We start from the raw sequence: 144,179 nt of genomic DNA, 5'->3' as shown, positions 1-144,179 counted from the left end.
TTAAAGCATGAATTTTCTGACCTTATTTTCATGTTATATAAGAGTAGAAACCTGGTGCCTAAGAAGTAGGGGAGGAATGAGAAATGATTTCGAAATTGTAGGGGAAAAAAATCAGTTATGGATGAAAAAAGATCATTTTGTTAAAATATTACCTTTGCTGACCTCAATTAAAAGTACCTTCCATTACTTTCCTCCATTATCCAATACTTAATAGTTACAGTGAATATCAGAACCAAACTCCCTTCTCTCTATGACAGAAAAACAGGAACAAAAAAAGTTTTCAAATTAATACAGCTTTTTTTATACAACACAATACAGCTAACTAGAATGTTCAATTTTACTCAGTCATTATGATTTTTTGAGGAAATAAAGAATATCCATTGATATCATGGAGTATTATGTTTTTACTATTATAAAGTCTAGTCTGAATTGCAACCAATTAAATGCTCTTTTTCAAAGTATTCTTTCTCCATAAATTCACCCACAGTTCCTTTTCTTATTGCTTCAATTTCCTAATCCTTATAACATCTTTAGCTGAAAAAATGTCACCTGAAAGGAAGATGAAGAATTAAAATTTCAGACAGCCATGCATATATATGACTGATGTATGAAACTTGGTCAACCCTTATCTGGATGACATAGATAAATTTTGGCTTTAGCGTGCTCCTGCTTTTTTCCCCCTTTTTTAGGGTCCTCTAATTTTATCTCCTTCATTTATGAGCAAATAGCTTCATGCCGTTTCCTATCATTAACTCCATGAAGGCTGGCTTTTTTAGTATAAATGTCCCATGCTTTAAGATTGCCACTTCCTCTCCCCATTTCTCGAGCTTTGTTCTATATTTTCAGTGGTCTGATCATCAATTATGTAAGAAACAGCAGAAAATGAAATCACTTTAGCTATACAAGTGAATGATAACTTCTAATATTGGCATTAGCGTATTAAAAGGAATATGGGAGAAGACAGAATGTTAAGTTAAATACATTTGTAACAGTCAATTCTCAGTGATTTTTGATCAAATACTTTCTTAGTCTGTCTCATAAAATAGATAATATTTGTCGAAAACATTTGCCATTTTAAAATTATGGACATTAGGCCTCTCGCAAGTTGGTCTTACCAGTTGATCTTCCAGAAAAGAGTCCCATCCATGCCCAGTTTCCTAAATCTCTACATATGCCTGAGAAGAATCTCTACATATTGGTACTTGGGTATAGTCCCAAGTACCAATAAAACTTCTCAACATGAAGTACCCTTTTACTACATCCTCTCCACAAATCTGCTCTAATATTAACATAAAACCAGGAAAAAGCCATGAGGAACCACTCATCAAGAAAAAGGTAGAAAAACTGACACATAGACAAAATTAAGAGAATATTGACAGGATTTTTGACTATGTTGAGGTCACACAGACATGATCACTACTTGTAGTTCTCTGATATTCAGATATCTTTGTTAACATAATTTATCAAGTTTTGCTATTCCATAATCTTATAGAAATAGCATCTAGTTTCCACTGTTCTGTGGACCAACAGTCCAAAATACTTAATCTACTATTGCAAGGAAGAAAATACCCAGTACTTAGTACTTGGGTTCCTTTTCCATTTGCAGCATTCAGTGCCACAATCTATTATTCTGCCCTACTGAATTTACTCTACATTAAAACACTGTCTAACAACAGTTTCCTCTCCTACTGACTGGAAACTATAATTAAACCATCTTCTCCCTTACCTATACATTGGGAAAAGAGAAGTAGTAAATTCAGGATAATTTGGAGGTGTGCACATACTAACCTTGCAGCCCTTGTCTCACCTGAATTTGTCTGTTTATCATCTTTAATAACACTCCAATCAAGCTTAAACTTTGCTGACCTCCCTTATTATGGTTCACAACAGTCTTATCTAGGACTGATGCGAGTTCCACAGACTACAGATGTGTTTCTTTCATGATGGTGAAAAAATAACTCAGATACTTACCTTTGTACAGTTGTGCTGTCAGTGCAAATGGCATTTTCACCCAGAGAAATGACTCATGGTGGAAGAGTTGGCTGAGGTAGACACTGATAGCATCCATCATAGTGTGTGAAAACAGAAAGCTTCAGGACTTGGGTGGGTGATATCTCAAAGATGAGATTGACATTCGTAAAGAATGTTAATTTTTCTCCTTTGAGGTATTGTTATTTTCTCTTAATTTAGTTTTCCTGGCTTTTCATATAAGGAGTCCAATTATTTAAACAGTTTTTCCAGAATGTACAACCCTGAAATTTACTTTTAGTGGCATATTTTATCATTATTTCCAAATGTAAAACTCACCTTCTTTATATTCTTCTGCCCTCAGTTTGGCAAGTCTCCACAATGCAAATCCTACAGTTCATTCTAGAGCAAACAAAACTGGATTGAGAGTCAGAAGACCTCAATTTTAGTCCCAGTTACTCTCTGAGTGCTGTAAGACTTTGAACAAAAAATTTAAGCCTCTTATATTTCAATTTATCTATTATTGAAAGGAAGAACTTTTCTTGTATACCAGACTCTTAATGAAATAATTGAGATAAGAGACTTTAAAGCAACGACAATGTATACTTTCTGGAAATGTAATATATAAAACTTTCATCAACTGCTAATCAATATCAATACCTAACTAAAGATTTTGTACTTCAGGGCTTCTACCCTAAGTGTCTTCCCATAAATTCATCCCCCAGCATCTTCATTTTGCAACAAAAGATATAGTCTCTTCTCTCTCTTCTCTCTCCCTCCTTTTCTCTCTCTGACTTTCTCTCTCTCAGTTCACACCTTGGAATTGTGAAATCAATTAAATGAAATTGTACCCGAGGCACAAATTCTGCAAAGTAACACTATTTATAAACCCAGTTGCTATAATTCTTAGGGATGAGAAAATTTTCCAGTCATATTTCATATCTCTGACCCAAAGTACATAACAAGTATGATTACTTGTATTTCTGCCTCTCTAAATCACCAAACCCACCCTCTGTTGGTGTTTCTCAAACATTAATCAAGGGCTGACAAGATGGGCATGTCCACTTCAATCTTGGTTTAAGTTGATTCCTAAAAACACTCCCTCCCACAAAGAGGTAGACCATAGAGATTAAGTACTGCAGATTTCTTGAGCCCAGAACTCATTTGGGACTAATTCAGACTGTGAGGAGCACTGCTGGGAGGAAGTTTGCAGGATCCCTGAGAACGGCTGAAATACAGAGCTAATCAAATGTAGAAGCAGTTGCATTGGCAATGTAAGGCTGACAGATTCTCATTAGGAGTGAGAGTCTTAATTGCTGTCACCACCCCCAACTCTCAAGGGCAGGACCTTGGATGCTACCCTTTTCCCTGAGTGAGGATGTATTTCAGCCCCACCCTTCTCCAACAATGCCACTGCAGGCTTAGGTCATTCTATAAAAAGTCAGAGAAGCCCGGCTCTGTGAGGTTTTAGCATATTGTCCCAAATTGCAAACCCAACTTTTAGTCCCCATGGCCCTAATCTAATGAGGAGTGAATGAACCTGATGTAAAATCTGGTGTAAAAACCTATGCTCCTCTCTTGATTCCAAGATGCCCTTGCTTCTCCTGGAGACAACAAAGATGTGCTCCATTTCCCCAGAGATATGTGCAAATAAACTAATGAGCTGCTATGAACATTGTAGCTATTGATGAATACCCTAGTACATTTCTCATGGTACTATCTAATCTCCAAAAATAATAACATCATTCTGATAGGTTTAAAAACCCAAAAATATTGTTAAAGGGAGTCTTACCAGCTATTGAATATAAGGAAAAGTAAAAGGAATAATGTTATCCAAAATCCTTAACACAATAGGGTGAAATTTCTACATCTTTTCAAGTCTTTCTTTCATTCAGCTTTCAACTTTGAGGTAATTGTAAGTTCATATGCAGTTGTAAGAAATAATATAAAGAGACCCTTCCTGCCCTTTACCCATTTCCTCCAGTAGTAACATTTTGCAAGACCATGTTGCAAGACTAACTAAGAAGTGGACATTGATACAGACAAGATATAGATTATCTCCATCAGCACAAGAATCCTCACATTGCCTTTTATAACCACACCCACTTCCTTCCTGATTCCATCTCCTTCTTAGCCCTTCGTTACTACTAACTGTTTCCCATTTCTATAATTTTGCCATTTCAAGATTGATATAAAAATGAAGTCATAAAACATGTAAGCTTTGGGGTTTGCTCTTTTTTTGCTTAGCATAATTCTCTTGTGATTCAGCTAGGTTGTCACATGTATGAATAGTTCATTCATTTTATTGCTGAAGAGTATTCCATGGTATGGATGTATTACTGTTTGTTTAAGCATTCACATATTGAAGGATATCTGAGTAGTTTTGATTTTGTCTATTGCTAATTAAGCTGCTATTAACATGTGTGTTCAAGAATTTGTGTGAACATAAATCTTAGGATAAAGGCTCAAGAGTACAACTACTGGACCATTATTATAGTTGCATAATTGGTATTTTAAAGAAAACTTCAAACTCTTTATCAAAGTGGCTGAAACCACCATCCCACCAGCAATGTAAAGATGATCCAGTTTCTCCACATCCTTAACAATATTTGACATTGCCTTTATTGAGTTTGGAAGTTCTTTACACATTATGGAAGCTAGTCTTTTATGGGATATGTGGTTTGCAAATATTTTCTCCCCACATATTGCTTTTATTTTCATCCTGCTAATAGTTTTTCACAGAACACACTATATTTTTAATCTTAGATTGATTCTAATTTATCTTTTTTGTTTGTTTGTCCGTTTCATGGGTCATGCTTTTCGGGTCATGTCTAAGAATTCTTTACCTAGTCTTGGATTTCAAAGATGATCTCCAGTGTTTTTCTTTTTAAAAATCATAGCTTTACATTTTATATTTAATTGCATGATTCATTATGAGTTCATTTTTATAAAAGGTGTGAGACATAAGTGGAGTCACATTTTTTTTGCCTGTGTATGTCCAGTTACCCTAATACCATTTGTTGAAAAGGCTATCTTTCCTCCACTGAACTGCTTTTTGCAAGTTTGTCAAAAAATCACTTAGGACATATTTATGTGGGTTTATTTCTGAGTTTTCTGTTATGTTCCTTTGATCTATGGGCCTACACTTTCCCCAATATGACATAGTCTTGATTATTATAGATTAAATGTATTAATGTTGGATAAACTGATTCTTCCCATTTTATTCCTTTCAAAATTGTTTTAGCTACTCTACTTTCTTTATATTTCATATAAATTTTAAAATAAGCTTGCTATATCTTCAAAAAATACCTTGCCAAGATTTTGACAGAATTGTATTAAACCTGTATGAATTTAGATAGCTATGCTGATATCTTTACTGTGTTGAGTCTTCCAATCCATGAACACAACATCTCTCCCATTTCTTTATATTTTACTTGGCTTCTTTTATCAGTATTGTGCAGTTTTCAGTATAAAAGTCCTTTACATACTTTGTTAGATTTATACCTGATTATTTCATTTTTGTACAACTGTAGATGGTATTGTATTTTTAATTTTGCTGTTTATATATTCATTGCTGGATTATAGAAATGAAATGGACATTTGTATATTTAACTTATTTCCAGTGAACTTGCTGAAATCTCTTTTTAGTTCAGCATGCACTGATATTTGAGGCAATGGAAAAAGAGATAGAGATTCTTTTCATTCCTTACCCCAAATTCTAAATCCCACTAGAACTGACAGATAGTTGTTCTCTAAAGTAGGTTAGAAACATTCCATGAGTGTCAGACCTTTGATAACAGAATCCTGCATGTCATATCAATACTTTTTCTCCCCAACCCACTGCATACAGCAAAAATAAAAGCCTAAATTCCAAACCTTTGACAAGTCTTCCATGGCACTATTAGTCACTCTCATGTAAAATGCTATAAAATCTTTAAATTTTCAATTTCATTCAAACTTTATCATACAGCAGGCTACCTGAGATTTCCTTGAGAAATCTATTACACAGATATTTCCTTTCCATTTTTCTTTTGTAAGTACTCAAATTTTAATTTATTTTGCCCCTGTTTAAAAAAAAAAAAAGCAACACAGGATGCAAATAGTGTCACCACACAAGCTAACAAGAAGATTTCTACCAACACCTGATGTAATCAGCACAAATAGAAAACCCCATCTAATAATAGCAGAATACATTCTTTTCCAGTGCACACAGATCACTCACCCAGATAAGCCATATTCTGAATTCTAAAACAAGCATCAACAAATTTAAAAAATGCAAACTATGATCACTGACAACCATTTAAATCAAAGTAGAGATCAATAACCAAAAAGTTATATTGGAACAAAACTGCAAAACTCTCAATAAGATATTGATAATTTTATTTAAAGAGTATATAAAAAAAGGATAATGAATCATGACTAAGTGATGTTTATCCTGAGTGCAAGGCTAGATCACTATTTGAAAAAAAAAATCAGTGCAATTCAACATATCAAGAGATAAAGAAAAAAAACCTATTATTGTTTCAATAGATGCCGAAAAAGCATTTTACAATATTTAACAAGTATTCATGATAAAAGTCCTCATCCAAACTGTATAGAGAGGAATTTCCTCAATTTGATAAATATCATCTACAAAAAAATGTAGAACTAACATCATGCTTCACAGTGAAAGATTGAATGCTTTTTCTGTAAAATCTGTAATAAGGCAAATATGCTCATTCTCACTACTCCAATTCAATATTGTACTGATGGCTCTAGCTAGTTTTATAAAGCTAGAAGAATGAAAGTCATACTGATTGGAAAGAAGAAATGAGGCTATCTCTATTAATTAGCAATGTGATTGTTTACATTAAAAAAATAATAATCTACAAGAAAACTACTACAACTAATAAGTGAGTGCAACATGGTTACAGGACATGAGATCCATATACCAAAAAATCACTTGTATTTTTAAATACCTGCAATAAACAAATAGAAACAAATTGAAAATGCAGTACCTTTTACAATGCCACCAAAACATGAAAAAAAGTTAGGTAAAAATCTAATAAAATATATGCTGAAAACTAGAAAACATTGATGAAAGAAATTAAAGAAGATCTCAGTAAGTGGAAGGAAATTCACCAAGTTTGTGAATTGGGAGACTCAATATTTTTAAGATGTCAATTCTCCCCAAAAATGATCTATAGATACCACACAACTGTAATGAAAATCCTAGTAAAATTTTTTGTAGGAAATTCTATGGAAAATTCAAGCTGATTCTTGAATTTGTATGGGAAGGCAAAAAGATCCAAATGAGCTGAAGCAATGTTGTTAAAAAATAGCAAAGTTGGACAATCGATGTCATGATTTACTGTAAAGCTCCAGTGATTAATGCAGTGTGGTACTAGTGAAAGTTTTGACACATAGACCACTGGAACAGAATATGAGTCCAGAAAAAGATGCAAGCAGAAATGGTCAATTGATTTTTTTTTTTTTTTTTTATTAATTAAAAAAAGAATTAACAAAACAATTAGAAATCATTCCAATCTACATGTACAATCAGTAATTCTTAATAACATCACATAGTTGCATATTCATCATTTCTTAGTACATTTGCATCGATTTAGAAAAAGAAATAAAAAGACAACAGAATAAGAATTAAAACAATAGAAAGAAAAAAAAAACAAAAAAAACAAAAACAAAAAACCTATACCTCACATGCAGCTTCATTCAGTGTTTTAACATAATTGCATTACAATTGGGTAGTATTGTGCTGTCCATTTCTGAGTTTTTATATCCAGTCCCGTTGTACAGTCTGTATCCCTTCATCTCCAATTATCCCTTCTCTTTTTTTTTTTTTTTTAATTAACGGAAAAAAAGAAATTAACCCAACATTTAGAGATCATACCATTCTACACATGCAATCATTAATTCTTAACATCATCACATAGATGCATGATCATCATTTCTTAGTACATTTGCATTGGTTTAGAAGAACTAGCAACATAACCGAAAAAGATATAGAATGTTAATATAGAGAAAAAAATAAAAGTAATAATAGTAAAATCAAAACAAAACAAAACAAAACAAAACAAAAACCTATAGCTCAGATGCAGCTTCATTCAGTGTTTTAACATGATTACTTTACAATTAGGTATTATTGTGCTGTCCATTTTTGAGTTTTTGTATCTAGTCCTGTTGCACAGTCTGTATCCCTTCAGCTTCAATTACCCATTGTCTTACCCTGTTTCTAACTCCTGCTGAACTCTGTTACCAATGACATATTTCAAGTTTATTCTCGAATGTCCGTTCACATCAGTGGGACCATACAGTATTTGTCCTTTAGTTTTTGGCTGGATTCACTCAGCATAATATTCTCTAGGTCCATCCATGTTATTACATGGTTCATAAGTTTATCTTGTCTTAAAGCTGCATAATATTCCATCGTATGTATATACCACAGTTTGTTTAGCCACTCTTCTGTTGATGGAGATTTTGGCTGTTTCCATCTCTTTGCAATTGTAAATAATGCTGCTATAAACATTGGTGTGCAAATGTCCGTTTGTGTCTTTGCCCTTAAGTCCTTTGAGTAGATACCCAGCAATGGTATTGCTGGGTCGTATGGCAATTCTATATTCAGCTTTTTGAGGAACCGCCAAACTGCCTTCCACAGTGGTTGCACCCTTTGACATTCCCACCAACAGTGGATAAGTGTGCCTCTTTCTCCGCATCCTCTCCAGCACTTGTCATTTTCTGTTTTGTTGATAATGGCCATTCTGGTGGGTGTGAGATGATATCTCATTGTGGTTTTGATTTGCATTTCTCTAATGGCCAGGGACATTGAGCATCTCTTCATGTGCCTCTTGGCCATCCGTATTTCCTCTTCTGAGAGGTGTCTGTTCAAGTCTTTTTCCCATTTTGTAATTGGGTTGGCTGTCTTTTTGTTGTTGAGATGAACAATCTCTTTATAAATTCTGGATACTAGACCTTTATCTGATATATCATTTCCAAATATTGTCTCCCATTGTGAAGGCTGTCTTTCTACTTTCTTGATGAAGTTCTTTGATGCACAAAAGTGTTTAATTTTGAGGAGTTCCCATTTATTTATTTCCTTCTTCAGTGCTCTTGCTTTAGGTTTAAGGTCCATAAAACCACCTCCAGTTGTAAGATCCATAAGATATCTCCCAACATTTTCCTCTAACTGTTTTATGGTCTTAGACCTAATGTTTAGATCTTTGATCCATTTTGAGTTAACTTTTGTATAGGGTGTGAGAGATGGGTCTTCTTTCATTCTTTTGCATATGGATATCCAGTTCTCTAGGCACCATTTATTGAAGAGACTGCTCTGTCCCAGGTGAGTTGGCTTGACTGCCTTATCAAAGATCAAATGTCCATAGATGAGAGGGTCTATATCTGAGCACTCTATTCGATTCCATTGGTCGATATATCTATCTTTATGCCAATACCATGCTGTTTTGACCACTGTGGCTTCATAATATGCCTTAAAGTCAGGCAGCGCGAGACCTCCAGCTTCGTTTTTTTTCCTCAAGATGTTTTTAGCAATTCGGGGCACCCTGCCCTTCCAGATAAATTTGCTTATTGGTTTTTCTATTTCTGAAAAATAAGTTGTTGGGATTTTGATTGGTATTGCATTGAATCTGTAAATCAATTTAGGTAGGATTGACATCTTAACTATATTTAGTCTTCCAATCCAGGAACACGGTATGCCCTTCCATCTATTTAGGTCTTCTGTGATTTCTTTTAGCAGTTTTTTGTAGTTTTCTTTATATAGGTTTTTTGTCTCTTTAGTTAAATTTATTCCTAGGTATTTTATTCTTTTAGTTGCAATTGTAAATGGGATTCGTTTCTTGATTTCCCCCTCAGCTTGTTCATTACTAGTGTATAGAAATGCTACAGATTTTTGAATGTTGATCTTGTAACCTGCTACTTTGCTGTACTCATTTATTAGCTCTAGTAGTTTTGTTGTGGATTTTTCTGGGTTTTCGACGTATAGTATCATATCGTCTGCAAACAGTGATAGTTTTACTTCTTCCTTTCCAATTTTGATGCCTTGTATTTCTTTTTCTTGTCTAATTGCTCTGGATAGAACCTCCAACACAATGTTGAATAATAGTGGTGATAGTGGACATCCTTGTCTTGTTCCTGATCTTAGGGGGAAAGTTTTCAATTTTTCCCCATTGAGGATGATATTAGCTGTGGGTTTTTCATATATTCCCTCTATCATTTTAAGGAAGTTCCCTTGTATTCCTATCTTTTGAAGTGTTTTCAACAGGAAAGGATGTTGAATCTTGTCGAATGCCTTCTCTGCATCAATTGAGATGATCATGTGATTTTTCTGCTTTGATTTGTTGATATGGTGTATTACATTAATTGATTTTCTTATGTTGAACCATCCTTGCATACCTGGGATGAATCCTACTTGGTCATGATGTATAATTCTTTTAATGTGTTGTTGGATACGATTTGCTAGAATTTTATTGAGGATTTTTGCATCTGTATTCATTAGAGAGATTGGTCTGTAGTTTTCTTTTTTTGTAATATCTTTGCCTGGTTTTGGTATGAGGGTGATGTTGGCTTCATAGAATGAATTAGGTAGTTTTCCCTCCACTTCGATTTTTTTGAAGAGTTTGAAGAGAATTGGTACTAATTCTTTCTGGAACGTTTGGTAGAATTCACATGTGAAGCCATCTGGTCCTGGACTTTTCTTTTTAGGAAGCTTTTGAATGACTAATTCAATTTCTTTACTTGTGATTGGTTTGTTGAGGTCATCTATGTCTTCTTGAGTCAAAGTTGGTTGTTCATGTCTTTCCAGGAACCCGTCCATTTCCTCTAAATTGTTGTATTTATTAGCGTAAAGTTGTTCATAGTATCCTGTTATTACCTCCTTTATTTCTGTGAGGTCAGTAGTTATGTCTCCTCTTCCATTTCTGATCTTATTTATTTGCATCCTCTCTCTTCTTCTTTTTGTCAATCTTGCTAAGGGCCCATCAATCTTATTGATTTTCTCATAGAACCAACTTCTGGCCTTATTGATTTTCTCTATTGTTTTCATGTTTTCAATTTCATTTATTTGTGCTCTAATCTTTGTTATTTCTTTCCTTTTGCTTGCTTTGGGGTTAGCTTGCTGTTCTTTCTCCAGTTCTTCCAAATGGATAGTTAATTCCTGAATTTTTGCCTTTTCTTCTTTTCTGATATAGGCATTTAGAGCAATAAATTTCCCTCTTAGCACTGCCTTTGCTGCGTCCCATAAGTTTTGATATGTTGTGTTTTCATTTTCATTCGCCTCGAGGTATTTGCTAATTTCTCTTGCAATTTCTTCTTTGACCCAGTCGTTGTTTAGGAGTGTGTTGTTGAGCCTCCACGTATTTGTGAATTTTCTGGCACTCTGCCTATTATTGATTTCCAACATCATTCCTTTATGGTCCGAGAAAGTGTTGTGTAAGATTTCACTCTTTTTAAATTTGTTGAGACTTGCTTTGTGACCCAGCATATGGTCTATCTTTGAGAATGATCCATGAGCACTTGAGAAAAAGGTGTATCCTGCTGTTGTGGGATGTAATGTCCTATAAATGTCTATTAAGTCTAGTTCATTTATAGTAATATTCAGATTCTCTATTTCTTTGTTGATCCTCTGTCTAGATGTTCTGTCCCTTGATGAGAGTGGTGAGTTGAAGTCTCCAACTATTATGGTATATGAGTCTATTTCCCTTTTCAGTGTTTGCAGTATATTCCTCACGTATTTTGGGGCATTCTGATTCGGTGCGTAAATATTTATGATTGTTATGTCTTCTTGTTTAATTGTTCCTTTTATTAGTATATAGTGTCCTTCTTTGTCTCTTTTAACTGTTTTACATTTGAAGTCTAATTTGTTGGATATTAGTATAGCCACTCCTGCTCTTTTCTGGTTGTTATTTGCATGAAATATCTTTTCCCAACCTTTCACTTTCAACCTATATTTATCTTTGGGTCTAAGATGTGTTTCCTGTAGACAGCATATCGAAGGATCCTGTTTTTTAATCCATTCTGCCAATCTATGTCTTTTGATTGGGGAATTCAGTCCATTGACATTTAGTGTTATTACTGTTTGGATAATATTTTCCTCTAACATTTTGCCTTTTGTATTATATATATCATATCTGATTTTCCTTCTTTCTACACTCTTTTCCATATCTCTCTCTTCTGTCTTTTTGTATCTGACTCTAGTGCTCCCTTTAGTATTTCTTGCAGAGCTGGTCTCTTGGTCACAAATTCTTTCAGTGACTTTTTGTCTGAGAATGTTTTAATTTCTCCCTCATTTTTGAAGGATAATTTTGCTGGATATAGGAGTCTTGGTTGGCAGTTTTTCTCTTTTAGTATTTTAAATATATCATCCCACTGTCTTCTAGCTTCCATGGTTTCTGCTGAGAAATCTACACAAAGTCTTATTGGGTTTCCCTTGTATGTAATGGATTGTTTTTCTCTTGCTGCTTTCAAGATCTTCTCTTTCTCTTTGACCTCTGACATTCTAACTAGTAAGTGTCTTGGAGAACGCCTATTTGGGTCTAATCTCTTTGGGGTGCGCTGCACTTCTTGGATCTGTAATTTTAGGTCTTTCATAAGAGTTGGGAAATTTTCAGTGAAAATTTCTTCCATTAGTTTTTCTCCTCCTTTTCCCTTCTCTTCTCCTTCTGGGACACCCACAACACGTATATTTGTGCGGTTCATATTGTCCTTGAGTTCCCTGATACCCTGTTCAAATTTCTCCATTCTTTTCCCTATAGTTTCTGTTTCTTTTTGGAATTCAGATGTTCCATCCTCCAAATCACTAATTCTATCTTCTGTCTCTTTAAATCTATCATTGTAACTATCCATTATTTTTTCTATGTTTGCTACTTTATCCTTCACTTCCATAAGTTCTGCGATTTGTTTTTTCAGTTTTTCTATTTCTTCTTTATGTTCAGCCCATGTCCTCTTCATGTCCTCCCTCAATTTATCGATTTCATTTTTGAAGAGGTTTTCCATTTCTGTTCGTATATTCAGGATTAGTTGTCTCAGCTCTTGTGTCTCATTTGAGCTATTGGTTTGTTCCTTTGACTGAGCCATATTCTCAATCTTTTGAGCGTGGACAGTTATCTTCTGCTGCTGGCGTCTGGGCATTTATTCAGATTTTTCTTGGTGTTGGACCCAGCAAGGTTGTAATATTTTTCTATGAAATCTCTGGGTTCTGTTTTTCTTATCCTGCCCAGTAGGTGGCGCTCGTGGCACACGTTTGTCTGCGGGTCCCACCAGTAAAAGGTGCTGTGGGACCTTAAACTTTGGAAAACTCTCGCTGTCCTGGGGGTTCGCTAGCCGAAGCGGCTTGAGCCGGCCCTCGGTCCGAACGCAGGGAGGGTTGCTGGTCGCCGCAGCCTGGGAAAGAGCCCGTCCGAATTTCCTAGTCGGCCCTGGGCAACAAGCGTGGCGGGAGGGCGCCAGCGGCAGCGGCCCGCCCGGGAGAGTGCACACTCCCCGGGAGTCACGGGCTTGGAAGGGGCCTCCCCCACCCGTCACCGCTCTCCGCGGCCTGGGGGTTTCCGATCCAATTCTCCCAGTCGGTCCGGGGGCTGCGCGCGGCGTGGGCGCCAGCCGTCTTTGTTTCAGGGGACCGCCTCTCCAATTCTCCCAGCCGGCCCGGGAAGGGGGAAGGGAGTAACTACGGCCGCTTGCCACCCCGCCCGGCAAGGCCCGCGCGCCTCGGCGATCTCACCCGAGCTGCCTCTCTCAGCCAGCCAGCCGTTCCAGGATGGGGTACGCTGTCTTTTTTATCTCTGTTGTGGCTTTGGGCGCTTTCTGTATCATTTCTACTCCCCTAGTAGGTGTCCTGGAGAAGAAACTAAGATCCGCGCGTCTTACTAAGCCGCCATCTTCCAGGAAGTCGGTCAATTGATTTTTGACAAAGGTACATGGAAATTTAATGGAGAAAGGTTGACTTTTAAACATTTGGAATCCATGTGTGTATGGTGAGGAATTTGGCCTCCAGAAGGAGGTCTGGATTTTGTCCTGACTCACAGGGGTAACCTCCAATTTCTTAGAATATGCTGTGATCATAGCATCTTTTGTTATTCATGGACAGCCCTAGACCATACTTGATAGTTAGAGCCAATGAATGACTCAGGGTGAGGAGACCACAGTACTGTTCTTAGCATGTGTTTAAATAGCCAAGCTGGAAAGACCAATGTGATTATAACATTGAGACTTTTAGCCACATAAGCCCCACTGCTGGGGAGGGAGGGAAACTGGAGATTGAGTTCAGAATGGGGGCACTGATTAAATCAATCCTGCCTACATAATGAAATCCTATAAAAACTCTGAACACTAAAGCTCAAGTGAACTTCCCTGATTGGTAATAAATATTGATGTGCTGAAAGCATGATGCAGCCTGACTTCACAGAAAGAAGATACAGGAGTTTTGCATTTTTGCAAAGGTCTTCCCAGACCTTGCCCTATGTAGCTGTTCTTTTGGATCCCTCTCATTCATAACCTTTTTTGCTATTGTCATCATAAGTACACTGCTATTCTGAGTTCTGTGAGTCATTCTAGTATTACCAAACCTAAGGGAGTGGTGGGGACCCCAAAATTTTTGAAACAATTGGTCAGAAATGCAGTTGCCCTGTAAGTCCCTGAACTTGCACTGGTATCTAAAGTAAAAGCAGTCTTGTGGAGGACTTTCCTTTAACCTGTGGAGCCTGATCTAATTCTGGGTAGTTCGGGTCAAAACTGCATTGCAGTTGCTGTCAGAAGTTATTGTAGTGTGCAAAAAAGTAACCTAAATCCAGACTCCATGCCACATGAGAATATAAAATCAAAATGGATCATAGACTCAAATATAAATAACAATAAGGAGACTTTAATGTTGAAGAAAGTTTGTGGCTTTGATATGAAAATTTCTTAGAAAGGACACTGAAAGCAAGATTAATATATTTTAATTTTTTTTAATTTCACTTCTTCAAAATTAAAATTCTGCCCTTTGAAACACACTATTAATGAAAAGCCATGCAATAGACAGGGAGAAAATATTTACCAAGTACATATCTGGTAAAAGACCTGTGAATAGGATAAATAATAAACTCTTAAATTTCAGTAATAAGAAAATAAACAACGCAATTAAAATGGAACAAAAGAGCTGAACAGAAACCCTCTCTCCCCAAAGAAAGTATGGGGATAGCTAATAAGCACAGGAAAAGATGATCACTATTATTAGTTCTTAAAAATGCAAATTAAAACCATATTGATGCCACTACCCACCTATTAAATTGACTAATATAAAGATAATAATAACTGGCAACAGCACAAGTTGGCAATGATGTGGGGTATTTGGGGGTCTCATACATCACTATGGTAGAGTGAATCATGTACCCTAACAAACGACATGTTCTTAATCTGCATTCTCGTGGGTGGGAATCCATTTGAAAACAGTGTCTTTGAATATGTTAAGGTGAGTCATGGTGTGGACTCATTTGTGAAAAGGATTTTAAATCATATTTAAATATGGCCAACTGAATCAGGGTGTGTCTTAATCCATATTACCAGAGGCCTTATAAATAGAAGCCAGAAGTTAGAGAAGAACATAGGAGACCAAAGATCTCACCACGTGAAGAAAGCAGACATTCAAATCAAGGAACATCAAGGATTACAGCAAGCCATCGCCAGAAAATGATGCCGCTGTCTCCCTGATTTAGAGGACTTCTGGCTATAAAACCATAATCCAATACGTTCTAGAGGTTTAAGCCAACACATTGTGAAAACTGTCATAGCTTCTCTGGCAAACTAAAACAGTTTACCTGCCTATTAAATCGGCTAACAAAAAGAATAATAATAATAATAACTGGCAATAGCAAGTGTTTGCTGATGCAAACACAAAAGGTACAGCCACTTTTAAAAACAGTTTGGCAGTTTCTTATCAACTTAAACATATTCTTATGAACCAGCAATCCCACTCCCAGGAATTTACCAAGTGCAATGAAAACGTATTTACACCCGAACACCTGTACGTGAATGTGTACAGCACCTTCGTTTATAATCACCAAGTCTATAAACTCAAATGTAATTCACAATGGTGAAAGGACAAATTGTGGTGCATCTACAGATCAAACACTACTCAGCAACAGCATGGGTGAATCATAAATGCATAAAGTGAAAAAAAAATTCAGACTCAACTATCTACTTATTATACCACTTCATTTATGACCTTCAGAAATAGCCAAATCTGTAGGGGCAGAAGTCAGACCATAGTTGCCAGTGGCTAGAGTTCAGGGGAGTGACTGACTACAAAGAGACACAAGAGCGCTTTCATGGGTGATAAAAATTTCTATGTTTTGAATATGGCAGGACTTACATGATTGTACGCATTTTTCAAAATGCATCTGTGTATACTACATAGGGTGAATTTTACCATAGTAAATTATATTTCAACTAAAAAATAAATGCAATTGATCTTTATTCTTTAAAAAGCCACAGCTATGTTCGATATATTTTGATATTATGAAATCCAAGTTACCAGAAATGATTAGACTAATGAGCTGCTTGAAGAGAGGTGTTATTGGTTATTAATATGTAGCACATGCAAGTTAGAGATGCAATAGATATCTTTTAAATGGTTTCATTAAAAAGAATAAATCATTGTGTTAGTCAGAGGAGACAAATGCTGAAATAATCCCAAAATATTAGTGACAGGTAATAAAGTTTTATTGTTTACCAAAAATTCCCAAGTAAGTCACAGGTATGGGGTGGCTTCTGGAGAGTACCCATCCAATATCTTCTACCAGTGATGCCTCCATTCCCTGGAGCCCCAGTGTCCTGCAATGGATTGGCTGCATCATGATGAAAAAGCAAAAGAGCAATGGACTGGTGCTTGGCAGATTTCAATAAGCCAAACCCAGAAGTGACATATGTTATTTGCATCCATGCTTCGGTAGTAGACCCATGTCCACATGTAATTGCAGGGAAGGCTTAATTGTGTTCCAGGAAGAAAAGGAAATGAGTTTGATGGTCCAGTCCCTACCAACTCATTTTACTCTTGACCTGACCAGGGCCCCTCTGAGGCAATGTGTTTAGTTCATACCTCTGTGTTTTAACAGCTGTATTAAAAATATTCAGAACCCTTAGAAGAGAACCCTGGATAATAAGAATGTGGAATCATGCTAATAAGTAAGAGCTGAAGAAGAATTTAGTCTGATCACTTGCTCCTTTGCATAGCCTTGGCTTTGGTAAATTAGCAGCCTTACATACACTCAGGGTATTTTACTATTAAGCTGTGGCTGATGCTGATTCTACCACTTACAACACCCTTTCCTCCTAAATCTACTCACGTAAAATAATCCAGATAGTCCTTCAAAACACTACTGTGTATCCTTGATCTATAGAGTTAGAGGGAAGACTCCCTCCTCTAATTACTACACTTTTTCTTTACTCAGATCATGATTCAGGAGGCAAGGGCCCAGAAGCAGAGACTATCTATCCCATCTCCCTACAGCCCCAGATCTGCATGGCTCGGCCCAGTGCATTACTCAAGAACGTCTGAGATGCTCAGACACTCAGGGATAACACCTAGGGTCTGGAAATGCCTACTCCACCCCCTAAACCCTACCACTAACTTCATTCCTCCAAACCTCCTGTCAGATCATTCACAGGAGGCCAGCCAGTGGCATCTGAGGAGAAAGACCCAGCAGCAGCCTGAGCTGACCAGACTGCAGAGTGTGAGCCAGAGTGGAGATCAAGTTTGATTTTAATTTGGTTTGCTCCTGATCCAGCAAATTGGTTGTACAAAGGAATACTTTTAAAATAAGTATGGGTCAACATGATGATGTAAACAGCTACTGAAAACCTCTCCCCTGAAATTAAGCAAAAAGAAGAGGACATTTCTCACTTGTTCAGAACTCTGGAGAAAGGTAGAAACTGGAGAAAGATCCAACAAATGTTGAATTCATGGAGGAGAAAATATCAGGTAGAACATTTCCGTCCTGGACCAGCCAATCCTCTCCCCTCCCTGTCACTACAGCTCAGTACCAGAGGCAGCAACCAAAATCAATCGTACCTCCCAGCAGGGATTTGGCCTATAAATTCTCTCACAGCAGTAGACAGATCCCCACCTCTATCCAGACACACAGACCGAAACCCACAGAGAGCTCTGGCAGGACCCAGCCACTGGGATGGGCAGAATACAAAAGGGCAGTAAGGAGGATATTTCAAAAAGGAGGACTAAGGAGGGGACCACAAAATGTTCCCTAAAAGCAGTGAACAGTTAGGCAAAGGCTACTTAAATTAGATGTTTGGGGACCTCAGGGTCAGGGGAGGACATTTCAAGGCCCAGGTCAGTGAGGGACCACCTGCTTGCTTGAGGGATGACTACAGACTGGGGCAGCTGGAGGAGTCCTCTGCCCCAAGTACAGTGGGGAACACAGCCCCACATTGAGCCAGATTTTGGCCAGCAAAGTAAAGATTCAGAAATCCTGCTGTTTCAGCCCTTCCCGGTCAGACACAGCCTGGGCTCCAGGAAACAGGCAGCTTCTGAGGATGATTAAGTCAGTGAACAGTGCCACCTTCTCAGCAGGCAGGAAAGTGCAGGGGAATTGCAGAGCTTTTCAGAGCCTCTCCAGACTCTATCCCAGACCCATTGGAATGGGTCTACACACCCAGCAAGAGAACCTGACCCTGTTTAAGTTGAAAAATACAAGTGAACCAACTGTCAAAGCAGTATCCTAAATCAAACACAGGTCTTGCTAGCCAGCACAAAGCAGAGCACTCCTGGGCCAGCTGCATGCTGAGAAACTTGAACCTCTCAATCTTGCAGCCCAGGGCCTTTCCACATAGGAACATAGGAATCACCAGACCCACCGTGCCCACAGATGGGGTATAAGCCAATTGCACAGTGGCCACCGCCTATCCCCAGAGTTGGTGGCTTCTAGTGCACATGGAGAACTGTGGCCTTGAATGGATTCTTGTCAGACCAGAGTGCTGCCACAGTTGGGGAGAGGCAGGGCTTGTGGGGAAGAATTGAATCAAGAGATCATCTGCTGGGAAGACTGGCAAAGTGCAGTCTGGAAAACTGCTTTTCTACCCAGCCCCTCATGGACTTCCAAGGAGGGTTGCGCCTCTTGTATGAGGCACTGGCCCTGGTTTGGCTGGGAATTAATGACAAGCCAAGTGCCAAAGGAGACCTTCAGTGCAAATTCAAGAACCAAAAAAATCATAGATAAGTGAGAGAAATCAATTTTCAAATAACCTTATCAAGATAAAAATGCTGAGATGCCAACAAGAATTCAACAAGTACATGAAGATGCAAGTATATACTGCCACACCAATGACCGAATTAAGAAGCCAGAGGAAACACAGAATTTGGAGCAACTAATCAAAGATGTTCACACAAATTCAATGGGTTGGCTAAAGACATAAAGGATATCAAGAATACACTAGAAAAGCATAAAGAAGAATTTGGAAGAATAACTCCAAAATTAGCAGATCTTACGGAAGTGAAAGATACTATAAATCAAATTAAAAATATATTAGAGGATGCACTGTGGTTCGGTGGTAAAATGCTCACCTTCCATGTGGGAGACCTGGTTCAATTCCCAGATCATGTACCCAAAATGTATATATATTAGAGGCACAAAACAACAAGCTTGAACAGACAGAAGAAAGAATAAGCAAACTAGAGAACAGGAACAACTGAATTTGAATGCATGAAAGAAAAAATGGTGAAAAAGATGGAAATATTTCAACTGGATTTCCGGAAACTGACTGGCAACATGAAGCACACAAACAATAAGAAGCATTTGTGTCCCAGAAAGAGAAGAGTAAATGGCTAGGAAGAGTATTTGAAGAAATAATTGAGGAAAATTATCCAACCCTAATAAAAGATAGAAATATGCAAATCAGAGAAGCCCAACAAACTCCAAATACAATAAATCCAAATAGACCTACTCCACGACACATACTAATTTGACTGTCAAATACAGACGAGAGGGAGAGAGCCCTGAAAGTAGCAAGAGAAAAGTGAATTGCTACATTCAAGGGAAGCCACATAACACTAAGAGCTGACTACTCATCAGGTACCATGGAGGCAAGAAGGCAATCATATAATATATTTAAGATTATGAAAGAGAAAAATTTCCAGCCAAGAATTCTTTATCAAGCAAAGAAGTTATTTCAAAAGTGAGGGATAGTTTAAAATTTCCACAGATAAACAAATGCTGAGAGAATTTTTTAACAAGAAACTTGCCCTGCAAGAAATACTAAAGGAAGCTCTTCTGGCTGGAAAAAAAAAGACAGGAGAGAGCAGTCCAGAGGAAGGTACAGAATTGAAGAATATTAGTGAGGGTAACTTTAATGACAAAAAGAGAGAAACAAAAGAATAGATCTGACAAATAAAAACCAAAGGATAAGATTGTTGAATCAAGAACTGCCCTTATAGTAATAACTTTGAATATTAATAGATTAAACTCTCCAATGAAAGATATGGTTTGGCAGAATGAATTTAATAATATGATCTAACCATATGCTGTGTGATTTATCCTAGATCCAAGGATACCAAAAGGTCAAAAGTGAAAGGACAGAAAAAGATATTCCATACAAGTTGCAACTAAAAGAAAACAGAAATAGCTATACTATATCAGACAAAATTGACTTTAAACACAAAGATGTCATAAGAGGCAAGGAAGGACACTACATATTAATAAAAGGGACAATTCACCAAGAAGAAATAACAATTATAAAGTTTATGCTCCCAGTCACAGAGCTCCAAAGTATATGAAGCAAACACGGGCAAAACTGAAGGAAGCAATAGATGTTCCTACATTAATAGTGGGAGACTTCAATACTCCACTTTCTTCTCTAGATGGACCAACCAAAGAGAGGATCAATAAGGAAACAGAGAAGCAAAAGAATATGTAAAATGAATTAGACCTATATGTCATATATAGATCACTGCACCACAAAACACCATGATATATATTCTTCTCAAGTGCTCATGGGATATTCTCCAGGATAGATCATATGTTGAGGCACAAAACAAGTCAATAATTTTTAAAAGATTGAAATTATTCAAAGCAATTTTTCTGACCACAATGAAATGAAACTGGAAATCAACAACCACCACAGAACTGGAACTTTTGCAAGAATATGGAGGTTAAACAACACTTTTAAACAATGTTTTAAAAAAGAAATTACAAGAGAACTAAGTAACTATCTGGAGAGGAATGGAAATGAGAATACAACATGTTAAAACCTATGGGATGCAGAGAAGGCAGGGCTGAGAGGAAAATTTACAGGACTGGATACCTACATTGAAAAGGAAGAAATTTAGATCAACAGCATTAAAAAGATCTAACTGAGCAAGTGAATAAATGAGAGAAAGAGGAGAAAACTAACCCTAAAAGAAGTAGAAATAAAGGCTATTAAACAGAAATAAATGAATTGGAAGAAAAAAAAAACAATAGACTCAGTAAAACCAAAAGTTGATTCTTTGACAAGATAACAAGATTGACAAGTCATTAACTAGACTGACAAAGTCAAAGAGAGAGAAGATTCAAATAAACAAGACCAGAAAAAAGAATAAGCATAACATGGATACCAAAGAAATTTTTTTAAAAATCGTAAAAGCATACTATGAACCACCATATGCCAACAAACTAGAAAACTAAATAATGAAATAGACAATTTCCTAGATATACAGTACCTAGGCATTTGTTGAGGTCTTCTATTTCTTCTAGAGTCAGTTGACTGTAGAAGAAATAGAAGACCTCAACAATTCAATCACAAGTAAAGAGATTCAATCAGTTATCAAAAATCTGCCTGCAAAGAAAAGCCCAAGACAAGATGTCTTCACAGGGGAAATTTACCAGACATTCAAACAAAGAACTAACACCATTCCTGCTCAAATTCTCTCAAAAACTTGAAGAGAAAGGAACACTACCTAACTCATTCTATGAAGTAAACATTACTATAATACCAAAACCTAGTAATGACATTACAAGAAAGGAAAACTATAGGTCAATCTCCCTAATGAATGTAGCTCAAAAATTCTCAACAAGGTACTTGCAAATTGAACCCAAGGGCAATTACAAGAATTATAAACCACAATCAGGTGGGGCTTATTCCAGTCATGCAAGTGTAATTCAACACAAGAAAATCAGTCAACGTAATGCAACACATTAACAAATCCAAAGGGAAAAAGCATATGATAATCTTGATTGATGCTGAAAATGCATTTGACAAAATTCAACATCCTTTTCTGCTAAAAATCTTCAAAAAGTAGGAATCGAAGGAAACATCCCCAATATGATAAAGGGTATATATGAAAAACTCACAGCCAGAATTGTACTCAATGGTGAGAGACTAAAAGTCTTCCCCCTAAGATTGGGAATTAAAGATGCCCACTGTTACAACTGTCATTCAACATTGTGCTAGAAGTTTTAGCAAGAGCAATCAGGCAAGAAAAAGAAATAAAAGGCATCCAAATAGGAAAGGAAGAAGTAAAACTCTCATTATTTGCAGATGACATGATCCTGCATTTGAAAAATCTCAAGAAATCTATGACAAAACTACTTGAGTTAATAAGCAAATTGAGCAAAGTGGCAGGAGGAAAGATTAATGTGCAAAGATCAGTGGTGTTTCTGTACACTAGTAATGACCTAACTGATGAGGCAATGAAGAAGAAAAATTCCATTCACAAAAGCAACTAGAAGAATAAAACATGTAGGGAAAAACTTAACCAAGGGTGTAAAGAATTTGTACACAGAAAACTGCAAAACATTGCTAAAAGAAATCAAAGATCTAAATAGGTTCTGTGTTCATGGATAGGGAGGCTGCATGTCACTAAGATGTCAATTCTACCCGAATTGATCTACAGATTCAACAGAATACTAATCAATTCCAAAAACTTATTTTGCAGACTTGGAAAAACTAGTCATAGAAGGAAAAGGGGCCTCAAATAGAAAAAAAAATCTTTGAAAAGAAAAATAAAGTGGAGGCTTACACTTATAAAGCTTACTATAAGGCCAAACTGTAGTCAAAAGAGCATGGTATATTCCAGGCCCATCCTCTACCCCCTCCGAAAAAAGAGCATGGTATTGGCTCAAAGATAGACATATTGATGGAATTAAACTGAGAGTTCAGAGATAGACCCTCAAATCTATGTCCAATTGATTTTTCTTCTTTCTTTCTTTTTAAAAAATATGGAACACTTCATGAATTTGCATGTCATCTTTGTGCAGGGGCCACGCTAATCTTCTCTCTATTGTTCCAATTTTAGTGTATGTGCTACCAAAGCCAGCACCCAATTGATTTTTGACAATTCCCACAAATCCATTGAACTGGGACAGAATAGGCTCTTTAATAAATGGCTGGGAGAACTGACTATCCATATCCAAAGGAAAGTAAGAGGACCTCTACCTCACACTGTATACAAAAAATAGCCCAAATTGATGAAAGACCTAAAGATAAAAGCCAGTACCATAAAACTAGAAGAAAATATAAGGCTATATCTTCCATACCTCGAGATAGGCCATAACTTTTTAGGCTTTACACCCAAAGCACAATCAACAAAAGAAAAAAGATGGATAAAAGGGATCTCCTTGAGATTGAATACTTCTGTGCTTCCAAGGACTTCATCAAAAAGATTAAGACACAGCCAGTTCAATGGGAGAGAATTTTTGAAAACCATATATCTGACAACTGTCTGATATCCAATATATATAAAAAAATTCTACAACTTAACAACAGAAGAACAAACAACCCAATTATAAAATGGGCAAAAGATATGAATAGGCATTTTTCTGAAGAGGAAATACAAATGGCTAAATAGGACATGAAAAGATGTCCATCTTCATTGACTAATAGGGAAATGCAAATCAAAACCACAATGAGTATCTCACCCCTATAAGAATGCCACTATTAAACAAATGGCAATTACAAATGCTTGAGAGAGCGTGGATAAATAAGAACACTTATTCACTGCTGGTGAGAATGTAAAATGGTACACCCACTGTGGAAGGCAGTTTGGTGATTCCTCAGAAAATTAAATATTGAGATATGCGAAGATCCGGCAATATTAATTCTCAGTATATACCCAGAAGAGCTGAAAGAAGTGACACGAACAGATATTTGCACACCAATATTCATAACAGCCTTATTCACAATTGCCAAAAGATGGAAACAATCCAAGTACCATCAACAAATGAGTGGAAAAACAAAATGTGGTTTACAGATATGATGGAATACTATGCTGCAGTAAGAAGAAATAAGGTTGTGAAGTGTGTGAAACATGGATGAACCTTAAGGACATAATGTTGAGTGAAATAAGCCAGACACAAAAGAACATATGTATAATTTCACTAATGTGAACTACTTAGAAAATGTAAACTCAGAGCCTTAAAATGTAAAATATAAGGGACCTAAAGATAGACAGAAGCTAGAGAAGGGGAAGTATTTATCTAATACATACAGAATTGTTAAAGAGGTTGAACTTAATTGAACTTAAACTTTGGGAATAGATTAAGGTGCTGGTAATTCATTATTGGGACTATAAGTAATAGTGCCATATTGTAGGTGAATTTGATTGAATGGGGTTGTTTAAAGTCATGTTTATCACTGATTAACATTACAAATATAAGTAAGTTTTGGCATGAAGTACTACAAATTTATGAATGACACTCTCACAAAATATTAACAACAGAGTGATATATGGGGAAAAATCACCTATTGCATCCTATAGACTATATTTAACAGTAATACCTTAATATTCTCTCATCAGCAGTAATATGTGTACCACACCAATACTAGGGTAAATAACTGGGTGGATAAGGAATATGTGTGTTTTGGGTTTTCTTGTGTGTGTGTCTATCTGTTATTTTTCTCTTTGGAGCAATGAAAACTGTCTAAAATTTAGTGTGATGATTGCACAACTAAGTGAGGATATTGTGAGACATTGTATTCTTTGGATTGACTATTATGGTATGTGAATATATCTCAATAAAAGCTTCAGATTTAAATAAAATGAAATATTTAAAAATAATAATAATAATTAGAAAGATTCACGTGCTGGAGAAGATGTGGAGAGCAATATACCTATTTACTGTTGGTGGGGACATAGAATGGTATGGGCTCCCTGCACCATTCCATAGAAGGTTAAGTGTAGGTAGCTATATGATTCTGCAATCCCAGTTCCTAGGTATCCACTGGGAAGACTGAAAGCAGGGACATGAATGGACATTTTCATGCTGGTGTTTATAGTTGTATTATTCATAATTGCCAATGGAAGGAGGTGACTCATCTACTGATGAGTGAAAACGCAAATTGGTGTATACATAAAGGAATATTGCGTGGCTACAAAAAAGAAATGAATTCATGAGGCATGCAATGAGGTGAATGAACCTTGATGACAATATGTTCAGCAAATTAAGACAGAAATGAAAGGAAAAATAGTGTATAGGCTTACTAATATAAACTAAAATGAGCAAACTCTGAGAATTAAATTTGAGAAAATAGGTTATCAAGGGATGGTCAGTGGGCAGAGCTTGAACAATCTGTCCGTAAATCTCATTGTAAAGGTTCCTAGATTGTAGGCAGTTTATTTAAACAACTTAATTACATGGAATCTCTAGAATAGGAAATGAGATCTTGTTATTGTGTACATGTCGCTGTAATACCCGTTACATTCCAGAGTATCTTGGGCAGAAGATAAAAAAGCATTTGAAAAGTCCCTTGAGGGACTAGAGAAAAAAGAGGTGAGCCATTAAACTATTAAACTTTCCCACCTGGAGAATTTCTGATATCCTCTCAAGCATTAGGGACTCCCAGTTTAGTAAATCAAGTCCTCAGTCTTGCCCTTCTGAAACTTATTTTTGTAATGACAAAACTATGTCTATTTATAATTATGCCTAAGAATCAATCCTAGAAATTTGTTGCTCAGATATGCCCCCTCTCTCTAAACCAAACTCTGCAAATAAACTCACTACCCTCCCCCCTACATGAGACATGACCCCCAGGAGTGTAAATCTCCTTGGCAATGTGGAACATGACTCTCAGGGTTGAGGCTGGCTGTGACATAGGGGGATTAAGAATACCTTCTTGATCAAAAAGGGGAAAAAGAAATGAAACAAAATAAAGTTTCAATGGCTAAGAGATTTCAAATAGAGTTGAGAGGTCATTCTGGAGGTTACTTTTATGCAAGTTTCAGCCAGAAATTGCAAACTGCCAAAGTAAGCCAAGCCCTGACTGTTCCTGAAAATCCTAAATAATACCCTGGGCTCTGTTTAAGACTCTAAAAACTGTACTTAGTAAGTTTATTTCTTCAGAAATTTAAGGTTTCCAGGTTGTACCTATGCACGATAAGCCCTGAACCCAGAGATACCAGTCTCTCCAGGAATATCAACCAGACCCATTCCTCAACCCATAAGGTTAACACCCCTTTCCAGCATGAAGAAGTTAAAATGGTCATTGTCCAGATATTCCTTAAGATGGAGATTCCTAATCTTAAAACAAAGAGTTTGAGTGTTTTTTAAATATGACAAATGTAGTAGGGGAAGGAATTACTCTCAAATGTACCCTTTGGAGCCTGGATCTGACTATTCTGGCTCTGGAGAAAATGGAATTATATACTGGTCACAGATTAGGGCAGAGTTAATCTGCACTATTGATGTTTTGGGCCTGACAATTATTTGTTTTGAGGGGGCTGTCCTGTACATTGTAGAATATTTAGTAGCATGCCTGACTAATGCCCACTAAACCACCAAAAATGTCTCTGGACATTAACAATGTCCTCTGGATGCAAAATTACTCCCAGTTGTGAACTGCTAGATTACAGATATAAGACAAAGCATTCTCATAAAACAGTCTTTCCAATTTAGAGACATACTACTTCTTCAATAAACTATTCTGCCTTGGTAATGAGTTCCATGGTGAAATGTATGAATCCTTTAGGTATTATACTATTTCCTTATTTCTTGCCCTGAACAATACAAGTAAAATTATGAGTTTTCAGTTCTTAACAGTGGTGGTTGGAGGCACTTCTCATGTTAACTCATTTAATAATCAATGTTACCCTTTGGGGAAGGCAATTTTATTAGCCCTATTTTGTAGAAGTACCTGAGGTACAGATAGGTTATGAACCCTTCTACTGCCATCCTGTTAGAAGGGGCTGGGGCCAAGATTTTGAAGATTGATTTTTTTTAAATGTATTAATTTCTTTTGCAAAGAGAGCATGAGTGCCTTACAAAACTTTCCAACAATACAAAAGATTATATTGTAAATACATCTGCTTCATATACCTATTCTGTTCTTCCATTTTTAGTCCCTTAAGGCAAACACAGTATGTATGTATGTATGTATGTATGTATGCATGCATGCATGTATGTATGTATAGCCCCTTAAATGCAACTGGTAGCATACAATACAATCTAATTTATAGCTTGCTTTTTAATATTCTGCAGTATAAGAGACCATTTAGTGTCATTACATAGAGAGTTGCCTCATTTGTTTTACAATATAACAACCAGCTATTGATAGAATTTTATAAAATACATAAATGTAAAATCTCAAAAATCTACAGAGTAGAGAGAATGGTAGTGAATTCTCATGTTTACATCCATAAAACACCCAGCTTCAACAACAGTAAAATCATAGCTAATTTTGTCTTATATATGTAACTGCACCCTTTTCCCTTCCTTAAAATATTCTGCCAATTCCTTAAAATATTTCATCATATACCTCTAAAAGATAGGGACTAAATTTATAAACACAATACTATTATCACACCTAATTAAATTTAATATTGTTCCCTGAATATCATCAATTATCCATTGAATAATTGCATGAGCATTATTTCTCCACCTGCATACTTATTATTATTTAAATTTAGGAGTTTATTTAAGGAATAAACACCACATCCAGGTATGGCTTGTTTTAGGAATGCTGATATAGTTCAATATAGAGAATGTATATTTTTATTCATTTCAACACATCAACAGGTCAAAAACAACAAAAGTGATGATTTTAGAATTCGAGTATAATCTAGTCATGCCCATGCTTAAAACACAACCATTACCTTTCTACTGCTTTTAACTTAAAGATAGAACTCTGCCTATGTTGGGACTTTCCTCTATCTACATCTTCACCTGCATACTTATTTTTTTCCATGCATATCTTCATGTTATTACTTTATTATTGTGATAGTTAGGTTCTGATGTCAACTAGTCCAGATGACGGTACCCAGTTGTCTGGTCAGACAAGCACTGGTCTAACCTTTACTGCAAGAATATTTCATGGGTGGTTGGTAAACCAGAAAGCTGGTTTATTAAATCATCAGTATGCATATATGTATGTATGTATGTGTTAGGTGTTCATAGCAGCATTATTCACAATTACCAAAAGGTTGGAAGCAACCCAAGTGTCCATCAACCAATGAATGGATAAGTAAAATGTGGTATATACATACAAGGGGATATCATTCAGCCATAAAAGTGAATGAAATTCTGATACATGCAACGACACGGATAAACCTTGAAGACATCATGTTGACTGAAATACAGCAGGCACTAAAGGACAAATATTGATGATTTCACTGATAAAATAATTAGAATAAGTGAATTCATACAGTCAAAATATAGAAGATAGCTTACCAGAGGGTGGGGTAAGACTAGGGAATGGGTAGTTAAGGCTTTAAATGTACAGAGTTCCTATTTGGAATAATGGAAATGTTTAGTAACAGATGGTAGTAATGATAGCACAGCATTGTGAATGAAATTAATAGTACTGAAATATATAAGTATGATTAAAAAGGGAAATGTTTGATTGCATATATATGGTAACAGAATAAAAATTTTTTAAAAGATACATGCAACTACACTACACCAACAGGGAACCCTAAATTAAACCATGGATTTTTTAACTAATAGTACAATTAGAATAATGTGCTACTATCAGTTGTAACAAATGCTACACACCAATGCAAGGTGTTGGCAGTAGGGTGGTATATGGGAATCCTGTGCTTTATGCGTGGTTCAGTAAACCCACAACATCATTAATGAAAAAAAAGTAAAGAAAAAAATTAAGAATATACTATATTCCTTTATTTACCTTTACATACCTACAGAAAATAGATAAGTCAAGACATTTCTGATTAACAAAAAAAGCATATTTATAGATGTCCTAAAATTACAAACATTAAGTATTTTTTACCTATGGTGATTAATTTTCATAAAGATCTCAAGAGATTACATATTACTTCCACAGGAGAAACAAGTCAACTTTGAAAGTCAAAAGTTCCCAAAGGCCTTGCTTTACAGATAACCTACAAGAATGTTCTCATGGCTATGAACACTGAACCAGAATTTATTCTCAAATATTCTTCACTGTTCAATTTAAAAACAAAAACAAAAACAAGTTTCTTCGTAGTGGTTTTACTGTTTAGAATTTCATCTTATTTTGTCCCTGCACGACAGCTCTTTCCTCTCTCATATTGGTCCAGAAAGTCTTTCAAAATATGTTATTAGAATGAAAATTAAATAAAACAAAACCATAGGACTGTACAATAGAAACATGGAACCCTAATGTAAACCATGCACTACAGCTAATAATACAAGTATAATAATATTCTTTCATTAATTGTAGCAAATGTACCACACCAGTGCACGGTGCTAATGATAGGGAGAGGGGTTAAATGGAAACTCTGAATGACTTTTCTGTAAATCTACAACTTCTCTAATTAGAGCTAAAACAAACTCTGGGATCTACCCTATAAGTACTTGCTGAAAAGTGCTTTGAAAATTTTTTGAAAAAACAAGTGCTTTTTCCTTTCTTTGCTTTGCATATATGTTGTATATAACACAATTAAAAAGTTTTTTTTTTTTAAAAAGTCAGCTAATGATTAGGAATAATCTCAAAATGGTCCATAGTAATTTAATTTATTGACCTGGCTGAGGAAATGCAGACATGGAAAAAAAAAACAAATAAAGCTTATAAAATGAAAAAGAGAAACACAGCTACTTGACGGATGGAATATGAGGCACAAAATATTCAGTTTCTAATACTTAATGCTCACTCTCCACAATTCTGCTTCCTGAGGAATAAAGTCTTGGATTATCCTTTGGAAAAAGAATTCAAAGAAACTAAAGTGCTGGTAGAGGACAAAGGAATCATGGGACGGATAGTAGAGTCACAAACACCATGGCCCCCTGACCAGTCACAATAATGATGATATGTACGCATATGCCCATATTTTCTTCCTTGATGACCATGTGTATACATATAACATTTGTATTAGAGTGGTTGCAAGTTCACAGGAAAATTTCACAGAAAGTACAGAGTTCCCACATTACTGCCCGCCCATGCACATAGTTTTCCCTATCATTAATTAACATTTGGCATTAGTGTGGTGTCTTCGTTACAACTGATGAACCAGGATCATTATATCATTAACTATAGAGCATCCTTTACATTAAGGTTCGCTCTCTATTTGTTGTAGAGTTCTGTGTTCTGTTTAATTTGTGTTCTGGTAATATATACACAACACAAAACTTTTCATTTTAACTATATATTTATATTTTTAATTAGATTTCTCCCTCTTTCATCTTCTTTCACTTACCAGTTTATATAGGGTATGTTCATGGTGGTGCATTTCTCGAGATTACTCCACAGTTACTATATATCCAGTCGGGATGATGTTCTATAAGAGGAATGGGCTCCATCTGGGAATTCTGATCTTGGAGTTGGATGCAGTAACTGAAGAGATTTTGTCACGTTAAGAGACGACAGTGTATTCATTCATGTTGTACATTGTGTTAAATGAATGTTTTTTTTTTTGAGGGGTTGATTGTTAAAATGCAAAGAAGGAAACACATGGATTTGCTCAGCCAGAGGCATAAATTGTAAATGACGTCTGTCATTTTTTTCCACCCCAGTATGTGGATATTCTTTTTTGTTAAAGGTATTCTCCTTTAGAATCAAGGTTAGTGATGCAAAGAGAGAGGAACTACCAAGGGTTCATTGTAGTAGGTTGGCCCTAGAAGCATTGGCCAGTCGGTGTCCAGATTCAGTATTCACGATTGTTCTAGCCATGTCCTGTGCACGAAGAGGATCAGCAGGAAAGGGTACACTGTCTGGGCTCAGGAAAGATTGCTGTAGTGACTTCATGGAACCAGCTCTGCAGAATGATTTTGAATGTTTTTCTTGGCTCTGTGAAATCTAAGCCTGGTTCTCAGAGACGATGTGAGCTATTCAGCACCTTTAATAAATGTCTTTTCTGCTTAAATTAGTCAATGTGTGCATCTTTTCCTTGGAGCATGAACACTGGATGATGATATTTAGAAACTTGACAAAAATAGGAAGGTATCATGAGTGATTTGTATTTCTTTCCACTTTTCAATTTAGCTGTCTTAATAGAAGGAGCAAAAATCATATTTCATTTTATTTTGTTCATCTGATTTTTTTTTTAAAGCTTGATCCAGGCTCTAACCACAGGGAGAAGACCCTCAAATAATGATTACAATGAGTAATCCCTGAAACTTTAAGACGTCAACCTCAGCAGTCTCTCCCTCCGTGTCCTGACACCAGGATGACAGCTTTGTACTGTGAACAAGATTCACTGCTGATAATCAGGACAAGGGCTTCACCCCTGTCTGCCTGCCAGCAATTACTTCTGGACAGTTTTCAAAGATTCCTGCTTGCTAGCCTTCTGTCCCTGGTAGTCTATTTTTCTAGCTCCAGCATGTAGAGCTAATTGAAAGGTCACATCTTGTTGTCTTCTAGCTACTTTTACTCAGTGGGAAAATTCTTGCTGTTTCCCTGTCTCTTAATGTCCTCAGTCTCTACTACAATGATCTGAAATCACAGAAACACTCATGAAAAATTCTCTCCAATCATAAAGGCCTTTGGGTTTTTTTCTATTTCTTTTTTACAGATTTGAGGTATGAGTTTTTCTAACTATCCCTGGCTAATAATTCCTTGGCATTTAAGGACGATATACCTCAAAAATCTTTAGAATTAGTAATCAATGGCTTGCAAATTCTTTATAATAACTCTTCTATACCGATCTATCTCAACATTTGTATTCTTACAATAGCAAAATATTTTAACATAATATTTCAACACTACTTTACAAGTTTCAGATTCCATTTTATGTCCCCAATTTATCTAAGAACAGAAACTCATGACAGTGTATCTGTATATCTTGAATTAATGCTCCATCACAACCGTAGGTAGAAAGACAAAGAGCCATCAACATTCCAACTATACATCCATGTGATTGTGGTGGGAGTCAGAAGACTTTCCTGCAGAACAGACCTGTGAGATGACATTTAAAATATACACAGGAGTTAATTTGATGTTTGAGGGTAGTACTTTATGTTTACTGATCTATCCACACTTTCTGATGTTTTTCATTCCTTCCTGCAGAAACAAGAATGTATCTGGGATGATTTCACCATATTGTGGAGAACTTCTTTTAGAATTTCTTCTAGTGCAGGTTTTTGGCACAGAATTCTTTCTGAAGAAGTTGGGTCTACCTGAAAATATCATTACCTCATCTTTGTTTTTGACAAATACTTTCACTGGAAATAAAATTTTGGGTTAACAATTTATTTTCCCTTTGGCACTTTTCCTTCATTGTTTTCTAATCAAATGTTAGGCATTATCCTTACTGATATTCTTGTATATATAAGTGTCTTATTCTGTGCCTAAAAGAGCTTTCTTTGCATTTATCTTTCTTGGAATTCTCTGAGCTTTTATGGACCTGAGGGTGCATAATTTTCATTAGTATTGAAAAATTATTGACAATTGTCTCTGCAGAGATTTCTTTTCCCCATTCTCTCATTTTTTTCTCTCTGGAATTCTAGTTACACATATGTCAGTGCTCTCATATGGCCCACCTTTTCCAATTAGATATTTTAACATATTTATTATAGTTATTTTAGAGTCCATTTCTTGAAACAAAATTAAGTTTCGGTAGCTAAGAGATTTCAAATAGAGTCCAGAGGTCATTCTGGAAGTTATTCTTATACAAGTTTCAGCCTGATATTACAAATTGCCACAGTATGCCAAACCCTAACCAATAATATTCCTGAATACCCTAAATAATACCCTGGACTCTATCTAAGACTCAACAAAAATTTTACGTGGTAAGTTTATTTTTTCAGAAACCTAAGGCTCCAGAGAGTTATGTCAGATAAGGTCTGAAACCCAGAGATACCAGATTTTCCAAGAACATCAACCAGATTCACTCCTTTATCTCATAAAGTGGACACCTCTTTTCAGTGTGAAGAAGTTAAAATGATCATTCCCCAGATATCCCTTAAGACTGAGAAAAAGATCAAAGGAGAGAGAATAGGTGCAATTGAGAAACTAGGATTTAACAAATGATTATGACTACTGACTCATTATATAGCTCTATCTTCTTAGTTTCTAGTGTATTAGAATGGCCAGAAGGAAACATCTGAAATTGCTGAATTGTAATCCAGTATTCTTGATCTTTGATAATGACTGTATAAGTATATAGCTTTTACCATGTGACTGTGTGATTGTAAAAACCATGTGACTGGTTTTTACATGCGATCCTCCCTTTATCCAGTATATGAGTAGGCAAGAATTAAAAGAAAGACGTGCATGAAAAAAAATAGGTCCAGAATATGGGGGAAATACCCTTATATAAACTATGGACAATAATTATAGTACTACTTTAATAATCTTTCATCAATTATAACAAATGTAACTACTATTAAAAAATAATAGAATAACAAAAAAGGGTTATCATCAATTGCAACAAATTTTCCATACCAATGCAAGTGTTGGTGGTGGAATGGTGTATGGGATTCCTATATTTTATGCAAGATTGTTCTGTAAACCCACAACACTTCTAACAAATTTTTTTTTAAAGTCTACTTCGATCATTCAAAAAAAATGTATGAACCGTCTTCTATTTCCTGTTTCCCCTCTTAACCAGCCTTGCATTAATGGGGTAAACCACTTTTTATGGTATTTTATCCTTTTAAACATCTTTTTTATCATTTTATGTTTCATTAATTTCCTTTATATAATTATATCAAATGTTTTTAAGTACTTTTGTATTTGGTTATAAGTCACAATAATCTGGATTTCTTTTCCTTAAAATGTATTTGTCAGGTTTTAGTATCAGGGTTAAGGTGGCATCATAAAATTCGTTTGTGTTTTTTCCTCTTCTATCTTCTGAAAAAATCTAAGATTGGCATTTTTCCTTCTTCGATGATTGATATGTTTCACTGACTAAGTCATCCAAACCTGAAATTATCCTTGCTCGAGATATTGTTTCCATAATTATGATTAAACGCTTTTAATTGGTTATGTTCATTTAGACATTCCACTTCTTGTGTCAGTTTTGGTGAAATAAATCTCAAAGAAATCGTCCATTCATTAAGTTGTGAAATTTATTGGTATAAAATTGTTTATTATATCTACTCATCAAGCTTTAATGTGTGCAGTATCTGTATTAATGTTTCTTCTATCTTTCCTGATATTAGTAACTTCCATTTCTTCCAATCATTCATTAGTCTTCCTTTGTTTAATTAGTTTTACTATTTTTAATAAATTTAAAATATTTTCAATGAATCACATTTACCATTGTTGACTTTTTCTATCATTATTCTGTTTTCTATTTTATTGATTTCTTGTCTCATTTTTATTATTTTCTTTTTCTAATTATTTTGAGTTTAATTTACTCTTTTTTTCATTTCTCTTAAGATTGGAATGTAGATCACTGATTTCACATCTTTTAAAATTTTTAATATAAATGTATAAAGCTATATTTCTACTAACAATAGTCCATGAATGTTGACGTGTTCTATTTTCTATTTCATTATGTTTAAGTTAGTTTCTAGCTTGAAATTGAGGGGTTTTGGAAGTATGTTGTTCAATTTACAAATTATTGACAATTTTACATTCATCTTGTTATTGATGCTAATTTTATACTTTTGTCTTCAGAGAATATACTCCCAATGATTTTATCCTTTGAAAATTATTTTGATACATTTGATGGCCCAAAATGTGGCCTATCTTTGTTAATTTTTAGTGTGCCATTAAAAAGAATGTATAATCCTGAAGTTGATTTTCTATATCTTTATTGATGTTTTGTCCAGTTTTCCAAACTTACTGAGAGAGAAAGATATTAAATTCCTAACGATGATTGCTTTATATCTTTAAATTTTGGTATTTCTCTATATAAAATCAATTCTATTCTTAAATTTTGCTCAGCATATGATTAAATAAATTATTAAACATTTTTCTAAGCTGGAACCTGGAAATATGTTTGTTTAAAAGAATTTAGAAAGGAGTAGACTATGGGTTTGCTACAATTCAGTTCACCATATTTCCAGAGTAGGGACATGATGAAAAACAGCTGCCAAATTTTCCTGTATTGTGCAACTTTACCAATTTGCTACCATTCAGGTCAAACCTTCTTTTCCCTGCTTTATAATGCAGTTGCTGAGCTCTGCAAATATTTCTCCTTTGACAGCTGGTATGATGATGTTAGGATTTGCTAATACAGGATGTTGGTAAGGACACTACAAGGCCACAGCTGAGGTAATAAACTTTCTTCTCATCCAGGGTTGTGTTTTTCATGCAGCAGTCAGCATATTCACACGGAGGGACCCAGTAGCCTCCACTCTGTTTAGTTGTAACGTATATCCTCCAACAAGCTTGCTCACTATCTTAGTGTCATAGTTGAGCCGTAGCCCTTCATTTTCTTCAAGTATAAAACTGCACATGGAATGTGTCTATATCTTCTCTATATTCTGTTCCCTTTACAATTTCTAAAATTGTTTTTATACCTTTTCTCTTCTTGTTCTCAATCATAGTTACCAGTGATTACCTATTTCTTTGGTCTTTTCTAAGCGTCAACTTCCTATAATATTGATCTATTCTAAATGGGCTTTTTTTGAAGAATGTTTTGCTTTCAGGGTTATTGATTTTTGTCTATTCTTATGGAGTCATTCTGCATTTTAATTAAGATTTTTGTATTGAAACTTTTTTCTGTTGTTTTCAATAGATTTTGTTATATAATAAGGGTTTAAGGTTTTACCCTTTCACCAGGGTACTGAATTGGCTACAGCCTACAGGTTTTGTTTTTTTTTTTTTTTTTGCAAAGTCCTTCTTTTTAAAAAAAATTATGGGAGAACCTGTAGGTTTACAGAAAAATCATTCATAAAATACTGAGTTCCAATATACACCCCCTCACACATGCAGTTTGCCCTACTATTGACCATTTGTTTTAGTGTGTTAACTTTGTTGCAATTAATGAAATAATATTGTTATAATTATATAATTAGCTATAGTCCATAGTTTATATTAGGGTTTACTGTATTATCCCAGTAACACATACAGAACATATGTGGAAACTAAAGTTTTACCTTTTAACCACATTCAAATATATAATTCAGTGGTGTTAATTATATTCATAGTGTTATGGTACCTTCACTACCATCCATTACCAAAACTTTTCCATCACCCCAAACAGAAACTCTGTGTCAATTAAGCTTTAACTCCCCATTTCCAATTCTACTCTGCCCCGTGGTAACCTGTATTCTAGTTTCAGACTCTGCGAATTTGCATATTCTAATTATTTCATATTTGTGAGCTAAAACAGTATTTGTCCTTTTGTATCTGGCTTATTGTAGTAGTTCCTCTAGGTTGTAGCATGTATCAGAACTTCATTCCTTCTGAGCTGAATACTATTCCATTCTTTGAACATACCGTATTTTGTTGACACATTCATCTGCTAATGGACACTTAGTTAATTTCTAAATTTTGGGAACGTGAATAAGGCCACTATGAACATTAATGTGCAAATATCTGCTTCATTCCCTGCTTTCAATTATTTTGGGTGTATATGTAAAAGTGGGATTGCCAGGTCATATGGTAATGCTTACTTAACTTTCTGAGAAACCACGAAACTGTTTTACATAGTGGCTGCACCATTTTGCATCCCATCAACAATTAATGAATATTACTGTTTCTCCACATCCTCTCCAACACTTTTTATTTTCACTTTTTTAATAGTAGCCATTTTAGCGGGCATGAAATGGTATCTCACAGCGGTTTTGGTTTGCATTTTTCTGATGGTGTGCTGGTTTGGAGCTGTTATGTATTCCAGAAAAGACCGTGTTCTTTTAATCCATTCTTGTGGGTACAGACCTGTTGTGGGTGGAACCTTTTGGTTAGGTTGTTTAAATTGAGATGTGACCCTCCCAATTCAAGGTGGGTCTTAATCCTTTTCACTGGAGACCTTTATGAGCAGATAAAGGACAGAAAGAATCAAGAGAACTTCAAGAGAGAAACACTCAGAGGAGGTGAGAAAGAAAGCTACTGAAATCAAAAGCTGAAGACAATGGAACCCAGGAAAGAAGGATCAACAGACGCTAGTCATGTGCTTTCCCACATGATAGAGGAACCCCAGTTGCCATCAGCCTTTCTTCAGAGAAAGTATTGTCCTGTGGATGCCTTAAGTGGGACATTTTCATGCTTTAGAATTGTAAATTTGCAAACTAATAAATCCTCATTGTAAAAGTCAACCCATTTCTGGTATATTTCATTCCAGCAGCTTTAGCAAACCAAAACAGATGGTTAACGGTGTTGAACATCTTTTCATATAGCCATTTGTATATCTTTGGAAAACTGTCTATTCAGGTCTTTTGCCATTTTTTTTTTTTTTTTTTTTTTTTACATGGTCAGGCACCAGGAATCGAACCCAGGTCTCCAGTAATGGCAGGCGAGAACTCTGCCTGCTGAGCCACCATGGCCCATCCTGCCCATTTTTAATTGGGTTTTCTGTCTCTTTGTTTCTGAGTTGTAGGATTTCTTTATTTTAAAATGCCTAAAAAAAAAAGAACTTGATCCTTTAAAAAATTAAACAAGACTAAAAGATTTTTAAACTTTCGTGTAATTTCTTTTATCACAACACTATGAACTTCCTAAGCCTGGAAGCTCCACAAACTGAATTTATAAATCTCATTGAATCAGGAGAGCCTCCACAGCAAAGCTCCTGCTCTTCTGGAGTCCAGTTAAAAATAAAGAAGGCAGGGCGGTGCAATGGTGGCTCCGTGGCAGAATTCTCGCCTGTCACACCAGACACCTTGGTTTGATTCCTGGAGCCTGCCCATGCCAAAAAAAAAGCAATTTCCAGGGGTAATAATTCTCTTTTTCACTCTCCTTTTCTACGTTTTAAACCTCCAGGCCATTTGTTTGTCTCCTCATCACTTCTCTAAAGATCAATCTCCCTCCAAGCACACACAGAACTGAAACAATACCACAAGTGGAGGAGTTTTTACTCTAGCAGTTTCTGGAACGCTTAATAAGCGTCAAGGATTTAAGGAGGCAGATGGACAGTCCCTTAGGTGGGAAAGTTGAGAGGAAAGCAAGCAAAGAGGGTGTAAGTAGTTGGAATGGTGGATCATTGTGAACGTATAAAGTGTTGGAAAGGCATGTGTCTTGGTTGGAGACTTTTAGTGATCTCAGAGGGGACAAAGTTTTTTTTGATGCTTTTCCATTTCATTCCACTTGTTACTCTTGTTCCTTATTTCTCACCTTAGAATTCCACAGTCTTGACATACTCCTTTTTATCTTTTGCTGAGTATAAAGGGAATCCTCACTTCATTTCTATGACATGGAAACTGAGGTCCAGAGAAGTAAAAGGACTTATTCACCATTGCACAAAGAATTAATGACAGAGCAAAGGATAAATTCCCCAAATCCTCTAACTTCCATTCCGTTCTTTTGACTGTACAACCCCTGACTGTACTAGCCATCTGCCTACATGTACTGAGAGATGGATGACATGGGGACCCTTATCAGACTTCTGAACCACCACCCTGCCCTCACATACATGACACATGCACCTGCATGCAGGCATGACTCACAACGACAAATGGGGCACAGGTCTTCCTCCCCAGTTTACTTTTCCTATCCTTCCTACACTATACCCTTCCTTCTCCTCCTTTTGAAAACTGAAATTGCACTATTTAATTTCCCATAAACCTAATTTTTAGGCAAATTATTCTAGGATATATCTTTATGTCTGATTTTATTTTTATACAAAACAAAAGAATTTCTCTAATTAGCCTTCTATATAAAGGATCATACAAGCCTGAAAGAATATACCTTCTGCATATTGTTATGTATATTACAAGTTGAGATACTGGAAACCAAAGTACAATTTCTTATGTGCAGGTTAGGGACAAGTGATGCTGCATAACCAAAAAAGAGAAATATTCTAAAAAAGCAAGTAAAGAGGGCTAAAGGAACACAAAAACTGTAAATACAAATAACATAAAATCAGTGGCTTAAGTTACATCATTGACAGTTAAATTTGAAGAAATAAAAAAAGTTTGTGGAGTTATAAGCTAAGATGTACTAAATTAAAATATCAATGTAGGTCTATATTACATATGAGCTAAATGAGAAATTTTTAATAAAGAAACTGACCTTCTATTCAATTGACTGACAGAGACCAACTTAATTAAGTTGGACATCATTAATAGTGCAATAAATTGAAACCATGTCTGATAGAATGAGAGGAATTTAGCACCACTTCCATGATATTCCTGCCAAACTGTATTCTGTGAAACTAATGATGAGGAAAAATTAGACAGACACAAGTTGAGGGATATTTTACAAAATAACTGGCCTGTACTCATCAAAAGCTTCCAGGTGATGAAACAAGGAAAGACTGAGGAACTTATTTCAGACTGAAGAATACTAAAGAGACATGACAACCAAATGCAATATGTGATTCTGGATTAGAACCTATTGCAATAAATGCTGTTACTGGGATAATTGTCAAAATTCAAATGGGGTCTGAAGATTAGATTGTGGTGATATATAAGTGCTAATTTTTCTGATTGTGAGTATGCAGGAGAATTTCCTTAATACTTCGGAGCTTGGGGGCCATTATATCAATGACTTGCTTTCAAATGGTTCAGGGAAAAAACATTCTGTTTCCTTTAACCTTCTCTAGAGTTTCTCACAGTTTGGATTTTGTTGATTGCACACCTGTGGTACAATGTTCCTTTGTCCTTCATATTTACTGTAAGTTAATAGTTGTTTTTCTTCATGCTTTAAAATCTGGCAGTATTTCCATAATTTAAGATTTTTTAAGTTCAAAAATATTTTTTGATAAAGCAAAGAAAACTGAAACAAAAATATATCTGTAGTTTTGAACTGCTGTAGAACCTGGTAATTTTGATTAGAAAATCTTCCTTTATGTTTTAAGATTAGTTTACCCACTCAGTCTGACTTTTCCCTAACTGGTTCAACAAAACAACTGCTCTCAAACCAAATCCATACCAATAATATTAACCAATCTCCTAAAGTTTTTATTACTTTATACTTTATTCTGAGGATAAATGAAAATGGCTCAAAGCATTTCATAGCAAAAAAAGTTAATTAAATATCTGCGAAGTAGGAGTCCCCAGAGAGATTGATTCTCTTTTAAATGAAAAGAAAATCATTTTAAGAATAATCCATTAAAGGGGGAAAATATGCATTGTTAAGAAACACCAACCTATTATATCTAAATGTAAATTATACACAAGTAGGGTATACATATAATGATATAGAAGAGAAAACACACCAGTTTTCAATTTGAAAAATTATGAATTCAACTGAGCAGTTTTTTGAAGGATAAAATTTACTCATATATTCCTAACGCAGAAAGAATAACTGATATTTCAATTGTGTCCACTTTTTTCTATGACCATATATTTATATACACTGCAACCAAACTGTATTGTATTTTGCATTTTTTCCACATGACATTTCCTGAACATTTTCTTGTGTCTCTATACATTCTTTGAAAACATTTATGTATTATTCTTTTCTGAGGATGAACCAATTTATCTAGCATTGTCCTATATTATTGGCATTTAGGTTCTATTTAATTTTTGCCTCCATGAATATCCATTTATGTAAAACTTTTTATAGCCCTTGTAGATTTTGTGTGTGGGGTAGAACATTGGGCTCTTAAAAATGGATCAAAGGGTGTTTACTATACATTTTTCAATCATTTTCAGAAGCATTTAAAATAATTTAAACTCTCATCAAGACTCAGTGAGTGTACCCATAATAATAACAATAAACACTTATTGAGAGCTTAAGGTGTTAGTTCCTCCTCAAAGCACTTTCCATTTGGTTTCCATACACTGGATGAGACAGAGACAATTATTCACTTTATTTTACAGATGGGATATTTAGGTTGGAGCTGTTGGGTAACCGCCTGAGATCACACAATGAGTTAGTGGTAGAACTTAGATTTTCCACGGCATAATACTAAAGTAGCGAAATAATCTTAATGGACCTTGACTATATTTAAAAAATGAAAGGGCACAGATTAGAAATGAATAGAACTTGTTAGAGTACCTCAAACACAATAAATATGGTTTTGTTACATTTTTCTTTGAGATGTGTTGTGTGTGTATGTGCATTTTTGTATACGTTCTGGGTCATCAGGTAAAATGTAGATCACAGCCAAAAAAGTTTGAAAGCCTCTGTGTTAAATCATAATAACTCTATGTCACCACACTCTTACCAGCATTGAAATTATTGGATAAACCAGCTTTTAAAATGAATTGCATGTACTTCATCATAGGAAATGATCTGTAAAAACTCCTGAAATGATTAGAAAGCTTTTTCTAAACTACGAAGTCCTGTCTTTAATTTCCTAGAGTGAAGTTGTCTTGGTGTCTCCATTACCCCTTTAGATTCACTGTCCATTCTTTTTAACCTTGTTGTGTGTTCCATGGGGGCTGATCTTCATAGATTGCAGAAGGGACTTCTTTGCCCAATTAAGCAATTTTAAATTTAAATTTTCTTCAAAAAATACTATGCTTTCTTAAACACAAGTGGTCTCCACTCCTCCCCATTTTCTGTTAGTTTTCTGGTGATATCACAGTAAATATTTTAAAACAATTCTTTAAGATCATTAAATATCTAATCAGTGTTTCAATTTCTGTTTGTCTTATAAATATGATAATTCTCTAATTGGTTCATTTGAAACAGAATCCAAGTAAGATCCACACATTGTGATGGGTTGATGGCTTTTAAGTCTCTTCCAATACATAGTTTCTCTCTCTCTCGTTACCATTGATTTAATAAAGAAATTGAATAATTCGTCCTCTAGAGTGTCCTTCTCACAATTTGTATTTTGCTGATTGCAGCCATGTAAGGTCATCTACTGTTTCTTCATTTTCTATTTCTCCTTTAAATTAGTAGTATCTGAGTTGATTTTAAAGTATCCAAAGTCAAGATGTTTAATATAATCAATAATCAATGCTGTCTTCTATGCAGAGGAGTAAACTGTGATAAAATCATTGTGGAAAGTATGAATTTAACCATGCAAAAAGGTGGAGATTAGTCATTTTGTTACTTTGGTTGAGTTTTTCACATAAACAGCAACATGAATTTTAAATTAAATTTGGAAGTCTACTTGTAGCTAAAATGTCTTCAAAGATATTGCTCTGGAATTCAATTTTCAATTAAAAATTTTAATTGAAATGAAAAGTTTTATGAATACATAACAACACTTAAGTAGAGCTGGGGAATATAAATGTATTATAATAAAGTAAAAGTTCATAAAAAGAAAAATGCACAAACTTTTATATTTTCTTGTAAAGCAAAGAAAAGTGCTTTCTAAGACCTACTAGAGATAGATTTATACAAATAGGTAAGAAATTTATTTGGTTTTGTTCAGAGGCATGCAAAAGCATTAACAGTCATATTCCAGGTAATTCCATTTAAATGAGCAAGCTTTGCCAAATCCTTCGGAGGAGACTGAAGTCTCCAAAGGTCAGCATGGCTAGTGCCATGAATAATGAGTTGTGTAGGATTCTCATTAAAATGTCCAACATCTATCAAAATATCCAACCAACTCTCAAGAAATTTTAACTTATAGCAGTTTATAATTCAGTTAAGGAAAAAATAAAGTTAAAAACTACAGCATTCCTTGAAAAGCCTCACAATATTCTACTTCCAAAGGAGTCACAAAATTCAAAATTCAAAACGCAGTTCTGGAAAAGTTATACATTACCATTATTCTATATAACAATAACAACAAAATGTCAATAGGGATCCCCAGACATTGATATTTAACCAGTTATTTTTCCAAAAATACCAAAGTGCCTCAGGGAAAATCTTCTCCCTCGAAACGTAAAATTTCTACCTAAAAGGGGAAAAAAACATTACAATAAATTCCAAAAATAAAGGTTACTATTTCCCCCAGCATTTTGAGACATTATATTTCATATTTCTTTTTGACGGCCCTTTTGTGAAAGTATGACTTAGCACATACTACGGTGTGCTGAGAGAGAAAGGAAAGGGCACAGTTAGGGATTCCCAGACTTCCTAACTTCCCTATTCTCCCAGGATATCCAAAAAGCCTGAAGTAAAATCAGAACCAAACAGGCCCAGAGAAGCAGGCTTCTCCCTGCCACTCCTGGCTATCCTCCAATTCTTGCAAAGTCCTTTTATGCCCCTTTATTTTCTTCAATCTGTTGCTGCATAGAACAAGGAGCAGAGCAGAAGACAACCCATTGCCTATGTAATCTGAAGCTTGCTTTTCTTCTAAGTAGCAGTTTACCATTGCAGTGTGCTCCCCACTCCTCACCCCTCCAAGGGAATAGAACACTGTCACAAGGAATTATGGAAGAAGGCAGATAAATTTCATCGCTTTTGAAAGCCACCAGAATATGGCTTTCTTTCTCAAATAAAAGGCTGCCTTCTGCTGATGTCACCAAATTATCTTATCATATTCTGTTGGGTTCATATGCTCTGCCTGGCTTTGAAATGCATTTCCTGTGTGACTCCAGGAAAATGAGTTCACCTCTTTGTTCAGTTTCCTCAGCTGTGAAACAGGGACAAGATAATACTTATCTTAAAGAATTGTTAAAAGGATTGAAAGAGATATTGCATACTTATATATAAACTTTGTATATAAAAAATTTTTCAATAAATAGTAGCTATTCTTGATTTTGCTGCTGTTGTTTTGCCTCTGTTACAGTTCTTTTTGATCAAGGCTTCCACAATTCTCGAGGGTCTGGGTGCCATTTAGTACTATTTTTCCTCTTTCTTCCAATTTATACCACTTCTTTCTCTCTTTTAGATTGAAAGTAAAGTAACAATCCCAACAAAAGGGCAGTACTACCTTTACCTTCACAATAAGAATACCGTGCATAACGAGCCAAATTTAAATCCTGGATGCAGCTGGGGTTTTTTTTCTTGTTTTTGCTGCATCCTACCTTTGGAATACAGCCCAGAAAGAACACAGTGCCTGAGCGTCCTCATGATGTGTTAGTATCGAGATCTATAAACCTAAACTTACAGCTTCCAACATATTTTTTTGTTTGGGTCAGTGTTATAGTTTCCATAGAAAATTATGTCAGACACTCAAAATATTCCCTAACTAGTTATTCATCAATTATTCCACAAATGTAAAATAGTTACTTCTCCAAAGGCTGCCAAGCAAAAAATGTTGGAGGAGTCTTCGGTCTCTATTTCTGGCAACAGCAGAGGTCTAAGATTAACTGCTGTCATGGCAAAATAGAAACTGGCATCACAAGTGGTCACGGGAGGAAAGGGAGTGAAGATTAAAGTACCTTAGAAAAAATAGAAGTGTTTAAGATTTTTACAAATTCATATTTTCATTTTTTTCTGGATGTCCTTCTAATATTGCTCTAAGGTAAGAGCAGGACCATTATCCTGGTCAGAAGACTACTTACCAGAGAGAAAGGCAGGATAGCCACATAACCTTAGAGGTTTAAACAGCCAAAGTTCAAGTCTGTGAGGGGCATGTGCATATAAATGTATGCATATGTCTACTAAATATTATAAATAAGCTTTATGGACTATTGCAGGGGGCTGACACAAAGCCAACTCACCATATCCTAATAGGTGGCATGAGTCAAATATGCTCCCAGAGCTTCTGAAAAATGATGGCAACCTCAGACCCAGCACCCAGCGCTTCTCGGCATGGATCTTGATATCTTTGACTGTCTCTCTGTGTACCCTGCTCCTCAATCGCAACAAGGAGCCGGAAATTTCTAAATGGGCCTGGGTAGAGAGCCCAGGGCAACCAGATCAATCAGTCCTAATAATGAATGGTCAAACTGGATCTGACTTTGAGCTCCAAGTTCTTTTTCCAATCAACTTCCTAATCTTTTTCAACAGTAAAATGAAATCCCTGCAGAAGAGTAAAGTTTATGATCTCATGTCCGTCTTGTTTTCATTAACAGCAAAAGTTGAAATATCCTTTTCACCTGCATCCTCTCTCTGTCCCAGGTGGGGTTTCATGGCTCTTAGTCCTCTCTACCTTTAGAAGAGCCATCATCATTCAACAAATTGGCTTGTATATCATACTCGGAGCTTGAACTTGGGCCCAAGATGCTGTTTCAGGGTTCCTATCCTGAGTCTTATAACTCCTCCTGGCTTAGGCTTTTCCTCTTCCACTTTAATTATACTTCCGCAAAAAAATTCCAGACAGCTCTCAGGTTGGTTACGCAAGCAGAAGTCAATCAGCCTCCTACCTGTACCTGGTTGAACTGGGCCATATTTCAGGACCTATACTATCGCCTTGGAAAAAAGTTTTTACAATCTTATTACGTAACTAGAAATTGTTTGTCCATTCATTAATAGGGAATCATATCAGAAACATGGCATGCATTTTCTCATCACTCTCTACCCTTCCAAAGATTCTCTTTAAGAACAGTACCCAATAATGCACTTAGCTGTCACCTTCACAGCTTTCCACTTAAGCATATCCTTAGGTTCTATTAACCACCCACAATATTCTGCTGTTTCTCAGACTTCAAGGCACCATTACCATTTAATGTGTTCAATCCCCAGTTTAAATTCCTCCCTTCTTCCTCAGTGCCTTGTCTAATGCTCTTTAAATACACTTAGCTTTGCATTTTATAGTTTCCCATATGGATGCCACTACTTGCCCTGTAGCCCATTATAACCCAAGAGTCCAGGATCCTAAAACTGCAAAGAACAAATCTCGTTCTGTTTGAGTTTGTCTACCAGCACAATTATATTACCTATCATTCTAACTTCTTTCTTCTGAAAGAATCTCATTTGTTTCTTCCAAAATATGGCAACTGACACAGACTTACAATCACCAGCACCTCCCCTTCCTACTAGTCTCTGGCATCTTTCACAGCACAGGATAAGCCTGTCTCTCTCACTGGACTCACCCAATCTCTGGAACTGAGCCCACAGTGGCTTCTTTTCTCCCAAGAGAACTTCTCAGTACTATTAAGACTTTCTCAGGGTCAGCTTTGGCTCCTCAGGACTATTTCTCTAAGTTTATCTGCTTTGGCTCAGTTTTATGACCAGATGATATACAGGAACGTAGGGCACTGCCAGCAGTAGCAGCAACAAAGACAACAGAAAAAGCCTTCATTTTAGCCAGTTGAGCATGCACAATAAGCCAAGAGAATAATTAATCATTTCTCGTTGAAGGTTTATGTGATCAAAATCTAATTCATACAAAAATTTTGCAGCGAATTCTTTTTTCTATCCAATCTATTACCAAACTTCATCTATGAGCACAGGACCTTAATTCTATATTCTCAAAGTTTGACTAAAGCATACTTTTGAAGTTAGTAGAAAGCATCCCTCCCAGATTACCCCCTCTTGTTTTCCCCAGGCCCTTTTTCTTATATCACCCTTTGCCCCCACAAGGTTCTCTTGTGCCCAGCCTTCAATCTAAGTATCCAGGCATTTGTTTCCTACTTCATTCAGTTCTGTTCTAAATAGAAGGTTGAGGACAGGGAAGAAGAGTCCCTTGGATAATGAGATAGAGAAGGTGGACAAGCAGGGCCCTGAGAGTAACTTCGGAGAATGAGATGGAGAAGGGGAATGAGCAAGGTATTATCAAGGTTTGGGCTCAGGAGGGATTATCTAAAAGATATACAGAATTTTGAATAGCAAATATTCATTTCAAACTAGTAAATCTCTCTTAACCTTCCTTTACCTGACATATGTCAAAAGATACCTTTCTCTCATGTTAGGCTCTAAGTATGTTGGGCTTAGGGAAGGACAAAGAGAGGGGGGAAAACACTCTGCCACACGTTTCAATATGTACCAAAAAAAATTTCAGCCAAGATGCAGAGAGCCTGATATTTGGAAAAGAAGGAGATATTCAACTCATCAGCAGTTCAGGTGGATACGCTTATATTAGGCTGTTGGGAGTATAAATTTATAAAACATTTTTGGAGAATATTTGGCACTCTGTATGAGCAGCCCTTTGCATGTTAAATCATATGACTCATTAATTCCACTTCTAGGAATCTATCTAATATTGCAAGTGAAGATCAAAATGTAAATAAACAGATGAAGATACAATATTAGTATAACAAGCAAGCATTCTAAAATAATCTAATTTTCAAAAATGAGATATATTTTCAGTAAATGAGTTGAACTCATATAGTCATTAAAAGCAATGTTTAAAGGAGTTTTCATAACATGGTTGTTCTAGTTTGCTAGCTGCTGGAATGCAATATACCAAAAATGGAATGGCATTTAAAAAGGGGGAATTTAATAAGTTGCTAGTTTACGGTTCTAAGGCTGAGAAAATATTCCAATTAAAACAAGTCTGTAGAAATGTCCAATCAAAGGCATCCAGGGAAAGATACCTTGATTCAAGAAGGCCAATGAAGTTCAGGGTTTCTCTCTCATCTGGAAAGGCACATGGCAAACACAGTCAGAGTTCCTCTCTCATCTGGAAAGGCATATGGTGAACACGGTCAGGGTGCCTCTCTCATCTAGAAGAGATGACAAACATGGCATCATCTGCTAGCTTCTTTTCCTGGATTCCTGTTTCATGAAGCTCCCTAGGAGCTTTTCCTTCTCCTTTTCCAGGAGGTATTTTCCTTCTTCATCTCCAAAGGTTGCTAGCTGGTGGACTCTGCTTCTTATGGCTATGTCATTCTCTGCTCTCTCTGAATCTTCTTCATTCTCCAAAATGTTTCCTCTTTTATAGGACTCCAGAAACTTATCAAGACCCACCCAAATGGGTGGAGACAATGTCATCACCTAATCCAGCTTAACAACCACTCTTGATTAAATCACATCTCCAGGAAGGTGATCTGGTTACAGTTTCAAACATACAGTATTGAATAGGGACTATTCTGTCTTATGAAATGGGATTTTGATTAAAACATGGCTTTTCTAAGGGACATACATCCTTTCAAACCAGCACAATGGTAAAATGTGGAAGATATAAATCACAGTGAAAAGAATAGAATACAACATGGAACTGTATACATCATACAAAACAATCTCGATTTTATAAATATATAAGCATATATACAGGTGTAAGTATTGATGTATTCAAATAAGAAATGGACCAGAATGTTATCTACGTTATGTCTACACATTAGAGTTTTATAAGGTGATTTCAATACTTTTACTCTGTGCTTTTTGGAGCTTCCAAATTTTCTATAATGGACATATGGTAGTTTTATAATCAGAAAAAATGTATTAAAGTAATCTCGATATTCCAAATGATTGAGATTGGATTATAAAGCTAACATAGCTGTGGTACTAAAACCTAATCAAATTAGTGCAAGAAGAGAAATCCAGACACCATTGTGCCCCTATTTCATATTCGATAGAATTCTGTTCCACAAATTTTAATAGGTACCCCTGAAAAAAAAGTTTTCTTTTTAAATAAATATGAACTATTTTGAATTTTAAAAAGTTAGGAATATTGTTTATTAAAGGCCAACTCAGAGCTTCAATATGCTGATATGGCCGTAAATCTGCAATAATGGATATAGCATATTCCCAAAGAAATTTGACCATGGCTCATGTATACATATGTTCCTGATCATTGTTCCACAGAACAACAATCTGGAGGATGCCGTACAGAGCAAGCCTATTTAAGAAATAAATCAAAACTCCTAAATAAAGGATTAGTAATTTTATCATGTAGTGAAAACAAAACTTACTGTAAACGAATGCACACATTCCACAAAAGTAATAAGTCAAAATCAGGAAACCTACCGGCTCAATAAGATTTAAAAAAAAATAGAGTAAATTCAATAAATGTCTTATCATTCCAAATTTTAAATATTTTGGTACCCTAGAAATAAAACATTTCCTTAACATGATAAATATCATTTCCTATGTGAACCAACAACTAACATCACACTTAATAGCCTTTCTTAAAGAAATCATTAGCATTTCTTTATATCAGCAATAAACGGTTGGAAAATATAATGGAAAAAAACCATATCTTAGATCTAGAAAAGCAGGGTATTAATAGTATCTATACCATGAAGTGTCTAATTAAAACTTCACATAATCGCAGTGCATATAAACATGGGTCTAGGCTTGACCTTTTCATGTCTGTGTGAGTCACATTGACAGCACATTTCTTAAAGGTGCTTTTCAGTGAATCAGTATGGGCATCTAACTTAGGGAGGCTGAAGCTGTTTATTTTTCTATCCATGAGCAAATAAAAACAGAGAGCAATTATCTTTATGGGCCTCATTTTTGTTTTTGTTTGGTTACAAGAGAGGTTGAAGGCAGGTCCCCCTATCTTCTACTTAGAAGGGGTTATCCCAAGAGACTACTGGCATAGCTGGATGTACCCAGGGTCTCCAGGCCTGACATGCAGGCACTGGAATGTAATGTTTGGGGCAGATATGGAAGCTTGCTTCTCAGGAGTTCCTAAAATGTAAACAAGCTTGTTACCCAGTTACAAAGGAGAAGAGAGTTTAGACAACGAAGTCCTTTAGAATGAAAGGGAAAACTCATGTCTGGGTGCAGATTAATGGGGTGTAAGGGGAGGAGGTGGATGAGGGCTTTGGAATTGTAGACTTCATATTCCTAAAAGACCTTGTTTCTTGAAGTTGAGCTCTCTCTCTCTCTCTCAGTTATTCTCTCTGCCAAGACAGCTGCATTTTTCTTTCGTCATACTCCTCCTCCCCTCAGAAGCCTATAGTCCCAATCTGACACATGCCTGCTGGCCGCCCTCACCCTTACCCAGGCACAAACACAAAGCCCACCACTTTTAGTTGGCTGTTGTTTTTGCTGTGCAGTTGGTGACATAATTTCAGAGCTGAAGCACATTCAATCTCCTCCTATAAAAATCCTGAAAGGAAGATGGGAGAAACAGTAAGCACAGGTAGAGATGGAACATGACTTTGAAATCTGGATACCTACTGTGCTCTTTCAGTACAGAATCCCTGAGGCTGAAAATCACTGGTCCAGTCCTCTAGGCCACGAATTTGTGCCCGTGCAGGTGCGTTTCGGGGGCTGGGAAGATCAGGGCCAGTGCAGCTGGTGAGCCTCCTCTGTCTAGTATGGCCATCCAGATTACACAGAACTTGGCCAGCTGGCCTGGAGAATTCCCCTCCTATAGGGGCTGAGGTATTCAGTTTTGTTCCCTTCCTCCTTCTTCTGCTTGGCCCTACGGCATCCCCTACCCCCTTCCCAACTCCTCTCCTGACGTCACAGATATGCTTTCTGTGCAGCTGGCTCTGGGCCTGCAGAAGCAAGTTTGGCCTGGGTGAGGGCCTGGAGAGGAAAGGAGGTAATTTATCCCAGAATTCTGACATTAACACTGACAGATCCTCAGAGCTGAGAACATCCGTTCACAGACACTATCATATTTGTTTACTACAACTCTGAAAAACAGCAGACTTTTAAGTGTCTATAAATTACAGCAAAAAGATTCTGTTGATAAGATATTCTACCCACTACATATATCACCTGTGAGGAACTAAATTATCTGGGGAGAAAATGGAAGAATAGAGGTGAGAAGATGAACAGAAAGACTTAAGGGAAATGAGTGTTAGAAGAGAAGCAGGAATTAGAAGTGAGGGAAGCAGATGGGACCCATAACAGAAAAGGAACAAACAGGTCAAACTAGCTCAGAAGGATACAGCAAAGGATTTGTTTTTGAGAAAAATACCAGCAGGAAAGAGAAAAGCAGTAGTGGAGGTGAAGGCATCCATAACACAGGAAGAAAGTCTTGTTTGTAGTATAGGGAGGTGACTTGCAATTGTGTGACTTAAAAAAATTCATGCAGAAGTGGAAGGTACTGTTTATCTCTGTATGGTTAATAGCTAACACTTAAGTGCCAAGTATTGCTGTAACTGCTTAATCTATCCCAACTCATTTAATTCTCATAACAATTTCTGTGAGGTACAGATTACTATTATAATAAAATTATATTAGTAAAAAATATAATAAAATTGGAGAATTTTACAGATAAAGACACTGCAATAGAAAAAAAAATGAATCCCCTTGTAAGCAGAAAAATGGCCCCACAAAGATGCCCAAGTCCAGAACCTGTGAATGTGTGATGCTATGTGGTGATGGCGCTGTGTGTGTGTGTGTGTGTGTGGAGGGGGGGCGGCTGTGTGTTAAAGCCGCAGATGGAATTAAGATAAAAAATCAACTGACTTTGAGATGGGGAAACCATCTTGGATTATCCAATATGTGCATCACAAGAGTCCTTATAAGCGAAAGAGGGAGGCCGGAGAGACAAGGAGATGTGACCACAGAAGCAAAAGTCAGAGTTTTGCAATTGCTGACTCTGAAGATGGAAGGGGCCACAGACTGTGGAATACAGATGGCCCCTGAAACAGAGTAACGGTAAGGAAACAGATTCTCCCTAGAGCCTCCAGAAAGGAGAACAGTCCAGCCTGCACTTTGATTTCAGCCCAGTGAAATCTCTTTTGGGTTTCTGACCTCCAGAACTATAAGTTAATAGATATGTGTTGCTTTAAGCCACCAAATTTGTGGTTATTTGTTACAGCAACAGTAGGAAACTAATACACTCCCCCAAGGCCTGCCTCTAGCTGGCAAAGTAGAGGATGTGGCAGAGGCTTCAGAGACCAGGCTTTTAATAAATACACCTTTCTCTCTCTCACTCATGCCCAACACCTGTCACCACTTTATTTAGTAGCAAAAATTTTACCATATTTAAGTTATAAAATCGTAAGAGTCACCCCAGAGAACCACTTTTGCTGCTCAGATGTGGGCTTTCTCTCAGCCAACACAACAAGCAAACTCACTGCCCTCCCCTCTCTATGTGGGACATGACCCCCAGGGGTGCGGACCCTCCTGGGAACGTGGGACAGAAATCCTAGAATGAGCTGGAACTGAGCACCAAGGGATTGAGAAAATCTTCTCAACCAAAAGGGGGAAGAGCGAAATGAGGCAAAATAAAGTCTCAATGGCTGAGAGATTCCAGAATGGAGAGGTTACCCTGCAGATTATTCTTACACATTAAGTAGATATCACCTTTTTAGTTAAGAAGTAATGGAGAGGCTTGAGGGAACTGCCTGAAAATGTAGAGCTGTGTTCCAGTAGCCATGTTTCTTGAAGATGATTGTATAATGATATAGGTTCCGCAATGTGAGTGTATGATTGTGAAAACCGTGTCTGATGCTCCTTTTATCTACTTTATCGACAGACGAGTAAAACATATGGATTAATAATGAATAAATAATAGGGGGAACGAATGTTAAAATAAATTTAGTAGATTGAAATGCTAGTGATCAAGGAAAGGGAGGTAAGGGGTATGGAATATATGATTTTTTTTCTGTTTTCTTTTTATTTCTTTTTCTGAATTGATGCAAATGTTCTAAGAAATTATCATGATGATGAATATACAACTATGTGATAAAAATAAAAAATAAAATAAAATCATGCATGCATATTTTTAAAGAATTCAATGGTTATGAAGATAAGCATCAGTAGTTACCTTTTTCACTCTTCCTTAGGTGAACTAGGTTTCGTCTGACAGCCCCACTCTTCTTATAAAAATGTACTTATTCTCACCATTTTAATGCAATCTTATGTTTTGTTTTGTTTTTTATTATTTGAAAGACATATCTACGATCCGTAGATCTAACTCGTCCTTGGAAATCTTTATGTTATGCTATTAATTATACAACTGGAAAAAAAATTGCCACTGTTTATCAACCGCTCCCTCACGGATTTATTTTACCAAACTGGAATGCCGCACTCCCGGGGGCGGGCGCCGGGGTCTCCACCCGGGATTCAGTGCAGCCTCTGACAGAAACTGACACAGAGCAGGGCTGCCAATCAGGTCGCGGCAACATCCTCCCCCTCGCCCCCTTGCCTGCTTCCTAGTTTCCACGTCCAGAGGCCTGGCGTTCAGCTACCCAGTCCCTTCTCCGCGCAGAGCTCCTTGCCTTTGGGAACAGCCACTCCCCTTCCAGCCGGGTGTTTACTGCCCACGAAGCAGCGCTGCAGAAAATAGAGGGACAAACGGTGAGTGAGGCTCAGGGAAGGATTCTGGAGCGAGAAAGGCCTGCTGGTCACACAGGCCAGGAGCAGGGGTGCAGGGTGGGGAGGCGGGGGAGAGATCGTGAGTGCCCGCGGAGGCTGTGCCTTCGGGTAGGTGTCAACGAGGGGATGGGAACTGGTCTGGGGCCTGTGCGTCCCAAGGTAGCGAAAGTGTGCCAGAGAGGATTCCTTGCGGTTTGCCTCGCTGTTCCTTTTCGCATTATTTTCTGCAGCTGGGTCTCTATTTTCATTCTCGCCGCATTGTTATTCCTTCCTGCTTGTTTGCAGGAGACTGCGAATTCCCTATTTTCTTGTGATTTGTTTTGTGCGGAGCAGGGAGCCGTTAAGGTGTGAACTAAACGGAACCCCGGAGGAGACCTCACCTCCCAGGGCTTGATCGTGAATTCTTCAGGTTAAATTGCTTCTGCATAGCCCTCTTTAAAGCCCGAGGGTTCTGAGAGTGTGTGTAGTACTGGTGGGAGGTCCAGGGGAGCCGGGGCACAGGAAGGGTCCTGGAGAGTGTGGGTGCGGGGATTCAGAGCAGGACGTTAAAATGGAATGAAGAGAATGCAATTGGCTTGAAGCAGCAAGTGCTGGAGTTTACAGTTCCCTGTTAAACAGCACAGAGCTGGTCTCTGAGTTGGCTTAACCTAGAAGGGAGAGAAAATGACTTAAATTTTCTCTTAAAGGAGAAAAAGATATTTGACAATTGCATAATTGTGGACATATCTTGGAAGGAGTGCAGATCTAATCAGACATAAAGGGTAGAATGTCTCTCTAGCTGACAGCCAACCAGGCATTCTCTCATCCTCGTGTTAGTTGGTTGCATTTTAATGTATTTCTTTTATTTTTTTATATTATGAACCATATGTAGAAAGTAGTATATAAAATACCGAGAATGGCTTGAAAAATAGTGAAATGAATGTCTCCTAGGTCAGGAAATAGGACATTACAGTGCCTTGGCCCAACTCATTCTCTTCCCTCTCCCTTCCCTGACAAATGACAACTATGGGGATTTTTTTAATTAATCATTTCCTTGTTTTTTATTTTAATTTCACCATTTATGTGTGTATTCAAAAGACGTGTTGGTTTACCCTACTTATTACTTTCATATTAATGGTATCTTACTGTACATATTCTTTAGTTTTTGAGATTCACTGTTGCTGAGGCATCTTTGATTGTCACTGTTTATGGTATGAATAATTATAATTTACTTATTCTGCTACTTATGGACATTTGGTTATTTCCAGTTTGGGAGATGTGTTAGTAACCTATTGCTGTATAACAAATTGCCCCAACACTTAATGACTTAAAACAAAACAATATCATTTATTATCTCACAGTTTGTGTGGGTTAGGAATACAGGAGTGAATTTGCTGGGTATCTGACTCATTGTCTCTCACAGGTTAAAGTCAAGTATTTGCTAGCGGTACAGTCATCTCAAGACTGAGAGTGGGAATATAAGACCTTTTCCAAGCCACGTAACTGTTGGCAGCCTCTTGGTCTCAACAATTTTGGCTGGACCCATCAGTTCTTTGCCACATGGGCCTCTCTACAGAGGCTAATTGCAACATGGAATTCAGAGCAGAGCTCTCAGAGAGAAAGCCAGAGAAAGACAGAAGCCATATTCTTTTTATAACCTAATCTTGGATGTGACATCCCGTCATTTTTGCCATCTTCTATTCATTAAAAGCTAGTCACTAAATACAGTCTAACTCAAGGGGAGGAGATTATATAAGGGCATGCATCTATAAGGGATTACTGGGGACCGTTTTACAGACTACAGGAGAGATGTATAAATAATGCTTTCCTTGAACATTTTTATTCTTTCTTGTACATGACTTCTAGGACACATGTGCAAGAGTTTCTCTATGGTAAATACCCAGGAGTAGAAATGCTGGGTTATAATATTTGTGCATATTCAACTTCATTAAGCAATGCCAAGCTGTTTTCATAAGTGTTGAACCAATTTGCACTCCCTCCAGCAATGGATGAGAGTTTCTGTTGCTACTCATCTTTGCCATAGCTTCCTGTTGTCAAACTTCATTTCTGCTCAGTTCCCTCAGGTATGAAATAGCATTCCCCTGTGATTTTAATTAGTATTTCCCTGATATCTAATAAAGTTGACCATTTTTTTCAGATGTTGATGAGCTATTGAGCTTTCTGTCTTTGAAATTCTGGTTCCTGTCTTTTTTTCATTTTCATATTGGATTGTTTGTCTTTTTCTTATGACTCATTGAAGTGCTTTCTTTTTATAATCTAGACTCAAGTCAATTTTTTTTTAGCTATATATGCCACCAATATCTGCTTCCATTTGAGCACTTAGCTCTTCTTTTTATGTCTGTCTCTCTCAATGAATATAGGTTTTGAATTTTATCTTAAGTTATAAGCATTTTCTTCTATAGTCATCTTTGCTTTTAAAAATGGTCTCTTCAAGATCAAAAATAATTTTATTATATTGGTTTCTAAAAGTTTTATAATTTTGCCATTGGCAATTAGTCTTAATCCACCAGGAAACTGATTTTTATATTGTTGTTTATTCCATATAGATAATCAATTATGCCAGCACCAGTGATCTAAATGAATTGCTTTCCATTTATGCATGAATTTGTTTTAAGCTCTCTACTCTCTTTTCATTGCCTGTTTATCTAACCCTAAATCAACTCTGAACTGTTTCACCATTACAGTTTTATAATAAATCTTAAAATCTGGTAAGAAAAGTCTTCCCACTTCTTTTTTCTTCTTCTAGAGTGATTTGGCTATTCTTGGACCTTTGCTTTTCCACATAAGTTCTCCAAAGCAAGAAATAAACATGCAAACAAAAATGGTTGGGATTTTGATTAATAATACATTAAATCTATATCAATTTTTGCAAAAAATGACCTTTAAAATATTGAATCTTTCTGTGAATTTGGAATATGGTGCTATTTATTGAGAGCATCTTTAGTGTTCTTTTCATATTTTGTAATATGTTTCACTGTTTTCCTCTGGCTCATTTAAAAAATGTTTCTAAATATTTTATAACTTTACTACTATGGTAAGTGTTTTATAAAAGTTATATTTTGTAGCTAAATGCTACTGGTGTATAGAAGTTCAATTGCCTTTTGTTTATTGATTGTACATGTGTCAAACTTGATAAACTCCATTAATTCTGAATTTATCAATAATCCATTCAGATTTGCAATTTAGAAAATCATGTCATCTTAAAATAATAAAATTTTATTTCTTCCTGTCCAATCCTTATACCATTTATTTCTTTTCCTGTCTTAATACACTGGCTAGGTTCTCCAGGACAATGTTGAATAAAAGTAGTGAACAGCATCTTATTTTTTCCTGATAATACAGGGAAAGATTTTACTATATCAGTCTGAACTGTGCCATTTGTCATAATATTTTGGAAAAGCCTTCTAATATGATAAGGACGTTCCCTTCTTTTAGTAAGAGGTTTTATCATAAATGGATTTATATCAAATGATTCTTCTGTAGCTGTTAAGATAAACATATTGTTTTTCTCTTTACAGATGTTAATGTGATTAAGTATAATATTTAGTTTTTATTATTAAACCAACTTTACATTCCTGGAATAAACCCTTCTTGGTAAGCATATAACAATCTTTACAATAAACATATAAAGATAAGTATTAGATATCTGCATCTGTATTTGTTGAGTAGTATTGACTTGTAATTATCCTTTTCTGGATCATATCACATATCGGAATCATCTCATAAAATAAAATGGCTAGTGTTCTGTCTTCTGCTATTTTGGTAAACTGTATTATATAGGAAATTTAACCATTTTATGTCTATTTTCAAATTAATAGAATTGTTCAAATATCTTTTCATTATCTGTTTAAATCTTTTCCAATAATATAATTATGCTTCCCTTTTCATCACTAATATGTGTACATGTTCTTTGTCATTTTGCTTTGCTTAATTTTGCCAGAATTTGGTTACTTTATTATTACTTTCCCAAAAACTGTCCTCTCACTAACTTTATCCTTATTTTATTACTTCTTTCTGCTTTCTTTGAATTATTCTATTATTTCCTTCCTACACTTTTAATCTATATGCTGAGCTCATCAATTTTAAGCTTTTCTTATGTAAGCTTTTAGGTGCTATAAATATATGTCACTGCTTTCTAGCCACATTTCACAAGTCTTGACATGAATATTTCTATCTCAAATTCAGTATTTTAAATTTCCAATATGGTCTCTTGTTTGAGCCATGAAATTTTAGAGGTGTTTGAGTTTCCTGTTGGTCCTAAAAAGTTTTAAAAAATTATCATCTTGTTAAATGTTTCTCAACATTTATATTGCCATCAGAGAATGTATAATACCAATTCCTTTAAATGTGTTGAAGCTAGTTTTATAACTTAGCACATGGTCAGTTTTCTTTATGTGCTTGAAAAAAATATGTAGTTTTTAATTATATAAGGCTCTGTGTATGTTTTCAAAACAAGGGTGTTAATTATGCAGTCCAAATCTTCCTTCACAAATTTTTTTATCTGCTTGGATTAGCAATTGAAGAAATAGGTATGTTAAAATATCTCACTATGATGGTAGATTCAGCAATTCTCATTGTAAAGCTATATATTTTTGCTTTCTGTATCTCAAAGCTTTGTTATTAGTGAATTGGGGTGAATTGAACATTTTATCATAATGTAAGAATTCTACATTATGGATACTTATTAATGTTTTTGTTTTAAAGTCTAATATATTCAGCTAGCGAACCAAGGTTATTTTAATTGGCGATTGCTTGATTTATCTTTCTTTTATGCTTGCACTTTTAATATTTCTGAATCTATGTTTTACATATATATTGTATAAACATATCTAGCTAGATTTTAAAAAATATTGTTTGAAAGTGTTAACTTGTCATTGAATAATCCTGACCTTTACTATGACTATTTATTTTCACCATCTTGTTATTTACTCTTTATTATTCTTGCTTTATTCTGTCTCTTTCATTCCTCCCCTATAATTTTCTTTTTTATTTGTGTCTCCATTTTTTTCCCTCCACTTGTTTGGAAGTTACATGTTTTAGGATTATTCCAGTTTTAACTTATAACATTTTAACTTATATTTAATGAGTTTCATAACTGACTCCATTTAGCATACTTAAATGGCATTGGTTCTCAATACTTTAATTCTCATTCCCATCCCCAAAATTCAAATGTTTGGGTGGGCCACAGGGGCTCAGCAGGCAGAGTTCTCACCTGCCATGCCAAAAACCTGGGTTCGATTTCCGGTGCCTGCTCATGCAAAAAAAAAAAAGATAATAATAAATAAATAAAATTCAAAAAAATTCAAATGTTTATTATTTAATAAAGACAATGTTTTGTTTAGATGTGCCAACACATTCACCGACATATTTGCTTACATTTCTTTCCTATCATAAAAAGTAAGGTATAATTTACATAAAGTAAAGTCCACAAATCTTAAGTGTACAACTTGATAAATTTTGTGTCTGGAAACAGTAAGATCAAGATATGGAATTTTTCTAGCACCTCAGAAGACTACCTCTTCCCCACCCCAAGCAATACCCACTTCCACAGGGAACCACTAGTCAAACCTCTATCTACATAGACTGATCCAATTTTGGTGTTCATATAAATTGAGTCATCTAGTAGGTATTCTTTTGTGTTTGGTTTATTTTATTCAATATTTTGTCTGTTCCACAGCTCCATTTGATGTTGTCACATGTTTAATTTTAGCCCATCAGAATGGGCACAGTTATCTTATTGATTTAATTTGCATTTTCCTGATACCGAATTATTTTGAACAGCATTCTATATGCTTATTACTTGTTTGAATATCATCTTTTGTGAAGTGTCTACTCATGCCTTTTGTCCATTTTGGCTGGAGACGAGTTGTATTTTTCTTATTCATTTGATTGGAGTTTTTAATTGTATTCTGTACATGCATTCTTTGTTGTATCAATGAATTGCAAATATCCTCTCTCAATCTGTGGCTTGCCTTTACACTTTGGTGATGATATCTTTTAAGGAAAAGAACTTCTTAATATTAATAAAATTATTATTTTTTTTAACATGGGCAGACACCGGGAATCGAACCCTCGTCTCCAGCATGGCAGGCAAGAACTCTGCCACTCCACCACCATTGCCCGCCCATAAAATTAATTTTTTATTGTTAATAAATCAAAATGTTTACGGTTAGTATCTTTTTGAGTCCTGCTTAAGAAATGTTTACCTGTCCCTTGATCACAAAGAAATTATCCTATGTTTCCTTCTAGACTAGAAGTTTGTTTTTTCTTTCACATTTTTATCTAAAATTCATCTCAAAATATTATTTGTTTATGGCATGAGGTAGGGTCAAGACTCATTTTTCTATACAGATATCTAATTGAGCTAGAACTCTATTGAAAAGACCATTTTTCTACCAATGACTTGCATTAGTTACTTTATTTGTAAGTCATGTAATTGTACATATGTGAGTCTGACTTTGGACTATTCTTTTTAAAAAATCATTGGGTTTGATTTGCTGATTTTTTGTTTAGAATTTATGAATTTATGTTCATTGAAAGATATTAGTCTGTAGTTTTATATTCCTGTATGGGTTTGTCAGATTTTGATATCAGTGTAATGCTAGATATAATTAAATGAGTTGGGAAGAGTCTTTCTTTTACTTTCCCCTGGATGAATTTTTGTAGTAATAGTATTTTTTTCTCAAATGTTCAAAAAAATTCACTGTAAAAATTTTTCTGAATTCTTTTTTGGAAATATTTAAAATTTTGAATTAATTTCCTTATTGGATATGATTATTTATATTTTCTATTTCTTCTTGTGCCATTTTGGATAGACAGTTGTTTATAAGGAATTTGCAAATTCAGCTGACTCTTTTAGATCCTTTTATCTCTTTATGCATAATTCTTTCTTCCTCCTGTGTGTTACTTTTTAATGCTTTCTATTAACCTTTCTTCCAGTTCAACAGTTCTCTGGTCTGTTGAATCTAATCTGCTATTAAAGCCATCTACCAAATTCCCAATTTCAATTACTATTTATTTTATTTCTAGAGTTTTCATTTTACTCTTTTATGAGTGTCAGTTATATACTGATATTGTCTAGCCTTGTTTCTATTTTTCTGAACTTATTAATCACAATGATTTTAAAGTATGTCTAAGAGCTCAAAAAATAGAACCACCTGTTCTATTATTTTTGGTTTCTCTTGGTACTTTGGCCATTTATTCTGTTTTTTTTTTTTTTTAGCCCCTTCCCTATTTTTGATTGGTTGCAGGATATCAAGTATGAAATATCATAGTGATGCTGGTTGATGTTATTGTCTTTCAAAGTGGTTTGTGGAGAGTGAGGCAGGGGAAGGAGTTAAATAAGGTATCAGCAGATTATTTTCATACAATTAAGGTTAGTTTTAAGCTTTGTAATGATGTGTCCATTTCAATTTTGCCACTTCTCCAGAAGTGTAGTTCTTACTCCTAAGGAATGTCTCTTAATGGTAGGCCATTTTTGAAATATCTCAGTCCTTAAATGCAGGGTGTTTACAAGCCCTTCTATTTTGATGGGGCTTCAACTCTACTGCTTTGTTCCCAGAATAGTGCACTCCTGAAATGACTACTCAGTTCCTTGGCCTTCCAGCCACTGTTTACTGTAAGCTTTCTTGGAGTCTCTCCCTTCCATACTTAGTCTAGGAGTAAGCCAAGGATTTAAGGGGAAGTTTTACATAGATATTTACATTCATTTCTCTAAAGCTTCCTCTTTGAGATTTTTTCTCCTTTGAGTTGTTCCAGTTGTTTTGGTGGCCTTGAACTTGTAAAACTGATACTTTCTACTTGGACTCAGTTACCCTGAACTATAAACTAGAAAATGCCCCAAGGCAAAGAGCCATTGTGAATGTGGAGTTTAAGTCCTGTTTTCCTTCTCTCAAGGGTATAACTCCTCAATTCCTGCTTGTGTTGTTTTCTCTTCAGTCTTCAGTTGTTTCCTGTATTTTTTGTTCAGCTTTTATTATTTCATTATTTTTTTATTTTCATTAGGAGGGTTTTCCAAACAATATATTCTCTCAATGCTAGAATAAGAAGTCTCTCACCATTTTTTGTCTTACATCTCATACCATTGATCGTACCTCATTTTCCCTCTAAAAGTAAGGTCTTTAGAATTTCCTTTAATGGAAGTCTTTGTTGATAAACCCTCACTTTTTGTTGGTCTGAAAATGACTTCTTAAAATCTCTGTACTGGAAACAGAATTTTGATAGATATCTAATTTTAGATGGACTATTTTCTCATTGGAAGGGTTATTCTACTGTTTTCTTTTTTTGTTTTGTTTTGTTTTCTGCTAGAAGGCTGTGAGGAGTCTCAGTTTTGTATTGTGTGCTCTTTTTTTCCTCCTTGGGCTACTTCTAATTTATGCTGTTTCCTTTAGTGTCTCATGTTCTTTAATTCACTATGCTATCCTAGAGGTATATTTCTTTTTATCTAACTTGCTTGGATTTGTTCGACTTCTTGTACCTGAGCATAGGTGTCATTCAAGAAATCTGGAAACCTCATAGTAATCATTTCTTCCAATGTCAAATCTTTCTTAGTCTTTCGTTATCTCTACTTGGCCCTCAGACCAGATGTACGTTGGACCGTCATACTGTACTATCCATATCTTGTATCCTCTTTTGTATTTTCCATCTTTTTTGGCTTTATAGACCACATTATGATGCAGCTCTAGTTCAGTATTGCTTTGCTCAGCTTCATCTAATTTTCCAATTAATCTCTTCAATATGTTTTTAATTTGAACTATTCTGTTTGAACTACTATGTTTTTCCTTCCTCAAAGTTCAATTTGAGCCTTTTATATTCCTGTTTATGTTTTCAAATTTTCCTTGGCTTTTCAAATATTTTAAATGTGATTTATTTTGGATTTTGTGCCTATTAACTCTAATTTCTGAATTCTACCTATTGCTGATATCTCCTCTTGTGATAATTCTCATTCATGGTACTTTATATCCTTGGGTGCTATGTGATTTTTTTTTTTTAAGTATTGTACTGAGGTGCTTCTTTTTCAATGAAAAAACATTTTTTTTCTGTAGGAATTCTTTCTAACTGGATTGAAGTTAATAAGTTTGTCTAAGAAAAAGCTGTATTTGATTCTACCAACTTGGAATACTACCAAACTGGGACCACTTCAAATTAAATTGTTTTCTTAGAGTTTTTCAAACCATAAAAGTAACATTAATTCAGATTGCAAACTATGTGGGGAATTAATTTGTATTACTAATTTTCAGTAATTTTTCTTCTCTATATTCCAGGAGGGTTAAGCCAGGCAAAATGTATTGACATCTTCTTCTGGGTTGTACAATATATTACATATTATCTTTACTCAGTATAAATAATCATTCATTTGGTGTTTAAACTTTGTACAGGTATATCTTTTTAAAATACCCTGTGTGAGCTCAGCCTCAATATCCTAGACTAGAAACCCCAGAAAGTCATCCCTATACATTATCCAGAAGTTTGCAAAATCCCTGAGATGAAAGCCAGATTTTGTGCTTGCTTTCATCAACGTTTCTGGTTTCACTTTGTTTTTGCTTTTCAACCTCCTTTTACATCATCCCACTGATACATGTGTAATATGTTGTATATATATTTTTAAATCAGTACTATGATTCAGAATATTTGACCTACTACATTTATGGAACTGAAGTACTATATTTAACTCTTTATTAAGAGAATGGTATATGTGTGCATTTATATAAAAACATAAAACTATTCAGCTCAATGAATTTTTACAAACTGAACACACCTTTGGACCACATAAATTCATTAATGTTCACATTTCAGTATTTCATGCCAATCACTGTTTCAGAGGCAGGGCTCCTCTGGACGGAAAACTGAAAAGGAAATAAAAAGAAGCTCTCAGAGAAGTGAGAAATAAAAAAAGGATATAAGATTTTAAGTTAAACTAGTAATGTAGAGTCTGGAACAGAAAGAGAACAAGAGGTAAAATCAGCTCAAATTTTGAGGAAGGCATTGAGAGACACAGAAAGAAAACAAAAGGCTTAAATGAGAAAATTAAAAGAAAAGGGCATGAGGGAGAGGAGAAGACTACAGCAAGAAATCTGTGAATTTTGTTTTCTGGGTCAGTCTGGTATTTATTTTTTGGCGTGGCACTAGCATTGTCTTTCTTACACCCATGTTCATCCATTCTGTCCATCCATCCATCAGATGGACATTACGGAACACCTGTTTATGACTAAATGAAGTGAGGCCTCGATAGGAGAATAGAATACAGTTCTTGGCCCTGTAACTCTAGTTTGGGGAGTTATAATCAAATTATTATGTCATAAAAGATGAGTTACTTTATTTATCCCTTTTAGCACTGGAGCCACCTTCATATGGAAAGTCCTGCCTGGGTGCTATGAGACGGTTCTGTGGTAGGGAGGAAAGCTTTAAAATGGTCTTTTCCTGGGGACAGTTTGGTTAGGGGCACCTTCTCCTTAGGTACCTGACTAATGGGGCAAAGGCAGCACCAGGGATAGGAAGCAAGAAGATACAAAAGCCACATAAAGCTCTTCCCCACCTTTGGGGTCAGCCATAAAAAGGGAAAAGAGGTTCCTCTCCTCCGCAGCGGGTTGTAGAGTTCAGCTCACCAAGCTAGATGAACAGACAAGAATTCAGAGCAGGACCTGGCCAGGCATAGAGCCAGATCCTATCTCAAAAGTAATTTCTTGGATGCAATGAAAATACATAGTGATTAAAATGGTGACAGGACTAACAGCCAAGTTCAAGAAACCTCCATAGAAGGGGAAATTATATTATAGAGAGGGCACTACTAGCTATGTAGGAAAATTTTGTTTATTTTAGGTGATTGAATTTAATGATTCATTGCATTTATTACAAAATAAACATTTAATCAATAAAATGTTAATGAGGTTAAACATTAAAGAAGTTAAACGTCAATGAGGATTATGAAGAAAAAAGTACAAATTATATCCACTGTCTCCTGTCTGAAGTAACTGATTCTAAAAGTTGAATGTATATCTTACATATAATTTTTCATAAACCTGAGAAAATATTTGAAAAGTTTTTTTTGTACAAATATGCAGTCCAAATCTCCATTTTAAGTGCTTATTAAAAAGTATATATTTAGGACCTAATCCTAGTAAATGCATGTAGATTTAACTCGTCTTTAAAAGTAGTTGTGAGGCGGTGCTATGGGGGCTGGGCGGTGCTATGGGGGCTCAACGGGTAGAATTCTCTGTCATGCCGGAGACCCCCGGGCCTTCCATGTGAAAAAAACAAAATAGTTGTGCACTATTTTGTTTAAAGATATATCATTATTATCAACAGCTCCCTTGTTCATAAATAGTCTCACGTATTTATTTTTCAACAAATTGCCCTGAGGCATTCTGGGGAACAGGTCTCTATTTCGGAGTTTAAAGCCACTTGGGGCAGAAAGTGACACAAAGCGGGCCGCGGTGGCCCTGGGGAGGGGGGCGGGGGCGTCCCAAGCACCACCCCCTCGGCCGCCAATCAGCTCCCGGGAACAGCCTCTTTGTCGCCCCTCTTCCCCACCGCAGTCCCCCCATCTCACACACACACACACACACACACACACACACACACACACACACACATCTCACACACACACACACACACACACACACACATCTCCCACCACCATCTCTCAGATACTAAACTGGCTGTCTAAAATTTGCTGAGGAATCCCTACCCCCCCCCCCCCCACTTGTATAGAAATTGCCGGGCCAACGGGTGAGTCTTGCCCTAAAATGGTTTCTGGAACAGGAGCAGGCGGGGCCGCTTATATCGAGTCTGGGGCGACTCCGAGGCTGGTCGTCCGCTGCCTGCCCAGGTGGGAGCGGGAGGGTCTGAGCCAGAGCCTTGGGGAGCGCGGTGCAGGAGGGCCCTGGCGGAGCTACAAATGTGTTGGGTTTGGGGCCTGGAGACCTCTAGGGCCCAAGGAGGCGGCTGTCTTTCAGAGAGGGTTCCCTGGGATTTCTCCATTTCCATTTCTAGTTATGCTTTTCTCTACTGTTCTGACTCATTTCTTTCGTGCTCCCTTTTTTCTTCTTCAGGAACCTAACCATCAAGAGTTCTTTTCAAAATTTCCTTAATGTTTAATTGAAATATTTTAAAGCTACATTTACATACCAATAATGGTTTAACAGATTTGTTAGGTGTTGATCTTTTATCATATTCTGCCTACATCTCTTCTTTTTCTCTCTTTCTAAGAAGCAAAAGTTGACTTAAAACCCCTTCCCACACCAAGTCTCTTCTCCCCATCTTCAAAGGTAAGTTAGATTGAATTCCTCCTATGTATGCTTTTGCCCATTCATTATTTATCTGTATATATGTATTATACACATTTTTGAATTTTAAAAAGATTCATGAAACTCAGTATGATGTGGTTAACTTTTATTATCCCATTGCACTCATGCTTTTAGTCTTTGCATTTCAGGCATTAGATGGCACTTATTGAGCACTATCATTAGCTCTCTTTATTTAGTTGACAACCATGAGCTCTGGAGAAGATCAAGAATGCATTCACTGTCACTCAGATGGACAGTTACTGGGCATGACCTTGACTTCTGTACCTGGGGTTCCTCTATGTAAACCCTGCTGCGGAGTTTACCTTCAGACATGTCCCTGTGGCTCATTCAATTCAATTTGGGGAAAGGAGAGTGAAGGGAGGTGAGCAAAGTACATATATGGTGGATGTGGGCCAAAGCATTAGTCAAGATTAAAAGGCATGCATTCACCTGAAGCATGAAATATTGAGTTTTTGAACAACCTGATTATGTATTTTATTTAGAAAGCACTCATCCAGTATTACTTTATGCCAGGTATTGGTCTAAGAACTTGACAGTTAATTCACCCAGTTTAAGCCTTACAATAAGTCAATGACGTGGGTACCTATTTCTCATCCTCATTTCACACGTGATAAAATCGAAGCACAGATTTTAAGTAACTTGCCCAAAATCACACAGCTGGTAAAATTGTAGCAATGAGAGCTGAATGCAGATTCTAACCACTGTACGATCCTGCATTTTACATACTAGAGCTAGCATTAGTAACAGAGATGAAGTTACTATACAGTGTAGAAACATGTAATACATAGAAAGGGGAGGAAGTTACTCTCAACTGATGACCAGAGAGGTTTTGGGAAAGAAACAGAATTAGAACTGTACACAGAGGAATAGGTTTTAGATACCTTTCATTTGTTTGAAATGTAATACAGTATATTCTTATTTTTAACTTACGAAAGTAATGCATATAGCAATATAAGCGATGCAGAGGTATATAAAAAATAGTTGCCCCTCCCCTAGCCTCACTTAAGTAATATTAACAGGTAGAGATGTAGCCTTCCCTTTTTCCAATTATAATACAAATATATACTGTTTTTGTTTATTACAAAAACGAAAACATACTCAACCGTTGTTACAATTTGTTTTGTTCCCTTAGCAATAGATAAAGGTACATCCCCCTACACACTCGCTTCAGCCCCCGCGCACCCTACCCCCTGCCCCGCTAAATAGAGATTTAAGCTTTTTCTTTTTTAAGAAGTGAATGTTATGCCACAGAACAGTATGTCCTATATTTTGTTCAATCATTTTTTCACTAAGGAATGGTCAGAGAAAGTTTATATCTTTAATGAAACAGCCATCCCCACTGCTAGGACCCGGGCCTCCAGGCGTCCCTCCGCAATGCCGAGCCTACAGGGCTGGCGACACAAAGAAGCGCTGTCCCCTGCCAAGCGCCGCCCCCTCGGGTTCCCAATCCAGTTTAGAAGGAAGTTGGGAGAAGGAGGCTCCTCGCGAAGCCCCGCCTCTTCTCCCGCTCTGGGCTCCCGGTTTCCAGCTCCATCGCGCGGTCGCTGCTTTGCAGGACCCCCGCGGAACAGTGCGTCCCTCTCTGTCCCGGGCCCTGCCCATTCCGATCTGCCCCGCGTGGAAACTGCAGGGTGACTGGGTGAGTGGCCCTCTTGGAATGTCTCTGACCCCCGCGCAGCGGGGAGAAGGGGCCCTGGCTGACTGCCGACCGGGCCTGGGTATTTGAGGAGGGCGGTGCCAAAGGAAGTGGGGGCGCGTTGGGGCGGGGTGGGGGGTGGGTGGGCTGCCAGATCTGCGGGAGCGAGCGGGCGAGGTGTAAGCGATAGAAGCGTCTGGGTGTGCGCACATCTTGGGACAGACAGTCGTCCCTCGATATATGTATTTCTCTTGGTATTTTTTCTCTGCTCACGGGCTCTGCGTCGCTTCTGCCGCATTGCTTTTGCTCCCAGGGTTCTGACACACATCTGCTGCTTGCGTCTGCTTGCTTTGCGCTGTCGAGTTACAGGGCTGACCTAGGGAAACATCATTTAATCCGCAGCTTTATCGGATGAGAATACTGTAGCCCTGGGAGGAGGCAGGGCTTGCTCAGAGTCACACAGGTAGCTGGTGACAGAGCGTCACTTCTGTCCTCCTCCCCTTTGGTCTTCCCAAACACGGTCTCTGAAGCTGAAATCGCTCGCCCACTTGCACTGTCCCCTAGAGAACGGGGGAGGAAATGAAGGGGGTCTGTGTAGCCCACCCCATATTCAAAGCTCCGTGTCAGCGGACCTGGAGAATTCCCTGCAGACAGCGCTGAGCTTATGAGCTCGGTGGTCCCGCACCTCCCCCTACTGTTCAGATTCTACCCCTAGCCCCCCTCAACTCCTCCTCTGACGTCATGGACATGCTCTTTGTGCAGCTGGCTCCGGGCCTGGAGAAGAAAGTCTGGCTTGGGGGAGGGCCTGGAGAGGAAAGGAGGCGTGAGGTATCCCGCGCCAGAACTCTGACATTAGCACTGATAGTCCCTTAGAACTCAGAACATCCTTTCGCATACATTGCTCATTTGATATAACACCCTTTGAGTTAGGCAGATTAACTGCTAATAAGAGACAGCATGTAAATTTTGTCCTAAAAACCCAGGTCTTTTCACTTGTGTGTGGATACTCCTCCATTGAACTATTCTGAGAGTTACCCAGTAACAGAAGTGAGCAAATATGAGAGGACAGAGAGCCCCAGGGGAACCGGTGGATTAAAAAGGGAGTGTGGTAAGATCAAAATAAAGGAATAGAAAAGGCAAAATTCTGAATCATGCTTACGATCACGGGGTTGGGGAGGGATTGATTGGGGAGGCCATAAAAGAGGCTTCAGAGAGCTTGGTAATGGTCAGTTTTTTTTTGTTCTTAGGGAAGGTATATGGAAGTTTGCATAATTCATTATTGTCTTATTTTTTACCTTCTGTGCCCTTCCACATGCATTGGATAGTCCTTGAAATGTACGAATTAAACAATTTTTATTTGAAAACCAAAAAGGTAAGATGGAGATGGGACTACTTAGGACTGAATGAGAAACAGGAGGTAGAACAAGCCCAAATTCTGGCTTGGTGATAAACTTTGAAAATGAGGTTGGTGTGTAAGGAAAAAAGGAGCAAAGGACTTACGGAAGAAAATAGTATGAAAAGAAGACCTGTAGAATTGGACATTTATGATATTAGTCAAGTTTTCAAGGTCAAATTGTTTATTTGCTGGAGAAGTGAGCCTAGATTTGTCTTTATGCCCACATCCATCATTCAACCATCCATCTATCTATACTGTAGACATTTATGAAGTAACCATTCATTCTCCTGAGGAATCCAAAGCTGAAACATTTTCCCTGACCATACTCACTTACTCTAGTTGGGAACTTGAAATCAACTGTAATACAGGATGTGATACCATGTCCTACATAGGCCCACCCTACCCACCGTCTCTTCTAAATACATCTCCTAAAGGAAAGCCCTGTTTGGATACCATGGGCTACTTTTATATAGGAGTAGACTCTAAGTTCTTTTCCTGAGTTATAGGCTGAACCCCGAGGTACCTTGGCTTTGGAGGTCCCTTTAGTTCCAGCAAGTTGAATGGAGTCAAAGTGGATCCAAGGGAGAGAAAGCAGGAACCATATTCAAGGATGGTTACTTCCAGACCTTCGGGAGAGAAATGGAAAGGAACGTGAGGGTTTCCCTTAGGTTTTCCGTAGGAACTCACCAAATTAGGAGAGAAAACAGAGATTCAAGGTAGACCTCTGGCTAACATAAAGAGGAAGCTCGTTCAAAAGTCAAGTGTCAGAGTCACTGATTGCCGGTTAAAGTGGGAACAGAACCAGTCCAGTCGCCAGTTTCAAGGAATCCCCACAGAGGAAGAAATTATTTATCGGTGGGCAAATGTACAACCTGATAGGTGATGAAGAAAAGCTTTTTAGGATCACTGGAATAGGATCAGTTGTTCAATCTAACTAACCCTATATAAATCTAATAATTAATCTGTTTACTTAATTGATTTAATTTGTATTATCTCATTATTTTTAATTATAATTTTATAATAGTAACATGCAACAGTTCCAAGGATGCAGATTAGTATAAAGACAAAATTACTATTCACTTTCTCCTTTTCTAATGCAGTCAACATGAGCATCTTAACATGTGGCCAATATAGAATTTCCATACATATATAAGCCTAGTATTTAAGGACATGGACTCTGGCATTTGTTTGCATGGGTTTGAATGCTGGATACAACACTTACAACCCATGTGACTTTAGGCAAATAACAAATTCTCTGGGTATCAGGTTTCTTTTACCCATCTGTAAAATGGGCATAATGTTAGTACATAGGTGGTAGTTTGGAGTTAAGTACCCCAGAAAAATATATTCTTAATTTTAATCCATTTCTGTGGGTGTGAACTCTTGTAAATAGGACCTTTTGATGAGGCTCCTTCAGTTAAGGTGTGGCCCAACTGAATCCAAAGGGGTGTTAATCCTGTTACTGGACACCTAAAACTGAAAACCACAGAGAGAGAAGCTGTGAGGAGAAGCAAGAAGCTGGATGTCAATGGAGCCTGGCAGAAAAAGGAGACTATGCTGGCATGTTCATTGCCATGTGACTGAAAGGCCAAGGAACCCCAAACGTTGCTAGCTAGCAAGAAGATATCCACCCTGGGAGAAAGTAAGCCTTCCATCTAGCCTTTGAAACTGTGAACCAATAAATTCCTGTTGTTAAGCCAACCCATTGTGTGGTATTTGTTTTAGCAGTGAGGAAAACTTTCTATCTCCATTTCTAGTTTTTTGTTTATCTCCACTTTTTGGCTTGAGTGATGGTAAACATCCTTGCACATAAATCTTTACAATTACTACTCTTATTTATATAAGAAAGATCATTAGAAGAAGGATTACTGGGTCTATGGATAGTTTCATAACAATCCAAATGGATATATTCAACTGAATTGTCACTATCAGACTGCTTTCCAAAAAGTTCACAGAGATTCTCAGTCCTTCTAGTAGATTATGATCTTTTCAACATTGGGCATTATGGTTTTCCTCCTTCCCTCCCTCCCTCCCTCCTTGCTTTCCTCCCTTCCTCACTCTTTCTTTCTTTTGCCAATTTTATGGACAGTATACATTATGTGTTAGTTTGCTTGGCTCCTAGTAAGATTAAGCCTATTTTCATAGGTTAATTGACCATTTAAATTTCCTCTTCTTTGCCTAGAAGGATAGTATTTGATAGAAAGATGTGGGAAATGGAAAGGGAAGGAAATTTTAAAATGAGAGCAGAGCGTTGCCCAGAGATACCAATTAGACTGGAAGCTTCAGGGAGGCAAATAACAAGAGACTGGAAAACTTAATGAGCAGCCATCATTGAAGAACTTAAATATTGCAGGATGAAGCCAGTGAGTTTTCCCAGCGTGCAAAGGCAAAGCACTGGAGATTTCTCTCCAAGGAAATAATACCATCAGAGTGGTTTTAGAATAAAGGTGAAAACAAATACTGATGACTTAGAAACTGGATCACTTTAGTCCAGGCATGAATTACTAAGGACCTGAACTAGGTTAAGGGCAGTGTGATTAGAAACCATGAAAGATGGCATTGGCAGGATTTGTGATTAGCTGAATATGGGAGTAGGAGGGAGAGGAGAGACAGCTGTGGCTCTGTGTGGTTGCCTGCCCTTGTTATTTGTGGAATTTAGCTAGTATTCACTGATGATATCTTCCCGTCCATTCTCTGAGGTGGGTATTACCTTCTTTAATAACTAGGGACAGCAAACTTATATAATTTATCAAAGAGGATCCCGGTGGAGGGAATATAATAAATCTAAAATTTCTTTAGGTTTTGAGATCATCTGGAAATGGCCAGTGTGCTGTTTTGTTTTAGAGGTCTTGAGTTTATTAGTGATACCAGGGCTAGGGCCTTTTCATCCGTGGCCTGCTAAAGGCATACAGCATATATAAAGGCTTTTTCAAGGGCCTACAGATATATGTGAGAACTACATATAATATTACATATTATTATTAATATTAATATTGGCTCCAGATTATAAAAACAGTAAAATCAGGATCAATAAATGTTTAATCCATTGTTTATGAAACGTGACGTAAGGTTAGCCTTTTTTTCCTTTTTTCGAGAATTACTTATTATGCACATAATTAAATGAAATAGTTTACTTTTAGCCAAATAATTAACTGCATGTATATTTACATGTTTTATGTATATGCATATACATATGTAAATACTTGAAAACTGATGAAAAGGTCCTTAACGTGTTATTTCCTCTACTCTTCAGGACAACCCTGTGCATAGATACTGTTTTCCCTATTTGATGAATAAGGAAACTGTAACTGAGATGTATTTTCTGAGTTTCACGGTTAGTATGCAGCAGAATTGAGATTCAAACCCCAACAGCCTAACTCCAGCGACTGAGCTTCTATTTTGCCCTTCATTACCTTGAGAGTGAGCATGTTTTCCGACAAGAGAAATAGAAAAGAAGACTTAAGGGCCAAAAGCAAAACTTAAGGAATCTCTTCATTTTCAGAAGAGCTAAGAGAAGGACAGAAAGTAAGTGGTTGAAGAGGTTGAAGATAATGAGATTAGCTTAGGACCGTAGATATAAGAGGTGATGAGAGCCCCGAGGCCTGGATGAACAGTGAAGTCCGTTACTGCCAAGTGGTCAGTGACAAAGAGAAGCCCTGGATGGCCTGATTATGAAAACGTTTTTGTCTTTGGAGGAACCATTTTGGTACAGTATGTTTAGCCAAGGTCAGACTGTAGAGGCTTTAAGGGAGGAGCTCATGACTAAGAAGCAGAGATTATTTGTGACTCCACTTCCACAGACACACAGCTTTGCTCTTCTGTGTCCCAGATGCATAATTTCATAACTTATTACCTTCGACTTCTGGTTTTCTGTGATCTAGATTCAAGCATTTCCTCTCACCCAGTTACCTGTGACCACAGAGGATCTCTGCAAAAGCCCAGATCTTTTCAGACTAAAATTCTGGGTTCCCTAAACCGCGATTAATAAGATCACTGTGAGAGTGGAGCCGGGTCGGGATGGCAGGACAGCATACTGAGTCCCCTCTTTCCTCCCTTCTGTTTGTTCCCTTCTGTGATGAAAATGTGTTGCGTTCTCTTAGTTTGATCACATGTTTAAGAGGGTCTGCTGGTTTGGAGGCACTGACACCTTGGTGAGTATTGGAGTCATTCCACAGCATCACTTTCGTCTGCGTTATGGGAAGAATTGTCTCAGCTAGTGGAGGAGTGAGCGCTTTGTTTGTTTATCCATTCTTCACTGAGTTTTTGTTTTCCTCTCTACAGATTCTGGTAGAACCATGGCGACTCCCTCTGCTGCTTTTGAGGCCCTCATGAATGGAGTGTCAAGCTGGGATGTCCCCGAAGATGCCATCCCTTGTGAACTGCTTCTTATTGGAGAAGCCTCATTTCCAGTGATGGTGAATGACATGGGCCAGGTTCTCATCGCTGCCTCCACGTATGGCCGAGGCCGTCTTGTGGTGGTGTCCCACGAAGAATACTTGGTGGAAGCTCAGCTGATTCCCTTTCTCCTCAATGCAGTAGGCTGGCTTTGTTCCTCCCCTGGGGCTCCCATTGGTGTCCACCCATCCCTTGCACCTTTGGTCAAAATCCTTGAGAGCTCTGGGGTGGAGGCAAAGATTGAGGCAGAAGTGAAAGACTCCCTGGGGGTTTACTGTATCGATGCCTACAATGAAACCATGACTGAAAAGTTGGTCAAGTTTATGAAACGTGGAGGGGGCTTACTCATTGGAGGCCAAGCCTGGGATTGGGCCAATCAGGGTGATGATGAAAGGGTTCTGTTCACGTTTCCTGGGAACCTTGTGACCAGTGTGGCTGGTGTGTACTTCACTGACAACAAAGGGGACACAAGCTTCTTTAAAGTCTCTAAGAAGATGCCCAAGATCCCAGTTTTGGTCAGGTAAGTGGCAGAGTTGGTCCCAGGTTAGAAACCATCATGGTTCTCACCTTCAGGATGATCCCAGGCTAATGGAGGAGAAATTGGTAATCAGACATTGATTCACCACAAATCATCAACTGACTTTAAAAATACCCTGATATAGGAGGCACATAAGGGAAAATACCTTTATTGCTGCTTCTTTCTCAGACCAGACTATTTAGCTCTTTGAGGAGAAAAACCTCTTATTCACCAATATATCCCCCAGCATCTAGTGTATTAAAATATATTGCTGACACCAGTAGTAGGTATGGTTTATCTAGAAAAGTTCATAGTAAAAGGTTGCTTTCAACCAAAGCAGGAAGAAAAGAAAACTGACATGAGGGGCCCTTTAACCCTAAGTCTAAGAGCTATGGGAAAGGTTTTGAGATATCCAGCCAGTTGAGATTACAGTAGACTTAAAAATTAGAGGATTCAGAAGTTGAGGTAGCAGAAGAGATGGTACAAGTTATATGTACTAAATTTAGGACTTAGGAGAAGAATTTGTCTCTAAGGCAAGAGGCCAGATGAACAAGAATGAAGGAGGCAGGTGTGGGTGCAGAGATGGACCACACTGATAGTTATTTGAGAGCAGTGTCCCGTCTGTTTTACTCCCGTTGAACTCTAGCAACTCACATGGTGTCAAACGCATAGCAGGTGAGTAAGTGCTCAGTAAATATTTGTTGGATAGAAGACTGGGTAGATGACTGAGAGGGATTAGAAGCTGGAGTAGTCCCAGGAGTAGAAAAGGGCAATAGATCATTCCCCAAGTTGTACATCAAAATTCTCAGCATCCTTGGAGCAAAGAACACTGGTATTTCTGACCTCTGGGTGCAGAGTAAGGTACAGTTGGCCAGGGAAGACACATTAGGGTTTGTTTGGTCTCTCTAGGGAAGACCCTGGAGCTCCATTCTCACATGAGGAACAGTTATTCAGAGGCATAAAGATTAAGCAAATGGACTTAAACTCATCAATGATTTTCATCCTAAGGGACAAATGAGTAAGACTTAGGCACCATTCTGCCTCTTATTGGTTTAATCCTCCTTAGCTGCCCAAAACTGTTTTTTTCTCTAGCAAAATCATACCTCTTTTCCTTTGGCTAGGCCTAAAGGAAATCATCACTGTATCTGAGTTTTGCTTGTTTGTGTGTATGTGTGTGAAATCATAAAGGCTAATGCTTGAGGAAAATGAAATTCAGTAAGGGAGTTACATGGAATCTTGTGTGGAGATTGTGGGTTATTAGTATTGGTGATAGGTTCATTAGGTAACATTGCATTGCAACTCCTGATTCTTTCTTTGCTTATACAGGCATATCATAGCTGCATTCTTGTGTTAGGTGAGTCTTTTAGTGACTTGTGGATTGATTGAAGATGGCAGTAGTGATTTTCCTGATATAATTGGCTGAGTTGAAAGTAAGAAGAAGAAAATAAAGGTACAAGACGGTATGTGTATGTGTGTGTGTGTGTGTGTGTGTATGTGTAAGGCATACATATTAAATTTATAGGTTGAGATTAAAAGGAAAAAGAAGAAAACAAAAATCTTTCTTCCTCATCTCACAGTTTTCTTAATATCAGGTCTCTTAGTGTTCTAGTTTGCTAGCTGCTGGAATGCAATATACCAGAAACAGAAAGGCTTTTAACAAGGGGAATTTGATGAGTTGCTAGTTTACAGTTCTAAGGCCAAGAAAATGTCCCAACTACAAGTCTATAGAAATGTCCAATCAAAGGCATCCAGGGAATGATACCTTGGTTCAAGAAGGCCGATGAAGTTCAGGGTTTCTTTCTCATCTGGAAAGGCACATAGTGAACACGGTCAGGGTTCCTCTCTCATCTGGAAGGGCACATGGCAAACACGGAGTCATCTTCTACTTTCTTCTCCTGACTTCCTGTTTCATGAAGCTCCCTGGGAGGCATTTTCCTTCTTCACCTCCAGAGGTCACCAGCTAATGAACTCTGCTTCTCATGGCTATGTCCTTCTCCTCTGCTCTCTCTGAATCTCTCATTCTCCAAAATATTTCCTCTTTTATAGGACTCCAATAAACCAATCAAGACCCACCCAAATGGGTGGAGACATGTCATCACCTAATCCCATTTAACAACCACTCTTGACTAAATCACATCATCCAGGGAGATGATCTGATTACAGTTTCAAACATACGGTATTGATAGGGATTATTCTACCTTTATGAAATGGGATTTATATTAAAACATGGCTTTTCTTAGGGGGCATACTTCCTTTCAAACCAGCACACTTAGGTACTGTGTATTCAATCATTCTCTTTCCTTCCTTCTCTCCTTCAATCTGTGATATAATCTACAGGATTCAAAAACATCACAATGCAAAAGATAGTAGATATTGATCTCTCTTTCTACCCATGAACATGTCCATCTTGTTTCCTTTCCCGGCCCTGATAAGTAACTTTTATTATTTTATAAATTTCCTTCCAATGTTATTTCATACAGATACAAACAACTACAAGTATGTATATATATATTCTTATTCCCTCTTTCTTATACAAAAAGTTATATACTATATACACAGTTCTGCCCTTTACTTTATAATATAACAATAATTCTATTGTTTCCATAGCAATAAATGAGTTCATTTTTTTTTACCACTGAATAGTTTTCTATTTTGTGACCATACCATAATTTGTTTAACCACTCCACTGTATATAGGCATGAATTGTTTTCTGATTTTGGCTTTTATAAGCAGTGCTTTAAGGAATAAATAATCTTATACATATCTCCTTTTGTGTATATAGAGATAAATATAAAATAAATTCCTAGAAGTGCAACTGTTGGGTGAGAAGATGAGTGCGTTGGTAACTTTGATGAATTGCCCTCTATGCCCCCTCATATTTCATCAAAGTGTACTAGAAGGAGCTACTTCTACTTTTTGCTCAGTGAGGTAGAGGCTATATAATTTTAAAGGAATATAGAGCTTACCATCTTTTTAAAAAGCAATTTAGCTTATTTATATCAAGATCCTAAACAAATGTTCAGATTTCTTGACCTCATAATGCCTGACGTGGGTATACCCCTCAGCCATAAAGTAGAATTAATTACTGGTACATGCAGCAACATAGATGAATCTTGAAAGCATTATCCTAAGTGAAAGGAGTGAGTTCAAAAGCCTACATACTGTATGATTTCCTTCATATGACATGCTGGAAAAGGTAAAACTACAAGGACGGAAATTAGATCAGTGGTAATCAGGGGCTACCATGAAGCTCCCCGGGAGGCGTTTTCCTCCTTCATCTCCAAAGCGCTGGCTGATGGACTCTCTGCTTCATGGTGCTGCAGTATTCTCTGCTCTCTCTCTGAATCTCCTTCATTCTCCAAATGTTTCCTCTTTTATAGGACTTCAGAAACTAATCAAGACCCACCCAAATAGGTGGAGACACATCTCCTCTAATCCAGCTTAACAACCACTCTTGATTGGGATACATCTCCAGGGAGATGATCTAATTACAGTTTCAAACATAAAGTACTGAATAGGGATTATTCTGCCTTTATGAAATGGGATTCAGATTAAAACATGGCTTTTCTAGGGGACATATATCCTTTCAAACCAGCACATTCAAGAAGTTCCTGATTTTGTTCAAGTATTATAGCTATGCATAGAAAGTATTTGATAAGAAAAGAATCCCAAAGAATCAGTAATTTGCAAGTCTCTGGTTAGTGGGATAAGGATGGATAATTTTTATTTTTAAACTTTTACTTTCCAAACTTTCTACCAAATTTTATTATTTAGGTATATATTTCCTTACTTTTCTCCATGTGCAAGAGCATTAAAAGTCAGGGAAAACTAATCCAGAAGTCACATTAGGAGATCTTCCCACATCTGTACACCACACATTTAATACATAAAGAGAAAATATGAAACAAAATTCTAACTTTCCTAATGTCACTTTTTTTCTCTTTTCTTTCTAATATCTGCAATATACAAACTCATGGCATTGCCAATGCTTTTCAATGATAATTCTTCACTAAATATTCAAATTATTTTTCTCTACTGCTAGTCCTATTAATTTTTAAATTTTCATTGATAAAATGTTAACTCATAATCCCACAATATAATTTTCTTCATCCTGGCATATCATTTCCACATTCATTCATAATTTTACATTGTTGTCATCTTAGTGTACATGTTTTGAATTATGGTCATAAGTATTTTTAGTTATTCTGTATAATCCTCAAAATTATATTTTATTTACTGCATGTGAATCCAATGTGTATGCATTTCCATTTATTTAATCATTTGCCTATTGGTGAACATTTGGGCTTTTTTTTAACTCCTATAACATAACACGGCTGTATAAAATATCTTCAGAGTATTTTAGAAATACTAGACAATACAAGACAAGATACTTCTATTAGAATTCAAGAAGGAAGATTCTTTCCATCACGGGCTGTGAGGTTTGGGTTGAAAGCCCTCATGGATTTAGTTACTCGTATTTTTTTATTTTTAAACCTTCATTTGAGCATGTGAGTGTGAATGGAGGTATCTTTACCCTTATTACTTTTACATTTTCTTACTGGCCAAAATTAATTTCTAAATATGATCTTGGAATCATTTCAGCCTTCTAAAAAAAGCTCAAACTGCCAGCAAGGGTTATCAAGATGATAAAACTTTCATCAGTAGAAGATATAACTTTTATGATAGAAAAATAAAACCTAAAGTAAATTATCAGATGATCTACTTTTACATAGCAAGAATACCCACAGATGCAGGACTGCAACTGCACACTTGCTGCCCCAGCTTCCTGCCTGGAAGCTGTCAGGGTCTGTATATAGAAGATCTATCATCCGTATCATCTCTGTGACCAACCCGTCTCTAGTATATTCCCCTAGCAATTTCTACTCTTCCATTCACTTTATCCTCAGTACCTTCTACTACAACTTCAGGTCTGAAGGCGAGGGCTATTATACTTTATGAGCAGGACTAGTACCACTTTCTGTTAAGTATTTCCTTTGAACAAAGTATATGGATCAGTTGTCAAAAACTACTTGTGGCCTCAGTGCAGGATTCAGGATTCTAATAAGAGATTTCAAGTATATGGAAATAACATAGGCTTCAGAGAAAGGCAGACTTCAGTAAGTGCCCAAGCTCTGATACTTGCTGTATAAATTTGGGCTCTGGCTAACCTTGCCACATCTCAACTCTAAAGAGAGATTAATTATGACCACTGACAGGGTGGTTGTATGGATTAAATTAATTGAATTAAGAAATATACTTAAAACACCCTATTCTAGTGTGCTAGCTTCCAGAAAGCGAAAAACCAGAAATGTAACAGCTTCTAAAAAGAGGAATTTAATAAGTTGCAAGTTTACCATTCTAAAGCTGTGAAAATGTCCAAATTAAAGCAAGGCTATAAAAATGTCCAAGCTAAGGTATCCAGGGAAAGATACCTTCTTGATTCAAGAAGGCCAATGATGTTCACAGTTTCTCTCTCAGCTGGAAGGGCACATGGCAAATATGGCAATGTCTGCTAGGTTTCTCTCCAGGCTTCCTGTTTCATGAAGCTCCTCCAGGGGCATTTTCCTTCTTCATCTCCAAAGGTCTCTAGCTGAGTGGGCTCTCTTAGTTCTTGTGGCTGTCTCACATTTTCCAAAATACTTCCTCTTTTAAAGGATTCCAGTAAACTAATCAAGACCACCTGGGCTGCATGGAATCAATCTCCCTCTAATCAAAGGTTAATACCCACAATTGGGTGTGTCACACCTAATCTAATCAAGTTTCCAACCTACAGTGCTGAATAGGGATTAAAAGAAACAGTTCCTTCCACAAGATGGATCAGGATTAAAACATGGCTTTTCTAGAGCACATAATCCTTTCAAACTGACTCACCCTGAAACACTTTAATTATTTTGATATCCAGCCTCAATACTGTGGTATATAAATTTATGATGTCATGAATATTATCCCCAACTATTGAAAATTACCTGGCATGCATGTCATCATTATGTTACTTTGTCCCATGTCATACATGCTGTTCCAATAACATGTTGACCTTTTAGGTGATATTTTTTCCCACTTCCCCTTCAAAACTGAGGTAGCATCAGCAAGATCTATAGGTGCATCTTATTCTCTCTGTACATTTAACATAATAGATACTAGAGATTGAACTGGCTTTACAAAAAAATAAAAGGAATTTGTTGCAAATAAATCATATCATAGATAACCAACTTAGGGAGGTTTCAGGAGAATCAGCTAGAACAGTTTGTCTACTGTTTTTTATTCTTTTTTAGTTTGCTTTTTGAATAAGAAGTTCCTTTGTTCCATTTTAACCCCAGTCTCAGGCTTTTAATTAAAAATAAAAACTCTGTTTATTCATTCACTCATTTAGCCAATGTTTATTGAGTATATTCTATATATATTCTATAATCCCAGACATTGTGTCTATCTCAAGAAAATGACTTTCAAAGATCCGAGAACTAAGAATGCAGGATGTTGCTTGAATAACATGACCTAAAACAAATCCCAAAAACCAAATAGGATAAGGGTTGTAATATTATAGTTAAGTAGAACCTGGCAACCTGGGATCTGCTACCATTAATTTCACAAGATGACCTTCACTTGTCCTTTTTCCCTTTCAAAGAAGGTAGTGGGGTAGAAAATCCTAGCCCCCATTTTAGTTATTATTCCATTGATACTGTGGTTTTTAGTCTGCAGCAATCCTTGTATACTAATAAAATTATCAGAGATGCATAGAAAATAATGTTGAATAATGGTCATGCGCTAGAATGTCCGAATGCTCACAATATTTTGACTTGAAAACACCTCTTATAAAACCTTAATTGGAAACCTTTAAAAATTGATGATATGTATATATATATATATCCTCTTCAGTTTGAAAGATGGTGAAGGTGTATTAGTCACAAAAGAGTCTTTTGACTTCCAAATTGCTAAGGAGAGTTCTGTGTTTTGAAAATTGAATATCTATTTGAAATTGGCTCATGTGGAAAAACAGAAAAGTGCCAAGATACTGAAGATGAACAGGAATATGGCTCCCTAAGTAATGTAGAAAACAAAAAAAATCTAACCATATGTGAGTAAGCATATTTGAAACAAGAATCTACAAATACTCTGCCATTTATAGATTTTATGTCAAGAGCATGGCCAGGCATAGTGAGCTGAATGTATTTATCTAACTCTTATACTCCATGATTCCACAATATATTCTTAGTCATGTATGCTGAAATTGTATTAACTGGTTTACTTGAAACAAACTAGAAGATTTTAGTGGATAAAAATATGCCACTCTAAAAGAGAGATTGCTAAATCACAAGTCAGTTTCTTTTTTACTTTTTGAACATTTTTACTTTCTTCAATTTAAAAATTAATATATGCTTGTTGGAAAAATATTTAAATAAACCAGAAGTAAAAAGGTTAAAAATCAAAGTTGCATTCACACATCTCTGTCTTCTATTTCCCCCTCTGCCTCCTGCTAATTCCATTCTAGTAGTTTGTAGTATATCTTGCCTGACTTTTTCCTCACATTCATATGCATTTTTGGGAGTAGGGGAGGGAGAGCTGGAGGGGTAGAAAGAGAGGTCAGCAACTTGCTTTTCATTTAACCATTTACCTATTACCACACATTTAGGTTATTTCCTAGTTTTTTTTTTCCTCTTACAAATAATGACACAATGAGCATCTTTTCACTACAGCCCATAGATTTCATGAATGCCTATATAATTCTAAACACTTGGTAATTGCCTTTGAAATTTTTATTTTGGATAATTTCAAACCTATATATAAGTAGAGCATAGAACAGTGAACCCACATGTACCCATCAGAGATGCCACAAGTATCAACTCCTGGCCAACTGATATCAATTTATACCCCAACCATTTCTTTACTCTCCCAGATTGTATTTAAGCAAATCCCTGACACCATATCATTATATCCATAGATACAGTCTATCTCTAAAAGATAAGGATTCATTTTTAAATATAACCACACTATTACTGTTACATTTTTAAAAAGTAACATTTTTTGTCTAGGATAAGACAGTGTCAAAAACTATCATTTTTTGAGATCATTCCATAAGTGTGTGTTATGTGCATGCTTCTGTACCTACCTATTAGATCAATTAGATTATTCATATTTTCTAAACCTTACTTGCATTTTATAAACTTGATCTAAAAGAGATTTCTAAAAAATTATTTAATACATGATTGTGAGTCTGGTGTTGAATTTGGCTTTTACATTATATATTTCAAAGCTGTATTTTAGATTTATCAAAATTCATAAATTTTTATGGTCTGTACATTTTTTTAATATAAAAATCCTTAATTTCATACTTAATATTTTTCACCTTGAACTCTATTTTATCTAATACTATAGTAACAACTGTCTTTTATTAGGGAAATTTAAGCCCTTGATGTAACTGAGAAAATTGATATGCTTGTTCTAGTGGCTAACATATTGGCTGATCTTTTCTATTTGTTGTATTTTCTTGATGCTTCTTTTAAACTTTTCTTTTACTCTCTTTTGCTTAATTGGTTGAGTTTCTTTTCCTTCCTCATTTCCTGGAAATTATACATATTTTTCCTATTCTTGTAATTATTCTCATTTTACTCTCATTTTCACCCAACATTTTATTTAAAATATTTTCACACTTTTGGAAAAATTGTAGGAATAGTACAATGTGTCTAAATACACACTATTTTGCCTAATCAGCTGAGAGTAACCTGCAGACTTCATGACAGTTCATACCTAAATATTCGGCTTGTGTATTGCATTCTCCCAAATAACAACAATGCAATTATCTCACTCAAGAAATGTAACATTGATACTATACTGTTATTTAATGTCCATAATCAGATGTTTCCAATTGTCCCATTAATGTAGCTTATAGATTTTTTTAAAATATAGGATCCAAACAAGTATCAGTATACTGTTTCTTTTGTCTTTTTGTCATTCAGAACATTAGCCTTTTTGAAACATACAAGCCAGTTTTGTTTTGTTTTTTATATAATTCATTTGTAGTTTTTATTTTTCTCTCAGTGACTTTTTTTTAAACATCTTCATTGTGAGATACAACATATATACAAAGAAAAGAAAAAAAAAGCAACACCTTTCAAAGCACACTTCAACAAGTAGCCACAGAACAGACTGCAGAGTCTGCCATGGGCCACCACTCCACCACCCCAGATCCCCACCTCCAGCTGGTCCAAAACATGGAAGAAACATAAAGACAGTGAATCAGTAGCTACACCCATCCACCAAGTCCCATGCTCTCTGCCATAACTCCTCCCTCTTGTATCCTTCCCCCAATCCATAGGAAAACCTAGGCAATACCCGCCCCAGTCCCCCATGCTGAGAGTGGATGCTGACACCAAAGGACAGCGGGACGCTAACCAGTTGACAATCTTGGAGAGGCTGGTACCCCTGGGCCCCGGGATCCACTGGGCCTAGGAACCCCAGGCCCTCTTAAGAGTTAAAAGAGTGATGTTAATTGGGGTTTAGAAAACCATGGCAATTAGCACTATCTAACTGAAGTTTGTGTAAGAGTAGTCTCCAGAATAGCCTCTTTACTCTTTTATCTCTCTTAGCCACTGATGCCTTATTTTATTATACTTCTTTTCCCTCTTTAGTTCAGGAAGGCATTGTTGATCCCACTGTACCAAGGCCAGGCTTATCCCTGGAAGTTATACCCCATGTTTTCAGGAACATTTTCACCCCTGAATGTCATGTCCCATGTAGGGGGGAGAGTAATGGTTTTTCCTTGCAGAATTGAAGCCAGTTGTTTTAGAGTACTCCACAATTTTTATTTGTCTTAATTTTTTTTATGGTTACACTCAACTCAAAGATTTTTAGCAAAAATACCAAATAGGTGATGTTATATATATTCATCAGAGTGTGTCAAATCAGGAGGCACATGATGTCAATTTGTTCTAGTATTGGTAATGTTGAGAGTGGTCATTTAGTTAAGCTGGACTTTGCCAGTTTTCCCTATTTAATAAGTACCCTTTTCCCTTTTTAATTGATTTAATCTATGGTTTGATAATGTGTGGTTTGCTAACATGTTATAATTTTGAAAATATTATTGAGGGTCAAATTGTGGTAAACTGATCATGAGAGAAAAAACGTGAAGAGAAATTAGAAATGAAAGACAGGAAATTTACCTGTAGGTCCACAGACAACTTAGATGAAATGGACAAATGCTCTGAATGACACAAATTACCAAAATTCACTCAAGAAGAAACAGTAAATATACATTAAAGAATAAATTGAGTTGTAATTAAACACATCCCAACCTTAATTGCAATGTGGTATCCTGGATGGAAAAAAAACATTATAGTGCAAAAAAAAAAAAAATGGCAAAGTCCACATAGTCTGGAGTTTCATTAATAGCACTGTACCCATGTTAATTTAATTTTTATAAAGTTACCATGGTTGTGTGACATGAGGACATTAGTGGCAACTAAGTGAAGGGGGTACAGAAGCTCTCTGCTATGTTTGTAGCTTTTTTGTAAATCTAAAATTATTTCAAAACAAAAAATATTCTTAGAAATTTTACAACAAAGCAAACCCCAGGGCCAGATATAGACACTGAAGAATTTTATCATGCGTTCAAGGAAGAAATGATGACCAACCTTATACATACTCTTTCATAAAATAGAAGAGGAAGAGACCTTACTAGCTTGATTTATTTAGCAAACATTATCCCAATATCAAAACCAGAGAAAGACATTGCAAGAAAAGAAAACTACAGAACAATATCCCTCATAAATGTTGATGCAGATATCTTTAATAAAATATTAACAAATAGAATATAGCAATATATAAAAAAGAATGGTGCGTCATAAATGTTGTGGATTGAATTTGGCCTGTAAAAGCCTATGTCCATATCAGTGCTCATGAATGTGACCTTCTTGGATATAGTATCTTTACAAATGTAAGTAGTTAAAATGTGGTCATACTGGATTATGGACTCCAGTATGACTGATATCCTTATAAGAAGAGAGGGAAATATGGACATAGAATCACAGACACAAGGAAGATGCCGGCCATGTGAAGACTCAGGCAGAGATTGGAGTTAGTTACCACAAGCCAAAGAATGCTAATGATTGCTTGGTAACCACCACAAACTAAAAAGAGGCAAGGAAGGATCCTCTCCTAGAGCCTTCAGAGAAAGCATGGCCCTGCGGACACTTGATTTTGGACTTCCAACCTCCAGGACTGTTGAGAGAATTAATTTCTTTTATTTTAAACCATCTAATTTGTGGTATTTTGTTATAGAAGCCCTAAGACACTTCTGCAGAGACCGAATAAGAAATAGCCTAGGAATGTAATGCTGTTAACAGTCAGAAATTAATGAAAGAAATTTACCATATCAATAGATCGAATAAGAGAAAAACTAACTATTTCAATATATTTGTCAATATGTGTATGACAAATCAATACCAATTCATGATAAAATCTCAGTAAATTAGGAATAAAAAGAAACATCCTTACCTTGATAAAACTCATCTGTGAAAACCAGCAGTTAGAACATACTAATGAGGAAACACTGAATGTTTTCTCCCATAGTCTGAAAGCAAGGCAAAGATACCTACTTTCACTGTTCTGTTCAAAATTGTAGTGCAGATTCTAGCAAATACGGTAAGGAAAGAAAAAGAAGGTGAACAGATTGGAGATTATGAAATAACCTTACATGCATTTGCAGAAAACCTGATCATTATGTGGAAAATTCTAAGAAATCTACAGACAACAGCTATCAAAATAATTGAATTTAGCAAGATTGCAGGATACAAGGTTATATACCAAAATCAATTATATTTCAAGATGCTAATAACGAATTATTGGAAATTGAAATTTAAAATATAACATGTAAAATAGTATCAAAATATTAAGGGATAAATTTAACAGAATATGTCACAAGATTTGTATGCTGAAAACTGCAAAACATTGCTGAGAGAAATTAAATAAGACCTAAAGAAATGGAGAAATATATCGTAATCATGAATCAGAAAACTCAATATCGTTAAGATGTCAATTTTTCTCCAAATGACCTATAGACTCAATACAATCCCAACCAAATTTCCAGCAGGTTTATGTTTGTGTGTGTATGTGTAGATATTGATAAATTGATCTTATGATTAATATATAAATGAAAAGGAACTATCCTAGAAAAACAATTTGACAAAGAAGAACAAATATGGAGGACTTATACTACCTTATTTCAGGACTTACTATGTATAAAGCAAAAGTAATCAAAACGGTGTGCTATTAGCATATGGTTAGACATATAGATAATTATTTTATTTTGAAAACTCAAATATAGTTTTCAAACCAAGGGAATTTTCACCTCATTTTGTGCTTCTTTCTTCATATTTCTCTCTCATCTTTCCTTTTGGAACTCTTACTTGCTAGATGTTAGATCTTTTGATCTGTCCTTCATACCTTTTACCTTTTCTCTGATAATGTTCATCTTTCTGATCTGGAAGAATCACTTAATCTTCCATGTTATGTATACACAATCTTCAGCTGGGTCAAGTCTTATTTTCTGCACATGTATTAAACTTAACTTCATCTGTTTGGCATATTTTTTATCCTAATTAGCAACTTAATAACAGTTCCCTTTTTTGAGAGAGAAAGAAAGCACGCTAATATATCTCAAACCTCTTGGATGATATACAATATTTAGAATTTTCTTCACCATTTATCATTACTATTTCTTTGGGAGGTGATTTTTCTCCTTGTTTAGTTTCATGCTATTGATTTTCATCAAATATTTGATGATTTTTGTTTATTTAAATTACACTGAAATTCTAGACTGATTATTTGTTATTGAAGTGTATTTTCTCAGCACAAATAATTATTCTTGTTCCTTTTGTTTTCTTGATCTTCTCTTTCATATTTATGCAGTTACAGATTCTTATGTTCTATGGGTTTCTGGTCAGTCTGAATCCATTTAGTTTATGTTTTCTATAAATTCTTCACTTTGCTAGTTTACTAGTTGTATCTTTCTCAAAATTCCAGCACAATTAAGGATTCCTTCTTACTCAAATACTTTTGTTTCATTTTAAAGGAAGTTGAGAAAGAGAAGTAAAATTCTAATTCATTTTTTTTTCAATTTATCAAACAATTATTTAGCTCTTCCCTACACTATATGTTGGAAATAAGACACATGTCTCTGAGAATGCTCTCTGTCTCATCACCAAGCAGTGTCATTGTGTAGATGAAGTTCTAATGATTCAGTCTCTGGATCTCAGTTTTGCGGAATAAGTATCTCCCATCTTGTCATAACAGGCCAGTGTATAAACCTGGATGCCAGTATATTAATTTAAAATATAATAACCCACCTCTTCACAGACTTCATTTGCAGAAAATTAATTGCATAAAATTTATAAACAGGACTCCTTATTATAAGACTTAAAACACATTTTGCATTTAAATTTTTATACATGCTTAAGGTAAAAATAAAGATGAAAGTTAAAGATAGAATTTGCAAGATGTTGCAAGAAAGATATAAATGCCACAAATTTAGAACTTTCTGTTTGACCTGGCCAATTACTTCTTTCTCTCTCAAGGCAGGTGATCATGGGAGGCAAGCTTATAATCTAAGGTTGTTTGGTAAGCCTGGAATCAGAACAGAAGAGTTAGTTGAATGATTTTAATGGTTAATGCTTTTAAGGCATTAGAGAGTCATCTGGTAGGGTAGGGTGGTATCATTATTTTCAAGAAAAGGTTGTACCTGCTGCTTTTTCTCTAGAAAAAGAAAACCAATAGGAGATTATACATATTAGCTACAAATAGTACAGATAAGGAATTAGCTTATGCAATTGTGAGGGCTGGCAAGTCCAAAATTTTTAGGACAGGCTGGAATCTCGGGCCTTCGACTACTGATTAGATGAGCTAATTAATACTTCTTAAATATTTAGAAGTAGAAATGGGTGGCAGTGATGGGTTCTGAGGATAATCAAGCAGCATCTTGCAAGGCAGCTACTTCAAGGAAGGCCATTATAGATTCCTTATAAAAAGCAGGGTTAACTTTCTCAGCTGTGGGTGGAAGGCCTGCTTCTATTGGTAAAGAAGATGCAGCAAAATTTAGGGGTTCAGTGTCCCTGTTTCACCAGGATCTGCTCATATGTCCCCATTCCAATTTTCAGGTTCCCATTTCTTCCCAGTCAAAGCCTCAGCATTGTCCTCAGCATTTGCATTGTAATTCAGCCACTCACTGAATGAGACTGTAGGTTTGGTTTTCAGAAATCTCTGCTCTGTGGTAGAGAAGATGAAGTTTTCTTTCAAAGGAAATATAGAAACCTTCAAATCATTTATGATGGCACTTGAGCTGAGAATTTGAAGCCTTGAGCTCATCCATTCCTTTCCCCACATTCTCTAGTGTACTGCAGTTAAGAGCAACCAGCCAGTATCGGTTAGTCATTAGTTTGACAAAAATGTTTTATTGTATCAAATATGTGGTCACTTTGAACCTTGCCTCTAATTGGGTGACATTTTGTGTATCTCCTGCCACATCACTTCATGGAACATCATTATATAACCACAGGAAATAGAGTCATTAGTGCCTTTAAATCTAAAAGAAACAATTCCAGAAACCACAAAACCAAGTCAGAAAACTCATCTTTAAGATTCTGTTCCTCTAGTATCACTTTTGGTACCAAAATCTGTATCTGTCAGGATTCTCCAGGGAAACAAAGATAAAATATATTTGTGGATGGATAGATAGATAGATTGATTGATTGATTCAGAGATTTTATTTTATGGAACTGGTTCACGAGATTGTCCAAAATTTGTCAGGCAGGCAGGCTGGAAACTCAGCAGAAGTTGCCATCGCAGTTTGAAACAGAATTTCTTCTCCAGGAAACCTCAAATTTTGCTCTTAAGGCCTTCAACTGATTGGATGAGGCCCACCCCCATTACTAAGGGTAATCTCCTTTCCTTAAAGTCAACTGATTGCAGATGTTAATCACATCTACACAATTCCTTCACAGCAACATCTAGACTTGTTTTTGACTGAACAGCTTGTCACCATTGCTCAGTCAAGGTAATACAGAAAATTAACTATTGTACCTGCTGAGAGGACTACAGTTTTCCCATCAATTGATTAGAGTTCCATCAGCCACAGAGAGTGGAACCCAAATACTGTGAAATTGTTAAATCACCGGACCACCATGTTTCAGTGTTTCCTTAATACAGCTCCTTTCTACTCATACAATTGCCACAGCTTTACCTGCTCAGGACCTCATGTTTATAGAAGTCACCCTATACTCTCCTTCCCGTGTAATCCCACTAGGTATCAGTTCCATCTCCCATCTAGAGCTTATGAGTGTCCCAAGGTCTAGGATGGGTGGGTTATCTACAAATGGTAAATAGATGGTATTAAGCAAAACTTTATAGCATTTTTTACAGTTCTGTTGGGCAAGCACTGAGTGGTTGGAGAGCTGGATGTAGACAGAGTCAAATCCTAACAAGTTCAGATAACAGGAAGGTCTCCCTAGAGTTGAGGCCAATCAGCTCCCCTGCCCCACCCTGCCTTGACTCTTTACTAGCTCCACTAAGCTGGCTCTCCACTGATTTTTATATGTAGGATATTAGCTGCCTGAAATTTATAAACAAGACTCTTTTTAAGAATGAAAACAAGTTTTCCTGTTCAGTTGTTTATATAATGCTTGAAAGGCTGAGATAAGCATGAACTTAAATCCAGAGTATTGAAGATATAGTATGGAGTAAACACAGCAGGGCTTCCTTCAAAATTTCATTTGGAGATGTTGTACTTTGAGAATGAGTGCAGCAAAATTACTGTTGAGCCCCTAGGTTTTCCCTCAAACAAGTCTCCATACCCTGTGTGGTCATACCTACCCTCTTTGTTCTCTTGACTCCTGTAAGAACTAAAAATAATAATAGTAGTAAAGAAGCAAGCACATATATATATATATAGCACTTACTATCTGCCAGGCCCTGTTCTCAGAGCTTTATATAGAGTAATCCTTTAACAGAGAACAAATGTGTCTTTTCCAGTTGTGAAGATGATCTCTCCGAAGACAGAGAGGAGCTCCTGCATGGGATTTCAGAGCTCGACATCACCAACTCGGATTGTTTCCCATCCCAGCTACTAGTGCACGGGGCTTTAGCCTTTCCTCTGGGGTTAGATTCCTACCATGGCTGTGTGATAGCGGCAGCCCGTTATGGACGGGGCCGGGTGGTTGTAACTGGCCATAAGGTGTTATTCACTGTGGGTAGATTGGGCCCCTTTCTGCTCAATGCTGTCCGCTGGCTGGATGGGGGCCGGAGAGGCAAGATTGTGGTGCAAACAGAACTGAGAACACTGAGTGGCCTGCTAGCAGTTGGGGGCATAGACACTAGCATTGAGCCAAATCTGACCAGTGATGCCAGTGTCTATTGCTTTGAGCCTGTGAGTGACATGGACGTCAAAGAACTGCAGGAGTTTGTAGCAGAGGGTGGGGGACTATTTGTAGGAGCCCAAGCCTGGTGGTGGGCCTTTAAGAACCCAGGAGTGTCCCCTTTGGCACGATTCCCTGGTAACCTCCTCCTCAATCCGTTTGGTATCAGCATCACAAGCCAAAGCCTCAACCCAGGGCCCTTCCGTACTCCTAAATCGGGGATAAGGACCTATCACTTCCGCTCTACCTTGGCTGAGTTCCAAGTTATAATGGGCAGGAAGAGAGGGAATGTGGAAAAGGGCTGGCTGGCAAAGCTGGGACCAGATGGTGCAGCTTTTCTACAGATTCCTGCAGAAGAGATCCCTGCCTATATGTCTGTGCATCGACTCCTGAGGAAACTGCTAAGTCGCTATCGACTCCCAGTGGCAACCCGAGAAAACCCTGTTATCAATGACTGCTGCAGGGGCGCTATGCTTTCCCTAGCCACTGGCCTGGCTCACTCTGGAAGCGACCTCTCTCTGTTAGTCCCAGAAATTGAAGATATGTACAGCAGCCCCTATCTGCGCCCATCAGAATCTCCTATCACCGTTGAAGTCAATTGTACCAATCCAGGTATGGAATGATTGCTGGGGGTTCAGCATTGTGACATTTGGGGAATGGTGGGGATGGTGGGTTGAGCGGTTCATTTCAGGGATCTGATCACGTCCAGAGGGCCTTCTCCATCCTTTGCATGTACTTTCAAGAAGATTGGAATTGAGGATTTCTAGAAGTGTTTGGAGGAGATGAATCAGGGCAGCACAGAAGGGAAGACATATGCAGAGCTCATCAAGGGGCTATGGAAACGCTGGGTGGAGATGGACTCATGGAGGAAGGATAAAGTGTGCCCTATGCCTTTTGACAGGCACCAGATATTGCTGGATGAGTACTGGGCTCTACATACCTGGAAGGCAAATTATAGAAGTCTCACTGCCTGAGGCTGCTGCCACTGCTGACCTAAAGGTAAAGCCATGCCCCATTTTACCAAGTAACATGTAACACAGATAATTCTTGTTTTCACATTAGTATCTTATTGGATCTTCATAAAACTATATTGAGAATGCAGGGTGGGTATTTTTATCCCCTTTCTACGATTGAGGCAGCTAAAGTGTAGGAAAGCTGAATGATTAATTTGGATGTATAGAGCTGTTACATTTCAGAGCCTAGGACTCACATTTAACCAACTTTTGCCTGTTAATTTTGCTTTTGCGTATGTCACAGAGTAGGGAATAAGGAAGATACCTAATCTAAAGCACCCTCAAGCACAATAGGTTTTCAGTACATTTTAATTCACTTCCATCTTCATATACATCTCCCATTTTCACACAAGATATTTCTAACTGACTTCTTCCCCATGACACCTAAAGACTGTTCCTTAATTGTCTAGTCCACTTTCAGCTGTCACTTTCACAAAAATGTACCCTATTCAAAAAATTTTTTGTGCCCTGCTTTGTCCATGTCAAGGGTCACTATTAAGCTTTAGGGTTGCGTCTGTCCCTTCATCTATCCTGGAGCATGTTTAGCATAAAGTCAGAGAAAACAGTCCTGGGAATCTACCAAGTACAGAAGTTATTCCATTTTACAAGGAAGGAGAACCTTGGAGAAATGGGAGGAAGAGACTCAGCCTCCAACTAAATCACACTGCTTTTCATGGTATCCTCTCGCTAATGAGAAAAAGGCAGGATTCCCTCCACCCCATTTCCAAGGCCAGAATCACTGCAATGGAATATGCAACCTGGGATTCTGCCTCTTACAGAGACATGAAGGGACCTTGTGTAAGAGTCTAACCTGCCTGGTGCCCCTCGCATTAATTCTTCATAATGATCCATTGTGGAACTGTTTAAATCTCTTAGAAGAATATGCACATGTAATTTTCAATCTGTGTGACTGGGTGGAGTGATACAATTTCGTGGGTTTAGCAAGCATGGTTCATAAATGGTAAGAAGGCCAGGCTTGTATGGGGTAATGGCCTAATGACCCTTTCTGTGTTCCCTTCCCTGGGCTCTCTCCCCTGTCTTTCCCTGTCCCTGTATTTTCCTCTATCACATGGTGGACTCTCTCTGCTCCAGATACAGATTGGCTGCCACACTGACGACCTGACCAGGGCCAGCAAGCTGTTCCGAGCCCCACTAGTGATTAACCGGTGTTGCCTGGACAAACCTACAAAATCAATCACCTGCCTCTGGGGTGGCCTTCTCTATATCATCGTGCCCCAGAGCAGCAAACTGGGTTCTGTGCCCATCACTGTTAAGGGAGCTGTGCATGCCCCATACTACAAGTTGGGTAAGTTTTGTCTTGGAATGAATCTTGAAGGAAGGTAAAGAGCTGAGGATGGGGAGATGATTTGAGGCTGTTTGGTATGAGAGAATTTGTGGAGAGAAAAAGAGTAAGCTTCTTAAATTCCACTTTGGGGCCTTGGAGATAAAGACCAAACCACATCCATGGAGACTTGAGGATAGAAAGTTGGGACATGGTTGTTTAAGACCTCGATGTTCTCCTCCAAGGATTCAAGTTGTATATTTTTACCTAAGGATTTGGGGAAGTGAGTCTCAAGTCCCATGGCCTCTGTTCCTAGGAGAAACATCTCAAGAGGAGTGGAAGAAATGTATCCAAGAGAATCCAGGTCCCTGGGGGGAGCTGGCAACAGACAACATCATCCTAACGGTGCCAACAGCAAATCTCCGTACTCTGGAGAACCCTGAGCCACTGCTTCGTCTCTGGGATGAGGTGATGCAGGCTGTGGCACGGCTGGGAGCTGAACCCTTCCCTCTGCGTCTGCCTCAGAGGATTGTTGCTGATGTGCAGATCTCAGTAGGTGCGTGCTCTGGGAGAACCTTCTGTGCATGCTGCCTCAAATTGTTCTTTCATTCAACAGCCAGGCAGTGAGCAGCGAAGAGACTAAAGATTTTTGATAGAAATATATAACAGTAAAAAAGATGTTTGCAAAAAATACATAGCAATTTAAGAAAGCATGTCAAGAGAGATCATCAGACAGTGAGAATGATACAGGAATTAAGTGCTAGATTTTCACAGAGATCCATCAGGAGATTTCAAAGAAAGGAGAAAACTGGTCAAAGTTGTTGGGAGACGAAATTTAACAATTTTGACAAGACACAGAACAATGAGATCTTTGCTTAGGGGTTGATGACCCCAAAACCTGATAGGCAGGTATAGAAATTAAAGAAAAACCATGGAAGTTCCTCTAGCCTCACATTTTCTTGGACTTGATGAATGGTCACTATAAAGAAGTGTCAGTGTGGCAAACTGTATCCTAACTTTGAGAAGAAAACCACTCTCAAAAAGTTCTAAATTTAGAGAAAAGAAATAACAACACAGTTTCACATGGACAGAGCACCCTCATAAAAATAGTTTTTAGTAATATGAATGTCTGTTTGTAGCCTGAATCACTCCCCATATCTATACCTTTTCAAATCAGATTGAGGATAAAAACTTTGTTTCAAGAGGAGAGACTAAGCAGGAAACTTAGGAAGGTCCTGATATGGATAGTCCTTCTGAACAGCATGAGATTTTAGAAGTTTCCAGGAGCTAATAGGTGCCTTGGAAGAAAAACAATACAAACAGAGGAATTTCATGAGATGGGTGGGGAGGATCCTAACTCTCTTCTTTCCTTCTGCTTTCCCAGGGTGGATGCATGCCGGGTACCCTATCATGTGCCATCTGGAATCTGTGCAGGAACTCATCAATGAGAAGCTCATCAGAACCAAGGGGCTGTGGGGCCCTGTTCATGAGCTGGGCCGCAACCAGCAGCGGCAGGAGTGGGAATTCCCACCACACACCACCGAGGCCACCTGCAACCTGTGGTGTGTTTATGTACATGAAACAGTCCTGGGCATTCCTCGTGGTCGTGCCAATATTGCTCTTTGGCCCCCAGTGCGGGAGAAAAGAGTCAGGATCTACTTGGGCAAAGGTCCCAATGTGAAAAACTGGAATGCATGGACTGCACTGGAAACATATTTACAGGTATTGGGCAAGAGTGGAGGGTGATGGGAACCCCCTCCTGTGGGCAACACCAGAACAACACTATTAGATAATATCCTAGTGACCCAGAAGACACCTTGCTACATCTGTCTCCCACCGAGGCCACAAGAAGCCCTGACACAGTCCAAGGAGGACAGTCCTATTTCATGATGGCCTTAGGACATTACTTTGCTCAAGTCTAAAGTAGATTTAATTTAATTGCCCCAGCCCCACCCTGTACCCCATGATTTTGAAGCGGTATGAGAGCACCCCATCCTTCACATTCATAGTAGGTAGCATATGAGTCTATTTGTTTTCTCTTGGATGAGTATACCATCTTCTCATTATAACTTGGCTGTGCCTCAATTTTCACTTTATATAGACTGTCCAAGATTCCTCACTCACCAGGACAAGGGAGTTGCCTTTGCCTTTGGATTATCATTCATTGCCCCGGTTCCTTCCTCCTGACCCCTGGATCAGTTCTAGTTCACTGTGGAGAGTTTTGTCACCTTGCATTCTGGAACTTGATCTTGGGTCAGACATACCTTATTCTGGATCTTCCATGTGCTCAAGTTTCTCTCTCCATTTCCATTGCCATGAGAATGATAATGAGACAGCCAAGAAGGCTCTAATTTAACCCTATCATTAAAGCTGATTATGCCAGGGACAGAAGTTCTTACCTATGAAATAAAGTTAAAGTTGGTTTAGGGAACTGATAAGGCCCCTCTTAACTTGAAAGCTCTTTTTCCATGGTTTCAAGATGGTTCTCTTTTTCTAAACTTATGACTTACTGTTAATTCTAGCTATAAAGACCATATTTAATCTTCTACTTCTACCCGGCTTATTTTTTCCCCAAAGGCCATTTTTGTAGCCTTTCAAATTAACAGAGACCTATGATTAATAAGGCTTCCATTGTCAGGATAAGGGTGGGTGTTTCCCGGTGGTTGGGGTATAACTTTGCAACTTTGAAAGATACCAGGATTTCATCACTTCATCCAATTTCAAAGCCTTGTTTAATGTCCTATCACTACTTTTAAAAACTGTAAATAATCACTGTAATTTTTACCACACTCATTATTTATTAGGTATACACTTTGTGCTAAGCATTGTGCTAGTCTAAGGCCCTTCCTAAGATTATAATATGGGAGAGTAAGGCATGAAGCCAGCAGATAAAAACAGAGGAGAGTTAACCATATTTATGAAGCTAATGTTTATGAGGAAAATGCACTAAGTTCACCTGTTACAGTGTTTGTTGGGTGGTCTTTCTTTATTGGATGCCTCATTCTGCTTTTGTTTTCCCTCATTTCAGCTACAGGAGGCCTTTGGTTGGGAGCCCTTCATCCGTCTCTTCACTGAGTATAGGAACCAGACCAACTTGCCCACAGACAACGTTGACAAAATGAATCTGTGGGTCAAGATGTTCTCCCACCAAGTGCAGAAGAATCTGGCTCCTTTCTTTGAGGCCTGGGCCTGGCCCATCCAGAAGGAAGTGGCTACCAGCCTGGCCTATCTGCCTGAGTGGAAGGAAAATATTATGAAATTGTACCTTCTCACACAGATGTAAGGAGTGCCCAGCAAGGTGGCAGGTAGAGAGGTGTGGGGAGGTAGGCAGAGATGGGGGATTCACTCCTCTACCTCTGTCTGTTAGGGTTCCAGCCTTGTCCTCTCCGCAGCACAAGGTGGAATCAAAATTTCTCAGGAACAAGGCTTCCTGTTTCTGAGTCTTATTCCACTGCTCTCAGCTATCACATTCTTCCTGACCCTATAATGGCCCAATTCTGAGAGCTTTGGCACCTCTTCTATGCCATCCCTTGGTTTACCATCATGAGCCATAGTGGAGGGTGGTTCTCATCTTGTCATCCCAAGGGTTCTTTCTGGGCTTATATTTTTGACCAGTTAGTTGTTCCAAAATCCTGGCCATAGAACATAGCAGGAATACCCATGTACCCTAATAACCAGATAGCTCTGATAGCTCCTATGTTTTGTGTCTTGGGTAAATTTCAAATAGCTTAAAAAGTAGGTTGATTAGTAGAAAGAGCCCAGAACTAGGGTTAGCTCTTGGGAGAGTCATTTTTTCTCTCTATTCCCATTTCCTTGTGTGGGAAATGGGGATAAAAATCCCTGCCTCACAGGGTTGCCCTAAAGACTTGGATTGATCATTCTGAAGAGGTTTGTGAACTATACTATAAGCACATCTAAGGGATTGTTTATTTTATGCCAATTCACAGAAGAATGAGCTTACTACTTCCCACAAATTAGGAGTTAAGTTCATCATCTCTAGCAGTAGACACCTTGTATATAAATCTGATTCTTTCACCTACTAGTGGTATGACCCTGGGAAAGTTCTTTAATTTCTCTGTGATTCAGTTAGCTCATCTATAAAATGGAATCTATTTTGTAGTGTTATTGTGAGGATGAAATTATATAATGTTTGCTTATTGGGAATTGGGTAGATGCATAGACAAAAACGATTTGACCTAGATGTCTTATTTGGGTTCCTTTGTTATGTCTTTAACCAGTGCTAGAATTATTTTCCTTTATTTCAGGACTGTCCATTTTCTAGGTGTTTTGAGCATAGGAGATGCTCAATAAGATATTTGTTGAATATTCAATCAACATTTAAAATGATTGCTATGAATTATGAGGTGTTGAATATATGAATCATTGTACTCAGTCCTTTATATAGATTGTTTTCATCATATGAGGTGGAAATTACTATAACCATCAATTTATTAATGAGAGAACTGAATTAAGTAAATTGCCTAAAGTTAAATTGCCAATAAGAGGTAGATCTGATACTTGAATAGATGCATGAGTATTCTTAGCTACAGTACTTCGAATGACTAAATAAATGAGTAAATTAAGTAATCCACCAGCAAACAAAAGAGCATTTTATGTCCCTGCTTGCAGAGCTTGGACTTCTTGTACTTACTCCTTTTATAATTTATTAGAATGAAAAGTCCTTCCATTTCTTCCAATGTCAGTCCAAAGGAAGAATTTAAGGGAGGCTCCTGAAGTACTTCCCAGTAGAAAATGTTGGCTGGAGCCATTTAGCATCATTTAGATTCCAAGTTATTCAATTTTTAGTCATTCTTTCTTGAGCACCATGAACGCTTTCTGGGTTTTGTTTGAATGATAGGTTATTTTGGTAAAGGGCCTAGCTCTTGAAGTCCCAGGCATTGCATATGCTCAGAGAGGAAGTATGCAGTTCTCAGAGAGGAAATTAGCTCCTGAATCTTCAGAATAATATCTTCATCCATTCTCACCCTTTTATATCCATTTTCAGCAGTGCAGCCTGGGGGTCTTTTAAAAATTGTAATGCTATCCCTGCCACTCCCCTGTCTAAAAACCTCCAGTGGGATTTCTAATTTGAGATGATGGACTGAACATATGAGTTTGCCTCCCCTCCCTCCCCAGGCCCCACTGAAATTGAAGACAAGAACTGCAAAAGGAAATTGACACATCTCGACCAAGAAAACTGAAGGAATTTGGTTATAAGTGGAGAAGACCTCGACAGATTTCTGGAAGAGAGAAGTGGATGCAGCATGATACTGAGTGGAAGGATGGAGGTACCTTTCAGTTAGAATATAAGCTGATCTGAACAATATAACCCCAGAGACTTGGGCATCTGATAATACTATCCAGTAAAGAATTATATCGGTTGTAAAATTGTACCCCATCCCACTTCACCCCACCCTTGTGCATAGAACATCGGCAGCCTACTACAGGTACCAGTTAGAACTTTGTCTTGTTGTTGTTGTTGTTGTTTTAAATAAAGGAATTGAATAAACAGCCTGAGTTGAGGTAGGAGTTAGTGCTCCAAGTAAAATTCCTCCTTGTGGAAATTAGGGGCCCCTTAACCTATCAGCTAGCTTTCTATAACAGTTGAAACCTCTACTCAAGTGCCCAGTGCTTCCAGTTATAGGAGAGTCATACTGGGGAAGCAGACTTACTCCCACTATGCCAGAAGAAACTCATTTCCCAGACCAGCTCCCTATAACCAAAAATCAGCAGTTTCATTGATTCTTAGATGTGAATGGCCAACCAGGAATTCAAGGAAGGGAGAGAGGTGGAGGAAAAGCATGTAAGGAAAATAACCAGGTAGACTTAGGAGTTGGAAGAATAAGATAACTCTGGAGGAAATAAAGTTAAAATTCTAACTACATCTTCAGAGATGTTTGAGATGTATTTGTAAAATAAAGACAGGCTGCTATGAGAAAGGAAAATCTCTGAGATAAAATGAGTCCCTTGAAAGGAAAATAAGGCTGCTAAAAATATTCAGTAGACAGGTTGGAAAATAAAGTTGAGGAACTCTCCCAAGATATATAGAGCAAAAAGAAATAGAAAATATGAAGAAAGGAAAGAAACGCAGACAATACAGTACAATCAATATCTAACTGTTAGGAGTTCCTGAAAGAGAGAATAGGGAGAATATAGATGAAGAAATTAAAAAGAAAATGAATAAAAGAACAGATGTATATCTGTTTATTGTTATTTAACTAAGTCTAAGTTTTAAAGTCTCCAGATTAAGGGGGTCCAAATAACTTACATCTAGACATAATTTTGTGAAATCTTTAAACATCAAAAATAGAGAGAAGATAATAAAATCACCAAAGAAAGAGAAAAAATTAGGCCATCTAACTCAATTAAAAAATAATGAGCAATAGACTGGCAGAACATTTTTCATTAGCCGTACTGAATGCTAAAGTCAATGAGGCAATGTCTTCAGATATCTAATAGGAACTGTTCATGTACTCAGAACTCCATTACAAGCTGAACTGTCAAGAGTAAGGTTAAAATAAAGACATTTTCTGATATGCCAGTTTTCAGAAAGTCTACCTCCCTCGCACCTTCACTGAGGAAGTGTGTTGAAGTTCTCTGGCAAAATGAGGATGAAAGCAAGGAAAGAGGAAGAAGTGGGTGTTCAGAAAAAATAGACCTCATCAGGATGTCTCACACTAGAATAACAGTTATCCAGCATACCCATTTCAGATGAGAGCATAGGGTCCCAAGACCACTCAAAGAATATGCATTCCTTACCATAGGTAGTATCAATGAGAAGCTGAACTGTTTGGGAATACGGAGAACACACATTACTTTTTAGTCAACAAAAATGAAAGGGAAAACAATAATATGCCAAGAAAGGTCCAATTATTTATCAGAAGAAAAATAAAATGGGGCATAATTTTTAGTTACTCATAGAATGTAGGAAGAGTCTCAATTTGGCATTTGTGGTAGGTACATTCTCTGTCAAGTGGCACAAGCATCACAACACTGACTGTGTGGGGAAGAAAATAGCCCTGCCCCTACTTGGTTCTCAGTAAACAGTATGTACATAGCCATTATGTAGATGCTATTTATTGGTATTGTGTTCCGATCAGCCTAAAGACAAAGAATGAAAGACTTAATATTTTATTTAGAACAGAAGGTGAAAGTAATGAATGCTGACAAGTTAAAGAAAAAGAAAACAGAAAAAGGTTGAGAATTAGTTAGGGGAAAGAGAGGTGGAAAGAAAAGAAGGGTACTTATATCTTCCAAGTGGGAATGAAGAGAGGTTTACAGTTAATGGAATAAGAACTAGAGGATAAGTATATTGTTCAAAGCTATAAATTCAACCAATAGAACTATTTAAAAGTGACACATCCATCAAAAATTTGGAGAAGGAAAAGAAAAGGTAGGGACGGTTTATGTTAAATCTTTATCTTCTACAATGGGAAATCATTACAGATTGTCTAAAATTGATAAATCAAGAAGTTATTGTTCAAACATACTATTTAAAGTTAGTAAGTTAGTTACCAGAAGAATTAAAAATAGAATTTGTTAAAATCTTTGCCTATAGGGAAAGGGGCTCGGGTAAAAAGGGTGGGAAGGGAAACTGTGCTTTTCATTTTAAGTCCTGTACTATTTAATTTTTTTACCTCGTGCATGTATTACCTTGAAAAAATTTTTAATAAACTCAAATAAAAATCTTTCTGTGGCTTCACATCGACTAAGTTCAACCAAAACCCTGAACATGGTTTACAAGGCCTCCAAGTATATGCATCCACCCAGCTCATCTTATTTCTTCACTGCTCTCTAGTTCTAGCCACAGTAAATATCTTCCAACTGTTCGAACACACTTCACTTCTGTTGTTTCTACACATTTCTTCCACAAGAGACAAAGTTTGCCTCTTACCTCACCAGGTGTCTGATGATTAAGCTTACTATCTAATAGCTTTTCAGTGAGTAAATGAATGCCCAATAGGATGGACATAGATTGATAGCCAACACAAAAAGGCCTATGGCATTTCACTTTATTCAAGGAAACATTCCAAGAAGGATTATAGATGGAGGTAGAAGCTTTTCTGCTCTCTTAGTCAAAAGACAATTTTAATATATTTTAGTCTTATATGGGACCAGGTGGGATCAGAGGATTTGTATCTATCTGTCAGTCCCCTCGGTATATTCTTTGCTATTTTCCCTGAAATCATAATCTTGTTTTCAGCTACTTTTTTCCCTGTATTTGGGAGAAGCAGTCAACTCTTTAATGGAAATCATCAGTTCCCAAGTTTTCTCTAATTTCTCAGTTATACCTCCTCCCACTCACTCAATCACTTTCTCAATCTCAGGGATAGCTTGGCAAAGACCATTTTAACTTCTTTGTGCTGAAAATGGGTGTTTATTTTATGGAGCAAGGGAATGAAATTGGTTGATAATCTTGAAGAGACTAGTGCCCCTGGGTTTCAGGGTATACCAGATGTAAATCTTGATTGCAGATTTTTTAGCTTAATTTTATGTTGGGTGCCGTTGACCTAATGGAAACATGCCACTTTTGAATATCTATCCTGAAATTTCAAAGTCAAAGCACTCTTCAGGGTAAATTTTGTGGCTTTCCCCTCTGTAATTTCTCTATGACCAAAGTGTAGGAAAAGCTGATCTCAGTGGATTGCAACCAAAATGGTTGCTCTGGCCTCTACCAGAGGCCTTTAATAGAGAAATCTTATTCCTTTATGGGCTGATTTTTGGGGGGTCCACATCAACAGCCTGATGGGCCTAGTTACAAGTGGAATTTGGAGACAAATTCACATGGAGAAAATTAATGGATTAAATTTGCATAATAAATTAAAAGTTTGAGTCTTACAAACTGATGTTCATTAAGGTAAATGAATATAGTGGGAAACTTAGACTTAGTTATTTGAGTCATCTCATTTCATGTCTACTCTTGCCCCATAAGCCCAATATTTTTCAATCAGCATCAATTGGAAGACACATTTGCTGGTTTGAAACTGCTATGTATCACAGAAAAGCCATGTTCTAACCCATTCTTGCAGGGGCAGACCTAGTATTGGGTAGTACCTTTTGTTTAGTTTCTTTCCATGGAGATGTAACTCAGCACATTCAAGAGAGCTCAGAAACAAAATGTACCAGGAGAAGCTGAGAAAGAAGAGAAACACCCAGAGACATTTTGGAGACAGCAGATACAGGGAGCAGAGAGATGAAGCCAAGTGAGAGACATCCCCAAGATGCTGAGAGGAAACACAAAACAGAGAGCTCAGAGAGGTGTCCCCAAAGAAGCTAGCAAGGACCCACAGATGCTCAAAGAAGAAGCCACTGTAAACAGAGGCTTAGAACAGTGGAGCCCAGGCACAAGGGACCAGCAGACACCACACTGTGCCTTTCCATGAAACAGAAACCCTGATGCCAGTGGCCTTTATTCAGAGTCAAGTTATCTTCCTCTTGATGCTTTAATTTGGACATATTTATTACCTTAGAACTGTAAAATTGTAACTTAATAAATCCCCATTATTAAAAGCCAACCCACTTCTGGTAAATTGCAATGCAGCAGCTTTAGCAAACTGAATTAACATATAAGGTCACAAGTCTCGATATATATAATGGAAAGCCTTGGGAAGGATGAATCTTGGTGTCACAGGAACATAGAAGTAAATAACTTTGGAAAATTGCTTACGTTTGCAGAAGGTAATAAAAAATAATAATTGCTGGTCCCATGGAACTTTAACCACTGCTTCTGTATAAGAATTTTGTTGTAAGGGTATTGACCCAAAATTTCCATACACTAGCCTCTCAGACATCTTAATATCAGCACTCCTTGAAGGGTTCTGCATGAAGATGCATAAATCACACTGCTATATGTACAATTGCCAGAAGTTGTGTCTGCTGTGCTCCTACCCAAAGGAACTGATATTTCAGAGCCTGAGAAATAACATCCACACTCAGTCTTGAGCTAACTCAGCTCTCTGGCTCCCAGATGGCTGAAGGCTTGAGTACAGAACCAAACTTCATGTCTCACCTAGAGGTGGGAGTAGGAGTTTAGAAATGTAAGAAAGTCAGTCACTTGTTTCTCACTAGAGGTGGAAAGTTTCAGCATGGGTATATCTGGATTGGCAATGATATGTTTCAAGACATTCTCTGTGACTGAAATATTAACTAGCACCTACCACATATGTTCCACTCACCTATGATCCAAACAGAGAAAACTGTGCTTATTGGGTAGGAAAAAAGAAAGTACACCCATATTCATTTAATAAGTACACCAAAGGAGAATATGAATGCATTTATAACTACGAATTAAGGCTGGCATCCAATCAAGAGAAACAGCAAACTCCAAAGCATCATTGTTCTACATGAAGTAGGCAGGAACTTGACATTAAAGAAAGAAAATACTATAAATGGAACAAAGGTCATCTTCAATGTACTAAATAATGAAAAAAATATAATGGGTGGGTCTTTTATAAATACTCTCAAGTTAATGACTTTGCTTCTTTCTCCTTCTATAATACTATTTTACTGAACTTGAGTGTCTTAATTTTAGGGGATATAATTGTAACAGTTCCTGTACTAATCTGAGTCCTTTAAGAAGCAGAAGCCAAAATAGGATTAGATATGTAAGATATTTACTAGGAGAACACCTGTAAGAGAAAATGGAGAGGAAGGCAGCAGAGGGGAGAGAGCCATTGGAATACGATATAGGTCTAACCCTTGTGAAGGAAAGACTGACTTACATTTCTGTACCATTCTAAGAACATTTTGGCAGGCCAATGGGGAGTCCTTGAGCCAAAGTCACCATCAGAGGAGTCCCAGACCTCCCAGGAACAGTATCTCTGCCATATTCAATAATTGTTGGGAAGAAGCCTCTGGGAAAGTCTGGTCTTGGTACCAACACAAGGTTGGATTTCAGAGAACAACAGCTGGAGGCCGTCTGTCAATTACACAACCCACTCCCTGCAATTGGATATCTGAGAGCAGCATTTTCATGGCCACAACAGCGCTTATTCTTAAGACAGCTGTGGACACCTGTTCTGGATCATCTTAAATCGTGATTTAGTAAACCTCTTCAGTGTCTCATACCAGTAAATGCATTTAGGTGGAGTCATCCATCTGTATTCTAAATTAGATTGTGGGTAATTCTTTTCAGATTCTTGAGGCTACTTCAGGGAAAGAATACATGAGACCATATTAAATTGAGCAAGAACTTAAAAAAATTGAAAGAGGCCAATGACTATTAATGCCAGACCACAATTGGAAAGCATATGCATGAAGTAACCCCTGCATTTGGCTTTGTGACAAACTGGAATTGCTGCAGGGATTGTCCTCTTTTTGACAAAAAATGGATTGATGTATCACTCTTAACAATAACAATTCTGATTTGTATATGCCTCTTTCATACGCTAGAGAACTAAGTATAATGTCATTGTATATTTATTATGTATAACCCAGAGAAAGTCAGTCACTACAGTACAAAGGGTATAGATTAGCATGCTTGGCTTGAACTATTGCACTTTGACCATTAGAACTGTAAATGGCTTCACCTTCCTCTAAATCTCTTAAGAGAAAGGTAGATTCTATGAACAGAATTGGGATTTAATTAGAAATGACAATTGACGTTAAGGAAGCAATGACAGTGTTTAGTACACAGCAGTTCTTAAAAACCCACTCACTCATGAAAATATAATACAAACACCTTAGTAAGGCAGACAAAGCCCTCCAAACCTGACCCAAATATGTCTTTAGAGCTGGCACTACACAAGCCCTGTTAACAAGTTTCAGCCGTGATAAACAATTTGTTTTTCTCAAATCAAACTTTTCACATTTACATGTCCATGGCTTGTAACACCCTCCACTCTTCTCCACCCACAAACATCATATATATTTTTCAAGGCTGAATTTTTGTGTCACCTGCTCTGTAAATTCTTCCCTAACCCCTTGATCAGAAATAATTGCTTCTTCCTTTCTGTTGTCTAGCACTGAATTTGTAGCCAGTTTCAGCACTTTACATAAATTGATCTGATGCCATAGCTGTTTTCAATTCTGCTTTCCTCTCTGCAACTACTCCTGACTCTAGTATCATCCCCTCTTCCCACAGGACCTCACAGAATATGTGTCCGGTGAGTATTTTTTTAAACCTTAATCGAATAGTTTCTCTTTTCTCCTTGTTGACAGTAAAGGTTCGGTGGCCTGCACCTTTGCACAAATAATAAAAACTTTGATTAGGACCCATGCTGGCTGCCATCATTCATTTCCTAATTTTAAATTGACTTTTATGCTGTGCCTTACATCATTTTGTTGCCATTCCTCAGCCGGCTTCTGCTCCCAAGGGCAGGGACGTCAGTGATAGGAGACCTGTTTCTGCTATCTGACCTTGAAAAATCACCTTTGTTTAAATCCCTTTCTTCTATTAGATCAACAATTACATACTCTTGGGAGTCTTTTTAGACCAGTACTAGTGATTTAGCATAAAGAATAAGATTTATTTAAATACAGACTGGTCAAAACAAAAGGAGCACCAACATATAAAAGACACCCTGAGCTCACATTTTGATATGGAATTTTACTGACCCACTCTTTTGGTCTGTCTCAGTTCCCTGAGGTCAGATGTTTTCTGGTATGAAACCTAGGAACTCAGTTAACTTTACCTTACTTTGGACTTCTACCTTGGAGAATTCTAAACTTTTGATAGGTCTTAATCAAATTGTCTTCTTTGTATAAGTCTGTCCTTGCTTTTTCTTTCCTGAAATGTGAAAGCATTTGGCTCTCTGCCAAACAGATTTCCACTAATCCTCCAAAAAGTCAGTTACTTACTCTAATTCAACATTTTTTAACATTCACTACATAGCTATTCATTTATTCAATGTACATTTATTCATTTACTGAGAACCTAAAACATACTACATGGCAGAAATTAAACCAGGCTATGAGGATAGAATGGTGGGCAGAAAGACTCAGCACTCTTAACACAGAGCTAATCAAATGGTCATACAAATAAACATGGTAAATTACCACTGCAGTGAGAACTAAGAAGGAGAGGCATGTGTGTAGTCAGGAGGAGGATTTGGTATGGTCTGGAGGTTAGGACAGTCTTTACTAGGGAAGTGATAACTGAGATAAGGTAAGAAGAAAGAGTAGGAGCTTTCTAGGAGAAATATCACTAAGTTAGGAGGGAGTGTTGCACACTGTATTAGTTTGCTAATGCTGCCGGAAAGCAATATACTAGAAATGGAACGGCTTTTAAAAAGGGAATTTAATAAGTTGCAAGTTTACGGTCCTAAGGCTGTGAAAATGTCTAAATTTAAGGCACTAGTAGGAGATTACCTTCACTCAAGAAAGGCTGATGCCTTCTGGAACACCTATTCTGGAAGATACCAAGCTCTTCTGAAATCTTTCAAGACATTTTCCATGAATTTCCACATACACATGAACTGTGTGTATGTATAAAAGCTTTGACTATATTAACAAGGTCATATGAACACTAACCAACAAATTTTAAGCTTTTAAACATTTCCATATTAATACTTACAGATCTGTCGTTTTCCCATTTTAACAGCTGGAAAGTGTTACATTATATGATGCATCATGATTTAACCATTAACTTATTAATAATTCAAACTTATTGATTAGGTAAGTTTGAGTTGCCTTTCTGTATTTGTCAAGGTTCTCCAAAGAAACAGAAGAGGCAGGATTTGTTATAGGAGTAAGAAATTTACTACAGGTATTGACTCATACAACAACAGGGATTATCAAGTCGGAATTCTGTAGGGCAAGCTGCAAGTTGAAGCTCTATGGTGAAGAACTGACCAGAAAAAGCTAGTTTGTCGAAGTAGAAGCAGGACTTCTACAGTATAGGATTTCTGACTTCTGAAATCTTCAGTTCTGGCTTAAAACTTCCAACTGATTGGATGAAGAGTCTCCTCTCATCAACAATACTTTGTTGACTGTAGATGTATCCATTGAAGATTCAATCAACGACCATAAATGCAAATCCATTTATGAAATACCCTCATAGTGCTTGACCAAAGTACTGAACACCATAACCTAGCCAGGTGACACACACAATTAACCATCACATCTTCTATTCAAAATAATGCTGCAATGAACACTATGTATGCACATAACTGTTTATATTTATATCTGTGGAATAAATTTCTAAAAATGAAATTGCTGGACCAAAGAGAAAATAGGAAGATATAGATATACAAAGATATGTCTTTTTACATTCTGATAAATCCTCCCAGTCTGTCTTTCAGAAAAAGTGCATCCTTTCGCACTCTTATCACCAATATTGGAGAATGTCTGTTTCCTCACACTTTTAACAACATTGAGTATTATCAAGATTTTAAGCTTTGAAAATATGAGCAATGAAAATGTTGTCCGCTTGTTCTTTTAAGTGTTATATATTTAGTGATTAGTTCTGTCAATCAATAAATGAAAGGAAAATATGGCTTTCTTGTTGTGAAAGTTAGACTCCCAAATATAAATACATTTTTCACCTTAAGGAACAGATAGGAGCTCAGTTAAAAAGAAAAAAAAGTTTTGAGGTCTACACAAATGTAGAGTGAGGTAACCTCTCAAAGGTGGTTACCTGGTTTCCCTAAGGAACATCTCTTTAAATTTCTATAAGTTTCTTACACAGAAGAAGTAGGAGAAATTTCACAGTGTATTAAGTGTATTAAGTGTATTAAGAAAGGTATCCGCACTTCATTCCTGGCTAACCCCAGTCTCAAAAACAAGCAAACAAAACAACATGAAAAAAACATTGCTTTAAAGCGTCAAAAGTCTATTTTGGTAGAAAAACAATAAAAGTGTGAAAACATTGTGTTAGTTGAAGAGTGAAGAGTGAAAGGTGAAAGGTTAGTCAGCATTGTCAAGTGTGGTTTGATGACAATAGGTAAGGGTGAAGTCTGGGAAGGATTCACTGCTGGCCCTGGGAATGAAATGAAATAGAAGCAGAAGCTGAATTGCCATGGCTTGAGCTTCATCTTCAGCAAAGGGGAGAGGGGGATGCAAGGAAGAAATGGCACGTTGCATTGAAAGAGGTAAGTAAAGGAGTTTTTTAAAAGCATATTTTTAGTCCATGAAAGAAATCAGAGAGGGATAAAAAATGAAAATACAAAAAAAGGAGGGGAGTACTGAACAATGAGATCCTGAGGAGACGCTGTCTTTGTGAAGAGCATGGGCTGAAAGAGATGGAGTGAAGAGACTCACCTTGAGAAGCTGAAAGGACATCTTTTCCCCTGAGACAGAAGAGACTGAGTGAAGAGTCCGCTAAGCATTAAAGTGCAAGGAGGATGCTTGTGGGAGTAAGTGCTGCTTTTAAGTAATGCTTATAGAGCGATAACTCTGAATCTACTGTTAAAAAGTAGTGGGATACACCTGATAACTTAAACAGTGAGATGATTTATATCTATAACTAGTGACACCACCAAAAGGAGTCTTGAGAAAAAGAGGCTCTAAACGCCCTTCTCACTAATCATCCTCACATCATAACCCTCACCTTCCCACTTCCTCTCTTATCCTTCCCCTCGCCCCAAAACATCATCACAAAAGTAAAAACAGTGCATTTGTTATGCAAAGTTGTGCAAAAGCAGATTCACTGCACATCTCCTAGGACTTGTCCATCTTGAGTTTCACCTCCCGACCCTCTTAGGTAGAAATTAAAGCAGCAGCCACTGTATAGCTTAGCTGTAATTTCTGCAGCCTTTTATGGACCTATTTCGGTGATGTCACAAGCAAGTTTACGTCTCAGCAAGAATATCAGTGGGCGTGATTCCTACGTGTAACCCCAAACCAAAATGTCAGTTCTTCCTTTTGGGATGAGTTCCATGCAGGGCCTTGTGCTCACCACCAGGAGGCCACTCTGCAACGCAGTCGCCCGCCGGGCTAGGGGAACCGCGGCAGCTGTGGCTCTCACCCGCCGCCGTGGTTTACACGGTTGTTGGGGGATTATTTGCCCCAAATCTGGTTGATTTGAGACTTGGCGTTTGCTTTTCTCACCCAATGAGAACGTTGCAGGACTCTCTCTTGCCTCCTAGGATCCCTCATTGGGCGGGGGAAAGCAGATTCAGGACGGGGGGACAGGTAGGGCCGGACCCGGCGGACGTTTCACAGAGTCGCGCGGCGCCGCCCCAGGTGCGGCCCACCGGGAGGAGCGACGCGGGGAGGAGGCTCCGGGCCCGCCCCCACCGCTTTCTGCCCTGCTCGACTTCCCCAATCCCGGGCAGCTTCTCGCCCCACCGCTTTCTGCCCTGCTCGACTTCCCCATTCCCGGGCAGCTTCTCGCCACACCGCGGCGGAAGGCACGGCTCCCCAACACGTCCCGAAGTGGCGCGGAGTATCAAAGCGTGAGTTTTCTCTTTTAGGGCGCTGGTGGGGTGAAGTCAGGGTTACCAACTGCCTTCAGGCGCAGGGGAGACGGTGGGTGCGCCCCCAAGTTGGCAGAAGCATTCCTGAAGTCATTCCGGCAGTCCGGGTGTTTTCTCTTAAGTCTAAATTTTTGTTTCGTTTATTATTTTTGTTTCACCATTCTGACAGTTTGTTCCAAAACACATTTCTCTCCTTTCTTATAACCTGCGAGTCACGAATTTGAGAAAGGTGCGTATGTGTTGTTGTGGGGCGCATCGAAAGAGAGACCACAAAATTCAAAAACTGCAAGCCAATTTGGAGTCTTTATTAGCCCGCGGCGACAACCTCAGAAACCCCCCAAGAAGGAAGATTCAGAGAGCTGCCCGGTGGGGCTTGCAGGGTGGGCTTATAAAGGCTGAAACCGCAAGCTTACTCACAGAAGCAGAGAAATGGCATTCGTTTCACAGAATCACATCCTGGTTTTGCAGTTTATGTACAAAGCAAGCAAGCTTATCTACAAAGCTTATGTACAAAGCAAGCAAGCTTATCTACAGAAGCAAAAAAAGTGCTATTAGCCTTTGCAAAAACATGTATGTGTAATTCCCACATCCTGGCCTCATGACCGGGTGTTCTTCATGGGCCTGGGGGGGATTTTCCACCTGCTGGGGTCGAGCTCCTGGTCCCTTACATTTCCCACTGGATTTTAGGAAAGAATCAAATCGTTGTCTCTGGATCTTGTTCTTGTGCGGGGATGTGGTGATAGTGGGTTCGCAAGACCAGTAATTTTTTTGCTTGTATTCTTTTTTTTAATATATGCTGTCAGACAGTTTATTATACAGGGTCCAAATATTAAGCTTAATAATATGAGAATTAGGGATCCCATCCACTGGGCCTCCAAGGTGGCTGGCTGAAGCTTTTTAATCCAGGCCGGTTCTCTGGGCTGCACCTGAATTAGATCTTTATTAGGGGCAGGATTTGTTGGTCCCGGGTGGGCTGCCTTTACCAGTTCCCAAATTTGCTGGGTGGCAGATTACAGGGCCTGTAATGATTTTAGAAGAGAATGGTTATTTAATTCAGCTATTTTCTCTTCCCCTCAACTTAGGAATTAGTGGGGGTGGTTGCCCAAACGTTATTTCATATGGGGTAATTCCGTTAACATAGAGAGTACATCTAGTTCTTAGGAGGGAAAATGGAAGGAGACTCACTCAGTTTTCGCCAGTCTTGAGCTTTAGTTTATTCAAAGTTTCTTTATTCATTCTTTCAACTTGCCCTGAACTCTGTGGCCTATAAATACAATATAATTTCCATTTGATATTTAATATTTTTGCTAACAATTGGGTAATTTGGGCAATGAACGCCGGCCCATTGTCGGACCCCATTTTAGTCGGGAAGCCAAATCCGGGGATGATTTTGTTTTCAATTTAGTTTTTTCATTATTATTTGTGCTGTTTCGGTTCTGGTAGGAAATGCCTCAGTCCATCCGGAGAAGGTGTCGATGAAAACCATACAGACCAGGTAATATTTCCGTGAAGTCTATTTCCCACTGTTCTCCTGGGGCTTGTCCCCTCATCCTGGTTCCTTGGGGCATCTCCTTCCCTTGGCCAGAATTTACCTGGGTGCAAATGTGGCATCTGGATGATATCTGCCAGGCTTGTTGTTGTAGTCAGGGAATGTAGTAATCTCTCTGTAAGAGTTCAGTTAGTTTTGTACTGCCCAGGTGTGTATTTTGGTGAACTTGGGCAACTAAATTGTGTCCTAGGTGTTCTGGTGCCAGGATTCTCCCATCCAGGAGAATTTTCCAACCATCCGAATCTGTTTTGGTGCCCAGTGTTTCACCTAGTTTAATTTCTTCCCTGGTATGTTCTGGAGAGCTCGGCAGCACTCACCCTGGTAAAACAGAAAGTATCTGCAGTGTCCCCACTGGTTTTTGGGCAATCCCTTTTGCCGTTTTATCAGCCAGGGCATTTCCTCTGGCGATTTGAGTTTTGGCAGTCTGATGTCTTTGCAATGTATGACAGCTGCCCTTTTCAGTAACCAGGTAGCCTCTAGTAGGGCGAGTATTTCTGGTATATTTTTTATTTCTTTTCCTCCCGATGTCAAAAATCCCCGCTCCTGATATAGTGTCCCATGGACGTGCACAGTTGTGAAGGCATATCTGCTGTCCGTGTAGATGTTGACAACCTTCCCCTTCCCCCACCTTAGAGCCTGGGTCAGATCTATCAGTTCAGCTTTTTGGGCAGAAGTCCCATGTCCTAGGACCTGAGCCCGGATGACCCGGTCCACAGTTACTACTGCTGCCCCCGCATACCTGATTCCTTCCGAGATGTAACTGCTCCTATCTGTATATAATTCTTCATCAGGATTTGGCCAGGGGTTGTCGGTGAGGTTAACCCACAGGTTTGTGAGGGATACCAGGACCTCGCAGCAGTCGTAGATGGGTTCGGACGGGTTATCATCCGGGAGTAAGGGGGCGGGGTTAAGGGCCATCGCTTTTAGGAAGCAGATTCTCAGGGGATCTAGTAACAGTACTTGATACTGGGTTATCTGGGCATTTGAGAGCCATCTCTCGGGCAGGCTTTTTAGTAATGTTTCTACTGAATGTGGGGCCACTATGTGTAACTCCTGCCCCAGAGTTAATTTGGATGCTTCTTTAACCAAAATAGCGGTGGCAGCAATGGCCCAGAGGAAGTTTGGCCATCCGGCTGCTACGTAGTCTAGCCTCTTAGACAGGTAGGCAACCGGCCTTTTTCATGGTCCTGATATTTGGGTTAGGACTCTCTTTGCTATCTCCCAGGCCTCAGCAACATGCAGTTGAAAGGGTTTTGACAGGTCAAGCAAGGTTAAGGCAGGAGTGCTTACAAGCACCTGTTTCAGCGTTTTAAAAGCCTTTTGCTCAGTTTCAGTCCAGGTTAGAGTTTCCTCTTTTCCCTCTGTACTAGTATACAAGGGCTTGGCTATTTCTGCAAATCCGGGAATCCAGAGTTGGCAATATCCAACTGCCCCCAAGAATTCCCATATCTGCTTTGGTTGGGGTATCCTTAAGGTAACTTCAACCCTACTGGAGGATAGTGTTTTCCTTTTTTCCTTGGTTTCCCCTTCTTTCCTTAACAGTTTCCTGTCCACCTTTTTGATTCTCCTGTTTGGCTATTGCGAATACCAAAATTCTAGCTATTTTCTTTGACTGTGTGGTCCCAGGGTCATTTCTGTTATTGAAGGTTTTCTGGGCAATCTCTATCAGCTCGGACAGCACCTTTCCCGCAAATCTTTCTAATTTTTGTAATTTCCTCCTTATATCTGGGGCTGACTGGGTAACAAGTGTTATATTTACAGCTCCCCTGTTTTCAGGTGCCTCTTAATCTATGGGGGTATTCAAGTGGTATGCCTCAAGGAGGCATTCAAGGAAAGTGGCCGGGGATTCGTCTGGCTTCTGTATGGTTTCACTTAACCGAGAGAAGTTGGTCAACTTCCTGGCCGCTGCTCGTATTCCCTGGAGCAAAGTCTGGTGATACCCGATTGAGAGCCTCCTTACCTCTATCATTGTTGAGGCCCCATCCAGGATGGGTGGAGGGGAACACAGCCTCCAATCAAGTTGGCTCAGTAGTAGGCTGTCTGTCAGGTCCAAGAATTAATTTCCTTACCTCTCACCCAACTCGGTCTCGTTCCTCAGAGGTGAAAAGAGCCTGAAGGAGTTGTTGGCAGTTATCCCAGGTGGACTGGTGTGTAAAAAAGGGAGATGAGTCCTTGGGGTTTTTCAGAGAAAGAGGGGTTCTGGTTTTTCCAATTATACAGGTCACTAGAGGAAAAGGGGACATAGACCATGAAAGGTGGGTGGTCACCCCCCAGGGCATGGCCAACCTGTCTTAAGGGTAAAATTGGGGCCCCAGAAGAATCCAGTGACTGTGTACTAGAAGAGGGGTGGTAAGTAGAGCCACTTCTGAGATGGGGGGTGCTGAATGTCACCTCCCGGCTATCAGAGGGGCGGATTGCCACCTCTCGACCACTTCTCCCCTCTGGTCTCAGAAGGAGTGGAGGGGTTGTTGGGTATGGGGGAGGGTCCATTAAGAGTGGATCCTCTGGTGGTCCCGTCAATACTGGGACCCCGTTAGTCTTTTCTTTCTGAGAGTTTTTCAGTATGAGGGCCGTTTTGGCTTTGGGGGGTCTTCTTTTTTGGGTATGCAGGCAAGACCGTAACCACTTGGGTTTTTCTGTTAAAATTTCAATTCAAATTAGTATATAGGGAATTTGGTCAGAGTGGCCTGGATCACTAAAAATCGTCCTTTGGACTCTATAAGCTATAGATAGGTCTGTGGTCCCCTGGGAAGATCACCCAGAACCAAAAGTTGGCCACTCCCATGAGCAGAATTTCTTGAAGTTGAAGGCACTGACAGGGGCTCTGTAGTCTCCAGCCTTCCGCTGAAATTCCTGACAGTTTTTCAGAACACATTGAAGGGGAGTACAGACAGATGAATTTGACTGACCCATGGCAATTATGACAAGAACGAGACAGAATGCGACGAGATCAACAGTTGAGAGAAGGGACAGACCAAACCAAGACACAGAAAGCCTTATTCTTAATTGATTCCTAACCAGAAGCCCCAGGCAACGTCTTGCTCTGGGACTGGACCTTGGAAGTAATGCTGCGTCCAGCCTTCCAGAGGTCCCCGACGATCCAGTAACAGACCTGTACTCACCGGTGAGGTTTTCAGAACCAGATGACTCCACCAGATACCAGATTTTGTATAATTTCGGAAGGTCCTGTAGGACCAGCCCAGTCCCTGGTCCTTGCCTGGGGCAAAGGAACATCTCTCTGAGGCCTTCCCCTAGGCTGGACCTTGGTTCCGGGGGTGGTCCCCAGGACCTGTGGTCACCAGATATCCCGTTAGGGATAATCTCGCTGGGACCTCCCAATGCTGTGGGGCGCACCAAAAGAGAGACCACAAAATTCAAAAACTGCAAGCCAATTTGGAGTCTTAATTAGCTTTATTATTCAACTCTCTTTGGTCACATCTGCCTCCTTCCTTTTTCCTGTTTTCATAGACAGCCAACCACCAAATTTCGTCAGTCATTTTTTACTACATCTCTCTCAGACATCAGTCCCTTTAATTAACATTCACGTCTGGAGTAAACCAATCTGGTCTTTTAGTTTCTGTTTTTTGTTTTGTTTTGTTTTTTGATTTTTGGCACGAGCAAGCATCAGGAATCGAACCTGGGTCTCTGGATGGCAGGCGAGAATTCTGCCACTAAGTCACTATCACATCACCCTCTGGGTTTATTCTTATCTGCAATCTTCCTGAAGCCACCCTAATCATATAACTTCCCTAATGAGAATCCTCAGATTCATCCCTGGTGCAAGGTAAAAGCTGAGCACTCCGGGCAGGAGCTGGCGGTGCCAGACTTTTTCCCACGAAATCTCAGGTAGCCTTGGTATCCCTGAGCATGTCCAGTATTTTCTGTAGAACTCCATTCCTTTCTTTTGCCTTCCCCTTCCCATCTACCACCTCTTTCCTAATATTTATAAAATTCACAAAAGTGAGCCAATAGCCAGCTGGAGCGTAAAGCATGTGGGTGGGTGATCTCAGCTGTAAGTGTGAGGAGTAGAAAAAAGCAATGAAGAGAGATCAGGAAACCTCAGTCCAACTCCTGTCATTGCTTCCTCTCAGATGACAAATGAATTCTTTCACTTCTCTGAGCATCTCTAGTTTTCCAAGAAAAGGGAAGAAAAAAAAAAAAGGAGATGAGTAATATGTTACTGGAATGCTGACCCTATCATTCTATAATTCTATAATGAAGTGCACAAACACACACATGTAAGGGACCAGGAGCTCGACCCCAGCCAGGTGGAAAATCCACCCACCCACCCACCAGGCCCATGAAGAACACCCAGTTATGGGGCCAGGATGTGGGAATTACATATACCTGTTTTTGCAAAAGCTAATAGCATTTTTTTGCTTCTGTAGATAAGCTTGCTTGCTTACAGCTGCAAAACCAGGATGTGGTTCTGTGAACCTACTGCCACTTCTCTGCTTCTGTGAATAAGCAGAATTAGCTTATTAGCTAATATTCTAATACTTTAGATTCTAATACTTTAGAATCTCCCCAAGAACAAAGCCTGATACAAGGACTTGAGGACCACTAGTTTACCTGAGAATTGACCTCAGAAAGCCAGAGGGAGGAGGAGACTGAGTCAAGGTGAAAAGGAAGGCCAGTGAAGTATGTGTTATTGAGCTGCTTACCACTACCGGCAATTGGAGCTCAGTTCCTCTAGTGTTCTTTGAAGAAACTCTAGAATGCACCTCAGAGAGGACATCAGCTGTGGCATGGATCCACTAACTCCATCCTCCATGAGGCTGTTAACTCACCCTTTTCTTCAAGGCTGCCATTGTCCACCAGCTGGGGTCCCACTGGCTCAGATACATGGGCAATGCTTTTGGTGAAGAGGCATTGAGTGCACAGCAAAGTTCTCCACAGCTGCCACTGAAGGAAGACAGAGGTGGGCTAAGGGGGTCACCTGGGGAACTTAGAAGGGGTAATGAAGAGACATCACTGACATATTCTCAATGCTCACCATGTCTCAGACCTGGGCAAGCTGCTTTTATATATATTCTCTTTATCTTCAAAATAATACTCCAAGGGATGTATTATTCTCTTTTTATTGATAATAAAATTGAAGCTTAAGTAATTGATCCAAGAGGAGATGACTGGAAGGGAATAGTGAGCTTCCATTTTAGACTTACTGATTTTTAAAAGACCACCAGAAGTCACGGAATGCTATTGAGACAGAGGTGTGGATCTCACCCATCAGGGCAGACATGATAAATTAGGAGGCATTTCCAACTCACTTCATTGAGACCTTGGACACAAAATGCAGCTTCTGACAGGTCAGCTGAACTTTTTGTTCACAGGGAGAAAATATTAAGTTATTTCTCCTCATTATCTTAACTAGCTGTGACCTTCTCCTCCTGACAGGTCTAGCCCCTCCCCCACACCGTCTCAGTTTCTGTTCCTGCTCCTAGCACTGCCCATTACTCTCTAGCCAGACTGGAGGGTATTTCTTTCTCCTTCTTCAATCAATTAGCTTCATGATTTGGAACTGTGAACGAGTTCTTCCCTTTGCTGGAATGCTCTTTTCCTGCAGCATTTCAGGTTTCAGTTTAAATGTCACTTTCTCATAGAGGCCTTTACTGCCACCCAATCTAGAGTAGTCTTCTAGTCACTCCAGTTATATCACATTTATTTTCATCACAATTATTACTTGTTGTATTTTATTTATCTACTTATATATGTATTGTCTTGCCCCCCTCTAAAAATATTAGATTCATGAAAGTGGAGAACTTGCCTGTTTTGTTCCTTGCTATGCCTCCAGTGCTAGAACAGTTCTTGGACCACAGCAGGAAACCCAATAAGTGTTTTTTGAATGAGTCCATTTAATTGTGTTTTTTCACTCATTCCTTCATGTTTGCCAACCAAGCTGAGTCTCTGCTTTCCTCTGCAGCACTGATAGAGCATGGCAACCATACCCTCTGCTGCTTTTGAGGCCCTTGTGAATGGAGTGACAAGCTGGGATATCCCCAAAGACCCTGTCCCCAGTGAACTCCTTCTTATTGGAGAGGCTGCCTTCCCAGTGATGGTGAACGACAAGGGCCAGGTTCTCATTGCTGCCTCCTCCTATGGCCAAGGCCGCCTGGTGATTGTCTCCCATGAGGGCTACCTGATGGATGCTGGATTGGCTCGATTTCTTCTCAATGCAGTGGGCTGGCTCTGTACCTCCCCTGGGACTCCCATTGGAGTGCATCCATCTTTGGCATCACTAGTAAACATCCTTCAAGACTGTGGCATAAAGGCACAAATTGAGACAGAACCAGGTGACCCTCTGGGAGCTTACTGCATCAATGCCTACGATGATACCATGACTGAAAACCTGATCCAGTTTGTGAAGCGTGGAGGGGGCTTGCTCATTGGGGGCCAAGCGTGGTATTGGGCCAGTCAGCATGGCTGCGACAAGGTGCTGTCCAGTTTCCCTGGGAACCGGGTGACGAGTGTGGCTGGAGTATACTTTACCGATGCCTATGGGGAAACGGGCCACTTGAAGGTCTCTAAGGAGATGCCCAAGATCCCACTCCAAGTCAGGTGAGTGTCTATTGTCCAATCAGGGGGTCTGACTCATGTTAACCAATGGTTCTGACTTTCCTCTTCATTGAGCTTCCATTTTAACACACATAATTTTCCGTCAAATTTTGGAATCATCCACAAATCAATAACAGGATAATGAAAATGCACTAAGGCACAAAATGAGCTGGGTCCTCACTGACATCTCCTTCTATGACCAAAGCAGCAATCAGCTTAACATAAAGTCTTGTTTTATTTGCCTCTCTATCTCCAATATCTATGAGTGAAACATAGAGAATGCTTATTGATATCACTCAAGTAAATGAAAGATCATGTATTTGTGTGAGCACCTACTATATGCCAGGCAGCATTCTGGCACAGGGGATGTAGCAGAGATCAAAGCAGACAAAGTCCTGCTCTCAGAAGCTTTATATTCTGGCAGAAGGAATAAGCAATTAAAGAGACAGATGAATAAGGCAGGATGAGTAGAGAGTGACAGGGAGGGGAGTAGAGGGTAATCAGCGAAGCTGTATCAGTCAGATTTAGTTGGTATTTCAAACCAGAAGAAATTTAATAGAGGGGGTTGGTTATGCAGGTGATAGAAGAACTAAAAACCAAACAAGGGACAGTGAAGTAACTAGGGAGATTAACAACAGCAGGACTAACAGAGGGAGGTGATGGTGTTACTGGAACTCAGACACTGCAGCCACCTGGTAGAAACTGGTGCCAGGCTCAGCTGGTCCAGCAGCATCTGGGACTATAGATGAAGGGACTGTCTGTTGGAAGCTGGAGTTACAGAGGAAGTACAGCTATTGCCAGAGACATAGCTTAGAGCAGGGCGACACATACCTTGGCTCTTTCCTCTATCCCTCCCCAACCCCTTCCTCTCTTTCTCTCCTCTCTCTACTGCTTCCCAATGGCTGAACCTCCTAGAAGCCAGGAAGCAAGGGGCCCTTGAAAATAGAGTTTCCTTCAATACAGAGCAAAGAAGAGTGGGGAATGAATATGAGAGCAAACAAGCAAGCAGCCAACTTGGAAGGCTTTTCTTTTAAAATTTGAAAGGAGACCTGAAGGAAGTGAGCAGAAAACCGTGGGGGTATCTGTTGTCTCAGTTTCCTAGGGTTGCTATAACAAAATTCCCCAAATTAGGTGGCTTAAAACAACAGAAATTTATTGTCTCAAAATACATGTATGAAGTCAAAGTGTCAGCAGGGCCATACTCCCTCTGAAACCTATAGGGGAGAAGTTTTACGTGCCTCTTCTAGTTTCTGGTTTTTGCTAGAATTCCTTGGCACTTCTTGGTTTGTAGATCCATCATTCCAGTTTCTGCCTTTGTCTTCACATGGCCTTACCCCTTTGTTTATTCTCTTTTTGTAAGACAAATTTAGTGGATTAAGGCCCATCATAATCCAGAATGTCGTTTTGTCTTTTTTCTAATACATCTGCCAACACCCTATTTTCAAGTAAGATCAAATTTATGGGTATTGATGTTATAGAACATCAACATATTTTATGAGGGGCACAATACATACCATAACATCTGTGATGAGAGGATTCTCCAGCAGAGTGAGGAGCAGGGGTGAAAACCTAAGGCAGAAGCCTCCTTGGTATGCTCCAGAAACAAAGGAGGCATGTTCCAGGAGCATAAATGTGATTGGAGCTGAATAAGGGCTAGAGTGAGAGGAGGTGAGGTCATCTAAGGGCCATGGCTAGAACTTTCAATCTTATTCACGGTGAGATGGGAAGGTATTTTTGGATTTTGAACAGAGATTGACATGAGGTGACTTATTTCAAAAGGAACCCATTGATTGATGGTGGGTAATAAACTGTAGGAAACAAGGGTTGAAGCAGGACTCCAATTAGGAAGCTATGGAAATGGACCATGAGAGCTGATGGTGATTCTGGCAAGGGTTAGTAGCAATGGAACTAGTGAGAAGAGGTTAGATTCTGGATACACTTCAAAGGTAGGAAGCAAAAGTCTCGGCTGACAGACTGAATATGAAGTGAGAGGGAAAAGGAGTCAAGACATTTGGTCTGAGAGATAAATACTGTCATTTATTGGGCTGTGAAAGACAGTGAGAGGACAGATTAGAGGAGATCAAGAGTTTAATTTTGGGTATTGGGTTTGAAATGACTTGTTGAATCAGTGACTAATTATGTTTTACCACATGTAACAGAAACCTTACTATAGTGGCTTAGCCATAGAGGAGTTTATTTTTCTCATGAAATTAGAGTAGATAGTGTAGGTCTGTATCAGTGGCACCATGATATCCAAGGCATTCTCTACCCCTCCCCCTCTACCTTCCACCCTTCCTCTCTTCCCTTCTTCCCAATTGTGGGTGTGACCTTTTTATTGGAGAGGAATATAACTCCATCCATTCAGGGTGGGTTTTGATTAGTTTATCGGAATCCTTTAAAAAAGAAAACATTTTAGAGAGAGCTCAGAACAGAGACAAGGATGTTTGGAGATCCTTGGAGCATTATCCTTGTGGTAATTAATTTATAGGCAATAAATTGAGAAATATGATAGTAAAACTGGAAGGACAGGCCTTCTTTCAATAAGATGGTTGGGGAAGACTCCTCTGAAGACCTTGTTTGAGCTGAAACTGTATGAGGAGAATAAATGGGCATTTAAGAGCTGAGAGAAGAGCCAGAATAGGAAGAGGGGCCAACAAATACACAGCTTCTGTGAGAGTGGGGTGGGGAAGGGTAGGCACTAACACAAAACACTATGTTTTACACAGAAAAATGTTAACGTTAAATTCAAGGAACTTTGTACATTATAAGTGTAAAGATGTTCTGTGTGGCTTTCCCCTCCATCCCCCCAGAAAACCCTGGTTTAAATAATGGTCAAATTTGTAGTCAACCCCTAGATTGTTGAGGAGCAAGAGTGAGCTTTGGGGGTTAGCACACAGGAGCTCTACAATCTGAATTTATTTCAGCCTCTTTGTCCAAGAGAATAATTACTGAGTTTATCAGGTTCTAGTAAGAAATGAATGAAATAACAGATATCATCCATGAATCTGTTACTGTACAAATGTATCCTGTCTCTTTTTCCAATTATTCAACTTATCTTCTTAGTAGCACAAAGTCTAATACTGATTGTCCTTCTGAGGCTTCCAGCCATCCAAATTTTCCCCAAACTCCTGGAGCATAATTCTAAAGGAGTCCAGTCCATTCTGTTACCAAATGTCGGAACAAGGGGAAAACTGGAAAGGGTGAGCCTTCCAGCAGTCCCATTGACATTTTTCCTGACATGCAGTGTCCCTGTTGAACTTGGTCCCAACAGTCTGATAAACGTTTGTTGTTTGTCCTGCTGAAGCCCGTGTAGGCCCAGAGAGCTGCACAGGACACCAGTGTAGCTCTTATTTGGGCTTAACACACGCTGCTTGCAGAGCTGAGTTTCAGAGTTTCAGAGGCTTCCGGACCCCAGGCCAGAGCTGACCAACCACCTGAAATTTCAGCTCTGAAAAGGACATTGTATTGTACCCAGGCCCCCAACGCAGATTCATTGCTCCTTCATAGTGATTTTCCCTTTGCAGTTTTCAGTGAACTTACCTGCCAATAGAACTTGGTCAAAGCCCGTGGACTAACCCCGAAGGTTTCTCTAACTCTGCTGGAAGGCCCTGGACCTCCTTAAGGAAGTTGTTTTCCTGCCCCACCCCAAGCTGTGTGGGCCAATGGGAGGGGCAGTTCCTACAAATAAAAGATCCCTTCACATCCTATCCCCAAGGACAAGGGCGGACTGCACGCCTATGTTTAAATTAACGAGAGGGGCACACCAGTTATTTTACTTTAATATTCATTGTAGAACCAAGAGGAAACAATTTTTAGAATTGGAATATTGGAAATGATTACTATATAATGGAGTTGACTGTACAGATGATGGAAGAACTAAAAGGCCAATGAGGGGTGGGGGGGATTGGAATCCAGAAATCAAATCTCTACCATTCTTAGGCTGTGGAGGGGTGTGTGGGGGTGTGACAATAAAGGGAGGAGATAATCTAACTAGAACCCAGAAGCCACTTCTGAAAACTAGAAACATGGCAAATGTTCTCACTCCTGCCTACTCCTGCTCTTTAATGTAACTGTCCTTCAAAAAGTTCAGGTTTACAAAAATCATCAATTACAGTGTGCTGAGGACATCCTGGGAGCAGTGATTGGTACATAGCAGCACTTAGACCCTCATTTATCTCCAGAGGATATATTTTTTCAGTTGATATTGCAAGAAGTTCAAGTAAGATTCTGTTCTAGTTTGCTAGCTGCCAGAGACGGATTGGCTTTTAATAAAAGGGGATTTATTTTGTTAGTTCTTCAGAGGAAAGGCAGCTAACTTTTATCTGAGGTTCTTTCTTACATGGGAAGGCACAGGGTGATCTCTGCTGACCTTCTCTCCAGACTTCTGGTTTCCAACAACTTTCCTGGTGGTGATTCCTTTCTGCATCTCCAAAGGCCTGGACTGAGCTGTGAGTGCTGAGATGAGGTATGCGGAGCTGCTTGGGCTGTGCTACATTGAGCTCTCTCATTTAAGCACCAGCCAATTAAGTCAAACATCATTCATTGCAGCAGGCACTCCTCCTAGCCAACTGCAGATGTTATCAGCAACAGATGAGATTCACGTGCCATTGGCTCATGTCCACAGCAACAGAACTAGGTGCCTTCACCTGGCTAAGTTGACAACTCAATCTAACTACCACAGATTAACACTTTCTCAAGCATCCTTGAGAAGTCCATTGAGTAACCTTTTTCCCTTAAACTTTTGTGATAGCAAGTCAACTAATGCTTTTTTTCAGTTAAAGCATATTTTTATTCCAATTTATTAAAGGAATCCATAATCTTTTTTCTTAGCCATAGTTTGTTTAAGTGATGAATCTCTCTTGTGGTGAAGGAACTCTTATTTCAGCACTTCCAGTAATTTTACTTTCGTTTTCTTATTCATCTGTTCATATAAATAAAATTAAATGTAATGATTTTTATTAAAAAGTTAGCAAGTACATCGTTGTTCCATTTTTATATAATTCCTTCTACCTTTTATGTCTATCATCTGTCTTTCTGTCTTTTTATATGCATTTGTATATATCTGGTTATTACAGAGGAGTGATGTTTTAAGTGGTTTTATTTTACCTTGTACTTTTTGTATTGCTTGAATAATTAATACTCCATATTTTATGATTTTTATAAAAGACTATCATTGCTTTCTATTCTGTTGCTCTAAAGTTACAATATAACTTAAAAAGGCAGAACATGCTGGCCTTCCTTTATTTCATTTTCTATGTTTGAACTAATTTAATCTAAAATTTACCTTTTCTGATTGACCTTTTCTGAATAACTTTGCTTCTTTTAAAAATCTCCAGTTATACATTGTGCTTATCTTTTCTCTGAAAATTTCAAAGTTAGCCATCTGTAAAAACTAAAATAGATATGTTCATATAAAAGAAAAGTTTGTAAAGTTCCTATTCTGTGTCATATTTGTGCTATATATACTTTCACATATATATTATCTCTTTTACTATTCCCAATAATCTTCAGAAACTAGGACTAGCATCTCTAAAGCTGAGAAAAACAGTGAACTCATGACACTGAGATCTAAACAGAATTTAAGTCTGACCTAGAAATATGAATTTATCTGTGCCTGCAAGTGAGTGGCATCTGTATTCTGTCTGTACAAAATGAACAATTTTGTACCTGATTTTTTTTACAAAAATGAGAACTAAAAATTATTATCCTAAATCTGATGGATTTAATGGGTTAATTCAAGACGCGTTTAATAGGCATAGTTGAAACCTAATGAGATTTTACCCTGTACTTATTAACTTAAAATAAAAGAGAAGATTATATTTATGATTTCAAGACACCTCTCTGATTATCTATACCTGAACTACTTAGTGATGATCATGAGAGATTTTAAAGTTTGAATACTAAAGTTTATCTTTATTTAAAGGGAAAAATACAGAAAAAGTAAATAAGCTCATCAGGGTCTTTGAACTTCTAATGTTTTTTTAAGCACCCAATCAACATAGTTCTCTATAATCCTCTTCTTGATATGATAGACTCCAAGACAAAATTGGCCCTATACTCTAGTGTTTCTGTCATATACATAGTATCAGTGAATTAAATCCAAAGAATATTCTTATAGCCTCTACAATCTGAAAGGAAAAATTGTCACACACACACACCAAATCAAGATATATTTGGTTTCTACCAGCAGACTTCATTACTTTATGATCAGAAAAATAAATGTATAAATAACTTACAGATGTTCAACTCTTAGAATGATGAAAGTAAGAGCAGCTGTCTTCACACTGACTTTCCTTATTATTGCTGTAGCTTCCTATTATGATCATTTCATAATCTACATTCAGAAAATCCTCACTTGTCTGTTCAGATGTGACATGCAATATTCCCTATCTCCCTCTTCCTTTTCTTCCTGAGTGCCTTTACCTGCCTTCCAGCTCTCAGGTAACACATACTTTTCCTTTGTTATAAATGCATTATTATTCACAGCTTCAAGTCTATTTAAAGCTTCCTTTTGCACAAGATATACCTGGTGAGCTGTGGGCTTCATCCAAAGATTCAGTAATTGATCAAGAGATTTTTGATATATGTACACAAGCATTGGCTTTAGAGATAAGCAAGCCTGGGTTTGCTTTCTGCCTCTGTGTTCTAGTTTGCTAGCTGCCAGAATGTCCAAATTAAGGCCCCAACAAGAGGTTACTTTCACTCAAGGAAGGCCAATGAAGTTCAGGATTTTTCTTTCAACTGAAAAGGCACATAGAGAACATAGTGATGTCTGCTAGCTTTCTCTCTAGGTGTCTTGTTTCATGAAGCTCCCCCAGAGATGTATCCTTCTTCATCTCCAAAGGTCTCTGGCTGTGTGGGCTCTGTAGTTCTTGTGGCTCTGCCCACTGGCTCTCCAAAATGTTTTCGCTTTTAAAGTATTCCAGTAAACTAATCAAGACCCACCTGGAATGAGTGGAGTCACATTTCCATGTAATAAAAAAATTGATAACCACAATTGCATGCATCACATCTCCATGAAGATAATCTAATCAAGTTTCCAACCTGCAGTGCTTCATAGAGATTAAAAGAAACCACTGCCCCCCCAAAATGGATTAGGATTAAAACATGGCTTTTCCAGGGCACATAATCTTTCAAACCAGCACACTCTGCTATTAGCTAAGTAACATGGGGTAGACTGCCTGAATTTTCTAAGCCACATCTATAAAGTAAGGATAATAACTTTCAGGTTTAGTGTACTAATTAAATTAGATCATGCATATGTGTAAAATGTCTAACATATATTAAACCTTGTTAGAAACTGTAGCTGTTTTCATTATGTTATTATCCACATTTAAATATTATGAAAGGATATTATACAAGACTTGAATATTGCTAAATAGGCATCTGAGATGCCTAGTAATATTGTCAAATGATCTATTGAGAATTACTAGACATCCATCTGCTATGCTTGCTTGCTTGTTCTCTATTTCTTTTCCTCCCTTGCTCCCTCGCTCCTTCCCTCCTTCCCTACCTCCCTCTCTCCCTCTCTTCCTTTCTCTTTTTTTTTTTCTAAGAAATACTTTGTCTTTTATAAAAATATTTCAAAAATAATTCAAGCTGATTGTGAACAAATTCAAATTTATAAATATGAAGAGGAGAATGGCAAGTTGGCTTTCATTCCACACTGGCATTCCCAGTCTTACCCCCTCTGTTAAGGTATCCACTAAAATTAAACGTTTGATGTGGATTGTTTCAGACTCTTATTATGTGTATGGTGCTCTGCATATTGTTTTTTAATTTAATGTATCATGTTTGTGAATGTCTCCTTTTTTCTTTTATATTTATTCAGCAACCAGATGGGTTATAAATTCCAGGGTCTCTCTTTCTTGTCCTCAGAGCCTAGGAGATATTCCATATTGTCTTCTGGTTCTAATTAAGCTTGTTAGTTATTCAGCTTAAATTATTCATACACTTGATTTTTTTATGCCATTGATCCATAGTTGCCAAGAGGTACATAAATAGAAATAAATAGAAATAATAAATATAAAATATTTGTAATAATAAATAGAAAATAAATGGAGATTTAGTTTTGTTAAAACATTTTTTACTCAACAAAATGCTTGGACATTTATCCTTGCTAATTCACAAAAATCTATCTATTCTTGTTAACTGATGAATAGTGAAGCATATTATGAGCAAATGCCAGTTTATTTAGCCAGTGCTATATTAAGTAATTAATTAATATTTAACTTTTAATTAATGTTTAACTTCTATTTTTTCACTCTTACCAACAGTGTTGGAATAAATATCCCCGTACCACCTCCTTGTATAACACTATAGTCTTTTTGCCTTTTTAATTTTAGCAGCTATTGCCTAATTGAGCTCCATATTGTATGAGAGGTTATCTTTCTCACATTCTTTTCAACACTTGATATTCAAAATTTTCACAATATTTGCCAGTTTGCTGAGTGGAAAGTTTTATCCCATTCTAATTTATATTTGCCTGATTATATCTTTTTGAACACTATATATCTTACGTGCATTTTATCTTTCATGAGCTATGTGAGCATTTACTTGTAAAAATTTCTGTTGTTTTCCTTTCTAGTTTTTTTTTTTTTTTCTCCCTTGCCTTATCTTTCTTGGCACCTTGAATACCATCTTCCCATTCCCCTCCCAGGGAGTGAATATTGACATCCCAGTATGAAATCATATTTTTCTTCATGCTAATGTAATTATTTGTATATAACCCGTGTGTGTAAGTATGCATATTTATATACAAAGATATAAATACAGGTATACATGCAAGCATATATTCATATATACAAATCATACATGTTTATTTACAGTCATGGAGGTTATTTTTAGTTTTACAAAAAAATGGAATCATATAGCACACGTTTCCCCATGTAAGTCCCTTCAAAGCACCTAAAATACCTCTCATTCTTTCTGTATGATAATCCATGGTATGGACTTACCATAATTGATTCAACTATCCCTCTATTGATGGTCATTCACTTTGTCTCTAGCATGTTGCACAATGAAAAATATTAAGATATATATGTTTACACATACTCTTTTATAGTTTCAAAGGAATAGATTTCCTTGCAGTGGAATTGTAGCACCAAAGAGAATATGTATTCATAATTCTAATTGATTGTCAGGTTACCTAATTTCTATTGGATTGTTCTGTTTTTCCTTTGGGGGGTATAGAAATTCTTCATATGTTCTGGAATCTATTTGTCTGTTAAATCTGTGCAATGTCTTTTCCTCTTAGCATTCTCATCTTGTTTAACTTTATTTTTGCTGTCTCTTGTGTTAAAAGAAGTTAAATAAAATTCCATGTAGTTCCTTCAGGTATTGTCAACTGCCCTAAACACTTCCCACATTTTCATTACTACTGTGCTTGTGTGTGTCCAAATGAATGAATGTGTTCAATCATTTTAGTCAGCTATTGGAAAGATGTAGGACAGATATTTCTTGTGAGTGTCGTCTGACTGGTTTTCTGGGCAGCTCCTAAAAGGATGACATGTCTTGATAGAACTATGTCAACTTAGGAGCCTGTTTCTCAGCTCTATGGGTTTAAAATCTCCCAAATAGCCTGGCAGATACTCCAGAGTTAGATATATCTATGGAAACAGATTCACCATAAGCAATCTCAGAGCAGGATAATAATATATAATCTATATTATTCATTTGGAATACAAAAATAAATGATATAGAGGTCAAAATATTCTTGTGGGGCTAACTAAAAAATCTAGGGAAGACCTGCACTGAAAAATCTAGGGAAGACCTGCTAGTAGATACAGATTCAGAGACTCAAGCAATATCATACAAATTCGGTTTTCCTCTCTCCATCCCCAGGCTCTGTCTTCCTCTGTGTTGGCTTCACTCTCAGGCACGTCATTTCCATATGGTGAAAAGATGCCTCTCAGCAGCTCCAGGCTTACAAGCTCCTCACATGTCAGAATCTTAGGAGCAAAAAAACCTCTCTCTTAATATCTAGGGCAAGCATCCTAGTAATTACTCTCAATGGCCTGGTTTGCATCCCATCTTTTCTCTAATCACTGCAGTCAGGGGCCTGGATCACTTGCTCACATACCCAAGCCATATTATAGCCAGTGGGGAAGAAAGAAGGTTGAGAGAGGAGACCATAGCATGGTAAATTTTTACTAGAGAGAGTTGGAGGATCCATACTCCTAGTCAATGTGGTTCAAACACTGCAAATGTCTTTTTCTTTGTTTTCTTCCTTACTGACCTTCAGTTGACACATCCACAGTAAGTAAAATGTGATGTGTCCTCCTTATCACCTCCCAAACCTCCGATTCCACTCTGCTGTAGCCACACAGGCCTCCTTTCTGTTCTTCAGATACCTTCTCCTTTTCACTGGCAATTTCTGGGGCCTGAGATGCTCCTTCAGATCTCTACAGAGCTGATTACCTCATCTTCTACAGTCTCATCATGTACAAGCCTCTGCTCACATGTCACTTTTCAATGCAGCCTATCCTGATCATCTTGTTTAAAATGTTAACCTCTGTCTCAACCCTTGCATTCCTGATCCCCTTTGCACAGATCTAGCACTTGCCATCTTCTATCAAGCCATGTAATGTACCTATTTATTGGGTTGTTGTTTATTGACTGTTCACTCCCCTACAGTCTCGTCTTGCACAAGCCTTTGCTCAGATGTCACTTTTCAATGCAGCCTATCCTGATCATCTTGTTTAAAATGTTAACCTCTGTCTCAACTCTTGCATTCCTGATCCCCTTTGCACAGATCTAGCACTTGCCATCTTCTATCAAACCATGTAATTTACCTACTTATTGGGTTGTTGTTTATTGACTGTTCACTCCCCTCATATACCTACAGATACACACCAAAATGTAATTTCCACAGGGCAGAAATTTTTAGCCATTCTGTCCACAGGTATAGCCCAGTCACCTGAAACTGCCCGGCATGTAATCGGTTCTCAATAAAAATATTAATTTGTGGTGCATAATGTCTAGAATGGCAAATGGAACCAAAGTTTGGTCCAGGTCTTTTGATTCCAATTTTAATTTTCTTGAAATTCTTCATACACCATTTATTCAGTATATGGACTTATAAAAATAGGTAGTTGTTCTAGTTTCCTAGGCTGCTCAAGCAGATACCATGAAATGGATTGACTTAAACAATGGGAATTTATAAACTCACAGTTTTGAGACCAAAAAAAATGTCCAAATCAAGGTGATACTTTCTTCCTGAAGACTGGCATTTTGGGGCTGGCTGTCAGTGATCCTTGGACCCTCTGTCATATGGCAAGGTATATGGAGGCATCTCATTGTCTCTTCTTTCTCTTCTGGATTCTGTTTCAGCTTCTCGTTTCCAGTGACTTTGTCTGAATTTCATTCTCTTAAAAACGACCCCAGTAATAGGATTGTTTCCGTTTGTTAAAGCTGCTGGAATGCAATACCCCAGAAATGGATTGGCTTTTCCAGAGGAGATTTATTAAGTTACAAATTTACAGTTCCAAGGCTGTGAAAATGTCCAAATTAAGACATCAACAAGAGGATATCTTCACTCAAGAAAGGCCGATCACATCCAGGGTTTCTCTGTTACATAGAAGGCACATGGCGATGTTTGCTGGCCCTTTGCTCCTGGATGTCATTGCTTTCAGTTCCTGGTTCCAGTATGTGTTTTGCAGTCTTCCTTTACAAAAAATTAGCCCTGAGAAATTTATAAGCAGGACTACTTTCTTTAGGAATAAGAGACTATTTTTTTCTAACTCAGTTCATTTATATTTAAAAATGCATTCAATTATTATTTGAAAAGACATAAACTCTAAGCTAGAATGTCCAGCACTTAATTGACTATAACATAAGGAAAATTCCATGGAATTCTTTTAGGGAATTCATGTACATTTTAAGATACATAAATAAGGTCATTGCCTCACCCTACAATATTTCATCAAATTAGGGCCACAACAATTGTATGAAGCAGGATTATTTTATGTATCACTAAGAAAGCAAGCACTGCCAGTTAAACAATGATAAGTCATCAGTTGTTTACGGGTGAAAATTTATGTCTTAGAGTAGATAAAATAAAATTCTACATGCTAAAATCCAGAATATTATTATTAATCATGAGAAAATTAACATGAACTATGTCATCTTTCCACCCACACAGAGATTTCTCATTCAATGAGCTCATATCAAGGGCTCATTAATTAGTTGACTTTAGCCCCTTTGTCCCTTCTGTCTCTTTTCCAGATGTGGGGAGGATCTGAGTCAGGATCAGCAACAACTCCTGGAAGGGGTCTCAGAGCTGGACATCAAGACCGAAGGGATTCCCTCACAGCTGCTGGTGCATGGAGTGCTGGCTTTCCCTCTGGGGCTGGATGACAAACTTGGCTGCTTCCTGGCAGCTTCCCGCTATGGCCGGGGTCGGGTTGTGCTAGCCGCCCATGAGGACATACTCTGTACTCCCAAGATGAAGCACTTTTTGCTCAACGCTGTGCACTGGTTGGGCAGAGGACAGTCAGGCAAAGTTGGGGTGAACACACTTCTAAAACACCTGTGTCTCCTGCTCTCAGAGCATGGCCTGGAATGCAGTCTGGAGCCCCATCTGACCAGCGACATGTGTGTCTACTGCTGTGGGGCCTATAGTGACAAGGAGGCTAAGGAGCTACGGGAGTTTGTGGCCGAGGGGGGAGGGTTACTGATTGGGGGCCAGGCCTGGTGGTGGGCCTCCCAGAACCCAGGCTACTCGGCTTTGGCTGGTTTCCCTGGTAACCATATCCTCAATAGCTTTGGCCTCAGCATTCTAGGACAGACTCTAAACCCGGGCTGTTTTCCTCTCCCTACACCTGAGATGAGGGGCTACCACTTCCGCAGGGCACTGTCTGAATTCCAGGCTTTATTAAACAACAAGGGTGGGAACTTGGAAAAGAGCTGGCTGGCAAAGCTGGGAATAGATGGTGCAGCCTTTCTGCAGATTCCTGCTGAGGGCATTCCTGTTTATATGTCTTTGCACCGACTCCTGAGGAAGATGCTGCATCAGTCAGGCCTCCCTTCTGTGAGCCGGGAAAACCCAGTTGCCAGTGACTCCTATGAGGCTGTAGTGCTTTCCCTGGCCACAGAGCTGGCCCGTTCTGGAACTGACTGCTCCCAGTTGGCCCAGGGGCTTGGAATCAGAACCTGCTCTTCCAGTCTGTACCCCTCAGAACACCCCATCACTGTAGAGATCAATGGAACCAACCCAGGTATGAAATGGAGAGGAAGTACCCAGAGGATTATGGGGAAATGGAGGGGTTGGCTGACTTTCCAGGATGTTGCAGGTACTGACTCTGAGGAGGACCAGCTGCAGTCTTTCTGATGTACTTTCAGGAAGACGGATTGGGTTTCTGCTTAGGGTTTAGGAGGGATGAGTTTAAAGAAACACAGATGAATTGAGGTGTATGGGGGAGAAGCCATTCCTCCAGCAGAGGCTGTGAGACTCCGGGTGGACACAGTGTTACATAGGGTAAAAAATTCAGCCATTCCTTTGGCTTTTGTCAGGCAGCGGTGATTCCTGGGTGAGTACTGGACTCTACCTCCTTGAAGGACAAAATGCAGAAGTCTCATTGTCTGAAGCTGCTGCCACTGCTGGTCTGATGGTAAGCCCAGAACACCTCCCAGCCAACTTCTTTCAGAACCTTAGATCTGTTTGATTCCCACCCAGTATCTTGTTCCAAGTCATGACAGTGCAGCTAGGAGTACAGAAAGGGTTTATTCTGCCCATTTTGCAGATCTTGCAGATGAGGCAGCTAATTTCAGAGAAACTACATGAATGATAGAAGGTCCCAAAGCTCCTAATATCAGATCCACTACTCCAACTTAAGCCTCTGATTTCCAAATGTGAGAAGGAGCTCTTGGCATGTGTTCAGTACCTCACCCATTCTTCCGATGGCACAAAGCCTTTCTGAATTTCATGTCTTTCCCTTGACACCTGAAAGATGCCATTTCATCCCACCACACACAAATATGTGTCATACACTTAGAATTAAGATTCTTCTAGCCTCCTCAATTCTGAAGGTCATTTCTTACCACATTTATAGTTTTTCATGAGTCTGGTGCTGATTTACATTAAACTTCAGAAAAACAATTCCAGAACTTCTGACAAAACAGGATAAGGCTTGGTGGAGGCACAGACAAAGAGTAGAGAGAGAATCCTCCACCCTGTACTGAATCTGGATAGGTCTCCTCTCAGCAGAGGGTGGACCAGGGTCCCATCTAACTCATTCCGCAAATTGGAATTACCACTGTGGCTTAAGTGCTGGTATGAGAGCCCAGGATTCTTGTCCTGAGACATCATCCGCCTTAGAATCAGCCTGTGTTCTCACACTTTCGTGTCTCATGCACTTGTGTCTGGTAATGATCCTTTGTGGAGCTGTTTAAGTTCCTGGAAAAATGATTATACATAATTGTTAGTCCCTATGACTATTGGAGTGTTAAAATCTCAAAGGTTTCTACTCATAGCTCATAGAAAGGCAAGCTACAATTACATGGACGTGTTTGATTAGAGCCACCATTCACACCCCCCAACCCTACCCCACCCCAGGGACTCTGATTCTTCCAACACATGGCAGAATCCCTCTCCAGGTACAGATTGGCTGCCACACCGATGACCTGACCGGTGCCAGCAAGCTGTCCCGAGCCCCAGTGGTGACTCACCAGTGCTGCATGAACAGAACCAGTCAGTCAGTCTCCTGCCTCTGGGGGGGACTTCTCTACATCATTGTGCCCAAGGGCAGCACACTGGGCCCTGTGCATGTCACCGTGAAGAGGGCCATACCTGCCCCATACTACAAGCTGGGTAAGTGGGAGATTTGGAATGAAAGTTGAGGAAAGAGGGGGAGTAAGCCATGTCAAGGTTTTATGCACTGGATGCTAAAGAAGGGGAGGGCAGAGAGCTGGTAGAGAGAAGGAGGAAGACCTATTAGGGGTGAAATGGAGGCACGATATGTGGAACTCCCCATGTCCATGAAGATTTCAGGAATGAACAGAGAAAAGTATGTAGAGACCTGGCCTTCATATCATAGCATGCAGACCACTTCATTATTTCAGTGTTCTCCTGTAGTTCAAGTTGTATTTTTCATCTCAAGGGAAAACCTGGGAAAGTGGGTGACAGGTTCCGTAATGCTTGTTCACAGGTCAGACATCCCAGGAGGAATGGAAGAGGTGCATCCAGGAGAGCCCAGCTTCCTGGGGAGAGCTGGCAACAGACAACATCATCTTGACAGTACCAACTGCAAACCTCCGTGCTCTGGAGGACCCCAAGCCTTTACTCCATCTCTGGGATGAGATGATGCAGGCGGTAGCCAAGCTGGCAGCTAGACCCTTCCCTTTCCTCCGTCCTGAGAGGATTGTTGCTGATGTGCAGATCTCAGCTGGTGGGTGCTCCAGGGGAGATACTCCTACTCAGCGGACACTATTGTTTTGCCTTGTTTGAATGTCCATTATATGTGAGGCATAATTTTTACCAGTAAAGTAAAGGAAAAGAAAAGATATGGACTCTGATGGGGATGAAAACATGTATACATGTGAAATGGTAAATAATTTAAATCTAAAAAATGAGATTTCATGGGATGATAAAACAATGGTGTGAAAAATGGTGGAAGGAGTTCACAGATGTCAATGAAGTCTGTTTCAAGGAGGGATGAAAAATGAAATTTCCTTCAAATATAAGTCAGTTGACAATGAAAAGAGGAAGTGAGGAAAGTAGATTATGTTAAATATTAAATGGTTTAGAGGAAAAGGGGCATATAAAGAAAAATAGGGAACTCTTATTCCCATGTGGAGAAAATTGCTTCAGACCTGTTTTCTCACTTCTGAGATGGAAATTGTTTTAGTTTGGTAAAGCTGACAAAATGCAATATACCAGAATGGATTGGCTTTTATGATGGGGATTTATTACCTTACAAGTTTAGTTCTGAGGCCATGAAAAAAATGTCCACATTAAAATATTAACAGACAATGCTTTCTCCCTGAAGACCAGCTACCAGTGAGTCTCAGCTCTTCTGTCACATGGCTAGGTACATCGTGATGTCTGCTGGTCTCTCTCTCCTAGGTTTCACTGCTTCCAGCTTCTGGCTTCAGTGGCTTCCTCTCCTTTTTCTGTGTTTTATCCTCTTATAAAGGACCCCAGTAAGAGAATTAAGACCCACCTTGAATGAAGTGGGTCACTTCTCAATTGAAATACCCTTATCAAAAGGTCCCACCCACAATAGGTCTACACCCACAGGAATGGATTAAATGAACATGATCTTTTCTGGGGTCCAAACAGCTTCAAACCATCAGAGGAGTATTGGACAAATTATCTTTGTCATAGCATGTAAATCTGGGCAACAGTCATTTACATTTTGAAAGAAAGACTGACATTCTAGTCTCAAGGAATTTCAAATCCGAGCATAGAACATAATGCCACAGACTTACACGAGAAGGAAACCAACAAAAAATGAAACTTTTGATTTATAGCAAGTGTATTAGAAGTATATTAGTCACGGTTCTCCAGAGAAATAGAACCACTAAGATATATATATATATATATATCTTTATTATCTATAATAATATAATACATATAATATATATAATAAGGAATTAGTTCGTGTGACTGTGGGTAGGGGCTGGCAAGTCCAAACTCCATAGGCAGGTTGCAAGAATTTCAGCAAGAGCCAATGCTGAAATTGAAGCAAAAATTTTTCTGTTTTCTGAAATTCTCTGTTGGCTTTTAAGACTTTCAATTGCTTGGATGTGGTGATTCCCTATATTGCTGAGGGCAATCTCCTTTGTTGACTGTAAGATGCAATCAACTGATTATGGATGCAAATCCCATCTATGAAATATCCTCACAGTAACAAGCAGGCCAGTGCTTGACCCATCATTTGGACACTGTAACCTAGGCACGTTGACCCATGAAACTAACTATCCCAGCAAGAATGACTGTGTAGTGTGTATTCATTTTCAAGTGTGAGGATGAAGGCATAACTCATATTTGAAAGCCTGAGAAGGGAAGGAAGTATGCTTCAGTTTCTGGCTGAGTTGAGGAAAGCCATCTTCATTCTAGTCAGCAATGAGATTCAGAAATTATTTGAAACATTCAGGATGGTGAGGGAGAGTTAGCACAATAGAGAGGAGTGAAGGGAGATGAGTGTGGGGAGACCCACACATGCCCCCTGTTTTCCTTCTGTGCTCATAGGCTGGATGCATTCAGGATACCCCATCATGTGCCACCTGGAGTCGGTGCAGGAGCTCATTAACGAGACTGACATGAGAAGCAGAGGTCTGTGGGGAGCCATCCATGAGCTGGGCCACAACCAGCAGCAGTGTGGATGGGAGTTCCCCCCACACACCACCGAGGCCACCTGCAATCTCTGGTCAGTCTACGTGCATGAGATGGTCCTGGGTATCTCCAGAGCTCAGGCCCACCCTGATTTGAGTCCTCCAGAACGAAAGAAGAGGATCGAAACATATCTGGACAAGGGAGCGCCCTTGGAAGACTGGAGTGTGTGGACAGCTCTGGAAACATATTTACAGGTATTGAGCAGAAAGAGGGAGATGGGGGCCACCAGATCCCACAGTCATGTAGCATTCTCGTGATCCCAGAGCCCTCTAACTCCTTCACCATTTCTACCAGTGGTTTTCAGGTGGGCTGCCTCTCTATAAATTTTTTTTTAGAGAGAGCTCGCTCTTATTGAGCCCCTGTGACACACCTGCTTCTTTTTTTCATCCCAAATCATATTTTTTACAAAAAGCAATATAGTCACCTTGCAGATGGCTATAAAAAAACAAGGATTTTATTTTATCTGTGAATGTTGGAGGTTCCTAGCTTTTGGGTTCCCAATATGCAAAACATGTTAACTGTGAGGATTTCTCACCTCAGCTAGGCTCAAAACCCATCCTAATGCCTAGGAAAACATTTAGGGTCTGGGGATATATTTTTTAATTGCAGATAATAACTGTCATGTATTGAATGTTAACTCTTATTAGACATTAGTTCCCTTGAATCCTCTTACTAGATTGAGGGGGTATATATTTTTGTGGCCAAGAAGTGGAAGGAGTGAGATTGAATTTACATACAGGGATAGGGTGGAGAGATAGGGCAAATAAAAGAAGAAAAGCTAATGGTTAAGAAGAAGTAATCGCTATATATTAAATATTCATGTGAACGTGCATGTTTGGGTTCCTTTTACAAGCTTGATACTCATTCTGCCCCTTCTTACTTTTCCCAGCTCCAGGAGGGCTTTGGGTGGGAGCCATTCACCCAACTCTTTGCTGAGTACCAGACCCTCTCTGACCTGCCCGAAGACAATGCTGGCAAGATGAACCTATGGGTGAAAAAGTTCTCTGAAAAAGTGCAGAAGAATCTGGTTCCTTTCTTTGAGGACTGGGGCTGGCCTGTCAAGAAGGAAATAGCTGATAGTCTGGCCTGTCTGCCCAAGTGGCAAGAAAACCCCATGTGAGTGTACATCCATACCAAGGGGTAAAGTCTGTGCTGCAAAATGGGGGAAGGAAGAAGTGATCACTCCTCCAACCCCACTCATGTTTCTTGCCTCCTATGCACAGGACTTTGAACCTAAATCCTACTTTAGGAAGGAGATTAAGGTCATAAGATTAAATGAAACCATTTCTCTCAGATATGTGTCCTTGTGCCTCTTTATATTGTTTCTTTACTTACGGTATTACGCTAACTGATCGGAGTCCCTTCTGACCTAGCTCCAACAGTTTCCAAGACTCTGAGACTTTTTTTGCCATTGTAGTTCCCTAGCCAAGGTTTTTCTTGTCTTGGCATTCTAAGCCCCTGGGATACTGTTAACTTTTATTTTTGACCATTATTTCTAAAGACTATGGGACCCCAACTGGAATACATTTCCTATAATAATCTGATGTCACTTCTCACCCCTACTGGCCCTTAGGAAGGCTCTTAATTTCTTGTGCCTTGAGAACTTTTCTAAGTTCTTTTTCTAGTATAATGGAGAGCATCAAACTAGCTTTGAAAACTCATTTAACCTGTCTGTTTCTGTGTTCACTGCCTCATAGGATGACTGTGAATATTCAGTTTGATAATTGTGAACGTGTTTGTAGTCCACAACATGCATACACACATAAGGATGTTCTTCAACTTTTGCCTGGTCCCATGGTGGCCTGTCTGTCCAGTCCAGTGAACAGTGAATCTAGCTTAGAAGATGACCCACCTTGAGGTTAGCATGCAGTCCCCTAGGAGAGGGTGAATAGAGAATATAAATGTTATACTCAGCATGATATCAATAAGGATAGTTGTTGGCCTTGTTATTTAAGATGCAATGGAGAGACTGGAGGGAACTGCCTGAAAATGTAGCGCTGTGTTCCAGTAGCCATGTTTCTTGATGATGATTGTATAATGATACAACTTTCACAGTGTTTCTGTGTGATTGTGAAAACCTTGTGTCTGATGCTCCTTTTACCTACCTTGTCAACAGATGAGTAAACATATGGAATAAAAATAAATAATAGAGGGAACAAATGCTAAAATAAATTTAGTTTGAAATGTTAGTGATCAATGAAAGGGAGGGGTAAGGGGTATGGTATGTATAATTTTTTTTTCTGTTTTTGTTACATTTCTTTTTCTGTTGTGTTTTATTTCTTTTTCTGAATTGATGCAAATGTTCTAAGAAATGATTGTGATGATGAATATGCAACTATGTGATGATATTGTGAATTCCTGATTATATATGTAGAACAGAATGATCATATGTTGGGAATGTTTGCGTTTCTTTCCTGTCATATTTTTTAAATTTAAAAATTAATTAAAAAATTAAAAAAAAAAAGGTAGTTGTTGATATCCTAGCTCCTCTAATACCTTTCCTCCCTCTTCTGAAAGGGTTCTTGAGTATAACCTAACCCAGAGAATAATGGTGTAAACTTAAACTGGGTCTTATAAGGCCATTGCACTTTAGCCTTGTTGGTTAGTTTCATCTTCCAGTACTTTTTTTTCAAGCAAAGATAAGTTATTTTAGCCACCCCTATCAAATCCATAGACCTCTGACTCCTCTCCTCACCATGGAATCTAATCAAAGTGCTGTTAGTTTTTAATATCAGTTGTGCAGAGAGGCCCATTGACATGGTAGGCTGCGTTCTACAACATGATTATTGGGTGCAACTGACCAAACCTACTTAATTAACCCAGAGCTCAACATTCCCTTAAGCTTTCTCATAATCCCATTCCAGCCCATCCCAATTCTTTGGTAGGTAGAATTCTAATTGAAGATTCATCTCCAGGATTAATGTTGAATAAACCTAGCCATTTTTCTCTAGTTTGCTTTTAACATTATTTTTGTTTGTCTTGAATATCATTGCATAAGCTTTATTGAGAATATGTTGGCTCCTCTGAAGGAAAACCGACCTAGGGAGTGTCTTTTTGGAGATCCCACCTCTCAGTTCTAGAATAATTTCTTCTTATTTCACTAGTCTTATGCCGGGTGCTTTGTGCATAAAATGTGCCTAATATATATTTGTTAAATGAAAGGACAGTGACATCTAACACATTTTGAGCAGTGAATATGTTCTAAGCATCATGTGAGGAATTTTCTGTTTTTATGGATGATCTCATGTAATCATCACAGCAGACCTCTGAGGTAGGTACTGTTATTATCCCCATTCCATGAAAGAGAAAACTGAAACTTAGAGATGTTAAATAACTTGTTAAATGTCACAAAGCTAAATAAGAGGAAGAGTCAAGGTCTGACTGAAGTCCACAGCAATGAAAAAATTATGGAGCTTATCTTCCCTGAATGATTTACGGTTTAAACAAAACTTCACCTAGAAAATGGATGAAAGAAAGTCCAACAACAAAGTTTTAATTTTTCCTATGTCCACTACCTCATATTTATTAAATATCAAATTTAACCTCCAAATATATATATATATATATATCCTGAATTTCTGGTTGCCTAAACATGCGTTTAACCTACCATTGGGTCATCCAGCCTTGGGTAGCCAAGGGATTCAAACCCAGATAATTCAATTCCAGGAATAGTGTTCTTAACCACGATGTTAGGAAGGGTTAAATGAATGGATAATGCTGAGTTTAATAGTCTCAAAACAATACCTGACTTCCTATCCCCAAACTCTCTCTAGTTGAAAGTTAGAGCCCTAGGGTTCCTTTCTTCTCTTACAGAGAGATCTGTGACTCTGCCTCTTGTTTCACAAAAACTAATTTGCGGATGATTGTAGCAGTAAGCTTTGATTTCAAAGATGTTGATCTCCACCTCCGTAATTTTATAGTTCTGAGAAAAGTACTTATGAACAATAGCATGAATACCTAGCTTTGGACAGTTTTTACTGTTTTCTTGTGGCTGTACATTTTTGACAAGTCACTAACTGTACAGAACATTAGTTCTTTTGTCTCCTATCACTCATTTTCATTGCTTTGGTAAAGTCCCACCAGTTTTCCTTTAGCATAACTGCTCTTACCACAGAGTCCACTTGTTATGGATGCGTTGACTCCACACTGGTAGCAGGAGTGGGCACATCATCCAGGCCTGGCTCATCTGATCATCCACAGCTTCTGACTGTGATTGTTTCAAATGTGACCCATGTCAAGCTGATGAAATGCACCCCACTGACATTTATTGGCTGTATATTGGGAAGCACACATTTTCTTTGATACTGAAGATCAGAAAAGAAGATGTAATCCTGGAGCTGCTGGTAATCATCTTCCCCAAAAGAGAAACCTGCCTACGAATGGTACCAAAACAGAAGAAAAGAGCCAAAAGATGGGGAGAATCCAAGTCCTGATTACATGACTTCAATCCTTAGATTTGGTAGTACCTGAAGGATATTCCTCTTGACTTTTTAGTTGTGTATTACAGTAAATATTAATGTTTGTTGAAACCAGATAGAAATGCCACAATTGAAGCTGTCTTCTTGAGTCCAACCTCTCTGTGACCTAGTACTTCTTTGTCTGTTTACGTCAAAATCCTAGCCTTGCCTAGACATTTTTCTGCTTCATTTGATCCATTTTCATCAGCTATGTAAGAGTTCTGCCTTAATTTTTATTCCAAGGTTCTTTTTCCCACACTGGCCAACCCATCTTTGTCTATTTCCACTCAATGCGCTGAAGGATTCCCTGCCCACTTAGGGTAGACCAGAGGTGTTTTATAACAATGACTGTGGCAAGGTCCACAGTCATGGAGATTATCTCCAGGTGACCAGTTCCGGCTCCAGGACCTGCTCATTGTTATTGAACCTAGTGGTGTACTTGGGCCTCTGCCTGGCACCTTCCTTTTGACTTTTAGATTTGACCTCTCTCTTTGGTTTTATATTACAGCTCCACCCTTAAATGAGGTCTCAGAACTCCTTCACCTCTATGTTTTTCAAGTTTCTGGTGACTTCCAGTCTACTCTGAATCCAGTCATGGAACTCGCACACCCATCTTCTTATCCACATATATAATTTGTCATTCAATCAACACATCCTTCTTGTCTGGCATCTATTGTACTGCAAATCTTTTTTCTTACCCAAGTGTAATATTTGTACCATCTATTTGCTTATTATATTCTACTATGACCCATTGTTCTCAAGTGAGGATGCTTCAATGAGCAGTTCTGCCTAAACTTGGACAAATACATGCATAACTATATGAAAATCAAGATCCAGCAGATTACAAAGAGGAAGTTATCTTTTCCTTTCCAAGATTTGTATCTGCTACTCTTGGATTTTTATCTTGTGTTCACCCTTTTTATAATATCTGCATTCTACTTTAAAGATTTGCATTCTTAGCCCTTCCTTAAATTTAAAAAAGGAGTGGTGATAGAGGGAATTCCCTATATTTTTTTGTCAAAGATTATTTGAAAGGAAGAAATTCAGAAGAATTCAAGAACTACTTTCAGTACAGACCAGTGCCCACTAACAAAGTATAGTTTTTGAGATATTCAGGTTCTAAGTTAGGCAGTTCTAATCAGGAAACTTTAAGAGATCCTGGAAATATTCCACTGGTTTATATGTTTCTTGGCAGTGGGCTCTCTGTTAAGTGCCCTGGTGCCTCAGCCTTTCCAAGCATTCCATGATATGAGACAAGAGGTTAGATCTCTAGATCTCCAAAATGCTGTATTTTCCAAATTGCTGGTTTTGCTCTTGCCACCTTCTAGTCCATTCTTCAAAAGGTAGATAGAATGACCTTTCTAAATCTTACATCAGGTACATGGCATTCCATTGCTTACACACCTCAAATGGAACACATGGTTCAAGAGGCTGGAATGAGCCTAAATGTTTACTGAACAAAATGTTAATTCTGTTAACCTTGCCAATGTGAAAGTCAAGGCAGTGTGTATTGAAAGATGGAAAAGACCCAAGGAATAATGCTTAATATTAATGAAATGAAGCTAGATGATCATGTATAGTATCCACTCTGTTTGGATATGCCTTGTGGGCCCCACACAGAGGTGCCCAACTGGAAGGCCAATGGAGATGCTATTCAATCTGAGCTTACCTTTGCCAAGATAGGCCAGTCTGCAGGAAATGCCTTTTCTAATTCACACAGAGGCGTTATATGAATGGTGTTGGGGCAGGAATACACTTCTTTACACTACTTCAGACTGGTGTTTCAGTATTTTTAAGGTTGTTACCTCATTCATCAGATCTTAATCCAAGGATTGCTTCCTTGACCCATGTCCCCATTTTTGATGCTCCCTTAGAGATTTGTAATTCCCCTTATAGACAAGTATATAATTACTTTGTAATTACTTGTTTAATGTCCACCTCTACCACTCTATGTTAACTTCAAAAGGGCAGGAACCATTGACTGTCTTATTCACAACTGTATCCTTAGCCCCAAGCGTAGTGCCTGGCACATAACTGTCATTCTGCAGATATTTGTTGAGTTAATATTTTCCTGAAAAATACTGGATAATAATATGTAAAGACTAAATAAGGATTATCAATTGCTGTACTAATTTGCTGTCTTAAAAAGTCCTATGTTATTTATACTTCCTCATAAAAATACTTTCATTATTCTAGAAATAAACTTCAGTTATAATGGATTATAGTCATTCTGTTTTTATCATATGAAAATAAGCAACATGAATGAAAGTAAATCTTCCATTAATTCTTTCTTTCTCATTTTCCAGTTACACAAATCAGAGAACCCCATAAGCTATTTTCAAGACTTTCTTTTGTTCTTTTTAGAAACAATCAATTATTTACTTTTTCAAGGCTCTGAAATTTCTTGAGTTTTGTTTGTACTGTATCTCTTTGTCAGTTCCTTTATTAATTAACATTTCTAGCCAAGGTTGACTCCAATACAGGTACTTTAATTTTGAATTATCATTACCCCTGTTCTGTACTTTATTAGGCTTTAGAACAGGGATTTATCAAGCATATAAGAATCATCCCAAAATTAGGCAAAAAGCTGATTCATATCCTTTTATATCTCTTCTCAACCCCAAAACAAGGTGAGATACCTATAAACAGCAACATCATACAGATAATTCTGTTCTAATCTGTCAGTCTCCATTTCTTTGGAAGAAAGCAAAAAAGATAATATTGACCTACTATTAACTATTGTACTACTCACTGAACTTAGCACATAATTTCCCATGATGGGAAGCTATTTCTTCAACCTTCCTGATTATTTTAACAAGCGATGTTTTAATGAAAGCCTGACATTTCTGAGCATTGCTAAGATAACCTTCTGATGCTTTTGTCTTACATGGAAGGTGCCACTCTTTTACATGTCTTCAGCTGGGTATGTCATGTGTACCAGAGAGTGGTCAGCCATAGCATCAGAAGTGATCCATGTTTACAAAGAAGGGTAGCTATTTTTCAGTTGATGCTATTTTCTCACAAATATGGAATGATTTCCCACTTTCTCAGAACACTGCTTTCATGCACTTGTCACTGTTATAGGTCTTTGTTACCTGGCCTGGTTTCCATCTTGAAAAGACTTCCAGTACAAACTTGGAGTTTTGATAGGAAGAGAGTATGGTGACAAAACTCAACAGCTGGAGATCCTATGTTTTGTACATAATACCCTTTTACTGACTCCACTTGTTTTTAGGAATTCTGTAAAAAAAGGTTTTTTCATAACAAATAATGTCCCCTCTATAAATTGTTAAAAGTGATGAAAGGAGAGGACATCAGTGTTATGTTAAGCATAGATCAGGAAATATGTCATTGAGAAAAAGTTTAGAAAAGGAATTGCAAACTATCTGTCATGCCAGAGATTACAGAACTGAGAAATTGGGTGGGTAGGGACCACCAACAGAGAAAAAAACGTTCCTTCTCTAGGGATCACCCAATAGCTTAATCAGATAGTGCACCTCCTGGTTAACACAACAATGTCATGCTACCTCATAAGGGGATAAAATCCAAAACTAGTCCCAGCCGAACCATGGAACAAATAGCCATGGGCCATTTCCATCTTAGAATTCAGTGAGAAGAATGGCTATTTTTTCTTTCTTTTTTTTTTTTTTTGCTAATCTTCTGAAAAATTAGTGAAAACTGTGTGGATTTATTCTTTGATGAGAAGTAGCCTGAAGAATAATCGGAAGAAAATTAATCCTTTTCACCAATGTTCATAAGTAAAAGGGGGAAATTAAACAAACCAACAAAAAAAAGACACTTTGCTTTGGCCTTTTGTTCCTGATTTCTTCATAACCCTAAGGCAACTCTTGGTTACTGGAATAACAGAAAATTTAGGTGGAGATTTGAAAATTCAAATCCAACACAACTGACCTCACTAAAGAATACCAAGCCATGGGAGGACACTCACAAGGGTTAAGAACAAATTGCCAGGCTGGTATATATGGATTCAAGTAAAACAGTGTTTTCCTGGGTCTGCAGAGATGTTGTGCACTTCAGTTAGACAAATACTTGTTGGACACATGAAACTGAGATACCCTCACAAATGAAATTCATGCAAAATCTGCCTCAGCCATAAATTTTTTAATTTATTTTGAAAATCGGAACATGATAAAGAAGCCCTAGTTTGAATGGGTAGCTGAAATTTATGGCCCTTGAGAACCATTCAGAATTGAATTAGTAGCGTTATACACGGGAAGTGTCAGTGAATGACAGAACCAACTAGTGAATTACACCAAACGAGTACAGTGCATTTATATTGTCCCATTTAAAGCAAAGAACCTAACAACTATATTTCAGAGGCTCCCAAGGAAGTCAATTTAGTTCAGGTGAATTATCAATAAAATGCTGTTTTCCAGGAACTATTATGAGGTTTTTCATTTATTTATGTTCTCAAAAGTCCTACAAAATCGGCACTATTACCATCCCTATTTTGTAGAGGGAGAAACAGAGATACAGAACTAGGAAGTGGTGAAGCTGTATTTCCAGCTCTCTCAGCCTGGAGCCCACACTCTAAGCTGACATACTATGTCAAAAAGTTATTAGATCCAGTTTCTCAAAAATCTAAATCCATAGCAAATCATAGTTAAGATGTCTACTCAGACATTCCTTTTCTCCCGTCACTGTATCTCCTCCCCTGGGTGCAATAAAGTCACTAACTTTTTAGAAGAATGGACAACTAGCTTCAAGCAAATTAAAGCATTAGTGATTGGTCCTGCCACATGGGACCATCAAAACTCCTACTGCCGGCAAAAATGGTTAAAATGAAGCATATGCACTGATAAAGGGAATTAAAGTAGTTTTTATCTTGTATGAACTTAAAGAGAGGATTCTGTGGTCACCTATATTGCTCTTTGTCTCCTCCTTGTGGCTACCTAGAAAACCCTATAGTTCTGGCCATCTGTTGTACCTTAGTGAAATTGTTCCCATCGTGGAAAACTCAGTTCCAGCCCGAGTTTTAGTTTTGAAAGAGTTATCCATATTACTGCACAATGCATCAGGCCAATATGCTCTTTGCTTTGCTGCCCATAAAAATCACCTAAATCAATTTGCTTTTACTGGAAGGAAAACAAACTGGCCAACTATTTATTTCATAATATTGTTAGAATGAATTTAGAATCTTGGCACAAACCAGAGCCATTAACTTCATCCATTGAATATGTGAAGTTTTAATTAATATTGCTTATTAAATTATGGCTTTCATAGAGTAGATGATTATTGAAAGGAAAAAGCTCAAGGGCTTCCCACTTTTTTGCATAAAGATATTTAAACCTTAGAGAAATACCCTCCCAAAATAAACATCACCTCCTTTCACTTACTTCTTCTCTTCTAAGAAAGAAGCATAGAGTTTAGTAGACCTTTTTAAGACGAGAAGAGCCCATTCAATAATAGGGCTTCTCAGATCCAATCTTTGGGGCACTCATCAATTTGTGAATTTCCATTGGGGAAAGGAAGTAATAAAATACTCTAAAGCGCTTCAAGGCACATTCCAGGCAACCTTGCCATTTGGTTCATACTATGCAAGAGAATGACATGTTATCTCCAGTTGGCCACTTAAAAACTCTTCTTAGACTGAACCAAATGCCTTTTGGCCATGGTTAACTAACAAACAAACAAACAAAAACCTGCTCTGGGAAGGATATCATGTACTACCAACTACTTATCAAAAATTGAGACTAAAAGGATC

General features: G+C 38.1%; 2 protein-coding genes, 1 long non-coding RNA gene and 1 other non-coding gene across 8 annotated transcripts; 2 read left to right on the top strand and 2 right to left on the bottom strand.

Annotated features, from left to right (window-relative positions):
- Positions 1–23,150: 23,150 nt before the first annotated feature.
- Positions 23,151–23,257, bottom strand: LOC143652738 (U6 spliceosomal RNA). Its single transcript, XR_013160808.1, has one exon. It is a non-coding gene; the product is annotated as a U6 spliceosomal RNA (small nuclear RNA).
- Positions 23,258–53,089: 29,832 nt separating this feature from the next.
- Positions 53,090–97,714, top strand: LOC143673700 (TRPM8 channel-associated factor 1). 4 transcript variants are annotated; one of them, XM_077148548.1, is made up of 10 exons: positions 67,049–67,206; positions 69,993–70,241; positions 72,881–73,514; positions 89,526–90,520; positions 90,810–90,907; positions 92,014–92,227; positions 92,520–92,759; positions 93,588–93,925; positions 95,232–95,482; positions 97,340–97,714. In XM_077148548.1, exons 3-10 carry the CDS (start codon positions 72,895–72,897, stop codon positions 97,347–97,349), a joined length of 2,766 nt encoding a protein of 921 aa, XP_077004663.1. In that variant the 5' UTR covers positions 67,049–67,206; positions 69,993–70,241; positions 72,881–72,894; the 3' UTR covers positions 97,350–97,714. The 4 variants fall into 4 exon arrangements, with proteins under 4 accessions (XP_077004684.1, XP_077004673.1, XP_077004663.1 ...); XM_077148569.1 differs by lacking the exons at positions 67,049–67,206; positions 69,993–70,241 and adding an exon at positions 53,090–53,244; XM_077148558.1 differs by lacking the exons at positions 67,049–67,206; positions 69,993–70,241 and adding an exon at positions 53,135–53,244 and having other exon boundaries at positions 95,232–95,508.
- Positions 67,341–108,334, bottom strand: LOC143673711 (uncharacterized). The gene is made up of 3 exons (XR_013170540.1): positions 108,191–108,334; positions 69,123–69,225; positions 67,341–67,579 (listed from the first exon to the last, which is right to left on the bottom strand). It is a non-coding gene; the product is annotated as an uncharacterized LOC143673711 (long non-coding RNA).
- On the top strand, positions 108,326–135,290 carry LOC143673689 (TRPM8 channel-associated factor 2-like). 2 transcript variants are annotated; one of them, XM_077148522.1, is made up of 8 exons: positions 108,326–108,537; positions 116,031–116,665; positions 128,888–129,954; positions 130,175–130,272; positions 131,258–131,471; positions 131,809–132,048; positions 133,854–134,191; positions 134,887–135,290. In XM_077148522.1, exons 2-8 carry the CDS (start codon positions 116,043–116,045, stop codon positions 135,115–135,117), a joined length of 2,811 nt encoding a protein of 936 aa, XP_077004637.1. In that variant the 5' UTR covers positions 108,326–108,537; positions 116,031–116,042; the 3' UTR covers positions 135,118–135,290. The 2 variants fall into 2 exon arrangements, with proteins under 2 accessions (XP_077004637.1, XP_077004643.1); XM_077148528.1 differs by having other exon boundaries at positions 108,331–108,537; positions 128,888–129,879.
- Positions 135,291–144,179: the final 8,889 nt, after the last annotated feature.

This window comes from Tamandua tetradactyla, chromosome 1 (genome assembly GCF_023851605.1).
Source record: "Tamandua tetradactyla isolate mTamTet1 chromosome 1, mTamTet1.pri, whole genome shotgun sequence".
Lineage (NCBI taxonomy): Eukaryota > Metazoa > Chordata > Mammalia > Pilosa > Myrmecophagidae > Tamandua > Tamandua tetradactyla.
Note: the sequence above shows the minus strand (reverse complement) of the source record. Positions and strands in the feature narration are given on the sequence as shown.

Excerpts from the sequence above, each read along its gene's own strand:
- LOC143673700 (XM_077148569.1), top strand. The coding sequence starts at position 72,895 with ATGGCGACTCCCTCTGCTGCTTTTGAGGCCCTCATGAATGGAGTGTCA. Across the intron at positions 90,521-90,809 it reads AGTCAATTGTACCAATCCAG|GCACCAGATATTGCTGGATG; the intron begins GTATGGAATGAT and ends GCCTTTTGACAG. Across the intron at positions 92,228-92,519 it reads TGCCCCATACTACAAGTTGG|GAGAAACATCTCAAGAGGAG; the intron begins GTAAGTTTTGTC and ends CTCTGTTCCTAG.
- LOC143673689 (XM_077148522.1), top strand. The coding sequence starts at position 116,043 with ATGGCAACCATACCCTCTGCTGCTTTTGAGGCCCTTGTGAATGGAGTG. Across the intron at positions 129,955-130,174 it reads GACTTTCCAGGATGTTGCAG|GCAGCGGTGATTCCTGGGTG; the intron begins GTACTGACTCTG and ends GGCTTTTGTCAG. Across the intron at positions 130,273-131,257 it reads CTGCCACTGCTGGTCTGATG|GTACAGATTGGCTGCCACAC; the intron begins GTAAGCCCAGAA and ends ATCCCTCTCCAG.